Source organism: Salminus brasiliensis, chromosome 9 (assembly GCF_030463535.1).
Source record: "Salminus brasiliensis chromosome 9, fSalBra1.hap2, whole genome shotgun sequence".
NCBI lineage: Eukaryota > Metazoa > Chordata > Actinopteri > Characiformes > Bryconidae > Salminus > Salminus brasiliensis.
Genome location: NC_132886.1, coordinates 752,798 through 895,895, shown reverse-complemented (window position 1 = coordinate 895,895; position 143,098 = coordinate 752,798). Strand labels below are relative to the sequence as shown.

Sequence of the window (143,098 nt, the reverse complement as noted above, 5' to 3'; positions counted from 1 at the left end):
TTTCTCTTGCCCTATCTTGACTTGTTCTAGCTGACATCTTATCATGAATGGCAACCAATCACCTGGAGCCCAACCCCAGCAAGACTGAGCTGCTGTACATCCCTGAAACAACAGCTTATCACCAAGACCATGTCCTTCAAAAACTCGCTGGTCACTCCATCTGCAGAAGCACAAAGTCTTGGCATCATTGTGGATGACCAGTTCTGGGTCTTGACTCATGTTTCAAACCTGACTCAGCCATTCAGATCTCTTCTCTGCAACATGCGGAGAACATTACTCACTCAGGTGCTTGTTAAGTCAGTCATCATCTCAAGACTTGGCTACTGCAGCTTTCTCCTGACTGGTCCTCCTCTAGCTACCATCAGGCCCTTCAGCAGATTTTAAACACCGGTCTACAACGTCCACAACTGGACCCGCCCTTCCCTACCTGATGGCATTGGTCAAAACCTGATCATACCAAGCCACAGAGCTTCAAGCTTGACCCACTATTCTTTAGGGCGTATGGAAAACAAGGATCTAGACTTTTCTCAGTCCTGGAACCGTAGTGTTGGAACAGCCAGGTCTGACGTTCAGCCACAGTGTAGTGTATGTACTGTATGTGCTGTGAGCAGTGTGTATCTCTGTGTATGGATATCAGTCAGCTTAAAGGTATCTCTGGATTCTAGCGTGTTTACACTCATAAATCCCAAATGCAATAAATGTAAATATAAGACTGATATCATTTCATAGTTTTAACATTTGTTCTGTTCTCTGTACAGTGTTTATTAACTGCTTCCAATAATTAGTTTATTTCATAATTCACTGAAATCTCCAAACCTCTTTTAAACTTGGAACCTTTTTAGAATCAGATGTGAACTGTCAGTGCGTTACATAACACCACCAGCCCAGACTGCGCTGACAGGCTAAACAGTGGGCTCTAAAGAACAGCACAAACAAATCCACAGCAATTCTACAAGATTTCCTACAAGATCTCTATAAGAATCACACTGGTATAATTATTATTACTATAGTTTAATTATTTACTACAGGACACTACACCAGTATTATACACCACTATAGTTTACTACAGGACACTACACCAGTATTATACACCACTATAGTTTACTACAGAACACTACACCAGTATTATACACCACTATAGTTTACTACAGGACACTACACCAGTATTATACACCACTATAGTTTACTACAGGACACTACACCAGTATTATACACCACTATAGTTTACTACAGGACACTACACCAGTATTAAACATCACTATAGTTCACTACAGGACACTACACCAGTATTATACACCACTATAGTTCACTACAGGACACTACACCAGTATTATACACCACTATAGTTTACTACAGGACACTACACCAGTATTATACACCACTATAGTTTACTACAGGACACTACACCAGTATTATACACCACTATAGTTCACTACAGGACACTACACCAGTATTATACATCACTATAGTTCACTACAGGACACTACACCAGTATTATACATCACTATAGTTCACTACAGGACACTACACCAGTATTATACATCACTATAGTTCACTACAGGACACTACACCAGTATTAAACATCACTATAGTTTACTACAGGACACTACACCAGTATTATACACCACTATAGTTCACTACAGGACACTACACCAGTATTATACATCACTATAGTTCACTACAGGACACTACACCAGTATTATACACCACTATAGTTTACTACAGGACACTACAGGACACTACACCAGTATTATACACCACTATAGTTTACTACAGGACACTACACCAGTATTATACATCACTATAGTTTACTACAGGACACTACACCAGTATTATACACCACTATAGTTCACTACAGGACACTACACCAGTATTATACATCACTATAGTTCACTACAGGACACTACACCAGTATTATACACCACTATAGTTTACTACAGGACACTACACCAGTATTATACACCACTATAGTTTACTACAGAACACTACACCAGTATTATACATCACTATAGTTTACTACAGGACACTACACCAGTATTATACACCACTATAGTTTACTACAGGACACTACACCAGTATTATACACCACTATAGTTCACTACAGGACACTACACCAGTATTATACATCACTATAGTTCACTACAGGACACTACACCAGTATTATACACCACTATAGTTCACTACAGGACACTACACCAGTATTATAGATAAGAACACTATAGTAATACAGTAATATATTATTTAAACGATTAATTTATAAATCACTCTTATTTAATAAATAAATCTCACTCTCAAACTTATTCAGAATTATTTTAAACCATATTTTCTCCAGTTTCTCAGTCACAGAAAAGAATGACCTTACCTTTAAGCTTGCAAATTGGTCTCCATAGTTTCACATATATATCTTCAAAATAGTAAACATTCTCAATGATCAATGGTAATCAATATAAAAAGGTTTTATTCCAAGTCATTTTGGAATATTGAGGCTGGTCCATTTAGTATTTAGAAAATGATCACAACTTTCCTGCAAGAACAATATATAACAGTAATCTAATATATAACAGAATCATCTGAGGAACCTTCTTTACTGAGTGTAATTTAAATGTAATTTGAGCTCTAGAACCTCTGTGGTGTAAAAACACAATAAATCAAATGTAATAAAAACGCCTCTCTCTAAGCAACAGGTTCCAAACTGATGTCCTGCTGATGATCATTCATCAGCTCCTGGCAGAAGGTTTCCTGAACCCACCTTGAGAAGTTGTGAGGCGGCTCCATTGGGCTGCAGGTTTACTCCAGCCGTTAGAGCGATGCTGTTAAATTCCTGTTCTCCTGCTTTCTCTCTGCCATGGCTGTTCCTCCATCCAGCCTGCACTGGAGCTCCAACACTGAGCTGCTTCCACAAGCAGGATTCTTTTCCCACCTCTATTCGGACAAGCTCCACCCCTCTACACAGTGTATGGATGGTGGTGTCCGATCTCCTGGACTATGGATGGACTGCCTGTGAGTATGAACTACTGGCCAATCCCAGAGCAGGAGGCAGGGCATGTCGGAATGAGGTTGAAAAAATAAATGACCCCGAATGGCACAAAAGACCTCCAACAGCCTTGAGAAAGAGTGAGGATAAGGATGAAAGAAGACGAGGGAGGAAGAAAATGAGCCTCCAGACAATGACCCCTAACATCTGCAAGGTCACTCTCCGAGGTTTGAGTCTATCAAGCCACACTCAACCATCTACCATAAGCTCAAAAGGGTTCTAACAGCAGGTTCTAGAGCTTCAAGGTGAAACCACAAGGTACGTGTTTCTAATAAAGTGGCCAGTGAGAGGAAGCACAAGGTAGGTGTTTCTAATAAAGTGGCCAGTGAGAGGAAGCTCAAGGTAGGTGTTTCTAATAAAGTGGACACTGAGGAAACACAAGGTAGGTGTTTCTAATAAAGTGACCAAGGAGTGAAACCACAAGGTAGGTGTTTCTAATAAAGTGGCCAATGAGTGGAAGCACAAGGTAGGTGTTTCTAATAAAGTGGCCAGGGAGTGGAAGCACATGGTAGGTGTTTCTAATAAAGTGGCCAATGAGTGGAAGCATAAGGTAGGTGTTTCTAATAAAGTGGCCACTGAGAAAACACAAGGTGGGTGTTTCTAATAAAGTGGCCAGTGAGAGAAAGCACACAGTAGATGTTTCTAATAAAGTGGCCAGGGAGGAAACACAAGCTAGGGGTTTCGAGGTCACTGCATAGTAATTGAGGAGCTGCAGCGCCCCCTAATGCCTCGCATTGCTGCCAGTGGAGAGGGATCACTGCTATGGTGCAGATCTGCTGCTGTGTATCTGCCAGGTATGTCCTGTCATGTCCAGTGTCATAATATTTAGATGTGAAGGTGAGGCAGAGCCAGGGCAGTCCTCAGTGATGCAGTGCTGCAGTGTTTACACTGCGAAATCTCTTCACAGGCCACGCAGGAACCGGCGGTGTTCTCTGGGGTGACACTCTTTCAAGTGTCGCTTTTCCTTTTAGGAATGTTTTCTCTGCCAGGCTGGACGGCTGTCTGGTCTTGCGTCTGTCACCCAGCAACAGGTCGGGAAATAAAACTCTGGCCTTCTTGATTTAATCCCACCAATATAACCATGTTTTATGTCTTGGCTCGTCTCCTCTGTAACTGAAATCTGGCAGGCTATCTGTACCACTGAAATAGCTCTCCATGTTCTCCTGTATTAGGAGTAATCGGGCCTGTGCAGTGTAAGGATTAAGCCTCTGGGTTTTCTCAGCACAGCTATATTCTCCTGCAGGCCTCACAGCTCCTCCTCTGACCTTTTTATCTGCAAACATCAGCACTGTTTAAATATCAGAAACGGTCCCAGTCAAAAGTTCAAAAGTGAAGCGACAGAGTAGGTGTTTCTAATAAATTGACCATTGGCTGGAGATGTGGTGGAGCTTCAAGTTTCTCAGGGGAAGACTGTGCTAGTTTTAAACCCTTCCAGTGCTCGTGGCATCATGATGGGGTGTCCTGGAACTGGAACTGACCCAGTGTTCATTGCTAGCCCAGCATGGCAGCTATGAAGTTTTAGGAAAACAGAGCTGGAAGCTAGTTTTTAGTCCCAAAGCCTGATATTCTATCACCTCTGTCTGCTCTACCAGCTCTATCAGCTCTATCTGCTCTATCAGCTCTAAAAAATAGATGTCTTTGTCTAATGCCCTTGATTTCAGAAGAAACTGGTACCAATACTTTTGTCCATATTGTGTGTTTATAAATAAAACATAAAATAAAATATACATGTCTAAAACAAGCAAACCCAAGTTCTTTACTGCACAGACTATTGAAGTGAAGTATTTTTAGCAATTACAGTTAAATAATCTGAACTTTACATCACTTTTAATGAGCACATTTCTGAAATTCTAGTCACTACAAAAGTCTACACATGTGGACAAAATTGTTGGTACCCCTCAGTTAATGAAAGAAAAACCCACAATGGTCACAGAAATAACTTGAATCTGACAAAAGTAATAATAAATAAAAATTCTATGAAAATTAACCAGTGAAAGTCAGACATTGATTTTCAACCATGCCTCAACAGAATTATATATAAAAAAATAAACTCATAAAACAGGCCTGGACAGAAATGATGGTACCCTTAACTTAATATTTTGTTGCACAACCTTTTGAGGTAGTCACTGCAATCAATTGATTCCTGTAACTGTCAATAAACTTCTGCACCCCTCAGCAGATATTTTGTCCCACTCCTCAACATGAGCAAACTGCTCCAGTTGTCTCGGGTTTGAAGGGAGCCTTTTCCAGACGGCATGTTTCAGCTCCTTCCAAAGATGCTCAATAGGATTTAGGTCAGGGCTCATAGAAGGCCACTTCAGAATAGTCCAGTGTTTTCCTCTTAGCCATTCTTGGGCTTTTTAGCTGTGTGTTTGGGTCATTATCCTGTTGCAAGACCCATGACCTGCGACTGAGACCAAGCTTTCTGACACTGGGCAGCACATTTCTCTATAGAATCCCTTGATAGTCTTGAGATTTCATTGTACCCTGCACAGATTCAAGACACCCTGTGCCAGATGCAGCAAAGCAGCCCCAGAACATCACAGAGTCTCCTCCATGTTTCACAGTAGGGACAGTGTTCTTTTCTTGATATGCTTCATTTTTCCGTCTGTGAACATAGAGCTGATGTGCCTTGGCAAAAAGTTTTGTTTATTTGTCTCATCTGTCCATAGGGCATTCTCCCAGAAGCTTTGGGGCTTGTCAACAAATTGGCAAATTCCAGTCTGGCTCCTTTATGCTTTGTTTTCAACAATGGTTCCTCCTTGGTCGTCTCCCATGAAGTCCCCTTTGGCTCAAACAATGACGGATGGTGTGATCTGACACTGATGTTCCTTGAGCGTGAAGTTCACCTTTAATCTCTTTAGAAGTTTTTCTGGGTTCTTTTGTTACCATTTGTATTATCCATCTCTTTGATTTGTCATCACCACATCCAGGGAGGTTGGCTACAGTCCCATGGATCTTAAATTTCTGAATAATATGTGTTACTGTAGTCACAGGAACAACAAGCTGCTTGGAGATGGTCTTATAACCTTTAGCTTTAACATGATTGTCTATAATTTTCTTTCTAATCTCATGTGACTCTTTCCTTCGCTTCCTCTGGTCCATGTTGAGTGTGGTACACACCATGTCACCAAACAGCACAGTGACTACCTGTAGCCCTATATATAGGCCCACTGACTGATTACAAGATTGTAGACACTGTGATGCTAATTAGTGAACACACCTTGATTGAACATGTCCCTTTGGTCACATTATTTTCAGGGGTTCCATCATTTCTGTCCAGGCCTGTTTAATGGGTTTACTTTTTTAAATAATTCTGTTGAAGCAATGGTTCAAGTCAATGTTGGATTTTCATTTGATCATTTTCATAGAATATTTATTTATTATTACTTTTGTCAGATTCAGGTTATTTCTGTGACCATTGTGGGTTTTTCTTTCATTAACTGAGGGGTACCAACAATTTCGTCCACATGTGTACATTTAGTTTTTATATTTAAAAGTCTCAAAATTATCTAATTAAAAAACAAGGGTCAATAATTAAGTCAATAAATAATAAGCTTACAATACATATTAAATATAAAAAATACGTAAGTAAATGTAGGTGTGAGTGTTCAAATGTATTTTTTTAAATAAAATATACAATTGCCTACAAATCTTAACATTTAAATCAACTGTAAGTTGAGTTGAAATGTAAATATTTAAGTAATGTTTGTTGTAGGTAGATATCAGATAATAAACCTTTTTTTAAAAGGTAAGAGACTAACGCTGGGGTGGAGGGGAGACCTAGAAGATACCTCTCCAGTTCCTTCAGTTAAAAAACAGAACTTGTATCTGTATCATCACCAGCTGTTTCCCCGTTCATCCACATTTAGAGACCAGTTACAGAACCACTGATTTACTGTGTTACGCTTGTGGGTGGAGCCTGGAGGAGTCAGTCAGTTGTCGTCAGTGTTCTTGTGATGATGAGTGCAGACACAGGGGGTGAAGCTGACTCTGGATCAGTGTAGGTGGTGGCGGCCTGCTTTCAGCTCCTCGTCTGCTCTGTGTCACAGCGAGGTCTGGAGGCTTCAGGAACAGCGAAGCGTCTGAAACGTCTGGACCTTCTGCTGAAACCTGTCACTATCAGCACTGCGGCTCGTCATCTCGACTGCACGCAGCGTCAAGGAGGGCTGTTTACATCACTTCCTGAGAAGCTGCTCAGGTCAGAGCCTGGGCTTCCGCTCCCTCTGACAATAACAGTAACTCCTCATGCTGACCTGCAGGGTGAAGACCACTCAGCAGGCCAGGATTTATAACAGTCTGAGTGGCTGAGAGCTGATCCACTCCACCGCTGGGACAGTATGGTAGAAAAGCCTTTCTGCCTCCTCACAGCTCCGAGTTCATCACTCTATTATTACTTTACTTCACTTCAGTTCAGCCACAAGACCCTCATTAAGACTGACCTCCTGATGCTAATGAACTGCTGTCTGCATATAATGTCATGTTACATTTCTATACAGCCCACACTCACTACTCACTACCTCTACTCAGCAATGAGGCGTATTCATTGTATTCATTGTATTTATTGTATTTATTGTACTGTCTTGTACATGGTACTTTCTGCAGTCTGTCCTGTACTGTATTATTTTTGCTCTCGTTTTGTTCCATGTTTACATTTACGTTTAAGGCGTTTAGCAGACACGCTTATCCAGAGCGATTTACAAAAGTGCTGTTTACTTAAGAATAACCTCAGCTAGTTTGAATAGACTCAAATTCAAAGATACCTCAAAGATATGTTGCTCTCTTGTTCTAGAGAAAACTGAATGAACAGAGCTGTACAGAGCTGAAATCACAATAAAAGCCTCTTGACTTGACCTGGATCTGTATACATAATATTTCTAAATAAAATAGATATTAACAAGATGAATATTTATCTTTTTAATGGATATAAAAAGACAGTATTTCAATGTTCCAATGTGTGTGACAGTTCTTCTGTTATTAGAATTGTTGAATTGTTAATTCAGTTCTTGACATGAAGATCAGTTAAGCACTTTTGGGATGAGCTGGAGTGATGAGGTTCTACTACTGCTCTGCTAAGATAAAGAGATTTGCTGGTGTTTGAAGTCTCCTTCAAAATTTGTCGCCGCAGCATGGAATTATCAGATGACATTTGAACCTCTTTTCAATGTGGATCTAGATCACATACGTGACCTTGTGACCACAATAATAATAATTTCAAGTCAGAATTTGTGTCTTTCAAAAATGAGAAACTCAGTAGGTCAGTTTTATTCCAGAGTGAAACTCAAGTTATTGATTAATAACATAAGAAATTAGTGGCTGGTTAATTGATTATCAGCTTAATAAGCCTTATGAAGGACTTTACAGGGCTTGAGTACAATATCCACCTTCAGTGCTAAACTTTAGACACCAAACATGTCAATCAAATCAGGTCACATCACATTAGCACACGTTAACTATAGAACACTATATATATGTAAGGAAAGGGGAAAGTTGTGGCTTTTTTTACATTTTTTTTAACCAAACTGTTCATTGTACTCCATCGTATTCAGACCAGCTCCACGTGTTAGAAGACATCAGGAATCTCAGTAAAGAGGAAAAGAAGAAACTTCAGTGTCACCATGTTGTTTCTGCTGCAGAATATCTTACATAACTTTTCTTTTAATTCATTCCACTCCTGGCATCTCTAGTAGATGGGGGCTTTCCGTCCAGAGGGACGCCTCCCAACCATGGAAGGCACAGAGCCATGGTTCAGTGAGCCAAAACCTGCCCATGGACCAAAGGGAGGATCCGAGGCCTGTGTGGGGCTGCTGTCCAGTCCACCCACCCAGCTGGGCCTCCAGACCCTCCAGAGGCTCTGCATGCTTCTGTTTCTCATGGCTTTCACCCTTGGGTTGGGTCATGCTAGAGTTTAAGGCTCTCCAGCGACAGACTGAAGAACATACATTATATAATCAAACCCTTACGTGGACCTATACTTCAGACTCTCCCTCCTGTCAGCTGTATATTTCCTTCATATTACTTCCCAAATAATTTACAGTAGTTAATGAATTACAAGCCATATGATTATTAGCTGAATAAATGGGGATTCAAAGGTTAAACACTTTCTGTAGTGTATTACAGTCTGTCAGAATGAGTGTGTGGATCATATGAACATTATAGAGCATTATAGAGCGCCCCCTACGCTTCCTGTAGTGTATTACAGTCTGTCAGAATGAGCGTGTGGATCATATGAACATTATAGAGCATTATAGAGCGCCCCCTACGCTTCCTGTAGTGTATTACAGTCTGTCAGAATGAGCGTGTGGATCATATGATCATTATAGAGCATTATAGAGCGCCCCCTACGCTTCCTGTAGTGTATTACAGTCTGTCAGAATGAGCGTGTGGATCATATGAACATTATAGAGTATTATAGAGCGCCCCCTACGCTTCCTGTAGTGTATTACAGTCTGTCAGAATGAGCGTGTGGATCATATGATCATTATAGAGCATTATAGAGCGCCCACTACGCTTCCTGTAGTGTATTACAGTCTGTCAGAATGAGCGTGTGGATCATATGATCATTATAGAGTGCCCCCTACGCTTCCTGTAGTGTATTACAGTCTGTCAGAATGAGCGTGAGGATCATATGAACATTATAGAGCATTACAGAGCGCCCCCTACGCTTCATGTAGTGTATTACAGTCTGTCAGAATGAGCGTGTGGATCATATGAACATTATAGAGCATTACAGAGCGCCCCCTACGCTTCATGTAGTGTATTACAGTCTGTCAGAATGAGCGTGTGGATCATATGAACATTATAGAGCATTATAGAGCTCCCCTTACACTTCCTGTAGTGTATTACAGTCTGTCAGAATGAGCGTGTGGATCATATGAACATTATAGAGCATTATAGAGCACCCCCTACGCTTCCTGTAGTGTATTACAGTCTGTCAGAATGAGCGTGTGGATCATATGAACATTATAGAGCATTATAGAGCATTATAGAGTTATATTTCTGTTTGCTGTAAAAATTGTTCTGGATGATAAAAAAGTGCATCCCACCAGCTGACCTTCACCCTTGCCAGTGTCATTTCAGAAGATCTTCTGTAGAACATAAGCTGAAGGGGCAAGGGCCATGCACGGTTCGCTTTATGTAAGAGACTGGGCGGCAACATGTGACTGCAGTTTTCCCTGCAGAGCAAGAGTGACACAAAACACCAAGCAAGAAAGCCCATAACCAAATAAATAGGCAAGTAAATAAGCAAATAAATAAATAAATAAACAAACAAACAACTCCAAAGCCCTTTTCCATCAAGCACAGAGTGTTTGGATACACTCATATAACCCCCCCCCCCCCTCCCCTCCACACGCCCAGAGTACTGGGGCTGTCCCACAGGCAGCCTGGCAGTCGTGGCCGTCTTGTCTCGTTTGGTCATTTCTGTGTCTGATATCTCCTCTCTCCGCTCGAGTCGGCCCGAGGCCGCTGCCCCGCCGAGTTCTGATGAGAACTGTAGTCCACTGAAGCGACTGCGGCCAGGAGCCCTGAGCGCCACGTCCAACCACGTCCAACATGGCCCCGGAAAGTTCCCTCAGCCTGGCTTAAGTCTTCCAGTCAGCGAACGCTCGCGAAGCGTACAAGGACACGGGCGGGAACAGAAACAGCCAAACCCCAAACTTCAGCCCAAACAGACTTAACCCTTCACGCCCTCACAGTCTCTCCACTGCTGCGGCACATCCCTGAAACAGACTCGTACTTTAACTCAACAAAATATGAAGCTTGTGATTCATATATCCACCAATGAGCTCAACCAGTGTCATTAGAACAATACGACCCACTGAGGCAGCTGCCCACTGTCCAGTGCAGTCAGATTAGTCCTGTAGCAGCATCCCATCAGATCCACACAGGAAGTTTGGGACTGTGTTGAAATGTGCCAGTCTGTTCAACATAGTCAACCACAGTCTTCCCAGAGGACCTACTTTTGGAAGGCAGTGGAACTGAGTCCGTTTGGTTGGGTATGGTGGGTAAATGTGTTCCAGCCTCATCATGTTATTCATTATCTGACCGTATCCTTTATCTCAGGTTATTGTGTACTTTTAATAAATCCTAAACCAGCATCTGATCTTCACCCTACTGACCTGTACTTTAGAGCATAGTGCATGTATTAAAGATGTCCTGTTCAAGTTATTCCGGCCCCCGATCTGATCCCTGTCTCTTAGTATCTGAGTATCAGCCGATACCATCAGGTCAGATCAGATCAGCTCTTTGTGTGTGTGTAAATAATCCAGCTCCACAGTTTAGATCAGACGAGCTGCTGATTAACCTGTTCAGTAAAATCCTTTATTTTCAGTATCAGATTTGTGGCTTCCAGCCAAGAACTGCTTCTAGAAGTCAGTGCAGGTTCTTCACCACCAACCTCTGACAGAACCCTCCACAGGAAACTGCAGACCATCAACATCTGGAGCAGATCATCTGACATGCAAGAGGCTTTTATCACATTTCTATGAGGAGAACTGGAGGATAATGCTGGTAGACCCGTATGACCGTCTGCTTCCATACACCTGCAGATTCAGTCTCTGCTTTGAGATCCATTTTCCACACTTCCAACAAGACCCTCACTGCACTGCACCACCTCTCCTCAATCTACGAATCCTGTCACACACTACACAGGTATTTAAAGCCCTAGCATCCTCGTGCAGCGCCCTCTGCAGGAGCATGAGGCTACTACCACCTAAAACACCTTCAATTTTTACATTCTTACATTCTCTAGTCTAAATGATTTACACTCCGACATCATCCGTGACCTGAACCCCTCTGGCCGTACTGTTGTATTAAAATGTCCAGGATGTAAACGCTGAGGGCTGGCTGTGGGACAGGTTTACATCTGTGGATTACAGGAAATAGTCAGTTCTGCAGTTTGAGAAAAGGAAGAGCTAAAAGCTCGGCCTGGAGTCTCAGTCACACTAAACTCAAACTGCATCATCTGCAGCAGTGCTTCACATGAGTTTTCCCAGTGAGACCAGTAGTAAAATCCCAACTCCTGATTTATTTCCAACACAAGTTATACAGGTACAGTTTCCCCTGGTGGATGAGTGAGTGGGATACTTATACAGAACCATAAGTGTGGAATCACTGATCTAGAGGATCTAGACGATAATACTGAACCCTAAAATTTTTAAATCAAAATAAAAGGATAAAAATGAGGGACTTTCTAATGAGGGACTGAGCTGAAACAGTGAACACAGAATGTGAGGAACGTTAAATCCAACCTTTCCTCGCTACGGTCAGCATACTGAGATTGATGACTTCATGAAGGTGTTTTGATTTAGGATGTGATCCAGAATCCAAACACTCAGACCAAACAAAGGGGAAATAAAGACAGTCTGAAGGAAACCTTACAGGAACCATCCAGAGAAACCACAAAAACCTTCTACTGCAGTCGGTAAGACTTCTAGAAGCTGAGGAGCAGAAGATTACCCATCAGAAATCATCTGCTCTCAGATTCTCCTTTCAGCAGAACGCTCCACTGCCAGCAGTGCTGAGACCAAACACAGCAGCGCACTGAGAAGCCTCTGTCACACTGCGTTACACAGCTCCTCCACCGAGGGCCTTTCACCACCCTTTACACAGATCAGTCCTGGTGGCATATGCCACTTAATAACGGTAATTATCTTCAGCGGCCTCATCAGATCCTAATAGGATCATAAAATGAAACTGATCCTTCATACTGTTCTTCTAAAACTGCAGATTATTATTAGAAAACAGCTCAGTCAATCGACCGTGACCTTCCCAGTTTCATATCAATTAATCATACAGCCTTCACTGTAACACTGTCACTATCCACTGTGAATTTTTCAGTCTCTTCTATCTACCAGTATCTACCATTAATTATTCATATACACTATGATTTGTTTGGTCTCTATAATATATTATTTGGTCTCATATGAATTATTCAGTATCTATGAACTCTTCAGTCTCCATTATAAACAATTCAGTTCCTCTATAAATTCATTAGTAACTGTTGAACGTAGGAATGGAAGTTTGGAGTAGGGTTTAAGGGATTATGGCATGCAGTACACTCTGACACACACACACACACACACACACACATATAAGCACACACTTCAGAAGAGAGCTGGAAGTCCTTATTCTTCAACATGATACTGTCAAAACGACCAATGTCATGAGTGGTCTGAGGCAAGCCCCTCAGTGTCCTCCTCACGTCGTAGGTCATGTGGGTTGTCAGAGAGAGAGAGAGAGAGAGAGAGAGAGTGGGCGAGAGAGCCAGACCAGAGAGAGCTCAGCGCTCGGCGCCAGCACCAGAAGAATTCATGGAGCAGGGTTAGCTCAGTTTACTCCAGCCCCTGGCTTCAGCGCTGCAGGCCCCATAGCAGTGATAGTCATCATCACCAATATCTCACATACTACTGAGGGGCTGTGAGAGGGGGATCTTCACATTTACTTTTTCAGCCATTTGAGTTATAATCCTGAATAAAGGCTTAAAACATCACAGCGTGACACAAGTTCCAGTTTCACCAACACGGCCAGCATGACCAAACTGGTTGACCAGCATGACCTTAACCAGCCACACTGGTTGTGCTCAAGTCTGGAGCAAGAATGACTTTAACATTCAGTATTTTCAGGATAGTGTAGACGGGTTTGTGTGTGTGTGTGTGAGTGTGTGTGTGAGCTTTGAATTTGTGTTTTTATTTACTTTACAAACATCTTTCATTTTTATTATCATTTGATTCTTAATTGACACAGTCAATCAGTTGTTATGTCAATGTGGGGTCAGGAGTGTACTGTAGATGTGATGGTGGGTCAGGAGTGTACTGTAGATGTGATGGTCAGTCAGGAGTGTACTGTAGATGTGATGGTCAGTCAGGAATGTACTGTAGATGTGATGGTGGGTCAGTCAGGAGTGTACTGTAGATGTGATGGTGGGTCAGGAGTGTACTGTAGATGTGATGATCAGTCAGGAGTGTACTGTAGATGTGATGATCAGTCAGGAGTGTACTGTAGATGTGATGGTGGGTCAGGAGTGTACTGTAGATGTGATGGTGGGTCAGGGGCGTACTGTAGATGTGATGGTGGGTCAGTCAGGAGTGTACTGTAGATGTGATGGTGGATCAGGAGTGTACTGTAGATGTGATGGTGGGTCAGGAGTGTACTGTAGATGTGATGGTGGGTCAGTCAGGAGTGTACTGTAGATGTGATGGTGGGTCAGGAGAAGGTGTAGTGTTTACACCCACTCTGCTTTTGGCTGAATTATTCAGTAGTAGAGACTGACTGAGTACAAATATGTCCTATCTTGCTCAAATTCAACAGAAAAACTAAGTGTGTTAAAAAGTGATGCACCTTCTTCTGTAGCGACACCAAGTCTGTTAGACACAGTGAAGAACTGAAGAAGCACCATGTCTGCACACATTCTTAATAAAGCTGTATAAAAGGATGTACAGTGCTGATCGTTACCTGATCTGTTCTGCCAGGTTGTAAATTTTGATAAATATTAATGAAATTTCAAATTTCAAGTTTCAAATTTGAAAAAGCACCTTTTCAGCGTAGAACTTCCTAAAACATATTTATTGACCACTAGGTGGCACTCATACACAATATTCTTCAATCCTGATCCCATTTCAGAGAGACATACTGATCATAGATAGACCATGTTGTGTCTAAGTTTACAGATTTACACTGTTCTTACTGCGTCCCTGCAGGTCTTCCTTATCGCTGATATTTGATCCTTCTGGCAGATTCCTGGTGAAACACTCCATGTTGTTTAACCAAATATTTGAAGACAGGGAGTTTGAGCCATGCTGTGAGATGAATGGAACAAACTGCCCAGGACACAAAGACTTTCCCCTTTGCTGATTTACCTGCTGAGTAACTTGAAGAGACAGTTCTAGCTAAAACAACCAAACCCAGGAAAACAGTCCAGAAAGCTATTAGAGTTCCATAACCCACTTCCAATATACCTGTTAAAACCTAACCATTCAACTCTAAGGGTCTGTATTTGAGTCCGCACATCACATCACTGTCATAACTACTGATTATACACATTAGTTTTATAGTGAATACTGAATAACAATTTAGACTAGATGTTTCATAATTCAAAATGGATACGAAATACTTCAAAGTAGATACTGAATAATTCATAGAAGATACTGAATAATTAATAGTGTATACTGAATATTTCACAGTGGATATCAAATATTTCATAGTGGAGATTTAATAATTTATAGAGGACACTGAGTAAATCATAGCAAATACTAAACATTTCACAGTGGATAGTGAACAATTCATACTAGATATTTAATTATTCAAAGTGGATGCTAAATTATTCATATTAGACACTTAACAGTCACAGTCTGCACAGTCGGTTCCCACAGTCTGTTTTGTTTGCAGACTTGTTCCACAAGTTCTAAAATATTGACACCAAACCACCAAACCAACTCAATTAGGAATCAGTTCTAAACATTTTGATTGCTTTCCACATGATTTCCTGTAGTAATGTAAATCAGAACCACGTGGGCAAAAGTGGGATACCCCAACAACCACATACATAGCAACAGCCTTGAATACCACAGCCACCACCCATCAACACCCAATCAAACAGTACACATGGCATAGCAACTAGTCAGCAGCACCCTTGTTATGCCCTAGTAACTAGCTGGGATACCATAGCAACCAATTGTCAAAAACCCTAGCAACCACCACCAGTGTGTGTGGTGCTGGTGCGAGGGTATGAGGCACAGTGGTGCTCTGCTAGATTGAGAGTCGGTCCACCACTCAGAGATACCCGTACAAGAGCAGTTCTGTAGTCAGAAATTGACCACTGATGAGGGGCTAGAAGAGGATAACACTGGGCATCACCTCTAGTGTAAATGAGGAGGGACGATGACCCTGCCCGCTCTAGTTCAGCCCTGCTGGGCCAAAAGCAAATGCACAGCTAAAAGGATGAAGAGTCGCGGCCTGTAGCTCACTTCATCACTGATCTCAGCAGGGTTTCCTGTGCGGCTCTGACCACAGCTCAGCCTTTTCTAGCAGGTTTCTCAGCTAGCTCAGAAGCTTTTGGGATACGCTGGGTATCTAACCAGACTGGTGAGGATGTCATTTAGGGTATTAGCAAGACCACAGGAAATCCCTGCACACTCTCTACATGTCCAAAAGTATCCAGACCTCTCTTCTATGGACTGAATACATAGAAAACATCCCAAAAAAAAGTACTGACCAGTGAAACAGGACACTGTAGAGCTGCATGAGCACATTAGCCTAAGGCTGAGTTCAGGCTAGAGGCCCTTAGCATTCTCTAGAGTGATGGAGCTCCATGCAGGTCCTCTGGGATGCAGACAAATCCTCCTCACCGCATTGCTCTGTCTGTAAAGTCTTCCCAGAAGAATGGATTCCTGATTTTTGGGGACATATTTTGGCACTTTGTTCCTCCACCAATGACTTTAACGCACATTAAACATTAAATAAGAACAACTTGTGAATCAGTGCAGTTTTCACCCCCAAAATATCACAATGTTTATATTATATTATATGTTGTTATTTTAATTACCTCACTGGTAAAGCCGAGTTCATGTGGGTGAACGTCTCCTTGTATCGACCTTTGTCCTATTGACCAAGCAAGTGATTTCATCATTGTTCAAAGCCACAAGTCACATGTCTGATAGAGACATGTTTGAGGGATCAATGACCCTAACAATGATGCAAAAACCCAGCAGATTCATACTGGATTAAACTCCCTCCACCATTATTAATGTTAGACTGTAGAAACTACACACACTGCAGATTCTTACTGGATTACATTATATTATTTTATATGTTGTTATTTTAATTACCTCGCTGGTAAAGCCAAGTTCATGTGGGTGAACTTCTCCTTGTATCGACCTTTGTCCTATTGACCAAGCAAGTGATGTCATCATTGTTCAAAGCCACAAGTCACATGTCTGATAGAGACATGTTTGAGGGATCAATGACCCTAACAATGACCATACCCAGCTTATAGTAGAGGAGGTGGAAGCTTTCTGATTACTGCTGTCCCTTTGATGACCTGGAAGAACATCATGTTCAGACTGACCTAACAGATTCATACTGGATTAAACTCCCTCCACCATTATTACCGTCAGACTGTAGAAACTACACACACTGCAGATTCATACTGGATTAAACTCCCTCCACCATTATTACTGTCAGACTGTGGAAACTACACACACTGCAGATTCATACTGGATTAAACTCCCTCCACCATTATTACTGTCAGACTGTAGAAACTACACACACTGCAGATTCATACTGGATTACACTCCCTCCACCATCATTACTGTCAGACTGTGGAAACTACACACACTGCAGATTCATACTGGATTAAACTCCCTCCACCATTATTACTGTCAGACTGTAGAAACTGCACACACTGCAGATTCATACTGGATTAAACTCCCTCCACCATTATTACTGTCAGACTGTAGAAACTGCACACACTGCAGATTCATACTGGATTAAACTCCCTCCACCATTATTACTGTCAGACTGTAGAAACTACACACACTGCAGATTCATACTGGATTAAACTCCCTCCACCATCATTACTGTCAGACTGTAGAAACTACACACACTGCAGATTCATACTGGATTACACTCCCTCCACCATCATTACTGTCAGACTGTAGAAACTACACACACTGCAGATTCATACTGGATGACACTCCCTCCACCATCATTACTGTCAGACTGTAGAAACTACACACACTGCAGATTCATACTGGATTAAAGAGAACCCCACAGTCTTTACCAAACCACTCTTAAACTCATTAGCCAGTTTCATTTTTAGGTCAGATAACTTTCTAACCTTCACAACCAGAGAACCCCAAACACACACAGAACTGAAGTCATCTCCAGATCCAAACACACCTGCTTCCAGACCAAAGGCCGCAAAGCATCTAACACTGATGATGACCAGCAGCAGCAGCAGCAGCAGCACCTACCTCCCCATTAGGACGGCTCATCCGTGTCTCAGTGCTGGATTCCTTCTCCTGGGAAGAGTCAGCAACCTGTAACCTACAGCCGTGTGTGAAACAGGATGGAGAAAAAGGACAATGGCTCATTTAGCTTCAAAACCCCTCACCACCAAGTACAGGCGGTGACACTCAGGATCCAACCGTCCAGCTAAAGGCCCTATTGTTCCTGCTGGGGCGCTGTGATTTCCCTCAGTCCAGCAGCTCCGTTTGTTTGCTGCATCAATCGTGACTTTTGTTTGGCAGCCAGTTTCAGTCACCCTGCTTACTGTCTCCCTTACATCCTCCCAACCCGCGGCGACGCAACAGAGCTGGCAACCTCAGCACTGACAGCAGAGTGTAACTGAGCATTCAGAGAGGTCTTTTCAGATGTGCGGCAGTGTGTGTGCGGCAGTGTGTGTGTGTGTGTGTGTGTGAAAAGTTTTAGATATTGCTGTTCTTGGAGAGACAAGGCTTTTATGTGACAGTGATGAAAAGTAAAGAAGAGAAATTCATAGAAAAAGGTTGAGCAGTTGTACATTCTGACTGCAACTCATAATCAGAAATAGTGTGTGTGTATATACACACACCAGAGACTAGGGTTCAATTCAATGTAGGTTCAATGTACACCACTCTACACTCTACGTTCTCCTAACAGTGAAACTCACAGTTACAGTTACAGTAAATCCTGTAGATTAAATCAGTAAATACTAGAAATTCTAATCTTGTACTATTATCAGGGTTTACTTAGTACTTAGGGTTTATCACAGACAGGACATTTCAAAATAAAAGCCCTACACGGCATAATTTCTCTGTAGCTCTTTTATGTTGTCTGAGTGTAACAGAGTGGAGCTGATATGATAAAATGATGTGATTGTTGTGAAATTAGCCAGGGAAGTGTCAGCCCAGTGGCGCCGCGCCCCCACCCCCCACCCCCCGGGGGCGGTTTCGGTCCGTGGTCCGCAGGCTCATTGGGACTTTTAAGTTGATGTTTGGTTAATTTCAATGTTCATGGACTTTCTGTTCCTCTAGTTTGTCACAAAGGACTTATGTTGACAGCCGTTGGTGTAAGACGCCATGTTTTCTGTTCAGTTCATGTGTTGTATATTCCCGTTATCAGTTCTGATTTGGTTCACCTGAGAGCTGGGGTACAAAGGGAGCAAACACTATGGTCTCGTCGCCAAGAATTACTCTTACGACATTTACATTTACATTTACATTTACGGCATTTAGCAGACGCTCTTATCCAGAGCGACTTACAAAGTGCTTTGCTATTTACCCAAGAAAAACTTTAGCTAGTTGGAATATACCAATAACTCAAAGGATACCTCTAAGCTTAGACATTACTAAACACACGACAATAAGGTGACCATAGTACTATTCGTCCAAGTACTCTCAGAAGAGGTGAGTCTTCAGTCTGCGTTTGAAGACAGCGAGCGACTCGGCCATTCGGACACCCAGGGGAAGCTCGTTCCACCACTTTGGTGCCAGGACAGAAAAATGCCTGGACGCTTGTCTTCTGCGGATTTTGAGGGATGGCGGGTCGAGCCGAGCCGTACTTGAAGCTCGAAGGGCTCTTGGTGCGGATCGGCTTTTGACCATTGCCATCAAGTACTGAGGGGCTGGTCCGTTCTTGGCTTTGTAGGCCAGCGTCAGGGGTCTGAATCTGAGAGACATGGCTGAATTTAGGGACATTGAAGACGACCCGTGCCGCTGCATTCTGGATGAGTTGCAGGGGCCTGATGGTGCGCAGAGGGAGACCAGCCAGAAGAGAGTTGCAGTAGTCAAGTCTGGAAGTGAGGAGAGACTGAACGAGCACCTGGGTGGCCTCTCTAGAGAGGAAGGGTGGAATTCTCCGGATGTTGTACAGAAGAAACCTGCAGGACCGAGTTACGTTTGCAACATGACTTGAGAACGATAACTGATCATCCATCGCTACACCAAGGCTTCCAGCTTCTGTAGAAGGAGTGACCAGCGAGTTCTCAAAGGTGATGGCAAGATCGTTTTTTGGTCCAGCAGTTCCCGGGATGTACAGCAGCTCTGTCTTGCTGGGGTTGAGTTTGAGGTGGTGAGCCGCCATCCAAGAAGAGACGTCGGCGAGGCATGCAAAACAAGGCATGCAAAACGACGCCAAGCTGGATGGTTGGCTTCACGTCTCAAAATTTCTAGGAGAATCCATGGTGCTCGATAGTATACGCTCTAAAGGAGCCACTTCACGTTTCTGGTTTGGACCCTGTACTTTGCTGCCACATTTTGTTTTGTTTGTTTGTTTTGTTCTCTCATTAAAACATTATCTTGCATTGCACTGTCCCTGCGAGTGTTCCCTTGTCTCGCCTAGCCAGCATGACAGGACGTTTATAATGCATCAATCAGACAAACTCTGAGACAGATGGCGAGTAGCTACTCTGCCGTTGTTTTATTTAATTATTATTTATTACAAAGAAAAATTAAATATTAAGCTAAAAGTAGAATGTATTGCTGTAATAAGTCAAATAAACATGTAACAAGTTGGTCAGTGAGTTTTGGTGGTAAACACATACTTTACTGAAGACTATTATTGAGACTCTTTATCTAAATATTCTATAAAATGTTATTTTTATAACAGTTGAAATAACATTTATTTTACATATTAATCAAATGTATGTCCTCATATCTTCAGATTGTGAAGTCTGTATCTTTACACTGCAAAGTTATAGAAAGTAGAGCAGAAAACAACAGAGTAAAATAGAGCAGCTTAGAATAGAATAGAATTACATAGAATATAGTAGAGTAGAACACAACAGCACACAAAAGAGTAGAGTAGAATAGAACTGACCAGAATAGAACAGAATATACCAGAATAAAGTAACACATAAAGTAAACACAAAAAAATAAATAAAGAATAAAGTAACACATTAGATAAGAATAGAATAGAATGTAGCACAATAAAACAGAATAGAATTATTCAGAGTAGAGTAGAACAGAATGGAATAGTGTATAATAGAACACAGGAGAGTAGAATAAAGTATAACAGAACACAGGAGAGTAGAACAGAATAGTATATAATAGAACAGAGTAGAATTAACTGACCAGAATAGAAGTATACAATAGAATATGATAGAATACAGTAGAATAGAATATACCATATTATAAGAAAATAGAATACAGTAGAATAGAAAGGAACAGAAAGGAATAGAATAGAGTGAACATCACAACTTCCACTAATGATCACCAAGACATTCACTCTTTAACACCAGAGAGGTTTGGAATTATTCCAAACAAGAACTTCTGAAGAACCTTCCCATGGATTCAAGTAAGATGAAGAGTTAGATATCTGAGTAAGATAAAGAGTGAGCTGAAGACTGAGACGTCTGAGTGAGATGTCTGAGTGAGATAAAGAGTGAGATGTCTGAGTAAGATGAAGAGTGAGATGTCTGAGTGAGATAAAGAGTGAGATGTCTGAGTAAGATGAAGAGTGAGATGTCTGAGTGAGATAAAGAGTGAGGTTTCTGAGTGAGATGAAGAGTGAGATGTCTGAGTGAGATAAAGAGTGAGATGTCTGAGTAAGATGAAGAGTGAGATGTCTGAGTGAGATAAAGAGTGAGGTTTCTGAGTGAGGTTTCTGGGTGAGGTTTCTGAGTGAGATGAAGAGTGAGATGTCCGAGTGAGATAAAGAGTGAGATGTCTGAGTGAGATGAAGAGTGAGATGTCTGAGTGAGATAAAGAGTGAGGTTTCTGAGTGTGATGAAGAGTGAGATGAAGAGTGAGGTTTCTGGGTGAGGTTTCTGGGTGAGATGAAGAGGGAGATGTCTGAATGAGATGAAGAATGAGATGTCTGAGTAAGATGAAGAGTGAGATGAAGAGTGAGATGTCTGAGTGAGATGAAGAGTGAGATGACGAGTGAGATGTCTGAGTGAGATGAAGAGTGAGATGAAGAGTGAGATGAAGAGTGAGATGTCTGAGTGAGAGGAACAGTTTTATTGGTTTATTGTTTTTTCTGTAACTGTTCATCCAGACCACGCCCCTCTAAGAAGCTTCATTGTTACAGTGTTTATTAACTCTGTGTTCTTTCAGCTTGTTTGTTTGTGGTTTTCTGGTGGTGTGACTGATGTGACTGAGCACAGTCTGAAACTGAATCATCTTCAGTTTGGCAGAGAAAACCTGAAATTCCCTGTTTCACCAACCGTGAAAAGTCCCATAGTGCACTTGTTCTGTAACTAATTCATTAAAGAGTGTTGCTCACCACCCACAATCACCACAGCATCCTCCTGCATATCAACCGTTTCCTCTATAACTAATATTTTATATGACACTGTTTCACTGTTTCTTCTTCTATCAAAGCTATTAAAAAGAGTTTCTCCTGCTTTTGTACTGGATGTACTGGATGGAGCTCAATGCTGGGGGGCTTTATACCCCTCTAGCCCACGCCTGGCATTAGGCAGCATGGAGCCAATAGAGTCATGATGTTGATCTTTGGACTCTTATAAATACCTGGGTGTTCATCTGAACAACAAACTGGACTGGTCAGTCAACACTGCAGCTCTCTACAAGAAAGGCCAGAGCAGACTCTACCTGCTGAGGAGATTGAGGTCCTTTGGGGTGCAGGGAGCTCTCCTGAGGACGTTCTTCCACACAGTGGTGGCATCTGCCATCTTTTATGGAGTGGTCTGCTGGGGCAGTAGCATCTCAACGGCAGATAAGAAGAGACTGGACAAACTCATAAAGAGGGCCGGCTCTGTCCTGGGGTGCTTCTTAGACCCAGTGCAGGTGGTGGGAGACAGGAGGATGACAGCCAAGCTGGCATCTATGCTGGAGAACAGCTCCCACCCCATGCATGAGACTCTGGCAGCACTGGGCAGCTCCTTTAGCGATAGGCTGCTTCACCCCAAATGTGTGAAGGAGGGGTATCACAGGTCCTTCCTTCCTGCTGCCGTCAGACTACACAACCAACACTGCTCCCAGCGGACCACATACACACACACACTTAACTACACACACATGTTCATGTTCAGGGAATACTATGTGCAATATCCTACTCCCCCCCCACCCCCCCCCCATGTGCAATTAAGAGTCTTTTGCTGTAGATAATATTGTTATTGCTCTTTTAATTTTTAATTCTTATTTATATTGTGTAAATAGTGTAAATTATTTATCCAGATTTTTGTAACTGAGTGTCTTGCTATCCCTTTCTGCTGTTACACTGGGAATTTCCCCACTGCAGGACTAATAAAGGACTATCTTATCTTATCTCTTATCTTATCTGCTCCAGAGAGTCCTATTGTATTGGCAGTACTTCTTCTCTACAGGGACTAGACAAGCTGTGTGTGCATTTGCACATCTGTGTCAGCAATGGGTGCAGCTTAAAGTAGCTGAATTCATTAGAAGCCTGTCCACAAACATTTGGACATATAGTGTAGGTTTATGTGGATACTAACCCACAGTAACAGTCATTACCAGTTACCAGTCATTTGTGATTATGATGCTGTTTTGTACTAAAATAATAATGTAACATTAATGGTTTATTTATTTATAGTCAAAGTCATTTAGAGGAAGTGCAGAGCTAAACGAGATTCCGTTTCTCCAATGTGCAAATACAACACAAAGAATAGGTAAGCATATATGTATATGCTAATTTATATTTTCTATGTTATATAAAATTATATTCTATTTTAGATAAGCATTTATGAAAAATAGAAGAAAATATAATCTACTTGAATGCAAATATATTTTTTACCTCATTTTCAACTTTCTTTGTTCTTCAGAACAAAAACAACCAGACATGTGTTGTTGATTTTGAGAGCATACCCTACAGCTGGATTTCCACCACAGAGACTCTGAGTCTGCTTTCGCCACAATTGGAGACACAGTATCAAAACTAAAAATGTAAAAAATGTATTCAACTGATACATAATCACTGATATCCCACTGACAGATGATGTTTAATACTTGTGAGATAAAAGGTTTTAGGATAAAATAATTACAGCATTTATTTAATTATAGAATAGAATTTGTTCTGAATTTGAATGAAGAACCTTCTTAACTTTTTGACCTGCTGTCGCCCATAGAGAAACAAATGTTACCAGAATGTTAAAGACTGCTCTGGGCAGATACACAAATACATATTACAGATACAGTTAGATTAGATACAGTTCTGCTAAGCAAAAGTGTTGCTTGTGTTCTTTAAGTGATAACGAATAACGATATCATAACGAATCATGTTTATAATTCTGTATTAGCTGCTCTGTAAGGCTGTTTGACACCTGCACCTGGCATTAGGCAGCATGGAGCCAATAGGGTCATGATGTTGATCTGCTCCAGAGAGTCCTATTCTATTCCTCAACATCTCATTTAAACACATTCTTAGGAAGAAATTGGAGAATGAGGACCAATGACGTTAAGCCACTTCTCTGTATCAAACCTGGAGCTATTTCACAAAGGAGGTGATTTTTTAAGTAAGTTCTACTATGTGTCACGCCCCAGGGGTGGTCTCGGGCCGCGGCTCACAGGCAATCTAGAACTCCCCCTTCAAAGTCTTGTCATGTTCATGTCATGTTTAGTTATGCTCTGGACTTTTATGTTGAAAAGGACTCTTGTGTTGACACCCATCGTCCCCATCTTGGTTTTAGGTTGTTTGTCATGTGTCTGTTCATTGTTTGGTTTATGTGTTACACCTGTGGGCTGGTGTATTTAAGGATGGCTAGTGCCAGCTGCCGGGGGCCGAGAATTACTCTTAGTGCACCGCATGCACCCAGGTTATTGAGTTCACGGTAGAGACTCAGGATTCATCGGTCTAGTCTGTAGAGTCCATCCTCGTACAGAGGACTCTTTCAACCTAGCTAGCTTAGCAGGGGAAGCTAACTAGCTAGGCAGCTCTCGTCTCAGGGTCCATTAGGGAGCTACTGCAGGTCTGTGGTGATCTCTCGCCAAGCTTCATATGTTCAGCGAGCTTTGGTCCAGGAGCTCCGGGAGTGAGCGACTCTCCAGCTCGTTTCAGCAGTTAGCTCTCCTCACCGTCGGACCGGATCAGTCGTCTAGGTTTGGCGGCTGACTCCTCACGCTCTCAAGTCTAGTAAGTTCAATGCTTCTTAGTTTTCCCAAGCTCGGCTTGGAGGTTTATGTTTCTGAGTAGCGGTATTGGCTCAGCCCCGGCAGCTAGCAGAGCCCTAGTGCCTCACCAGCCCCAGGTGTGTTCTTTTGGTTTGCCCAGTATTGGTTGTCACGGTTGTTGTTTCTGTTCCTCCTCATCCCTGGTAATCGTTGCTGCATTTCTGTTTTGTTTACGGTTTATTGTGATCAATAAACTCTCTCGCCTTGGTCCATCCCCTGCGAGTGTTCACCCATTCTTGTCAGACCGTGTGGATCATGACAGAATTCTTGGCTGAATACCCCCGAACAGCGGGGATGGATGCCAGAGATCTGGCTGCTCGCGCCCAAGGACAAGTCTTGGGGCAGCAGCAGCACTCTCTACAGAGTGTTTCTAAGGCCGTTGGTCGCCTGAGGCAGCAACAGGCGAACCAACGACAGCTAGTCGCCCAACTAGTGGATGACATCCAGAGGCTCACGAATCGTTTACAGACTTCGTTGGAGCCTGCTAGTCTTCCCCGCCAAGTCACCAGTCCGTATCCGATGGACATTCCGGATACGTATTCAGGCGATCCAGAGCTTTGCGAGGGGTTCTTGTTTCAGTGCTCGGTTTATTTATGTAGTCAAGGAACCAGCACTGACCAGGCGAAGGTCGCCTTTCTTGTATCCTGTCTCGCTGGAGAAGCTCTGGATTGGGCCATAGCCACCTGGGAGGAGCTTAGCGTGGAGCCCTTCTCAGAGTACCTGAAGCACTTCAAGGCGGTGTTTCAGTGTCCTCGAGGGGGGCTCACGCCGGGCGACCTGTTGCTGTGGCTGGAGCAGGGCAGCAGGTCGGTGGCCCACTATGAGCTGGAGTTCCGCTCCTTGGCTGCGTTTAGTGGGTGGAGTCACGCCGTGCTGGCTGCCCAGTCCGGGCTTACCCCCCGCTTGCAGCAGGAGTTGGCGTGCCGAGGTGAGTCGCTTGAGCTGGATGAGCTCATAACGCTTGCTATCAGGCTCGACCAGCCCCCAGGTCGCCCTACCCCCACCATGTCACAGCCCAAGTCACAGAGAGCTGGGGGTTTAGCTGCTGGGCCTGGAAGGCAGACCGGTCCGGTTACGCAGCGTCGGGGTGGGTTTACGGGTCCAGAGTCGTTGGCCTCGTGGTCTGCGGTACCTGTCAGCGAGCCCATGGAGGTGGGTATGTGCCACCTCAACCCGACGTCTGCTTCCGAGGTGCATGGCCCTAGGCCTACACCTAGGGTCTCTGCTATGACAAAAGTGCTTTAACTGTAGATAGATATTTGGTGTATGCTCATTTAAATATCTTCTCACTTTTACCATTAAATACTTTCTGGTTCATGAACATAAACAGGGTTTGGTCTTGCAGCCGGTCTGTTGTGACCTGACCCTAGGCTGGTTCCCAACAGTCAGCACTGAATCCAATAATTCAGTAACAATCATAAATGGGTCACTGATCTTTAATGAAACGTGGTTCCTCTTCTGGCACATTGCACAATGCTCTAGAGGTGTGTGCCTGACGTGGCGTCAGAGCAAAGTCTGAAACCCTCTCCGTTATCTTCAGTCCGATAGAGAGGAAAACATCAAACTCACAGATTCAGCATGGTTTCAACAAATGCTGCCTGCTGTAGCTAAACTGGTTTAACTAAAGTGGTGAAACAAGGCTATTGGGGCTAAACTGGCATTACTGGTGTAACTAAGCTGGTGTTATTAAACTTGGATAACCAAACTGGTGTAAGTAAGCTGATGTAGCTAAACCAGTGTAATTACACTGGTATAACTAAACTAGTTAAATCAAACTAGTGTAACTAAATGGAGTATCTAATCTAGTGTAAGTAAGCCATTGTAGCTAAACTCGTGTAACTAATCCAGTGTAAGTAAGCCACTTTAGTTAGTGTAATTAAACTGATGTAACTCAGCTAGTGTAAATAAACCAATGTAACGGGTTTAACTACCTTGCAGATTCTGAAGGTTGAGCTGAAGTAAACATTTGAAGGCTGAAGGTGTTGGAGTTTAAAGTATTGCCCTAAGGCAATACGTATCCATTGCATTGTGCAAACAAAAGCCAAAGATCAACGATTTTGTCCAAATATTCTCTTTAAAAAAAAAAAACACATTAAATAAATACTTCATTAATATTACTGTCATAAAAAATGTCATTACTGTAGGCTGTTCATAAACTCTGAAGCAGCATTTTAAACATGAGATTTAATGTTATGACCCTTTTGTAAGTAGGTATTTTAAGCTTTTTGTACATTCTGTTATTTTTAAATGTATTTTCTTTGCTTATAGTTTAGCTCATAAGATCGTTAATTCTTATCGTCAAATCTTAGTTACTTGGAAGATAGTATCTGATTTGTCTCATTTTCATTATTTGACTAAATTGATGGATTTGCTCTAAATGGATGTATTGATGTGTATAAACTCAGTGTTATAAATGAATACTATTCTAAGCAGCACCGCAGTATTACCATCATTTATCCTGGCTTGACTGCTCTGAGACTGCTCATATCCCAGATAAACTTGTCAACATGTTTTGGGGTGGTGTGGGTGTTCCCACACTGCAGCTTCCTGGCCCACTTCCTTCTAGATAACATCTTACTGCAGTGTTCAGTAGAACAACATGCTGTATAAACAAATGTCTGCTGCAGGACCTCTTTTCCTGAGCCAGATAATCAGCTAATGAACAAGGCCTTCCTGAGGTGAGGGTGGTGTGTTAGAGCAGGGCTGGGAATCACTGCCACTGAGCTTAATGTTGAGCAGATTTCCCTGATAGAATCAATGGTCACCCCAGCTTCCACTAGCTCTTTTTCTTTAATCAACTTCTGAACATGACTAGGTACACATTTACATTTGGTACTAAAACAAACACACTATATGGACAGAAGTATTGGGACACCTGCTCATTCATTGAATCTTCTGAAGTCAAGGGTATTATAAAGAGTTGATCCTGCTTCCGTTGGAGTAACTGTCTCTACTGTCCAGAGAAGAAGACTCTCTACTAGATTCTGGAGGAGGAGCATTGCTGTTAGGGCTTGATCAAATTCAGCATTCACCTTAGAGGTACTGGATGAAGTGCCATCATCATTGCAGAGAACACAGTTCTTCCACTGCTCCACAGCTCCTCAATGCTGGGGGGCTTTATACCCCTCTAGCCCACGCCTGGCATTATTAGGCAGCATGGAGCCAATAGGGTCATGATGTTGATCTGCTCCAGAGAGTCCTATTCTATTGGCAGTACTTCTTCTCTACAGGGACTAGACAAGCTGTGTGTAGGTTTTTCTATATTTCTATGTTTCCAACCCTGGTCCTGGATGACCTCCTTTCCTGTATATTTCAGCATTAACCCTCAACACTCCTAACACAGCTAATCAGCTAATGAACAACCCCTTCTGATATGGAGGTGGTGTGTAAGAGCAGGGCAGGGGTGTATTTCCAAAACTGGGGTTAGGAACCACTGCCACTGAGCTTAACTTAGAGCATTAGCTTATTTAGCTTTCTAGTCCAAGCCTGGCATTTGATTCATGTTTATCTGCTCCAGATAGTCCTATTCTATTGGCAGTTCACAGGGACTAGACACTAGACTGTGTGTGTGATTTTGCACATATGTCTCAGCAATGTGTGCAACTTAATGTAGCAGAATGCATTCATTAGAAGGGGTGTCCACAAACATTTGGACATGTAGTGTATTTAGTTTATCGAGCAAATATAAAAATGTTTGATGCACTAAGAAGAACAACTACTCAAAACTATGATTGGTGCTCAGAGTAATCTCTCCAGGAACCCTTTGTTCTTTGTACAGCTTGACTTTGAATAGTTGGAATATGGTGTTCTTGCTCTGACAGGGTATTGAGCTCTAGTCTCCAGCCATTGTTTGCAGAGCTTCATCAACCTCTGTGTTACAGCGAAGCCAAAAATGCAGAATGTAAACGTGTGGGGGAAGAGCTGATGGTATAATCAACAATCAATCAAACTTGTGTCATTGTATTTTGCAGTGTGTTTATAATCAGACTGTGTGAAAACACTTTGGATCATAACCATATCTTAGTTACAGCAAAGCAAACATCACATATTGTCAGTATAATCACCTGATATCCATTTGGGTCGGATTCTGATACTCATGAGTTTGTATGAATGTAAAACATACTTGCTCATTTGTAACAAGTTTACAAGCCTGAGAGCAATGAGTCTGCAAGGCGAAGATGACTGCAAAGAGATACATGTAGCTGGCTGTGCTAACTAACAAAAAGATCTGAGGCTAAAATCTGAGCTTGTATCTGAACTGAATGTCTCTGGTTGGCTGCATGGTTCCAAACCCCCATCGCTTGGTATCGATGTCTGGAATCTCGTCATCAGGGGTTTTCAGCTCAAAGTCAAAATATGTGATCATGAGGAACACAAACTGTTTCAGCTCATTAGTGGCGAAGAATCTTCCGGGGCACATGGAGACCCCAGCGCCCCAGGGCATGTTGTAGTACTTAAGCTTCTTTCCGTCTTTGTAGAAGTCAGTCTTTTTGCCACCTTCTGGGTTGAGGAAGCGGTCGTACTTGAAGGTGTGTGGATCAGGGTGAACCTCCGGGTCCATCTGAACTGCGGTGTAGGGAAACAGGGACACTCTGTCGCCCATTCGGATGTTGTACTGCCGCCCATCGATCATCATCAGGGACATGTCCTGCAGGACGGCCCTGGTGAGCACAGGGGCAGCTGTCATGCGCAGGCTCTCCTCCACCGCACTGTCCAGAATGGGGGTTTTGAGAAGCATGTCTCTGGTCAGATTAATCAGTGGTCCACCAGGCTTCACCTCCTGGCCTGTTTCACGGAGAACCTCCTCCACTTCATTTCTGATGGCTTTCATGGCATCGGGGTTCTTCATGAGGAAAAGGAGCAACCAGAAAGAGGCAGGGCCGGTGTTGCCCTGGGATGCCCACAGGAGAAGGAACATGTATCTGTTCAGCATGTGCTCGTCCATGCCCTGCTCAGCCCGGATCTGTTGGGCCTCTCTCACCCAGCTGCTGATGTTCTCCTTAGACGTCACCTTCTGCACTGACAGAATGTTCCAGAAGGTCTTCTTCAGCCGCTCAGCCTCCATCTTCTCCAAGGGCCCCAGGACCCCATATGCCAGGTTGGGGAAGAGCTGATCATACTTGCGAAACTCGTGGAAGAGTTCATCTGACTGAATTCGGTCCATCTCCTTGGCTTTCTCCAAAGTGCCTGAGGTTTTTTCTGTCTCATTGCCAAACAGCGCCAAGTAACCTGCACGAAAGACGATGTTGTAGCAGTAAAAGAAGAGCCCATCTTCGTGCCACGGTTTGGCTTCATCACCGGAGCCCAAGCTGTGCAACATGAGGTTCTGGAGGTTGTTCATCATGCCCTGGGTCATTACAACCAACCCGTCGCCCATCAGGTGCTTATTGCTGGAGGCCTGCATAAACTTGTGGTCATCTTCAAGGGAATGGTATCCAAACACTCGCTGAACCAGATGCCGTGCAAACACAGTGAAGTCTAGTTTACCTCGAGCCTCTTTGACCACCGATCCGAAGGAATGTGGATCTGTCAGGAAGGTGAAGTAGAACCCTCCCAGCTGCACTGTGAAAATATCCCCATGCTTTTTCTTCATTCTCTCCAGAAACTTTGCTGTGTCTCTCCTGAACTCGATTACATGGCCCAGCCATGGAAGAGGACCTTTATCCAGTGGGGGTTCGCCTGGTCTTCGTCGGCGAAAAGCTCCCAGTAGATAAAGTCCCCCGAGCAACGAGACAAACACAGCAAGCAGGATTTGCAGCAGAAAGCCCATGGTTCTTCCTCTCTTTCTCTCTCACAATGCTGCTGGCTTGCAGCTCGTCTCTGTTTACACCTAAGCTCGGGCTCCTCCCCATCTGGATCATGTTAAAGGTGGAGCTGTTTTGAATTCATGCCAGCGGCGCCATAGAAGTCCTTGAGCATTTGACCCACAAATAAACATAAGCTCTAAAACGGTTGTTCCAGTTTAAAGTGGTGAAAACATTTAAGAGAAAGGGAATCTGAATCATGACCAGTTTACCTAATGCAGCCATGACAAACAACATGCCACTCAATGTTTGTGGACACGTCTTCTAATGAAAGCATTCGGCTACTTTACATTAATTGTAAATAATACACTCTTGAATCTGTTGACACAGATGTGCAAATGCACAAACTGCCTAATGCCAGGCGTGGGCTAGAGGGGTATAAAGCCCCCCAGCATTGAGGAGCTGTGGAGCAGTGGAGGAGCTGTGGAGCAGTGGAGGAGCTGTGGAGCAGTGGAGGAACTGTGTTCTCTGGAGTGATGGGGGAGGAGCTCCATCCTGTACTTTTAATGGGATGGGAGGGTAGGGATGATGAGGTGGGGTGGTGATCATCCAACATCCTGACCTTGTTAATGCTTTTGTCACTGAATGCAACCAAATCCTCACAACAATGCTCCTCCAAAATCTAGCAGAAAGTCTTCTAAAGTAATACCCTTGATTTCAAAAGAAACAGTAAATGGATAGGTGTCTCAATACTTTTGTCTTAAGTGTAATTCTAAGAGGACCTCTGATGTCATGGAAAGGAAGCATACAATTAGACACAGTGTATAACAGTAATAAACAGATATCTGTCATTTTATTCACAGATCAAACAGAACTGGATAGAGTTGATCTTCAGTTTAATTCTACACTACACCTGCAGTAAACTTTACTGACCTCATTCAGTTTAATTCTACACCTGCAGTAAACTCTACTGACCTCATTCAGTTTAATTCTACACTACACCTGCAGTAAACTCTACTGACCTCATTCAGTTTAATTCTACACTACACCTGCAGTAAACTTTACTGACCTCATTCAGTTTAATTCTACACTACACCTGCAGTAAACTCTACTCACCTCATTCAGTTTAATTCTACACTACACCTGCAGTAAACTTTACTGACCTCATTCAGTTTAATTCTACACCTGCAGTAAACTCTACTGACCTCATTCAGTTTAATTCTACACTACACCTGCAGTAAACTCTACTGACCTCATTCAGTTTAATTCTACACTACACCTGCAGTAAACTCTACTCACCTCATTCAGTTTAATTCTACACTACACCTGCAGTAAACTTTACTGACCTCATTCAGTTTAATTCTACACTACACCTGCAGTAAACTCTACTCACCTCATTCAGTTTAATTCTACACTACACCTGCAGTAAACTCTACTCACCTCATTCAGTTTAATTCTACACTACACCTGCAGTAAACTCTACTCACCTCATTCAGTTTAGTTCTACACTACACCTGCAGTAAACTCTACTCACCTCATTCAGTTTAGTTCTACACTACACCTGCAGTAAACTCTACTGACCTCATTCAGTTTAATTCTACACTACACCTGCAGTAAACTCTACTCACCTCATTCAGTTTAATTCTACACTACACCTGCAGTAAACTCTACTCACCTCATTCAGTTTAGTTCTACACTACACCTGCAGTAAACTCTACTCACCTCATTCAGTTTAATTCTACACTACACCTACAGAAATGGTGGCTGGGTGGTTCTACATTCTTCCTAATTATGCTCAATTCACATTTCCATAGTGGTTCATGTTGAGCTTTCTTTGCTGATCCTAATAAAATATACAAAATATATAAATCTGGGCTGCACCTTGATGTGATCCTCCTTTCTTGTATTGCACAGTAACATGAGATTGCCTTGTTTTAACAGCGAATGATTGGATTGTTTTATTTAAATCTCAAGGACGGTTTTAAGTCCAAGTGCCACGTTTGGGTCAATTAAACTGCAGCCGGATTATTTAGCATCAGACTCTTGATGAGAGTGAGAGAAGGATGAAAGAGTTTTAGTGCTTTGTTCTGAATGAAACCGAATATGGGAGCTCTGCACAGGTTGACCTCATGTAGGCCTACAATCCAACAGATAAGACCCATTTATTATATTACCATTGTTTAATTTCTCCATGTATCATGTTCTAACAGTGTGATCCGTGCCGTCCATCAGCAACTTGCTTACAGAGACTCAAACCAAGACATGTTTGAATGCATCGCCCCCTTCTGACCAATTCATGCAAATTCACCTACCATTTAACACAGATCAGAGTCTAGTTTCCCAAAAGCATTGCATCTGCTTTCAGCTGATTTAAAGCCGAAAAAATAAATAACTGCAGTTTCTCTAAAATACAAAACTGAAAAAGCTGGAAACCACATTTCGTAATACACAAACAGATCTGAAATAGCACTGTAGATACAATACTGTATACAATGATGTTTGTTAGTAAATACTGTTGTAAAACTGTTTATTTTGCTAAATATTTCTAGATATTCAGAACTGCACAGAAGTGTTAGTCCTCTGTGTACATCAGAGAGCTGCTGATCTGCTCTAATATTAACTCTGATATCAGAATAAACACTAATAATAAAACTCCTACAGAAAGTGGTGGAGGTTCTCCATCACTGTGTTCATCATTAGAACATCTCCAAAGTTCTCCTCTCTCATGGAGTCTAGTGTTATTTAGAGTTCTCCTCAGATCAACACCTGGTTTGGTGGTAAATCAGGGCTTAATGATGGTAAATCAGGTGAGCTGCTGCTGCTGCTGCTGATGGAGTTGAACACAACAACAACAACAACAACAATAATAATAATGATAATGATAATAATGATGATGATACAGATTGTGATAATAATAATTCATGAATTCATTAAATAGAGTGGTTAGGTGTGTAAAACCATGTACAAACAATGCTGTATATCATAGTGTTAACATTCTTGGAGTGTAGAGTATTTTAGCCCACAGCCCTGTAGCCATGGGGATGGACTTTTTCTGACATTTGGCACAAACAGAGGAAACTCTAAGTAAGTGAGTCAGGTGGGTGGTGCTGAGTTTTCTATTATGAAAAAGGAAAATGATTTCAGCAGTGGGTGTGTGCAGGCATCATCATCATCATCATCCTCATCATTATTATTATTTAATACTTCTGAAACACCCATTGAATCATATAACCAAATAAGTAAGCTAAACACTCTTCAATCCAAAACTCACACCTGAATCATCATGTCTGTGTGTATTCTGTCTCCTAAACCCTGATACCAATCAGCCATAACATTAGTACCAGGTGAAGTAAAGAACACTGATAATCTGGGTCCAGTATCTCCTGTTCAGGGTTCTACTGTCGGAGCTCCAGATCTCAGAACAGATGCAGGTGAACAAAGAGGAGCTTCTCAAGAGCTTCTCAATGTGAAGAAAGTAGTGAGATCTTGTCTGTGAGCTAGTCTGAAGAACATAGCTCGGTTCCTCCAGGTTTCTCCTGGACGCCCCCAGTCCAGCCAGCACAGCGTGGAGGATGTGTTCAACTCCATCATCATCATCATCATCAGCAGCAGCAGCAGCAGCTCACCTGCTTTACCATCATTAAGCCCTGATTTACCACCAAACCAGGTGTTGATCTGAGGAGAACTCTAAATAATACTCCATGAGGAGAACTTTGGAGATAGTAGTATTCCTGTGGATTCTATTTAGTGTTTTGTCCAGTAAATTAAATAAACACAAAGACTAGTTGTGGCCTTCCTTCCGCTCTATCCAGGACTATGTTACGTATGGTAAGAAGTGACTCTGTCGCTCAGCATTGGAGTCATCAGATTCAGGACTGGGGTACATATGGAGTGCCTTCAGCTCCACAGCACTGTCTTGACTGGACACACTGATGGTGCTTTCAGAAGCACCAAGCAGGTTCTCCCCCTGAGCCATGCATCGTCCTCGCATTTTCTTCCAAATCCTCCTGTTGAGAAAAACGTACGCCAACGGATTCAGGTAAACGTGCATGAACGCAATACACTCTGTACCCACGATGGCCAGGTCCAGGTGCAGGCTGGTGACACACTCAGATATAAGATGAAGCTCCTGCAAAGAGTGCAAGAAGATCACAACACTGTAGGGGAACCAGAGGACAAAAAACAGAACGGTGAATCCCATCACCAACGTCAAGGTTCTGGACCTCTGCAGAAAAAGAGTCCTCCTGGCCACGGTTCGGAGGACCACAACGGAGGAGAAGACGAGAACAAAGAGAGGAACGCAGAATCCAAGGACAATCATCTGAAACCTCATGTAGATTTTCCAGCCATGTTTGTGCAAGAAGTGATAGGTGCAGATCATCTGGCCCTGGAACTCGTGAGCTTCTATGAAGTAGAGATGCGGAGCTGCAGCCAAAGCAGAAAGAAGCCAGAGAAATGTGCACAGAGCTACTCTTCTCCTGGCTCTGGTCACACTCCCACATGCTATGTCCACATATTTCTGCAGGATCATAAATCCCACAAACAGATTACTGCTGTACAATCCAACAATGTAGAGTAACGTCACAATCTTGCACGCATGGTGCCCAAAGATCCACTCATCTCCTGCATACACCGCCCAGAAGGGAAGGGTGCCTGTAAACAGAAGGTCGGCACTGACCATGTTGAGGGGAAGTGCTCTCCTCAGAGTTTTACACTTGATGAAAACACAGAGAAGGAGGACGTTCATAATGATGCCAAGAACACAAGTAATGGAGTAGAAAACCGGCAGGAAGGCTTGGCTGAAATGCTTTGCCTGATGCTTCTGACAGGGTCCGTAATCCACTGATGCCTCTAAGCTGTAATAGTCATCATAGCTGTAATCTTGGCTCTCGTTGATGTGTGAAGGATGCAAAACATCCATGGCTTCTTGTCCAGATCCACACGTGCAAACAGAACAGCTGGAAATGGGTCTCAGCTCCACTTAGTGGTTTCTCCTCACGCTGGGAGGTTCTGTCTTTAGGTCTCAGTTCCTCTCAGATATTCTTCTTCACTTTTTCAGACAATTGTCCTTTTGGGTTTTGGAATTTATACTGAACACACCTCCGGACTTTCCCGCAGCACACAAGCATTAGAAGTGAGGGGAGGTACAGCGAATGCAGAAAAGGAGGTCTCCCTCCCTGTTTTCAGGCACAAACCTTTAACCCTTTCAGAGCTCCAGAGAGTTGAAAAGCCAAGTAAAAGAAACGGTTTAATTCAGGCTTCTTTCACAGTGAAACACTGCAGACACCATCCGGAAATACTGCAAATTAGCTCATGGCAATTTGGTCATTAGTGAGATGATTAGCAGTGCATTCAACCTTTTGAAGGAAACATAAAGCTGTTGTTATTGTTCTTATTGTTGTTATTGTATCCCTTTCCTTACTGAACATCGAGCCAGGCCTTGTGAAGACCCTGTGGTGGTTTTCCTGATCAGTCACTATTAAACACATCCTGACTTCTAAACTCTTAACTATTCAGAGTCAATTATGCAGTATGTTCCAAACAGTGAAACCGCTGCAGTGATTAACATTAAAAAGATACTCTGAATTCAGCAGAACTCTGTTATTGCTGAACTCTGAATTCAGCAATAAAACAGGAAACAGGAAGACGAAAAAAAGATGCCAAGGGCTATCTTTTAAAATGTAGGAAAGACAGGAAGTAGATAAATCTCGGTCAGCAAATTGCTGTAGAAAGAGCAGACCGGAAGTTCAGCAGTGAGAGGTCATCTGCCAAGCCCTTCAAAAGACCCATCCATCAGCCTAAACACACCACATGGGTTCCTCTTCATGGTTCTTCCTCCAGCTTTAGAGGGTTCTCTCTTTGAGTCTCAGCTCCTCTCAGTGTGTTTCCATACACTCTTAGCAAGAGATTGTAGTAGTGGTTCTTTCTTGTGTAATTACAGAGGTTCTATTTGAGTTTCTATCCACCTCAGTGGTTCTTTATCACACTTTGGGGAGGTTCTCTTTTTGCTTCTAGGCTCCCCTCAGTGGTTATTCCTCATTCTCTTACTGAGGGTCTTCTTTTGAGTCTAGCATGAGGAAAACCCCCTGAGAGAAAGTGAAACTAAAGAGGAGAACCTCCCTAAGAGCATGAGAGGAGTTTCCTCTGTGGTTCTTAGGGGGCACAATAATCTATACAAAACCCTGCATACAGTCACTTTCACTTTTACATAAAGGCTCTAGGCAAAGGCTTACCAACAGAGATCCCCCCAAGCCCTGGACTACATTCCACTGACAGAGCTGAATCTGCAGTGAAAACAAAGCGCCGGTTCTGACCAGACAGAAGCAGAACGCTGGAACGTCTGTGAAAGCTTCTTTCCTGGTTTCCTAGTCCAAAGATTAGATATGAGTTCCAAAGCCAGCATAAGCACTATTCAACACCTACACCTCAATCCCTTAGTGCTTTACTTTAGTGTATATATATAATTATACTTCTTCTGTTTCCCTCTTTTTATAGTGATATTTATAAGATTATTGGTAAATGGAGGAACTGCAGAGTAAGAACATTGTGATTGGACAGTGTAGCTGCTCGTTTCTGCTGAGCACATGAACATAAACTCTTGAATGTTGAATCAAATCCCGCAGGATTAGTTAGATCATTTTCAGAACGTCTCTGGAGTTCATTGGCTAATCTGAGAGTTTGCTTTATATGACCAGACTCACCTTGTTCTTTATTCAGAATTCTCAAAACTCTCGCTGTGGTGTTGACCAGTGGGAATGGGTTCCTTTTGAGCCTCACTTCATCTTGGCGTTCCTCCTCATACTCTTACAGAGGTTCTCATTTTAATTCTCGGGTTCTCACTGTAGTTCTTCCTAATGTTGTTTTCCCCTCTGTTGATCCTGGCCTGCTAGTGAGGTGCGTGGACTTGGATTTATGTAAAACAAAAATGAACATTATTATTAATTATTAAAAAACTGCTCCCCAAGCTTTAACAGTTTCAGCAGCAGCAGGTCATCTCTCGGGTTCCAGGAGAGCCATCAGATCTGTAATAACTGTTCATCGAGTATCAAGAGAAAATAAAGAATTCAAGAACATCTGCACTGCAGGTTTGATTCCACTTTAAAAAAACAACATCTCGTCCAACACGATAAAATATCAGAAACAAACAGAGGGAAACTCGCTCAGAGCACAAGACCGCCATCTACAGACACCAAGTAATCCAAATGATGAAATTATTCACAAGCAGACCTAAAAAGAACCAGCTGGTCTCTGCTGTTGAGGGCGATGCTTTATTTATTGAAACCATCAGAAATCCTAAATTCATACAAATCAGCCCATGTTTAAATAGCACCAGAGATCTCATTTCAGTAAACATGAAATAAATATAAACACACACAAACACACACACACACACAAACACACATATAAACACACACACACACACACACACACACACACATATAAACACATTATTTCAGGTAGTATGAGGACCCGTAGGTTGATGGCAGAGGATCTTCGAACATAGTGGCGTAGGAGTTCTTGAGGAAATCCACATAGTTCTGAATGCTCTGTTTATGGCTTTCTGATTGGTCCAGACTGAGCTGAAGGTCCTTCAGACGCATCTCAAACTGCTTTTCACTCTGTGAAGTCAAACAGAAGCAAACATTTTAACCAGACGCAAACCCCAACCCTTCATTAACCCACAGACCTACCTCTAATCTAGAACCTGCAGTCAGAATCCCTAAATTAACAGTCCAACAGAGCCTCCTCAGTGTATATCACAATACCTACATTTAGTGTTATTAATATTCACCCTAATGAGACTGTAGCTCCGCCTCCTCAGTGTATATCACAATACCTACATTTAGAGTGTTATTAATATTCACCCTAATAAGAGACTGTAGCTCCGCCTCCTCAGTGTACATCACAATACCTACATTTAGAGTTATTAATATTCACCCTAATGAGAGACTGTAGCTCCGCCTTCTCAGTGTATATCACAATACCTACATTTAGAGCGTTATTAATATTCACCCTAATGAGAGACTGTAGCTCCGCCTCCTCAGTGTATATCACAATACCTACATTTAGAGCGTTATTAATATTCACCCTAATGAGAGACTGTAGCTCCACCTCCTCAGTGTATATCACAATACCTACATTTAGAGCGTTATTAATATTCACCCTAATGAGAGACTGTAGCTCCGCCTCCTCAGTGTATATCACAATACCTACATTTAGAGTTATTAATATTCACCCTAATGAGAGACTGTAGCTCCGCCTCCTCAGTGTATATCACTATACCTACATTTAGAGCGTTATTAATATTCACCCTAATGAGAGACTGTAGCTCCTCCTCCTCAGTGTATATCACAATACCTACATTTAGAGTTATTAATATTCACCCTAATGAGAGACTGTTGCTCCGCCTTCTCAGTGTATATCACAATACCTATATTTTGTGATGTCAGGATGTTGGATGATGATCTCCACCCCACCTCATCATCCCCAACTTATCCAAAAGTACTGGATGGAGCTCCTCCACCATCACTCCAGAGAACACAGCTCTTCCACTGCTCCACAGCTCCTCAATGCTGGATTGCAGCAATGGGTGCAGCTTAAAGTAGCTGAATGCGTTCATTAGAAGGGGTGTCCACAAACTTTTGGACATATAGTGTAGGTGTGTGTGCATACTAACCGACAGTTTGCTGAGTTTGAGCTGCCTGAGTTCGTTTTCTCGTCGGCTTTTTTCACCCTCCAGCTCCTGAATCCGGGACTGTAGAGTGTTTTCCCTGGAGGACGCCTTCTCCTTCACCTTACACACCTACACACACACACACACACACACACACACACACACACACAGCCTTCTAAATCAGAGAGTAGATCTGTTGATCTGCTCAGTAAGTCACTGCTATCAGAATAAACACTAATAATAACACTCCTACAGAAAGTGGTGGTGGTTCTCCATCACTGTGTTCATCATTAGAACATCTCCAAAGTTCTCCTCTCTCATGGAGTCTAGTATTATTTAGAGTTCTCCTCAGATCAACACCTGGTTTGATGGTAAATCAGGGCTTAATGATGGTAAATCAGGGGAGCTGCTGCTGCTGCTGATGATGATGATGGAGTTGAACACATCCACATGTTTCACTCCATTTCAGCAGCTTCACCCACCTGCTGCGTGACGTCCGCGAGAGCGCCCTCTAGCTGCCGGCGGAGAGCCTGACACTCAGCCGAGCGCTGCTCCAGCTGTCCACTGCTGTACTGCAGCGCTCCCTCCTGACTGCTCAGTCTGCAGATCAGCTCCTGGTTCTCACACTGAACCTCCTCTAGTCTTCTACAACACACACACACACACACACACACATACACACAGACATGCACACACAAACACACACACACACACACAAACATGAGAGACAGCACTGAACACTGAGTAAAGATTTCCTTCAGTAACACAAAGCTAATCTGAAGATTTGATGATTAGTAATCGATTAGGTGATGAATCTATTTATTGATTATTGATTTAGCGATTTCCTTTTTGTTGTGGATCACTGCAGCACATCCTAATATTTAACTGTTCACATCTATAGCTTCACCACACACACACACACACACATACATACACACACACCCACACACAGTTAGTTGCAGGTTCCCCAACACTCACTTCTGCAGGGAATCCATCTTCTGCTGCAGCTGAGTGTTTGTCTCCTTCATCGTCTCCTTCATGTCCAGAGATGACCTCAGTTTCTCGCCATGTCCCTCAACCTGCAGACACACACAAGACCTCCAATCACCTCGGAGCTCAGCTTCTTTCAGTCTCTCACACTCCCATCTGCCTCAAACCCCATTCTTCAGACGGTACTCTGAGCTGCGTCAGGTTAAGAACAGTGGAGGAAACACTACTACAGACAAGAACAGTCACTATCAGTGATGACCAGTGCCGGACAGCAGAAGAAACAGAGACCACTAGTCTATCTCCTCTAATTTCTAATCATTATCACTGGACTGCTGGGTTGGTGTGGCGCAACAGATAACACCACTACCGGCCGGTGAGCTACCACACTGGGAGACTGGGGTTCGATTCCTGGTCTGGGTGGCTATGCTACACTAGTCCTAACACTACACTGACTCCTCCTCTGTAATACCAGTCACCTTGTCGGTCACTCTGGATAAGAGGGTCAGCTAAATGCTGTACCTGTAATGTAAATGGTCACCTCTGACCGTATGCAGAGGTGGCAATTCTCTGGCAGTCCAGAAAATAAAAATCGGCCTGAGTATTTAGTTCCGGCTGCCTGGACGGCTCTGCTGCAGCTGGATGCGAACAGTTAAATTTACAAAATCTACAAATAATTATTCAAATTCATCAAATCAGATCAATAACCCTCTGAATCAGCCGCTGAACCACCCGGGCTGCAGCAGGGCCTCTCAGGCAGTCAGAACCATTCAGGCGGATCTTTACTTTCCGGACCGGGATTTCCCACCTGGGACCAGAACACGCCGACAGACCTTGAGCTGCAGCTGGGAGATGGTCTCGGTGGTGTGTGTGATGGTGCTGTGGTGGCGCTGTAGCTGCTCCTGGCTGTGCTGCAGGTTCTGCTCGGCCGCCTGCAGTAACTCAGGGTACAACTCCAGCTCCCTCACTCGCCCCTCCAAACACTCCCGCACCTGCAGACGCACACCTGTTACACTCCCCTCTACACCGACACCTCACACACACTCCCCTCTACACCTACACCTCACACACACTCCTCACATACTACCCTCTACACCGACACCTCACACACACTCCTCACATACTACCCTCTACACCGACACCTCACACACACTCCTTACACACTTCCCTCTAGAGTCTACAATGTGTGTAGCAGTAGTCATTCTTCTGAGGTCATGAGGTATTCGCTAAATGACCTTTAAGGTCAGTTCACATTAATCAGAACCTGAGCTGAGGCAAATGGCAGCGTTACCTGGGCAACCTCTGCGTCTCTCCCCTCCCGGAGCTCCTCTGTCTCTTGAAGCTGACTCTCCAGCTTAATCTTCAGCTCCATCACCTCCACCTGCAGCTCCGCCACCTGTCAGAAACAGCAGTTAGGGGGGGCTGCAGTATTTTCCCACAAAGCAAAAAATACAGTCATGGGCAGTTCTGAATCCGACCACAGCAGCTGCAGAAACACTGAACAGACGTGCACCGGCACAGCGGGCTTCACCTGGACCAGAGTCCAAATGCCATGACCAAGCTTAAATGTACATAGCTGCTACAGCTGGACCAGTTTCGGCTCTCAGTACACTTGCTTTGCCATAACTGACCTGTAAGTGCTGTGAGTGGGAAATATTTGTCCTAGAATGTTATCTGGGTTCTTTGCTCAGTTTAGACGTTTTAGTCAGGAGTCTTAATGATCTACAGCTTGTTTGAAGCTGAAATTGACACCAGAAACACAAATAAGGTGGATTTCCCAGACAGAGATTAAACCTAATCTTCAACAAGAAAGCAGTCTAAATAGAGATTCTCCAGGGACAAGAGTATAAAGCCAAAGGCCCCACCCTTCCAGACCCTTTCCCATCTTATCAGACCCTACCCTACTCAACCCCACCCTTCCTGACCCTACCCACCTGACCCTTTCCAACCTCAGCTGACCCTACCATAATCAACTAGATACTATCACCCGATCCCAACCATTCCCAACCTCAACTGACCCTACCATATCCCCCCTAACCGCCCAGACCCTCAATGCTCCCTGACCAGACCCTATTCTACACGATCCTTCTCCTATCTGACCCTTCCAATCCAAACCTCAGAATTTCCAACTTCATCTTACCTTATCATATCCATGCCTAGGCTAACTGACCTGACCCTATCCTACCTGACCAGACCCAGCCCTTCCCAACCTTGCCTGACCCTTCCCAACCCCACCTCACCATTCCAGACCCAACCCGACCCCACCCCTACCCTATTCCACCCTTGATTCAACCCAAAGGAATCTAATTTACATTAAGGAAAGTTAGACTGTGTGTAAGTGTGTGTGTGTGTGAGTATGTGTGTGTGTGTGAGTGTGTGTGTGTGTGAGTGTGTGTGTGTGTGTGTGTGTACACACTGTTACCTGACTTTGGTATGTCTCCACCTGCTGTTTACTTTCCTCAGCGAGAGCCGTCTGAGTCTGAAATGCAGCCTGAGAGTCTCGCAGTTTCTCCTCCAGTTCAGCTACAGTGGCCTGAGGAGACAGCCAATAGAAAACAGGCCTCTAATATCAGTAAAACTGGGTAAAACCAGCAGTCGCTCCACCAGTTTGTCGCTCCAGTTTGATCAGCAGTCCACCAGCAATGCTGATCAGCCCAGGCAAGCCCATCTGTCACTCCACCTGCATGTCCCACCTGCAGTAACACACCTCTGAAGTCTGACTTTCTGCAGCTTTACAGAACTTCTAGACAACGACTCCTCATATTTTCCTCCATGAAGCTCATGTTGATGCTCAGTAGAGCACAGAGACGCTCCTTTAATAGAGCTGATATTACTGAAATGCTTCATTTTCAATGGGCAGATCTGCAGCTGAAACAGGAGCCTAGTGCAGCCCAACATTTTTAACATCAACATTTTAATAGATCATTCTCCTCATTATGACTTTTAGAGAAATGGGGTTTTGGGGAGGGGGGGGTTAGTGCACTATAGACCCCTGTGGTTCGGCCTAAGCTTTCAGTCTTCCAGTACTTTTACTTTTCTACTTGAAGTGGTTCTGAAACCAGTACTTTTACACTTTTACTGGAGTAAAAAGCTTCAGTTGATACTTCAGCTTCTACAGAAGTCTTTTAAAACCTAGTATCTCCACTCTCTTCTACCTGAGCATCACACCTTTGGCTTTATCCGGAGTGTTCAGAGTCTTTCTCTAGTCATTATGGGAGCAGTCTGAACGAGGGCAGCAACACAGTCTACAGATACAGGAAGCTGTAGATTTTACGTGAATTTAAATGAAAGCTTATCTGACTCCCATCTCTGCAGAGCAGCTTTAGGTTTGGTAATCAAAGAGCCTTTCCCTTCTCCCATTATTATTCAGTTTAGTTTTTTCTCAAAAGCTCAGACAGTTTACTGCTCACCTGAGTGTCATTTCAGGTTGTTTCAGGCAGCTGGATTTAAAGGTCAAATGAACTGGAAAATCATGTTCTAAAACTTTTGACTGGTACTGAATATAATGCACAATATACATCTTCAGAGTGTGTTTTTGAGGCGAGTGAGAAGTGTGAGAAGTGTGTGGGAGGTCAGATACCCTCAGTGTGGAGTTGCTGAGGGTCAATTCAGCGTTCTCACTGTTGAGCTTCTCCACCTTCTGCAGCAGAAGCTCACCAGCCCCCTTCACCACCTGCCTCTCTCTCTGCAGCTCCGCACTCAGCACTGACACCTCACTGCCACGCACACACACACACACACACACACACACACAATCAATCAATCAATTAGCTCCATTCATTTAAACACAAACACCAACAGTCGATGATGAGATGATGATAAAGTGTGTGTGTATGTGTGTGTGTATGTGTGTGTATGTGTGTGTGCGTGTGTGTGTGTGTGTGTATGTCTTTACTCTTTGAGCACAGCTATCTCTGCGTTCAGTCTCACTCTCTCCTCTGTAGCTGTCTCCTGCTCACAGCACCACCTATCTCTCTCAGCACGAACCTCCACCAGCTTCACATCCTGCAACACACACACACACACACACACACACACACACACTCATTAGGCTTGAACTCAAAGCATCTCATCTAGAAATGTTTGGTTAGCAGAACGTTGTGTGAATGTTCTGAACAGTGATGTTGAAGCTAAAGATTAAACTGGAGGAGGAGGAGACTAAACACCCACTACCACAACACACAACACACAACACACAAAACAAAGACCTTCAGGACTGTTGATCAAAACACACCCACTAACAAACAAGTGCAATAATCACTGTAAACAAGTGTAATCATTTCCCTTTATTCTATCTTTCTTGTTTCTTGTTCTTTATTGTTCTTTATTTATGTGTCTATTCTATGTATATTTTATGTCTGTCAGTGCTGTTGGATATGTCTGCTTGTGTAGTGTAATCCTTTAGAGTTATATTTGCACATTGGAGGCCGGAGATACGCAATCTCATTTAGCTGTGCACTCCTGCTGTGTAGTCTGAATGACAATAAAGTTCACCTTGAGTTTGAAGTTTTGTGACGTTCTTAAAATGTTTTTATTAAACTGTTTTTTTACATTAGCATATTTAAAAAAAATGGCACTTCATTATTCTATTCAATGTTTAAGGAAATGCTCCAATTCTTACGTCTGGAAAACAAACAACTGTGATTATTAATTAAATACAACTGATCAGTGTGATTCTGTATTCTGTATCAGTTTTATCACTGATATCATCACAGTCATCACCGTCATCACCATCATCACAGTCATCACCATCATCACACACTGAACCAGCTCCTTCAGAACAATGCTGGAGTAGAACCACGTGTGGCTCCCTGAAGAATCTTTCAATGGAAAAGGCAGTTGTTTGTAAATAAGCATGAATAACATTTTTAAACACACTCTTACACACACACACACACACAAACACACACACAAACACAAACACAAACACACACACAAACACACACACACACACACACACACAAACACACACACAAACACACAAACACACACACAAACACACACACACAAACACACCTTCTCCCTGAGCTTTTCGTAGCATTTCTCCACTGCAGACTCGAACCTCTCAGCTCTGTGTCTCTGAGCTCTGATGGCTTTCTTCAGAGCCTCTTTCTCCTCTGAAGCTGCTGCAGAAACAGAGTCCATCTGAGCCCTGAGCTCCTCCAGCTCCAGCTTCTGCTGTGCCAGAGTCCGCTCCAGTCCCTGCACCATCACACACACACACACACACACATTTATTACATTCTTAAAGGCCCATATCAGAGAGTTTTCCTCACTGTTCCATACTTCATCATTTTTTAGAATATATATACACACCGATCAGCTATCACATTAAACCTCCTGCCTAATACTGTGTAGGAACCCAAGCAGCTCTGATCCGTCTAGACTTCTGCCTGATGTTTTGGAGATGTTCTGACCCAGTTATCTAGAACATCACAGTTTGGTTCTTGTCAAAGTGTCTCATATGTACATATAAACATGGTCTGGATTCCTGGATTGGGCCTGGTATTAGAGTAAGCTGCACCAAATAAATAAATGAATCACTACTGTCCCACATCAGATCCCACGTACCCTCAGCTGCACCATCAGCCGGTTGTTTTCTGCCTCTTTGTTGCGGAGTTGTCCTTGCAGGTGAGCTCGCGTGGCGTCGACTGAGCGGGACAGCTGGACCACCGACTCTGTGTTCTCCTGCACCACAGCGAGAGAGCCAACAGACAAACATCCACTCTGATTATACTGCTGACCAAACACCTCCACACACAGTGACAGCAGTCACAGATACAGCCCATAATTTATCTCCTATTCAAACCCACCAGTGAAGCTACACAAGTTTTATATGGAATGATGAGGATGATGATGATGATGATGATGGTAAAATAGTGAATAGAGAATCTGAACTAATGCAGTTTTCTTTAGGGACTACTTTCTGTAGCTGCACTACACCCTGCAGCATGTATCCCTCCACCATTTTAATGCTCTGGTTCTAAAAGCAGGTTCTAGAGCCGAACTCTTCTCAGAACTCTGGTAGAACCGTGTCTCAGGCATCAGGCAGCGTCTTCATCACCATTAGGTGAAGAACTTTCTGTGAGGAGCTTTTAGTAGAGCTTCAGATGGGATATTGCTGTTCTCACTTCTATCACTTAAATCTCCAAAACAACAGCCTCTTAACTTTCAATAGAAGTGAATGTGAAATTAAAATATTAATTTTGGAGCCTTCCTATGGGTTCATTTATCAAAAAAGTGAAAATGTTTTTTGAAGAAGTGTTGAGAAATATCTATGACAATATTTGAATATTAAAACTCACCATTTCCCTCCTCCGCAGAGCCATCAGCTCCTCAACTTTCCTCTCTTTTTCACTCAGGGACAGTCTTAAATCCTAAACCATCAAAACACAAGGACTTATACTTCACTGATTCAGAGTGACTCTCTGAGTCTCAATTCTCCTTCACTCTTTTTTATTCTATTTTTTAGAATGTTAAAGTGGTTTGAGCAGAAATTAGAAGTATTTAAGTATTAATTGTATCCAATGATTATTATTATAATATATTGATCCAAACATACTGAGGTTTAGAAGTTACCTGATTATCATGTTCGGTCTGATCCAGCTTCTTCAGCAGAGCGTCGATATGTTTATCAGTCTCAGTTCGACAGACCTGACAAACACCAATCACACTCCATCAAACAACCTCAGACTGAACAGTAAAATTAGATATACTGAACACTTCTTATACTTCATTCACATCTATATACTGAGTTTAGTAAAAACCTAAAGTAGCACTGTGCTGTACAGAGTTAATAACATCGTTTTTTTATTTTACATTTATTTTACATATACATTTTTTTTTTTTAAGCCAACTCAAATCTCTTTGAGAAGATTAGGAGAAGCATAGTTTTTTTTCAAAGCATTGATTTGACCCTGCAAATCTCAAACCATTAAGAAGCATTCTGTATTAGTTGTGTCTTAAATCAGCAGCTTCAGGATCATTGTGATAATTCCCACTCCAGGCCGGAGCGCTGCTGCTGCTGCTGCACTATGGAGGTTTGGTGGTGGAGCTGCAGGAGGAGAACCTCTCTCCAGAACTGCTGTGTAACGCTGCAGAACCCATAGAGTCATATTAGTGTAAAATCCTGTGGTATTACTCTACCACCTCAGCCCACATGCTGCTCCACCTTCAGATCAAGCTTCTGCAGCTCTCACACTGTCCAGAAATGCAGGTGTACAGCTGTCCATGGGGGGGGCGCTCAAAACCAAAGCCAAATAATGATTTACACACAATTCCACCAGCAGGAGGAGACCATGAGCCAAAAATACCCAACACCAATATGACTCTATGGGTTCTGCAGCGTTACACAGCAGTTCTGGAGAGAGGTTCTCCTCCTGCAGCTCCACCACCAAAGCTCCATAGTGCAGTAGCAGCAGCAGCGCTCCGGCCCGGAGTGGGAATGATGGAGACGCCGTTCTCCCCCTGTTCCAGTCAGTGGAGCATCAGCATGATCCTGAAGCTGCTGATTTCAGGTGGAACTGATACAGGGTGCTTCTTTAAAATGTTCAATAAAATCTCATTCTGGAATAATGCTGCTTTAGCCGTCCACGCTGGTAAAGCAGCACCTCCTAAAACTTCCTAAAACTCCTCAGAATGGTCAGTATCAGGTATCAGACTGACCTCCTCCTCCATAAACTCCTTCAGCTGCTGACGGACTGAGGAGTTTATGCGCTTAAACACCTCCAGCTTCTCCAGCAACAGTCCCTTCTGCCTGGACACCCTCCGCTCACTCGAACATCTGGACTCCTAATAAATCAATCAATGAAAGCATCAGTAAAAAAGCCTGTTTTTTTACGGATTTAACACTATTATGCCGCCGGCCACCAGCAGGGGGACTGGACACAATACAAGGAGAGCTCCCAAAAACTCCATTTCCCAGAAGCCTCTGCGCTAATCAGCGCTGACTGCTCACACCTGCTGAGCTCTGTATAAAAGCTAGCTGCAAACAGCCGCCCAGCGTTGCACCTTTGTAGAGGGGCGGCGGGTACGGTGATTTAGTGAAGCTTGTTGTAAAAGAGGCGTGGAAAGAGAGTCTGTGACGGACAAACATACATTAAAAAGAGAAGGTCTGGAAACTGACTTAGTAGAAACGTTAAGCTTGTAGCTGAAACTGAACATCGAGATCAGTGGAAGTGTGAGCAGAGCTGAAAGCAAAGCTGATCTCCTTCAGTCTTTATTTTAGTGAACTCTGTTGTGAGTGTTTTTCCCTCAGGAGTGAGGATGGATTAGGGATCTTTTGTCTGTACTAATATCCTCCTCTGTTTATGCTCGCCATTGTTTGCCATCCCCAACTTTTTCCCACCACCTCTTTTTCAGTAGTACAGTGGTAAAAAAACAGTCCTCTCTTTCAGTGGGTTGCCGGTCTGATCCAAGCTCCTGCACCTTAAAGAGTTAAACACATGCATTTTCATGTACCTGCTTTTACTTTTCTGAATCTATGTTTATTATACATATTTATTATTCAATAAATAAAAAATAAACAAACAAAATAAACCAAGAGCTCTGCACTTGGGTCAGCCCCCAGCCCCCCTGTAACATAGAGCTTTAATTAACATTATTACAATGCACTTATTATTGTATTCTAATCGCTGTTATATTTGTTGTTTTTTTTATTGTATTTATCTAAATGTTATTGTCTGTTTGTTTTAGCCTATTTTCTATCTGTATTCAGTTGGCAATTCGTATTTTATTATTTGGAGCTCCAAAAATCCAGGAATCAATTTAGTTTTAATCATTTTAATCCAATCTTAATTTATTAAATTAATTTAATCCATTTAGTTTTAATCTGTGCTTTTTAAAAAAGCTCTTAAAACCTCACATACATCAAAGTCCTCCTCCAGAATGTCCCTGAAGGACACCAGCTGGACGGCAGCAGAGGTTGCAGCTGATTCTGCAGCAATCAGCGTCTTCAGGAGGAGCTTCTTATCACCTGCCATGAAGTCGTCATAACTGTGGCTAAAGAACAGATGAGAAAACAACACAAACAAAACAGTGATATCATTATTAGGAAATATGATCGTACAGCGACTGGGGCGCTACAGCGGCCGGCTGCGTTCCAAAAGCAAGCCCAATCCATTACACTACCTCCACCATGCTTGACAGATAAACTAGTTTTGTGTTTTATGTTTTGGATCATGAGCAGATCCTTTTTTTCTCACCCCTCTGTCCTTCACACTGAACTGAATCACTGTGATTTTCAGTGCTCCTGTCTCACCTGGTCCTGTCCTCAGAGAACCTGTGGTTCTGGCTAACGCGGGACCTCCTCCCACTGCCGACATCTGACATCCCATCCAGATCACCTGCACACAGCAGGAGTTCATCCCTGGTTGACCTGGAGCCAAGTGGAGACTCTCTCAGATCTGCGGAGGACAGCAGCCTCATCCGTCGCCCGGCCTGATACAGCACAGACACAGGACAGTTACCACCCATTCAGCCTACAGCAGTCTAGCCCCACCCATTCAGCCTACAGCAGTCTAGCCCCACCCATTCAGCCTACAGCAGTCTAGCCCCACCCATTCATCCTACAGTAGTCTAGCCCCAGCCATTCAGCCTACAGCAGTCTAGCCCCAGCCATTCAGCCTACAGCAGTCTAGCCCCACCCATTCAGCCTACAGCAGTTTAGCCCCACCCATTCAGCCTACAGCAGTCTAGCCCCACCCATTCATCCTACAGCAGTCTAGCCCCAGCCATTCATCCTACAGTAGTCTAGCCCCACCCATTCATCCTACAGTAGTCTAGCCCCAGCCATTCAGCCTACAGCAGTCTAGCCCCACCCATTCAGCCTACAGCAGTTTAGCCCCACCCATTCAGCCTACAGCAGTTTAGCCCCACCCATTCAGCCTACAGCAGTCTAGCCCCACCCATTCAGCCTACAGCAGTCTAACCCCGCCCATTCATCCTACAGCAGTCTAGCCCACCTATTTAGCCTACAGCAGTTTTTTTGGTTCATGAACCCACAAAGACGCTGTAATTGGAGCTCTGGGGAAATAAAAAACAGGATGAATGTAGGAGATTAGCTCCTTACAGATAATTACCTCATAGCTGCCCTCGTCCTGCTGCTGGTCACTCATGGCTGCTCGGGGTTCTCGGTGTGGCGAGATCAGCACCTGTTCCACACACCTACAGTCCAAATTCTCATTTTACAGAGTTTACAGGACAGACTGATAGGTTCATCTGCTAATCCAGAGAGAACAAGGTTCTAAAAGCAGGTGGCTGGTTAATCCGGTCATGCCTTAATGCTGGAAAAGCTTCATCTGACTTAGTACTGATTAAACACATTAACCCCTTCATGACCCACAGCTACATTTAGTCTGATGAGAAAAGGCCAGTGTTCTGATTAGTCCATAGTTTGATTTCTATGACATTTCACTTTCGTTTGTTTGAATCAACCTAACAGTATGGTGTTCCTATCAAATGTGGAATATTTACTGCAAAATTAAAAATCGACTACATTTCAAGGATGTATCAATACACTGGAAAACTGTGATGTTCCATCAAACCAGTCCAGCATGATCTTAATTAAGCTGGTCATCAGGTTGGTTTGGTCAAGGTGGTCACACTGGTGGGCCAAACCATGACATTGCAAACCATACACCATGCTGGTCAACCATCTGGAGCTGGTCTTCTCCAGCAGTGTGGTGCTGTTAGATGTAAAGTACTGCTAAATTCAGGCCAACACTTCTGCTTCTACTGGTTTCTCACAAACACCAGCTGAGCTAAATAAATCTCAGCAGGGTTAATAAAGCTCATCAGCTCTTAATAAAAATAATATACATCTAAATACTCTAAATCCTCCCTGTCTAGCACGATACATCAGTACGACATAAATACAAAATAAACAGGATCAATAAATAAAAACAGAATCATCAGTAAATAAGTAAATGTGTCTGAAGCCTCTGACTTTTACCCACCAGTTTTTAGCCAAACTCCATGTAATCCCGAAGCGCCGATACAGAACAGGGGGTTAAAACTCTCCATAACAAAACTTAAAAGACCATTTTTAATATTTCAGCCCTTTTTGATTGACCTGAAGCTCTGCAGTGGACAGTAGCGCCGCTGATCTCTATGGTGCGGAAGGTAAACAGCGAGCGTGTTGCTGGGCGGGGCGTGGGCGGGGAGTGGGCGGGACCATTCGACGTGGGCATATGGACGCGTTCACGACGCCCTCCCACCCAAACGCGTTCAGGCACCCTCGCCTCTTTAATGCAGAGGTCTTCAAATCTGGACCTTGTAGTTCTTGGCAGGTGTGGCCTACATTTCCAATCAGTTACATTAACTGTTCCCTTCCAGCGAGAACAAAATCCAGGACTGGAAACAAGGTCCAGATTCGAGGACGTGGGCTTTAATGGAAACATATCCTACAGTAGACAAAGACACCCATATTTAATATTTGTGGTGGACACAGTGGGATTTGGCCTTTGCCCAGTGAACACACAGTGGCATTGCTGAGGCGCCTGGGGAGCAACCGTGGCAGCTTGTCGAGCCCGGGTATCAAACCCACAACCCTGGTGCTGTAACCGCTGAGCCACCACTGCCTGTAAGCACCTGGAGCTCCGCTTAGTGATTTCTCAAATACTGAAACTGTCTTCAATGGAAAAGGTGGCTGAAAAGCTGGTCGTCCAGGTGAAATCTCCTATACTGGTTAACCAGTTTGGACCTTGAACAGCATCAGGTATGTTTTAGTTTGAGTTTGATGGACTAACCAGCTTGACTAACATGACAAAGCTGACGTCAAGCTTGTCATGCTGATTTTCATTAACTGGTTGACCTGTTTGGTAAAGCTGGTCATGCTGGTAAACCAGTGTAGCCATGCTGTTGGACCAGCTTGGACATACATGTAGACCATCACCAAGATTAGTAAATTTAGATTAAAGCAGATCAATCAGTGTGGATTTCTTGAGCTTAGCTAACATGTCCATATGGGTAGTCAGCCTAACTGGGAACCAAATATTTTGTCCTTGGGGTTCCATGTTGGTCCCACATATGCATGCCCACCTGGGTCAGTGATGGGACCAAGAGGGGTTAAACCTGGACCCCATCTGAGTTGTACACTGCATATGGGGCCTAGATGGGACTCTTGTGAGATAACAATGGGGGTCCATTTGGGGAGCTAAACTGGGTCCCAGTAAGAACGTGTATAAGCCCACCTGGAACCCACCCAGCCCATGTTCCACCCATGGGAGCCCTAAAAGAACATGTTGGCTGGTGTTTTATTATAATGTGAAATGACTTTATAAGGCCTACTCTGTCATTTTTCTTGATGTGAAACTCAAACTTTTACAAGCTGAAGAACCAAGATGATGAAGATTTCACCACCCAGGAGGACTCTTACCAGTGTTGACTTCATGAACACTGCATAACTGCAGGAGATGGTGTGAGCGACTTCTCAGTAGACCAATCAGAGCAACCTTATAGACCAACCTGCTGCATGGGGCGGGGTTTAGAAGGGACGCCCCAGTTCCGCTGCTCCATCGTCCTGCGGTTTCAGCGTGAAACCCTCCTAGACGCCAGGTGGTGGAGCCTGCTCTGTAGCTCTGGAGCTGGTTCTCCACCCCCATACAGTGGAGAAGAAGATCTGATCAGCATTCTGGAGGTAAAGAGCCCATAAACACCCTTTAACCTTGTTTACATTGTGTTTTAATGGACTTTCTAGAGAAACGCTGGACTGGGCAGACAGAGCAGACAGAGCAGCTGCAGGGTTGAAACACTGCAGTGTTTCCCTGGTTGGGTTTGGAAAATGTGTCGCAATATGTCTGTGTTTTATTTAGGATTTAAATAATAAAACTCAAAACCCGTTCATGCACATTTCGACTGGAGGTTTTTCCACAGTATTTGGTGGTGTTACCCTTTTTGCTGGGTTGCTTCCTCTGCTCTATCTGCTCCACTATCAATACATTTGTGAGGATGAAGCAACTTTTATGAACTAGAAAATAATACAATTACAATAATGGTACATTGGAATCTAAACAACGATGATGGAAGACAGTTATACTAATGCCCATTTTGCATTTTAGTGGTTTTCTGCTCTAATACTCCTGCTGAAAAATCCAGCTGAGAACATGGTTTTGCTGTTACCTGGTTTTGGTTAGTCTTTGATGGTCAGGCTCTGGACCAACATAGTGTATGTTTCTTTTGATTTTAGTCATGCTGGTCAACCAGCTTGGTGATTCTGATCATGCTAGTTGACCACAATGGTCTTGCTGATCATGCACGTCATGGCTATTACTAGGACCACAGTAGTTTCGTGTCTGTCAGTAAGAAGTTTCTGGACAATATCAGTTTCTCATCCAATTTATTTTTCCAATCAGCAAGTCCTTAATTTTGGCAGAAGTATTGATAGTGCCTATGGGGCAGCCAACCTTGCTCTCTGCCAATCACATTTGCCTCCTCCATTTACAGGACACCCCCAGTAGAGTCTTAGTCGCATGAGGTCCATTGCCATGACTTTTGAGGACCTCTAAATGTTCCAGTAAGCCAGTAAACATTGGTGCCTATCAGCAGTTACAAGTCAGCTTCATCACTGGATATATTAATGTCTGTCAGAGAAGTTTTCTCTGGTCAGAATGCTATTTTAATCAACAGGTATACTTTTGAGTAAAGACCTTCACCAACTCTCAATTCTATTGTTTAGATCATGCATCTCAGCCTTTTTAGAACAAAGGCGCTCACTGATTTCTCTTGTCCCATGATACGGAGAAGAATGCTTACCTTTAAAATGTTGTCCCCAGCCTCTGTATTAGTGCTGATCACAGATTCATACACTAAATTGCCAAAGATATTTGCTCGCCTGCCTTCGCACGCATATGATCTTAAGTGATATCCCATTCTTAATCCATATTGTTTTAATATGATGTTGAGCCACCCATTGCAGCTCTTCTGGGAAGGTTTTCCACAAGGTTTAGGAGTGTGTTTATGGGAATAAACACTGACATTGTTGTCGGACGAAAAAAGCCTGGCTCACAGTCTCCACTTTAATTCATCCCAACGGTGTTATATCGGGTTGATGTCACCACTACACCAAACTTGCTCATCTATGTTTTTATGGACCTTGCTTTGTGCACTGGTGCACAGTCATGTTAGAACAAGAAGGGGCCGTCCCTGAACTGTTCCCGCAAAGTTGGGAGCATGAAACTGAGTTCCTTTCACTGGAACTAAGAACCCAACTCCTGAAAAACAACGTCACACCATAATCCCACCTCCACCAAACTATACACTTGGCAAACTTTACACAATGGAATCAGACAAGTACCGTTCTCCTGGCAACCGCCAAACCCAGACTCGTCCATTGGATTGCCAGAAGTAGAAGCATGATTCGGCACATCATATTCCAAGTCAAGTGGGTTTTATTGTCATTTCAACTACATACAGAGTACACAGTGAAACGAAACAATGTTCCTCCAGGACCATGGTGCAACATAGACACAGTGCATACAAAACACAAGCGCAACACAATACAAGTGTGGACAGACAACACAACACAGTACAGACAGAACACAACACAGTACAGACAGAATAATAAATAATTGGGGGTAGTGTGCAAATTATGCAGTGTGTAATAAATATTGTGTCCAGTGAGGCAGTAATTCCTTATGGGTCAGTGGCATTTCTAAAAGAGAGTTATGAGTTTCAGTGATGATGTACAGTTTTATTAAATGTCTCTCAGTTTGTCTTTCTTTTTTTTTTGCATCATAAGTAATGTAAATATATTTTGTTTCTTTTTGTTCTCCAGAAATGAATGATGTCCCTGAGGCAAGTCTTCTTCTGCTTATAAGCATTACCTACTAGAAAGGGGCATCCAAAATGAGCTCTAGTATTCGGCAGAAGTCCTCTGTCCATACTGATGCATCTGACAGGCAAATGCTGAATAAAAATAGCAAAAGGAAACATCACCAATGCTCAGAGTGTGGGAATAGTTTTAACCAAAAAAGTAACCTTCAACGACACCAGTGGCAACAGCACAAAGTCGGAAAGCTGCATCCGTGCTCAGACTGTGGGAAGAGTTTTAATATTGAGAGTAATCTCAAAACACACCAGCGTATTCACAAGGCAGAGAAACCGTATCACTGCTCAGACTGTGGAAAGAGTTTTCGAGAAAGAGGTACTCTCCGAGTACACCAGCGCATCCACACAGCAGAGAAACCGTATCACTGCCCTGAGTGTGGAAAGAGTTTTACTCAGCATTGTAGTCTACAACGCCACCAACGCATTCACACAGGAGAGAAACCTTATTGGTGCTCAGATTGTGGGAAGAGTTTTAGTCAACAGAATAATCTTAAATTGCACAAACGTATTCACACTGGAGAGAAGCCCTGTTACTGTTCATACTGTGGAAACAGTTTTAGAGACCGAGGTACTCTCATAAAACACCAGCGCATTCACACCGGAGAGAAACCTTATCACTGTTCCGAGTGTGGGAACCGTTTTACTAGTCGGAGTACTCTCCAGGCTCATCAGCGCATTCACACTGGAGTGAAACCGTTTCACTGCTCAGACTGTGGAAAGAGTTTTAATCGTCATGGTAATCTTCTACTCCACCAGCGCATTCACACTGGAGAGAAACCATATTACTGCTCAGACTGTGAGAAGAGTTTCAGATATTCAAGTACTTTAAAGACACATAAATGCATTACAAAGAAGGCAGAAACGTACAACATATGTTTGTCAGAAAGCAGCTGTTAAGAGATGGGCCTGAGTGCACCTTTTTGATGAGGTGTTTTGAAATCATACAAAACATCTTACTAAGGTACACGTGCATACATAAGTTCGGAGAACGTCAGCATCTCCTTACTTAAAACAGCATGATGGGTGTTGAGGACCCTGCACCATTCCTAACTAATTAAAAGATACACTGTATGGACAAAAGTATGAAAAAAGCATCCTGCTTTTGTTGGCATAACTGTCTCTACTGTCCAGGGAAGACGGCTTTCTACTAGATTTTGGAGAATTGCTGTGAGGATTTGAGTGCATTCATTAGTGTTACTGAGGCCAGGATGTTGGATGATCACCACCCCATCTTATCCACAACTCCCTAACTCATCCCAAAAGCACTCCTTATTCTAGAGAACATAGTTCCACTTTATACCCCTTTATCCCACACCTGACTTTAGGCAGCATTAATTTTAATGAACTCTGCTAATAATTGATGTACTCCTTGCTGCCCACACCAAGCAGAAATGAATAAACTGGGTTCCCATTAATGTTTTTTTTTTTTTTTGGAAATGCCTGTAACAGAAAGATGCTGGATTATATTATGTATTCTAATATTATATCATTATTATATATTTATAATTACTAAATATATAAGACAAAAAGACAGTTGTGTTATGGTTCTGCGAGAGAGGGGACTACAAACAAGTTGCATTGGTCTGAATATTGTAATATATATATATATGCAGTGAGTAAAGTTGCAGTGTCTGTAGACTGTAAAACACAGTGTCCATAGACCTGGAGAGATGGATTTTGACTTCATGAAGGCTGCATAACTGCTGGAGGGGATATGAGCGATGTCTCCGCTGACTAATCAAGAGGCTGCTCTTGGGACCTCCTAGCACAGGGGGCGGGGTTAAAAGGGGACGGTCCCAACTCCGCCACTCTTTCGTCACGTGATTCCAGTGTGAAACCCCCTGCAGGCCAGGTGGTGGCGCCTGTCTGGTAAACTGGTTCTCCAACTCCCACACAGTGGAGAAGAAGATCTGATCAGCAGTCTGAAGGTAACGAGCTCGTAAACACTCTTAATACAGTTTACGGTGTTTTAATGAACCTCGAGAGAAACGATGAGATTCTTTATGGTCAGCAGGCTGTAAATGACCAGCCTTACTCCAGACTGGCTGGACCAGCTGTAGGTTTGGTTGGTGGACTGTTTCCTGGTTGGGTTTGGTAAACGTGTGGCGTTTTGTTCGGTGGTTTATTTAGGATTTACAACCATAAAACCCTCAGAAAATCTGTCAGTTGGTTCATATGTAATGGATGTAATGATCTCCTGGACGATCAAAGAGCTTGTATAGCTTTAAGGCTACTTTCCCACGGTGGTTCCTGTGCGCTGCCTTTGTCTGCTGGGCTGCTGGTCTTCCTCGGCTCTGTCCCCGCCTGTGGCCATGAAGCAACTTTTAATGAACCAGTAAGAAAGTAATGTGGTAGATGGGAACAGACAGCTGGAAGCACTTGAGGTTTGGTGTGGTGGAGCTGAAATGTGTAGGACAGGAGATATTCCAGGACTGGGCTCTAATAACTGTTCAGTCAGTCAGGTTCCTGAACCACAGAGATGGACCCATTGGGATGGATAAAGGACAGGCCTGTGAATGAGAAGGCACTCTCTCTCTCCAGGGGTCTCATTTGTAAACAGGACCCTGCTGAGAAAACCTGCCTGACCAGCTAAAGATGGTCAAGCTGGTCAAACTGGTTGACCAGCTTAGCTCTTGGGAAGAATAGGGTATGTAAATTTTAGTTTGATGGTTTAGCTGGTCTACCAAACTGGTCAATTAGCTTTACCAAACTACCCAACCAGTATGACCATCTCAGTCACGTTGGTATTGCTGGTAGACCAGTCCGTCTATCAGGCTCAACTGAACTAAACTTTTCAACCAGCTAGACCATCAGTCTTATCAGCTTAGACAAACATCAGCTAGAGCTAAATTTTACAGTGCATATCATATAATGCTAATTCAAGTTTAATGTCTCACTTCTATGATAATCTATCAAATATAACATGTATTTATTTGCACATTTATCTTAACAAAGCAAACCAGTAATCAAACTAGTGTATTATTATTTCTTCCAGCTTGTACGTATAATTATTTTACAACAGTGATGGCAAGGGATTATGGATTGTCAATAACACCCATTTGCTGGAAATGACACTTTCTGGCTGCTTTAAGACACACCTGATTTTGATTACTAATGAATGGAAAGGTATTAGTCTCAAAATTAAGGTGTTGATTTTAATGTCCATTTGTCCCTGTTTTATTCTCTCAGTGATACCCAGCCCTACCGGGAACTCCTTCATATTCATCAAACCATATTTAATGGTGTTTCTCTCTACAGGTTCGAAGTGTCCTGCTCCCAGGATTCCTGTTGTTCACATGTTTGTGCTCTTTTACTAAAAACACAGAGGTGAGTGTGTCATGTATTCACATTTGTAATAAACAAAAAAAATAAACTGTAGATGAAAACGCTCAGTTACTTTATATCTGATTAGCATATTTATATAATATAAATAGTAGTGCATGTGCAAAAGCCTCAGAACTTGTTAGGTCTTGTTTGGCTCATTAGAACTGGATAGGCAAGTCAATAATTGCCACTAGTAATTTTCATAGGATGACAGTTCTAGAGTGTAATACATTCAGTTCCAGAGCTTAATAAAACCTTAACGCTTAATAATCTTTGGCTTCTCTAAGAAGAGGGTTTAAAAAGGTTTTTAGAGACAAAAATGCTGAAAAGAAAATGTACTTTAGGACTAGACTCAATCCATATCTGGAAATTAAGGGGTATCATGTAGTCCTGGAATACACAACAGTTTGAATGGAAATTTTCGTGTGTGGGTGTGGGTGTGGGTGAGGTAAGGTAAAGTTACTGGACCTCCAAGTGAATACTGCCATACGTCCATGATTCCACCAGCACCCACATACTCTACCCGGGTATGGACACCTGTGGGTTTGGATTAGTTACCGCACTGCCCAGTGGAAAAACATTGCATCCCAGTTTGATGTACACCACAAGGTGTAGCTCTTTTCACTGATAACTAACTGTCTAGACGTGGATTGTGGTTGATTATAGTGTAGTCGGTAACATTACTACCTTTCATAGGATGGACAACCACACCCCTCTACACCAGTAAGAGTTATTGGGTTAGACTTGGATTAGAGGTCTTGGCTTAACTGTGCACATTCCCACTTGTGTAACATGATTCACATGTAAAACCTTACATTGTTTTCTTCCCACCAATGTAAGGTGAAACACCTGCTCCTTTTCTGAACTTGTGACAAATGGGTGTTTTAAGGCCTGCAGCTTTTCCTGGGTCGAATCCTGGGTCATGCACAATTGGTCTTGCTCTCTCAGGGTGGGAGGAGTAACAGGGTTAGGTAGTTTCATATTTTTTAATCTAATACCTCCACAGGTCTGGTGTTTAAGCAGTGCATTCTATTGGCTAAAAATAACAGTAAATTCATAGCAAACTGAATATAGATGAGTGTATTTATGTTTAAACACATTTCTGTTTCTTTTTCTCCTCCAGAAAAGTTCAAGTCCTTCTGCTTGACGTTTCCAACACGATTTGTGTTTATTTCCATGAATGCATGAGCAGATGCCAACAAGGGCTTTACTTCCCACTGCTGGAAACATTACTTATTAGATAATGGCATTCACGATGAGTGGTCCTCAACACATGTCCTCCATCCAAACTGGTACATCTGACGGACAAACCCAGAACGAGACCACCGTGAGGAAAACTCATCACTGCTCAGAGTGTAACAAGAGTTTTTCCCAGCATGGTAGTCTACTGCGCCACCTCCGCATTCACACTGGAGAGAAACCGTATCACTGCTCAGAGTGTGGGAGGAGCTTTAGCCAACAGAATAACCTACAGCTCCACCAGCGTATTCACACTGGAGAGAAACCCTTTTTCTGTTCATACTGTGGAAACCGATTTAGAGACCGAAGTACTCTCAGAAAACATGAACGCATTCATACTGGAGAGAAACCGTATCACTGTTCCGAGTGTGGGAAGAGTTTTAGTATTCGGAGTACTCTCCAGGCTCACCAACGCATTCACACTGGAGTGAAACCATTTCACTGCTCAGACTGTGGGAGGAGTTTTAATCACCATGGTAATTTCCTTTTACACCAGCGCATTCACACTGGAGAGAAACCGTATTACTGCTCGGAGTGTGGGAAGAGCTTCAGACATCTAAACACTTTAAAGACACACAAATGCATTAAGAAGGAGGCAGAAACCTATGAGATATGTTTGTCAGAAAGCAGCTGTTAAAATATTGGAATTCTTAGATATTAGATGTAAATTGAGTAAGGCCTTGAAGGGCCTAGAAATGAGCTTAGTCTGAAGTCGCTTACTGAAAATGATATCAAATGATATAAAAAAAAAAGCAAGAATACAGACCGTATTTTGTTCCTGCAAAGCAAAAACCTTGTATATCCATTTTTGATGTTTTTCACTTTTTTCCCATATTGTGTATGTCTTGGACTTTCCTTCAGCTTAGCCCACTTGTTTTCAACGGGTTAGGTTATGGAACTGTCAAGGGCATGCTTTGGTCATTGAACCATTTTTCTGTTTTCTGATTTTAGTGTTTTGAATGATGTTCCTGCTGGAAGATCTAACCACAGGTTTTTGGCAGATATGGATTTGTACTTAATGTTTACTGGTACTTTATGATTCTGTGTATCTCAAAGTTTTGTATTTGTTCTTTTCTTTTTATGCCAAACTCATTTTGCATGTTTTATGCCGAATAATGACCGACTGTTACTTTTAGGCCACGTTAACATTTCCAGGCTGAAGTGACTCAAAAAAAAAAAAAAAAAAAAAATTTTTTTTTTTTTGCCTTAATGCAATACAGATATTGTTTTCAGGTGGGCTCTGTGGACATGTTCAATCTGATTTTAATCAGAATCTGACTTTTTCTAATTAGATTTGAGACGCTTTCATATGTGGTCCTAAAACAGCTGTGTATCTGATCCATGGGCATGCAACATGAATGTGAATAGACTGAATTTCATGAATTTATTTTTCTGTACGTGCTTAGCGCTGTTGTCATCCACCAGCATCCTGTATCAGTCCAATGTGTTTTTTTGTTTGTTTGGTTTTTTTTTTTGGTTTTTTTTTTTGGAGTAGTCAACAGCTTCTATGCTTTACTTCTGAATTTTAAGAAATATGGACTGTTTTGGTTCAGAGCCAAATTCTTTTCACCACCTGTGTAGAGTGAGGAATGATTTATACACTTGCTGAGTACTTTAATTAGGAGCCAATACTAACACTAGGGCTTTGCTTTGCTTGGCATGGTTTCCAGACGATGTTGATAAAAGAGATGCTGATCCATGATGACATGATTTCATCGCAGAGTTCCTGCAGATCATTCAAGATAACCTTTATGTTGTCAATCTCCCATCCTCCCACATTCCCAAAAGGATTACTGGATTTAGACCGAGAGACTGGAAAGAACCACCAAAGATAGACACTGAACTCACTATCATATTCATGAAACCAGTGTAAGAGACTTCTGCTTTGTGACCTGGTGCATTATCATGCTTGAAGAAGCCATTAGAAAATGGTAAACCGTGGTCATGAAGGGATGAAGATGATCTGCAACAATAATCAAACAGTCTTTGGTGTTCAAGAAATGATTGGTATGAACTGGCCCAAAGTGTGCCAATAAAACATTCCCCACACAACATTCCCCACCAGCCTGGACTGACTAAGGCAGGTTCGGTACATGAATGTTGGCCCCAATTTCTGACCCTATCATCTGTGATCCTCAGCAAAACTTCAGACTCCTCAAAACAGGCTATGTTTCTTCAGTCTTTAACTGTCCGGTGTTGGTGAGCCTGTGCTGAGGCACTGCAGGCTTAGCTTTCTGACAGATGTGGAACTTTGCATGGTCTTCGGTTGTTGTTGCTCATCCTCCTCAAGGTTGGAGGTGTTAAATATCTGTTGCATTTGTTATATTTAAGATTATGTAATGTTGGCCTTCATGCAAATTTACACTTTCTTTCTAATGGAAACTGAATTTTCTATGGATAAAAAAAAAGATTATAATTATTGTTAGTTCTAATAAATGCACCTCATTATTTATTTGTTAGCAACTTTGTTAGTAATTGATATATCCCTTACTGACCACACCTAGAAGAAATTAATAAACTAAGTTCCACATTTCAAAATCTAATTGTCATTTCTTGTTTGTATTCTTAGCTTTAATAGTGATTTAAACATTATTACAATATGATGTAATAAAAGGCATGTAATAATGTAACCATGAAAAATGCTGACACAATAATTAACTGTGCTGATTTAAATATGACTCAGATTTGAAACCATCCATTTTCTTTTTTAATCAAGTAATATACCAACCTATTAAAATAAAAGCTTATATTTAGAATTGGGAAATGTTTGATTGTAATAAAGAACACACACTGTTGAATTATGGTGTTATTATATATAGTGCATATTTATACTCTAAAAATATACCAGTTTGTTCACACAGGTGAGAAACCATATTACTGCTTAGACTGTGGGAAGAGTTTAAGTGTGCAAAGTAGTTTAACATAACATCAACTCATTCTCACTAGAGAGAAACCGTATTGGTTCTCAGACTGGTAAAAATGTTAATCAGCAGTGTAATATCTCATACTGGAGAGAAGAGATTTGACTGTTTAGCATGTAAAGCAGAGACATATAACAATATTTGTCAGGACATAGTTGTTAATACAATAAATAAGTTTGAAAAGTTTGAAAGTTTACAAAGTACTACTATTTACCTACACACTGTTGTGGAACCCATTCTAAATAACTACAGGATGTGCTAAGAGCTACAGTTTATATCAGAGAAGTTCCCACTAAGTTACTAAGTTATCCACTTAGGAACCATGTTGAAGAATCCCAAAAGTTCTTAAATACACTTCTGAGAGCATTGAGAAATGTTTAAATTCTTGGAGAAGCCCCTATGTTCTTGGAGTAATCTAGACGTTCTAATCTAGGAAGGTTTAACCAACACAGGAGTGGTGTTGCACCATGCCACTGTGCAGCATTGCTTACACAAACATAATCTGCATGGGGAAGGCCATTAGAAAGAGAAAGTTACTTGCAATCTCATAACAAAAATCTTTAAACTCTGCAGACATATCTAAATAAGCCACAGGCATTTGGGTAACAGGTGCTGTGGACTGATAAATTCAGAATAGAAGTCTTTAGGCTTTTGTTTGGAGAAAAAAGGAGCAGTATGGCGTGATTGAATTAGAGAAACATGAGCATATGAAATTGCCCTCACAGCCTCCAACATCTTTGAAAATACATGGGTAGATGTACATTCTGCAACACCTTCTCTCCTGTCCAGTAGGAGACACTTTACAGAAGTGTCAACAGTCTTGATATAAAGAAGAATATGAGAAATACAGGAGCTGCATTGATTCATGTAAGGAGCTGTTCAGTGTGTATTTACTACTCTGTCATTTTATTACAGAAATCATTTGGACAAGAATTTTCTACTAAAAGTAGGGTGCAGGATGTGTAAGCTAACATGGTAGCAGTCATCATACAGCTGGATAAGCTAATGTTAGCCATTAGCTTTTGGTTAATACTATTTTTCTTTGAAAGTGCTGTTCAAGTAAACAGGGCCAGGTAGGTCCCAAAGTTTCATGCAAGTGAAATCAATTTGAAAACATGGACTGGTGTAGTTCTGCTATATTCTTGTACCATCTTGCCCATCCACCAACAAATTTTACATTATTTTTAAGTCAGACTGTGGTGGTCAAAGCTTCTGGTTTGATGTTTGGTGAATGGTTAGATATAAGCAAAAAGATAATATAATGATAAATCAAGAATGTATGATATATTAGCTCAAAAATCTGTTAGTCCTAGGGCCATACAAACCAACTGATTAAACAAGTGTAGTCCAGCTTGTTTGGAATTAAAACCTGCAGCCACAATGGATTTCCATATTCTATCATAAACTGCCTTTCTGATAAAAAAGCTCCATGCTACGAAATCATCCAAACTAACATCGGCCCTGTCTGCCTTTATCAAGCTAGAATCACCTTTTCTATGAAACACTCTTATGTAATATTAAGCAGATTATTTTGCTGCACATCCCTGGAACAACAGATCCTCACCATGCTCTTGTAGCCTTTGTCGAAACTATCCTAGTTAGCCCAGATACAGAAGCACACACATGGATACCCAGATATCTTATTTGGTTTATATTGCAAACCAGGCTTTCCATGCAGATTTTTCCTTTTCAACATATAAAAATGTTAGACCCCCCAAATACAGCAATGGCACTGGGCAAATTATCATTCATCTGTCTAAAAAACTGATGTAACTCTGTTGTTTTGTTATTTCATATTTAGTTATAAACACATAAATACATTTTCTTTTCCATTGCAGAAATAATGTTCATCTTCCTGCACACTCCACAGAGATACTAACAAGAGAAGTCATCTCCAACAACACCAGCACATACACACCGGAGAAAAAACATATCACTGCTCAGACTGTGGGAAGACCTGCAAATTCTTTAAAAATACACAAATGCATGAAGAACGAAGCAGTAACCTATGACATATGTTTGTCAGAAGGCAGGTGTTCATATTGAGAGAACACTGGGTCCCATGGTCTTTCTCTATAATGTCAGTTGAATGTCTATATGACTAAGCTCATATGGAGCCAGTGTAAATTGCAAACTAGGCTAGATTGTATTTAATATTGCATGTAATTTCATTTTGTTGGTTTTGGTCTATGCTATGCACCTGTACTGGTTTCTGAGTGTATATTTATGGGTTCAAGATGGGCTTTCTGGTGGAGAAAGACTGGTGGAGAATGGGTCCCAGTAAAATGCAAGGACAAACCCATTCAGAGCCCATGCCCACCTGGAACCCATCTAGTCCACGTTCCACCCATGTGACCAGCTCCCCAGCGGGAGAGATAGGAGTGCTCTGACAGGGCAATTATTTCAATCTATGGTGGAGAGGCTGCAGCTGACCTGGGACGTGTATGCTTTTGGAGAAAGACAAGGATTTCTCCTTAGCACTCTGGGACAGCACCCTGAGCAACCTCATTGATATTGCTACCTGGTGCTTGAGAGAGAACCATTAAGTTGGTATCACCTTGCTCTACCCTGCTTCCCTGTGGTCGGGAGAGCACCACTAAGCCATTTGGTGGTAGACACAAGACCTCACCTCATCTTCGTTCCCAGTGATTGTGCTCTACAGAGCACTGGAAAAAGCAATATATGCAGGGTTTCCCCTCTGATCAAGAACAACTGAGCAGAATCAAAGGAGAAGCCAGGAGGACAGAGACTTGTGGTCTTTTAAGAAGCCTATCAAGGGGAACTGAATAATTACATTTTTAGTAATTCTAGGCAGCCTACAGTATACTGTACCTCACTTTCATTTTGTTGCAAATGATGCTTTAATAAATGTTTACACTTTAAATTTTGAATGGTCTTTTCCTTTTCATCTTTGAGCCTGAAAGATCTGATCTAATCTATGGCTCAAGAGTCAGCGTGCAATTGCATGTAGTGTCACACATACTCAAACTAGAAGGAGATGCCCTCAAACACGTATTAGTATATGTTAGTATGCCTCCTAATTTATAAAATTGTGATGTGTGTTTTGTCCTCCACAAAGCATGGTGACATTGAGGTCTCACCAAACATATTGAGACACTGCTGTAAGAGATATTAGCATCAAGTAATTCAGGAAAACACATTCTGTCATTCTAATTGTTTCAATATCTATAGAATAAAATTGATCTGGAAGGAGGAGAGAAATAACCATCTATGCTTCTCCAACTCTAAACATTTTCAAATTAAATTTGTAGTAACTATATTTACCCTGCTAAAAGAAAATATAGCCTGACCATCTCAAGGTGTTTTTTTCATCTCAAGGAGTTTGATCATTTAGCTGGTCTATAAATATCTGACCATACTAGCTCAGCAGTTTGACCAGCTAAATAATGAGCTTGTTTAAGCTAGTAATTTTGACAGACATGCGGGCCCATCAAAAACAAATTACACCTACAGTATGCTGGTCATACTGTAAGAGATGGCTAACCACTTGGATGAACAGCTTTTCAGTCCCCATTTCTAAGACCATCCAAAAATCAGCAAAAACCGGTTGTCAGCTGGATTGTATTTAAAATATAACCCATTAAAATAGCATTTTTTGCATATTTTGAATTCTTGGAAACTTGCATGTGGACAGCTGGACTCACGAATTTGGTCACTTTTTGGCTCTGCTGCATACTAAAGTGTTTAACACAAGCAGGTCATTTCTGATGTTGTACCCCTGCACAAACAGCTGTTGTGAATAGACAGTAAAAGAGGACTGTAAAAATACCTTTCTTTAATTCTTTATTTCTTTAATTATCAGGGTTTTTTCTTTAATTTCCATCTTTTACTGTTTCAAAATAACAAAAAGGAAATAAAAAGAATTGGCACAAAGCAAGCGTTTAGGCACCTGCATGGTCGGTACTTAGTTACCCACCCCCTAACTCTGCTGATGTTTAGAGTGCTCTGCAGCTGCTTAGAGGAGCCCATGCCTGCTGATTGTTAAGCTGTGAAGATATTTTCACAGTACATCACTATCAATATATAAAGACACTGAGACAAAATGCACCAATAGTGGTAAATGGTTAAAAAGCTATGCAATAAATCTCAGTATACTATTTATCTGTAAAACTGACTGCAATACATACCGTTAAATACAACTAAATATGCTGTTCTAATGAAACATGCAGTCAATAAGTCTTTTGAAAGCACTGATATCCATGTATATACACACATAAAATAAAAAACAATAAAAATCATAAAATACCATCATTATGCTGTCTACCTCTACATTTATTTCAATATAGGGAACGTTAAGACTGGCAAACACATTACAAAGGTTTCTGCTGCACTCTTCTTGCATTTGTGTTTCCTGAGGGTACTCGAATCACTGAAGCTTTTCCCACACTCTGAGCAGTGATACGTTTTTTCTCCAGTGTGAATGCTCTGGTGTGTTTGGAAATTACTCTGCTGAGTAAAACTTTTCCCACAGTCTGAGCAATGATATGGTTGCTCTCCAATGTGAATGCACTGGTGTACTCTGAGACCACTCTGTATAGTAAAACTCTTCCCACAGTCTGAGCAGTGATACGGTTTCTCTCCAGTGTGAATGTATAGTGAATCTATAGCAGAATACTGCCCAAACTTGCCTCACAATCATATGTCAACTAGAAGATGTGAAGAATCTGCAGTTCATTTTCAAGAGAAAATGCTTTGGATGGACAAAATATAACACAAACTTAGCTCTATCTACATGTGACACTTACTACATTTTTAAAGATGCTTCTTGACTGTTTACACACTGAGATATTTAATATGACACAGTTCCAACACATGATCTTAGATTCTTCAAACTGTGGACCTCACTACCTTTTACAATTAGGCAGTTAAGTTCAATACACCTTTAATAACTTTGACATAGAGACAATTTATTGATAATGAAACCAGGATTAGTTTTCAACTAAAAGGTTTTATACCAGGTTAGGGAATTGCAGGGAAAATGTGCATGTACTAGAGTTGTGCTTAGGCATGGACAAACCCAAAGCCCAAGATATACATGTCTTCCTAACAGTAAATTAAACCCTGGCCAAATATAATTTTTTTAAAGTCTGCTTCCATGTTCGCATACACATTCAGTATCCTACTTCTCAAAAAACAGTGTATTGAACATCTCCTTACTTTCAGTAGATCAGCTCCTGCTTCCCTTTATCCAAAACAGAAGCTCCCTGTCAGTCCTCTGGAGTAAGGAAAACAGTGGTCTTTTGTTTCTTATGAACTTTCTGCTGGTTGGAAACACAGTTGTTTAGTGCATTGCTGCCAACTACTGGACTTCAATTTGTTCTATTTGGAGTATAACATACTATCCATTTCGGTTAACTGACATTTTTTAGTTCCATTAGGACCTGAGGGAACAGCTCCTGAAAACACGCTGAAATTTTCTTATACTGGACATCAATTTTATATTCAAGCTGCTTAGAGAAGGGCATGGCTGCTAATTGTTAGAATAAAGTTTGTATGTAAAAACATGTTCACAATACATACACTGCTGCACTCTTTATTTGTGTTTTGTTAAAGTACTTAAATGAATGAAGCTCCTCCCATATTCTGAGCAGTAATAAAGTTTTCAAGATCAATGTCAATGTTATTGTCAAAACTGCAATATGTACAGGAGACACACAGGATTGAAATTGCATTACTCCCAGACCCATGGTGCAACAATAAACATCAATATTTAAATACACATTAAACATTAAATAACACCAATAATATAATGGTATTCTACTAATTTATAAGAATGTAAGTGTATAAATACATAGATAGAGGTCTTTGACATTGACATCACATGAAAAGTGTCATATGCAGCAGATTAGAAATTGAGTTGTGTGTTATTGATGTGCAGGATCTAAGTTTAAATGCGCTGGAGGGTCTTGTGGAAAGGAGGCAGTGCAAGGGCTGGACCACACAGTGATGCAGCTGGTCAGGATGGCACTTCTGTAGAAAGTGTACATGATGGTGGTAAGGGCTCTGGCTCTTCTCAGCTTGTGAAGGAAGCAGAGGAGTTGGTAAGCTTTCCTGGCCAGTGATGTGTAGTTGTTGCTCCAGGACACGTTCTCTGAGATGTGCTCTCCCAAGAACTGGGTCCTGCTCACTCTTTCCACCGCAGTACTGTTGATGGTCAGAGGACCATGCTGGGTGTGCATTTTCCTGAAGTCCACAAAAACCTTGTGATTGTTTTGTCCACACCACAGCCAGTTGGTTCACCTTGTTTCTGTAGTTTGTCTCATCATTGTTGCTGAGGAGACATTTTCACTCCTGTGTGAATTTGCTGGTGTATTTGGAGATTATTTTGTTGAGTATAACTCTTCCCACAATTTGAGTGGTGATATGTTTTTTCTCCAGTGTGAATGCGCTGGTGTCTTATTAGACTACTACTCTTCTTAAAACTCTTCTCACAGTCTGAGCATCAATATGGTGTTTCTCCTGTGTGAATGAGATGGTGTAATTGTAGAGCTGTCAGTACATTAAAACCTTTTCCACAATCTGAACAGTAATATGATTGTGACAGTGATGTGCTATAATGATGTAATTTGAGATGACCTGTACGGTAAACCTCTAGCATCTGAGCACTTATACTCTACAGTCTCTCATCTGTGTAACAAGATTCACAAGTAGGTCACTCTTGATAAGCTGTAATAATGATAATCTTGATAATGCTGTAAATATAAGTTTATTTTCACTTTTCTCACCAGGTGTTAGTGATCTGAGATGGTTTCCCCAAATGCATCCTAGCACAAAATGATTATTAGGAGAACCTTACATTTAAAACACCTTTGGGAAACCAAAAACTGACCTGTTTCTGTCAAGGTAATGAGTGATGTACTTACCAGCCAATCTAGTTGCAATATGTAACCTCCCAAGAACAGCTATTAAAGCCGGTAGTGGATTGACCGACTTGTAGCGTTGCTTTGTTCCCTGTAAATAAATAGTGATAATTTCTCTGCTAATTAATTGGCATGGTGTCAGAAGTGTTTTTTTTTTTTCATAAAGACAAAATACGTCTTCCAAAGAGCTTCAACTTCAGCCGACCCAGAGAATGTCTGACATTTACTTAAACACTAAAGTCAGGGAATATTTTGTACCAAAACAATGGGATCCACAAACGGGCCTGCTTGCAGTCTGCAAAGCAGACAAAAAACACTGAGATCTATGTTAAATGGCATATTCAAAATAAACTTATGAGAATTCAAGACAAAGAATTATCCTGGAAAAATCACATTACAAATGGCAGTGCGGATGGAGCAGCAGAAAGGGGGTGTCGCACAATAAATCATCCACCTAAAGGGGGCAGATAACAAGGCCTGCATGGATGAAGCAAAGAGAATTTGCTGCAAGAAACACAAGGAGAAATAAGATGGAGGGAGCAGAAGGTACACACCACAACCAGGAAAAAAGAAACAGCCCAGCCACAAACACTGTTTGTAGATGACACAATAAAAGGGGGCATTTGGAAGGAGCATGCTTTTTAAGAATGGTCCTAGAAGTAGCCAAACACAAGGTGGGGTCAAGATGTAAACAGGTTCAGATGCTACAATAATTATTGCAAATATGTTTGCAGCTATCAAACAACGTTCTACAAAGATCAGACATTGTGCTGAACAGCCCGGGGAAAGCTAGACTGCTTAGGCCAGCTGAGCACTAATGCAGTGTACTAGAGATGTGCCTAGTCTGGAGTGAACAGATTAGTACAGCTTTCAAAAAACATAAAACAAATAAACAGAGCCTGTTAAAATAAGGTTGTAGCAAGGCCATATTCTGTACACACTGCAAGAAGTGTACCTTTACCACAGTTAAAGGTTGAAGCACATCTTCAAATGATGAAAAAAAGTAGACTCCTTAAGAAAGTAACAACTATCAGAATGGTTTGCACCACAGTCCCAGTGATGATGCCATTCGGACAAGTAAGAATCTGTATAGAATTCAATAAGCTGAATCAAAGTGCAAAACAAAATGGTTCATTCTACCAACAACAGATCCTGCCAAAGTTGGAATATAACATACTATACATGTACAGTGGAATAAAAAAAAGTTTGGGCACCTTATATTATATATATATATTTAATATTGTTTCATATTTTAGGCAAGATGACATGTTTTATATAAAATGTTACAGTTTTATAATAACAAGAAATGAAAAGGGTCCAAAGTAAAATTTAGATCTGCACTGATTTTTTTGGTCTAACCACAGATTTTCAATGCTATTAGAGTCAAAGGGCGGTGAGGATCATGGTAAACCTTCAGCTTGTGCCTGTTGTGGTAAAACCTCAATAAGTATAGATAACACTAGATATACTAGGTGTAGGATACTCTGTATGATTATAATGCATATACAATCATATAAGTATACATGTAACAGAGAAGGTTAGAATTTCTTTTCATAAAATATTAACAGTTGCCTTTTGGCAAACATATTTCATAGTTTTCTGCCTCCTTCTTAATACATTTGTGTTTCCTTAAGGTACTTGAATGACTAAAGCTCCTCCCACACTCTGAGCAGTAATATGGTTTTTCTCCCGTGTGAATTCGCTGGTGTATTTGGAGAGTACTCTGCTGAGCAAAACTGTTCCCACAGTCTGAGCAATAGTACGGCTTTTCTCCGGTATGAATGCGTTGGTGTGCTTCAAGTGAATCTTGTTGCCTAAAACTCTTCCCACAGTCTGAGCAATGATATGGTTTTTCTCCAGTGTGAATGCGCCGGTGGCGTATTAGACTACTCTTCTTATTAAAACTCTTCTCACAGTCTGAGCACTGATACGGTTTCTCTCCTGTGTGAATAAGCTGGTGTAATCGTAGAGCTGTCAGTACTCTAAAACCTTTTCCACAATCTGAACAGTGAAATGGTTTCTCTCCAGTGTGAATGCGCTGGTGTCGCTGGAGATGACTCTTTAGAGTAAAACTCTTCCCACAGTCTGAGCAGCAATACGGTTTCTCTCCTGTGTGAATGCGCTGGTGTGATTTAAGAGTACTCTGTACATTAAAACTCTTTCCACAGTCTGAGCACTGATAGGGTTTCTCTCCTGTGTGAATGCGCTGGTGTCGTTGAAAATCATTCTTCTTATTAAAACCCTTCCCACAGTCTGAGCAGTTGTGGGTTTTTATTTTGCCTGGATGATTTGCCTGCATTTGTTTGCCAGATGAATCTGAAAAGACAGCACAGACAGTGAAAGAAGAAAGAAAATATATTTAACACTGAATGTGAAAGCAACAAACAGAGCTGGTTGGGAGAGTTAAGATTGCTATTCTACTCATTTTGAATTAAGTGGGTAAAAACCCTGCAGGCTAGGGATCAGTTGCCCAGCTGGGCAAACCCTCTACACCAATAACAGTCCTTGGGTAAGATTCACTTTGGATAAGAGCATTAGATAAAATAAAATAAAATAAATCCTGATCTGAGATGGAGTTCCCAAAACCATCTTAGCACACAGATTTTTGGCAAGATAACCTTAAATCTAAAATGCCTTTGGAAAAATGACCAGTTGTAGTGGTTGTGGGTTTCAAAAAATAAGAAACGTACCAATGAGTTGTAGCATGTTCATTGTATTAGCAGAGGCCAAGAAGCCTTTAAAAACAGTACACACAGGTTGAACATCTCCTTACTTCCAGTAGCGCTGCTTCTCTTTCTTCACAGCAGAAGCCTTCTCTCCATCTTATGGTGCAAAGAAACCAGTCTACTCCCGTTTCTTGTGGATTTTCTGCCAGTTGGAAACACAGCTATACAGTGTATTACCGCCACCTGCTGGATTAGATAGTGGAATGTGTTTTTCTCCTTCTGGCTGGAATGTGCACCAAGGTTGGAGTATGGCATGCTATCAATGTCCATGTTTGGGCACCTTTGGTTAAAATATTCATTACTGTCAATAGAAAAGTGAGTATATTTCCAAAAGTCAAAATAAAGATGACATTGTTTATTATTTTACATTTTTATTATTTACATTTACAGCTTTAAAACAACAAGGAAGAAAAAAAAACAAAGAAACAGTTTAGTTACCCTACATGGTTATTATTTATTAACACTACTTTGGCAGCTAGTAACTGAAAGAACAGTCTTTCAGTTCTTTTTATGGGGATTTTTGCCCATTGTTCCTGCAAAAGGCTTCTAGTTCTGTGAGGTTCTTGAGGTTGTCTTGCTGTACTGCTCTTTTGCAGTCTACCCACAGGTTTTCAATTTTTAGGTTGGGGGACTGTGAGGGTCATGGGGAAATAATCAGCTCATTAAAACCTTATTAAATGTAGGCAAACAGTAGATGTACTTTATAAACTGTAAACTCCTTTTTTGTGTAATCATACAATCATATAGATGTAAATATAACAAGATTAGGATTTCTTTTTTAACAGTATTAACAGTAGCCTTCAGGAAAACATATTTTACAGGTTATCTGTCTCCTTCTTAATACATTTGTGTATCTTTAAACTATTAGAATGTCTGAAGTTCTTCCCACACTCCAAGCAGTGATACGGTTTCTCTCCTGTGCGGATGCGCTGGTGTAGTTGAAGGGCACTGAGACGTTTAAAACTCTTCCCACACTCAGAACAGTAATACGGTTTCTCTCCTGTGTGAACCAGCTGGTGTTGCTAGAGATGACTTGGTTGAGTAAAACTCTTCCCACAGTCTGAGCAGTGATACGGTTTTTCTCCTGTGTGAATGCGTTGGTGCCGTGTTAGACTGCAGAGCTGAGAAAAACTCTTCTCACAGTCTGAGCAGTAATATGGTTTTTCAGCAGTGTGAATGCGCTGGTGTCTTGTTATACTGCTCTCATGATTAAAACTCTTTCCACACTCTGTGCAGTGATATAATTTGTGTTCTGTGTGAATGCGCTGGTGTCGCATTAGTCTAGCCTTTAAGGTAAAACTCTTCCCACATTCTGGGCAATGACAAAATGTCTCTCCTGTGTGAATGCACTGGTGTATTTTAAGATGACATTTTAGTCTAAAATTCTTCCCACAGTCTGAGCAGTGATATGGTTTATCTGCAGTGTGAGTGCGTTGATGAATTTTGAGATTCCCTTGTTGCCTAAAACTCTTCCCACACTCTGAGCAGCGATACGGTTTCTCTCCTGTATGAATGTACTGGTGCCGTTGGAGAGTAATCTTTTTGTTAAAGGTCCTTCCACACTCTGAGCATTGGTGAGTTTTCCTTTTGCTTGTATAACTCTGTGCTTTTCCATGAAATGTATCAGTATGAATGGTACCAGAGAATGGTTGCTGAGTACTGGAGCTTGTTTTTGAATATTTAATTTCTCTGCATTTCAGCAGTGTAATGCATTGTTCCTGTCTGCACTCTTGATGCGATTGTTGAAATACAAACTATGCCCAAAAGTAGCAGGAAAAGTCTTGCACCAGGACAGCCTTTGTTTCTGGATAATAAAAAAAAAGAAAAAAAGATCATCAGGATTGTTGTTTTAACACACAAATAAAAGAATAAATGTTAACAAAATGTATACCAATATAGGTCCAGGCACAAGACACACAACAAAAACATCCAACCAAGGTCTATATTAAGCCAAGGAGAGAGATCTGTGGTTAGTCTTTATTCTTTGCGACCCCTCAGTTTTCAGGACTAATCACATCAGTAAAGCCGAGAATGGCCTTCCTCTTTTGTTATCCATCCACAGATTTTAGTATTGTTTATGTCAGGGGAGTGTGCAGGCCTACTAAGATGATAAAATATGGATAGGTGGTGAGGAAATGGTAGCTTGCAAAGCTACATCCCAACGGAACCAGATCCCATCAGTCTAGCTTTAAACTGACATACTCTAAAGAGACTGCTCTCACTGCAGTTACAGAGAAGCTCCAGGTTGCAAAATCAGCCAACTTTCATCAGTCCAGATTCTCCTTGCTCTATGAAGACTCTCCATTAGCGTCCCACAAGTTCTGTCCTAGGTCCTCTTTTGTTTTCACTCTACACTTGTTCTCTTGCAATAATACTGTATCTTCTCATGGGTTCTCCCATGAGTGCTATGCTAGTTACACAGAAGGTGGGTCCTTTATTTCCCACCTTATGACCTTCTGAAGGTTTCAACTTGCATATTAGCACGTCTTTTTAACATCTCATCATGGATTGCAACCCATTCCCTGAAACACTACCCTATGATTTTTTTGTCTATTTAAACTAGCTGAGGTTTTTCTTGGGTAAATAGCAAAGCACTTTTGTAAGATGCCATCAATGTAAATGTAAATATCAAGACTGAGCAGCATTACATCCGTGGAACCCCAAGGTTCTCAAGTCGCTGGTCACTCCATCTGCTAAATCACAAAACTTTGGTGCACTTGTGAATGACCAGTTATCATTCTCAAGTCGCATATTTCCCATCAGCAACTGATCCAGAATGCAGCAGCACTACCTCAATCTTCTCAAGTTCAGCATGTAACACCTCGGCTGCCTACATCCGATTCAAAACTGTGACTTTTACCTACAAAGCCAAAAAAGACCAGTCCCTCTGACAGCCTTAAAGTAATGGTATTTTTAAAATACCATCATCCACCATCCTTCCATCCACCACACTTTTCTCCGTCCTGTAGCCATTGTGGTGAAATGACCTTCTCCTGGGGGTTTAAACTGCAGAATCACTCGCTGCCTTCAAGCACAAGACTAAAGCCCATTTCTTTCAAAAACTCTTAAATCAGCTACCCATCTGCACTTATAGAGAATTCTATATTTATTAAATGTTTGTGATTGCAGTCATGTTTTAATGCATGTTTATTTATTTATTTTTTTACATTCAGACAAACATTTTATCTAGCTGTTCAGTAGTACGGATTTTTACTTCTATTATATATTGGGCCGTATTTAAGCTCAGAGACATCTCTGGACTTTAGTCTATTTACACTAGCTGTGGATTTCATTTCAGTGGACAATGATTTACTGTTTTAGCGTGTAAACAGTGTCTCTACCAGTCAGTGAACAGCAGCGTGTAAACAGTGGTTCTACCAGTCAGTGAACAGCAGCGTGTAAACAGTGTGTCTACCAGTCAGTGAACAGCAGCGTGTAAACAGTGGTTCTACCAGTCAGTGAACAGCAGCGTGTAAACAGTGTGTCTACCAGTCAGTGAACAGCAGCGTGTAAACAGTGTGTCTACCAGTCAGTGAACAGCAGCGTGTAAACAGTGTGTCTACCAGTCAGTAAACAGCAGGGTGTAAACAGTGCGTCTACCAGTCAGTGAACAGCAGCGTGTAAACAGTGTTTCTACCAGTCAGTGAACAGCAGCGTGTAAACAGTGTTTCTACCAGTCAGTGAACAGCAGCGTGTAAACAGTGTTTCTACCAGTCAGTGAACAGCAGGGTGTAAACAGTGTGTCTACCAGTCAGTGAACAGCAGCGTGTAAACAGTGTTTCTACCAGTCAGTGAACAGCAGCGTGTAAACAGTGCGTCTACCAGTCAGTGAACAGCAGCGTGTAAACAGTGTTTCTACCAGTCAGTGAACAGCAGCGTGTAAACAGTGTTTCTACCAGTCAGTGAACAGCAGAGTGTAAACAGTGTGTCTACCAGTCAGTGAACAGCAGCGTGTAAACAGTGTTTCTACCAGTCAGTGAACAGCAGCGTGTAAACAGTGTGTCTACCAGTCAGTGAACAGCAGCGTGTAAACAGTGTTTCTACCAGTCAGTGAACAGCAGCGTGTAAACAGTGTCTCTACCAGTCAGTGAACAGCAGCGTGTAAACAGTGTTTCTACCAGTCAGTGAACAGCAGCGTGTAAACAGTGTTTCTACCAGTCAGTGAACAGCAGCGTGTAAACAGTGCGTCTACCAGTCAGTGAACAGCAGCGTGTAAACAGTGTTTCTACCAGTCAGTGAACAGCAGCGTGTAAACAGTGTTTCTACCAGTCAGTGAACAGCAGCGTGTAAACAGTGTTTCTACCAGTCAGTGAACAGCAGCGTGTAAACAGTGTGTCTACCAGTCAGTGAACAGCAGTGTGTAAACAGTGTCTCTACCAGTCAGTGAACAGCAGCGTGTAAACAGTGTTTCTACCAGTCAGTGACCAGCAGCGTGTAAACAGTGTTTCTACCAGTCAGTGAACAGCAGCGTGTAAACAGTGTTTCTACCAGTCAGTGAACAGCAGCGTGTAAACAATGTTTCTACCAGTCAGTGAACAGCAGCGTGTAAACAATGTTTCTACCAGTCAGTGAACAGCAGCGTGTAAACAGTGTGTCTACCAGTCAGTGAACAGCAGCGTGTAAACAGTGTGTCTACCAGTCAGTGAACAGCAGCTATCATTCTGCATCATAACAGCTGTTTAGCATATCATTCGGAAAAGACATCAAGAAGACAGCAAAGGGCATTTGTGTAGAAATGTCCTGTCAATGCTGTAATTAGAACATAACAGTTAACAGGAACTGTGGAGGTCAATTTGAGGACATGAAGGTCTAGAGCATCAAGACGACCTTCAGAGAGAACTACTGATAGAATTGCTAGAAAGACAATTCAAAGCTTCTGCTTGTCTGTAACAGAACTTCAGGGAGATCTAGCAGACTCTGGAGTAGTGGTGCACTGCTCTAATGTGCACAGATACCTTCATGTAATCAAAACTCCTGTTTTCAGAGTATCATCTAAACACACTAATGTACTTTGGAAACAAACCTTTTGGCTGTTGATCACTTTGGTGAGATGATCACACCTTAAAAACCTGAAGATGAGAAGATGATGGCTTCTACAGCAGACAATAATCCTAAACACATTTTACACAGTTTTTACAAGATGTTGTTTTCTGCCAAAGGGTGTCTTACTACTTACTGACCATACAAGGTGCACACAATTTTGCATTAGACCCATTTCTTATCATAAAAAGCTTAACATATCAAAGGAAGTTTTAATCTTTAAATATATACCTTATGGAATTCACTTCATCTTTTACTGTCTAACTAACTATCCACAGCCACAGACATTTTGATCAAAGGTGCTCAAACTTTTGCATGTCACTGTAAATAAATAATATGTAACACTCCAACCTCCGGTGGGATGCAGAGAAAAAAACATGCTCCACATTCTAGTCCAGTAGGTGGCAGTAAGGCACTAAATAACTGTGTTTCCAACCGGTAGAAAATTCACAAGAAACAGGAGACGACTGTTTTCTCACTTCAGAGGACTGACAGGAAGCTTCTGATTTGGAGAAAAGAAGCAGGAGCTGCTCTCTTGAAAGTAAGGAGATCAAGGAGTTCAACCATTGTTCACATTGTTTACACTGCTTTTCCTGTTTGTAGATAACTGTCCTTTTGAGGAATAGCATGCAGAATGTGTATGCTAACATGGAGGCATCCCTGGGTCAGATTTAGAAAACCTGGATCATCTGCCACATTGGCCAGAGTTGAAAGGGTATGTCTGTCCTGGGCTTTGGCATAACTACCATGCCCAAGCACCATTCTGTGAATTGCTCTACAAGTGTAACTGCTGCCAAGTCCTCCAACCATTTCCATTTGCACCAGTTTGATCAAGGCCAGCAACATATTATGGCAGGAACAAACAGAATGGTAGATATACTTTCATAGCAGACCATCCAAACAATGGAGACTAGACCTGGTTTTATTTAAAATAAGCAGTCTACCACCTTACATTTAAGTACCATTAAACTCTTTGCTTCCCCTTTTGAACACCATTCAGGCAATTTTCTGCTACATTGTAAAGTCATTATTCTAATAATAAACGCTTCAGTGGTCTGACTGGCGTCCTGACACTTTTGGTTAATATTGGCATAATGTTTTTGTATATAAAATACATTTATATATAAAAGGCTTTTTGGGCTCAGGGAATATGATGAATCTTTCGTATCTTATTGGCCATCATCTACATATATATGAGAGTTTACCTGGTACATTTCTTATTGTTGAAACCTGCAGAAACTCATAACTTGTAAATTCTATGAATGCAATTGGTTAGGATTTAGTTTCCCAAGGGCATCTTAGATTTAAGGTGGTGAGCTTATTGTTGGAGAAAGGAAAGTGAAGAGTATAAGATTTTTTTTCTGATGTTCTTATCCACAATGATCTACATGTGAATCATGCTGGACAGGTAGGAGAATGCAGAATTAGGAATCTTACCCAAGGACTGTTTTTGGTGTGTGGTGGGTTTGCCAATTGAGCTGGAGAATTTAACCCTATTCTGCCAAAGAAAAGGCAGTGTTGTTGCCCACTACTCAACACCAATTTAGTTGAAAAGTAAAGTGAATAAAACAGAAATGAGGGAACTCACCCAACTCTCCCAACCAGTTTGTTGCCTTTACCTTCAGTGTTCAATATATATTTTTTCTTCCAGAATCAAATGATGTCCTGGTGCAAGGCTTTTCCTGCTTCTGCTGTCCATCTGTAATGGTATAATGGAGCTTCTAATGGTACCCCAAACAAGCTCTAGTACTTTCCAGCAACCCTCAGATACACCTGAGGGACAAACGCAGAATCATACAGACAGGAGGAAAACCCACCTCTGCTCAGAGTGTGGAAAGAGTTTTTATCAGAAAAATGATCTCCAAAAACACCAGCGCATTCACACAGGAGAGAAACCCTATCACTGCTCAGACTGTGGGAAGAATTTTACTGTACAAAGTAATCTCCAGCGACACCAGCGTATTCACACAGGAGAGAAATCCTATCACTGCTCTGAGTGTGGGAAGAGTTTTAATGAACACAGTAATCTCCAGCGACACCAGCGTGTTCACACTGGAGAGAAACCGTATTTGTGTTCAGATTGTGGAAAGAGTTTTAGTGTGCTGACAGCTCTACGATTACACCAGCTCATTCACACAGGAGAAAAACCGTATCAGTGCTCAGAGTGTGGAACAAGTTTTAATAAAAAGAGAAGTCTAAGACGACACCAGCGCATTCACACAGGAGAGAAATCCTACTGCTGCTTGGAGTGTGGGAAGAGTTTTACTCAGCAGAGTAATCTCCAGAAACACCAGCGAATTCACACAGGAGAGAAACCGTATCACTGTTCAGTGTGTGGGAAGAGTTTCACTCAACAGAATAATCTCGAAAAACACCAGCTCATTCACACAGGAGATAAACCGTATCATTGCTCAGACTGTGGGAAGAGTTTTACTCAGCAAAGTACTCTCCAAATACACCAGCGCATTCATACAGGAGAGAAACCTTATTACTGCTCAGACTGTGGCAAGAACTTCAGCCATTCAAGTACCTTAAGGAAACACAAATGCACGAGAAGTGCAACAGAAAACTTTGAAATATGTTTGCCTGAAGGCAACTGTTAATATTGTATGACAACAAAATCTTAACATTGTCTGTTACATGTATGCTAATGTTATTATGTGATTATTATGCATGTAGAGTGTCCAGTGTATAAAGTTTATAACCTTAGTGTTTATCTACACTACACTTTTATATTTGTTCTCAAGAGGTACAAGCAGAAGGTTTTGCAATTATCGGCACTGTCCCACTGACCTAAACATCATTGAAAATGGGGCACCGGTGGCTCAGCAGTTAGCCCTGATGACAGGGTTGTGGGTTCGATACCCAGGCTCAGCAAGCTGCCACTGTTGGCACCTTGAGCAGGACCCTTTACCCTCTTTGCGCTGGAGTTGGCTGCCCAACGCTCTGGGTGTGTGTGTGCTCACTACCACAGATGGGTCAAATGTGGGGGACACATTTTGCTGTACAGTGACACCTTTACATTTTTACCTTTTAAATAAGCAGGCAGAAAGATGACCCAAGAACTAGAACCTTGAGCAGAAAAAAATGAAAGGAGTTAACAAGCTGTGATACTTGTCAAAAGGGGTTTTACTTATTACTGACTATGCAGGACGCCTAAACCTTTGCTCTGAACTCTTTTTTTCCTTTCTTGGTTTGTCAACACTGTAAAAGATTGAAATAAAAATGTAATCTTAATTTAAAAATAGACTTTTGTGTTTACCTATTTTTTCCACTACTCACCTGTTCACAGTAATAGAGATTAACGTTTGCATGCTACTGTAAAAGGATAGTATATTACATTCCAACCTTGGTGCTCCACATTCTACCCAGAAGTGCTGGAAGCTCCAGATTCTAGTCCAGTAGGTGGCGGTAATGCACTAAATAGCTGTGTTTACAACCAAAAGAAAATACACAAGAAACAGGAGCTGACTGTTTTCCTTACTCCAGAGGACTGACAGGAAGCTTCTGTTTTGGATAAAGGGAAGCAGGAGCTGATCTACTGAAAGTAAGAAGATGATCAGCCCTCTGTACACTGCCATTTCTGTAATGATTACATGTCCCAGTACTTGGCTTTTCCTGCTCTTACTGTCCACCTGTAGAGGTACAGTGGATATTGTACTGGAATCCAAGCTTTAGAACTTCCCCATTGTGCTCAAGAACTGTTTCTTTAGATACATCTGACAGACAAATGTAGAATCATTGTGGCAAGAGGAAAACTCACAACTACTCCGAGTGCGGGAAGAGTTTTTATAAGAATCTCCCACAACACCAACACATTTACACAGAAGAGAAACTGTCACTGCTCAAATTGTGGGAAGAGGAGGATATGTCCTTGATTTTGGCACTACTACCATGCCCGGTCACCACTCTGTTACTTGCTCAATGGGTGTAACTGCCAAGTCCTCCATCCATTTAATCTCCTTTTGTATCATTTTGATCAGGGGCAGGGGTATTATGGTAGGAACAAATGGAATGGTTATTGCTTTCATCCAAAGTTTGTATTGTCCCTGTAATTCCTGGGGGACTATGCTGCGCTACACCAATAAGAGTCCTTGGGCAAGACTCTTAACACTACACTGACCCACCTCTGTAATACGGGTAACCCTGTAAGTCGCTCTGGATAAGAGCGTCAGCTAAATGCCATAAATGTAAATGTAAATATAAATTCCCTAACTTTGAACAACTATTTAGTGAAACTGTTGAGCTAAAATTTACTTTTAATTCCCTAACTCTGTTTTTTGCTTTTATAATCAGTGTCACATTTTTTTTTTCTTCCAGAACCAAATGATGTCCTGGTGCAACGCTTTTCCTGCTCCTGCTGTCCACCTGTAATGGTATTATGGAACTTCTAGCTGAACCCAAGACAAACTCTAGTACTCTTCTACCATTTTCAGATACATTTGAGACACAAATGCAGAGGAAAACTCACCCCTGCTCAGAGTGTGAGAAGAGTTTTAATAAGAAAAATGATCTCCAAAGACACCAGCGCATTCACACAGGAGAGAAACCGTATCATTGCTCAGACTGTGGGAAGAGATTTAATGTACAGAGTCATCTCAAATCACACCAGCGCGTTCACACAGGAGAGAAACCGTATTGCTGCTCAGACTGTGGAAAGAGTTTTACTCTAAAGAGTCATCTCCAGCGACACCAGCGCATTCACACAGGAGAGAAACCATTTCACTGTTCAAATTGTGGAAAAGGTTTTAGTGTACTGACAGCTCTACGATTACACCAGCTTATTCACACAGGAGAGAAACCGAGCTAAATGCCATAAATGTAAATGTAAATATAAATTCCCTAACTTTGAACAACTATTTAGTGAAACTGTTGAGCTAAAATTTACTTTTAATTCCCTAACTCTGTTTTTTGCTTTTATAATCAGTGTCACATTTTTTTTTTCTTCCAGAACCAAATGATGTCCTGGTGCAACGCTTTTCCTGCTCCTGCTGTCCACCTGTAATGGTATTATGGAACTTCTAGCTGAACCCAAGACAAACTCTAGTACTCTTCTACCATTTTCAGATACATTTGAGACACAAATGCAGAGGAAAACTCACCCCTGCTCAGAGTGTGAGAAGAGTTTTAATAAGAAAAATGATCTCCAAAGACACCAGCGCATTCACACAGGAGAGAAACCGTATCATTGCTCAGACTGTGGGAAGAGATTTAATGTACAGAGTCATCTCAAATCACACCAGCGCGTTCACACAGGAGAGAAACCGTATTGCTGCTCAGACTGTGGAAAGAGTTTTACTCTAAAGAGTCATCTCCAGCGACACCAGCGCATTCACACAGGAGAGAAACCATTTCACTGTTCAAATTGTGGAAAAGGTTTTAGTGTACTGACAGCTCTACGATTACACCAGCTTATTCACACAGGAGAGAAACCGTATCAGTGCTCAGACTGTGGCAGGAGTTTTAATAAGAGTAGTAGTCTAATACGACACAAACGCATTCACACTGGAGAAAAACCATATTACTGCTCAGACTGTGGGAAGAGTTTTAGGCAACAGGATTCACTCGAAGCACACCAACGCATTCATACTGGAGAAAAGCCATACTATTGCTCAGACTGTGGAAAGAGTTTTACTCAGCAGAGTAATCTCCAACAACACCAGCGCATTCATACTGGAGAAAAACCATTTCAGTGCTCAGACTGTGGGAAGAGTTTTACACAACAAAATAGTCTCCAAATACACCAGCGAATTCACACAGGAGAGAAACCTTATTACTGCTCAGATTGTGGGAGGTGCTTCAGTCATTCGAGTACCTTAACGAAACACAAATGCAAGAAGAGTGCAGCAGAAAACTATTAAATATGTTTGTCAGAAAGCATATTGTATCTTTGTTTTTCTCTGAGCACATCACGGATATTGTTAGTTCGATTGCATATTTTGTTAATACAAGCACAACTATTGTATGTAATAGTATGTAGTGCAGTCAGTTTTGAATAAAATGTATTACTCTAAGAATTTCTGAATAGCCATTTAGAACATTTAGCACTATTGGTGCATTTTGTCATAATATTGTGAACGGTGAATATTAAAACTGTCTTCATGCACATGTCTAAACAATCAGCAGCAATGGACCTTTTTTAAGCTGTCTAGTCTAGCACTCAATACAATAATTGATGCCTACAAAGCAGGAAAAGGCTAAAAGAAGATGGCAAATATTTTGTAAGCAGACAATTCCTGTTCATGGTTGTTTATTTGCTTATAGTATTGTATCTGATGATGCCATTCCATCCCATCGTCCATTCCCCATTAACGCTGTGTGCTTTGATGACTATGAAGTTCAATATTCAAATTTGATTGGATCTTGGACATGTGAAGTCTGGGTTGATAGGGACAGAAACTGGCTGTGTTTTTTTTTTGTGAGCACCTTTGCCAACACACTATTGTCTTACCCTGTTGCATAGATTAAAGGGCGCAGATTTCTGTCCTCCTATGGTCACATTACCCCATTATGAAACTGTCATCATGATTTTCATGGGAAGATTTAATTAGGATGTCCCAGAATAACTCTTAACATAGCTTTTAACACTTGAATGGCCAAGAGCTTGAACTGTTTGAGCCTGGCTCATCTACTGTGTGTAGGTTTGTTTGTACTTCTTTGCGCACTGTTTAAACTACTGTCGGAGGATGACGGATGCGGGACAATTTACACAGCTGACTTAGCACAGTTCAGCTGCTGCTTAGTAGTCTTCCTGAGGAGCTGTAAGTGGTGGACTTTAATGTAAAGCTTGGTCACAATCAGGCAGCATTCTGTCCAGCATTCTGGACCTTGTGGCCTGGTTTAACAAAACATCACTGGTTTCAACATGTTCTGCACATATTGTTAGTAGGCTCAAACCATTCCCATTAGCCTGCCCAATGCCATGTTTACCCATTACTTCACTCCATATACTCTTGTTTTCTTTTCACCCTAATATTTAAGTCACCCAGAAGAAAAATCTTGTAACTCCTGGGAATACAGGGAAGGACATCATCTAAAAGACAGCAGAAACCATGCTTTACACTGTTGTCTAAAGACAGGGCTGGCATGGATGCAAGTAGCAGAGTAATATAGTGTGCCTTTGCTAGAGGCCAGATATCGTGCACCATGAGTAAACTTAGCTGCTACAAAGTGTTTATAAGCTGTGATACTGGTCTAATGAGGGTTACTAAGTAGTGTTCACTAAGTACTCGTTTCAGACTCTTTCTCTTTTTTGTAATTTCGAAAAGAAAAGATGAAAGTAAAGTCTAATGATAATAAAATCTTAAAATAAGCTTAAAATATTAAATGCAGTTGGTATGCAGTTAATATTGTATCCTTACCTTTTGAAGGTCATATTCACATAACTATTCATAATAATAGATGCATATTTGACCAGAGTAAAACATTACAAATTGCATGTCGGTGCACATACAATAATTTACCATTACAATATATAATTACAATAATTTAAGTTTGTGAGTCAAGCTGTCTACATGCTGCTGAAAATGAATTATTAATAAAATATGGTATGGTTTCCCATACAGGGATTAAGCCTAGTCCTGAAATGTACTTTCAATGGAAAATCTCCGCTCAGAATGCTGTGTAGTCCTGGACTAGTCTTAATCCTTGTCTGGGAAACCAACTGCATATTTTATAGTCCAAAGAGTAATCAATATGGATATTGGTAGAATGTCTCATTGATTGTGGTGATACACTGATAAACTGAATATTCTGTCAAAAATACTATTTTGCTTGGGTTGTTTTATATACCTTGCTAATAAAAATCGTAAACTGCATATGTGCTTTTTTAGGGCTCTGTAGAGTACAACCACTAGGAATGAAGCTAAGATGAGGTTTACCTCAGAATGTGGTATAAAGCAGGTCCAGCAGGTTGATTCCTGAGAATCAGCCTCCCTAAGTTTTCTTTGCCATTTATGTTTAATCTACCGTGTCTTTTTTTCAGCTTTCCTATCCTACTTATATTAAACAAACAATAGCAAACTCCAAGGAAAGAATGTAAGGCAGCAACAGCAGCACCTCCAAGTCTCGCACAGCTTTCAGCCAGACAGGAACCACCACCAAATCATTTGGAACATTACAAACTATGGGCCAATGCAGACATCCAGTATTTTTTAATGCATGTTTGAGGCAGTGCTAATATATGAACATTTAGAACTGGTCCAGATAAATTATACACATTTCTTTAGGATTACAAAAACAAAAAAATGCAGATAAACATTTTGCTAGGCATACTAGGCAACTCTGTATGCAAGGAAATTACACAATAATATAGGCATACAACTGAAAATCAAAGAGAGATAGAAAGACCCTGGGACCTTGTTTTCTTTCAATATTAGCACCTGCTTTCTGACAAACACGGGTCATGGGTTTTTGCTTCCTTCTTAATGCATTTGTGTATCTTTAAAGTATTTGCATGTCTAAACATCTTCTCACAGTCTGAGCAGTGATACGGTTTCTCTCCAGTGTGAATGCGCTGATGTGTTTTGAAATTACTCTCATGATTAAAACTCTTCCCACAGTCTGAACACTGATATGGTTTCTCTCCTGTGTGAATGCGCTGGTGTAGCTGGAGATGAACATGTTGAGTAAATCTCTTCCCACAGTCTGAGCAGTGATACGGTTTCTCTCCTGTGTGAAGGCGTTGGTGTCGTGTCAGACTACTCTGGTGAGGAAAATTCTTGTTACACTCCGAGCAGTAATACGGTTTCTCTCCAGTGTGAATGCGCTGGTGTAGTTGGAGAATACTCTGTTGACTGAAACGCTTACCACAATCCGAGCACCAATACGGCTTTTCTCCTGTGTGAACGCGCTGGTGTCGGGTTAGGTTACTCTGCAGGGTAAAACTCTTCCCACACTCTGAACAGTAATGTGGTTTCTGTGCAGTGTGAATGCACTGGTGTGTTTTAAGGTTGCCTTCATGACTAAAAGTATTCCCACAGTCTGAGCAGTGGTGCATTTTCTCTCCTGTGTGAATGTGCTGGTGTAGTTGGAGATTAATCTTGCAGTCAACTCTTCTCACATTCTGAGCATTGGTGATTGTGCTCTATCCTCTTGCCGGTATTATTCTTTTTTTCATCTTCCAGGTATATCAGTATGGAGAGGACCAGAGGGCGGAGCTTGTTCTGGATGCCACTGTTTAATTTAGTCTCTTCCCATTCCAGCAGTGTGACCATTGGTATGTATTTCTGTGGTGTGTGCAGGAAGGCGGGCGCTAGGAGCAGGCAAGGCTTCCCCTAGGATGTCTGAAGGGAAAAAGAAAAATGAAGATATAAATAAAAAAATTATATTTAAAACTAATTGTGAGAACATAACAGCACAATTTTGACAGTTTTTGGGACAGATCCATTTCTATTTCCACGGTGCAATTAGTGCCATGCTGGTTAGGATAGGTGTTTCTCCAGGTCATGTCAGAATGAAGGAAGCTCTGATTACACAAAAGGAAAAATGCCCACAAAGAAGTAGCTTAGTAGTGGTCAGTGAACAGCAGCGTGTAAACAGTGTTTCTAGCAGTCAGTGAACAGCAGCGTGTAAACAGTGTTTCTAGCAGTCAGTGAACAGCAGCGTGTAAACAGTGTTTCTAGCAGTCAGTGAACAGCAGCGTGTAAACAGTGTTTCTAGCAGTCAGTGAACAGCAGCGTGTAAACAGTGTTTCTAGCAGTCAGTGAACAGCAGCGTGTAAACAGTGTTTCTAGCAGTCAGTGAACAGCAGCGTGTAAACAGTGTTTCTAGCAGTCAGTGAACAGCAGCGTGTAAACAGTGTTTCTACCAGTCAGTGAACAGCAGCGTGTAAACAGTGTGTCTACCAGTCAGTGAACAGCAGGGTGTAAACAGTGTGTCTACCAGTCAGTGAACAGCAGCGTGTAAACAGTGTTTCTACCAGTCAGTGAACAGCAGCGTGTAAACAGTGTCTACCAGTCAGTGAACAGCAGCGTGTAAACAGTGTTTCTACCAGTCAGTGAACAGCAGCGTGTAAACAGTGTTTCTACCAGTCAGTGAACAGCAGCGTGTAAACAGTGTGTCTACCAGTCAGTGAACAGCAGCGTGTAAACAGTGTTTCTACCAGTCAGTGAACAGCAGCGTGTAAACAGTGTGTCTACCAGTCAGTGAACAGCAGCGTGTAAACAGTGTTTCTACCAGTCAGTGAACAGCAGCGTGTAAACAGTGTTTCTACCAGTCAGTGAACAGCAGCGTGTAAACAGTGTCTCTACCAGTCAGTGAACAGCAGCGTGTAAACAATGTTTCTACCAGTCAGTGAACAGCAGCGTGTAAACAGTGTTTCTACCAGTCAGTGAACAGCAGCGTGTAAACAGTGCGTCTACCAGTCAGTGAACAGCAGCGTGTAAACAGTGCGTCTACCAGTCAGTGAACAGCAGCGTGTAAACAGTGTTTCTACCAGTCAGTGAACAGCAGCGTGTAAACAGTGTGTCTACCAGTCAGTGAACAGCAGCGTGTAAACAGTGTTTCTACCAGTCAGTGAACAGCAGCGTGTAAACAGTGTTTCTACCAGTCAGTGAACAGCAGCGTGTAAACAGTGTTTCTACCAGTCAGTGAACAGCAGCGTGTAAACAGTGTGTCTACCAGTCAGTGAACAGCAGCGTGTAAACAGTGCTTCTACCAGTCAGTGAACAGCAGCGTGTAAACAGTGCGTCTACCAGTCAGTGAACAGCAGCGTGTAAACAGTGTTTCTACCAGTCAGTGAACAGCAGCGTGTAAACAGTGTTTCTACCAGTCAGTGAACAGCAGCGTGTAAACAGTGGTTCTACCAGTCAGTGAACAGCAGCGTGTAAACAGTGTGTCTACCAGTCAGTGAACAGCAGCGTGTAAACAGTGCTTCTACCAGTCAGTGAACAGCAGCGTGTAAACAGTGCGTCTACCAGTCAGTGAACAGCAGCGTGTAAACAGTGTTTCTACCAGTCAGTGAACAGCAGCGTGTAAACAGTGTTTCTACCAGTCAGTGAACAGCAGCGTGTAAACAGTGCGTCTACCAGTCAGTGAACAGCAGCGTGTAAACAGTGTTTCTACCAGTCAGTGAACAGCAGCGTGTAAACAGTGTGTCTACCAGTCAGTGAACAGCAGCGTGTAAACAGTGTTTCTACCAGTCAGTGAACAGCAGCGTGTAAACAGTGTTTCTACCAGTCAGTGAACAGCAGCGTGTAAACAGTGTGTCTACCAGTCAGTGAACAGCAGCGTGTAAACAGTGTTTCTACCAGTCAGTGAACAGCAGCGTGTAAACAGTGTGTCTACCAGTCAGTGAACAGCAGCGTGTAAACAGTGTTTCTACCAGTCAGTGAACAGCAGCGTGTAAACAGTGTGTCTACCAGTCAGTGAACAGCAGCGTGTAAACAGTGTTTCTACCAGTCAGTGAACAGCAGCGTGTAAACAGTGTGTCTACCAGTCAGTGAACAGCAGTGTGTAAACAGTGTGTCTAACAGTCAGTGAACAGCAGCGTGTAAACAGTGCTTCTACCAGTCAGTGAACAGCAGCGTGTAAACAGTGTGTCTACCAGTCAGTGAACAGCAGCGTGTAAACAGTGCTTCTACCAGTCAGTGAACAGCAGCGTGTAAACAGTGTGTCTACCAGTCAGTGAACAGCAGCGTGTAAACAGTGTGTCTACCAGTCAGTGAACAGCAGCGTGTAAACAGTGCTTCTACCAGTCAGTGAACAGCAGCGTGTAAACAGTGTCTCTACCAGTCAGTGAACAGCAGCGTGTAAACAGTGCGTCTACCAGTCAGTAAACAGCAGAGTGTAAACAGTGTTTCTACCAGTCAGTGAACAGCAGAGTGTAAACAGTGTCTCTACCAGTCAGTGAACAGCAGCGTGTAAACAGTGTTTCTACCAGTCAGTGAACAGCAGAGTGTAAACAGTGTTTCTACCAGTCAGTGAACAGCAGCGTGTAAACAGTGTTTCTACCAGTCAGTGAACAGCAGCGTGTAAACAGTGTTTCTACCAGTCAGTGAACAGCAGCGTGTAAACAGTGCGTCTACCAGTCAGTGAACAGCAGCGTGTAAACAGTGTTTCTACCAGTCAGTGAACAGCAGCGTGTAAACAGTGTTTCTACCAGTCAGTGAACAGCAGCGTGTAAACAGTGTTTCTACCAGTCAGTGAACAGCAGCGTGTAAACAGTGTTTCTACCAGTCAGTGAACAGCAGCGTGTAAACAGTGCTTCTACCAGTCAGTGAACAGCAGCGTGTAAACAGTGTTTCTACCAGTCAGTGAACAGCAGCGTGTAAACAGTGCGTCTACCAGTCAGTGAACAGCAGCGTGTAAACAGTGTTTCTACCAGTCAGTGAACAGCAGCGTGTAAACAGTGTCTCTACCAGTCAGTGAACAGCAGCGTGTAAACAGTGTTTCTACCAGTCAGTGAACAGCAGCGTGTAAACAGTGTTTCTACCAGTCAGTGAACAGCAGCGTGTAAACAGTGTTTCTACCAGTCAGTGAACAGCAGCGTGTAAACAGTGTTTCTACCAGTCAGTGAACAGCAGCGTGTAAACAGTGTTTCTACCAGTCAGTGAACAGCAGCGTGTAAACAGTGTTTCTACCAGTCAGTGAACAGCAGCGTGTAAACAGTGGTTCTACCAGTCAGTGAACAGCAGCGTGTAAACAGTGTTTCTACCAGTCAGTGAACAGCAGCGTGTAAACAGTGTTTCTACCAGTCAGTGAACAGCAGCGTGTAAACAGTGCTTCTACCAGTCAGTGAACAGCAGCGTGTAAACAGTGTTTCTACCAGTCAGTGAACAGCAGCGTGTAAACAGTGCGTCTACCAGTCAGTGAACAGCAGCGTGTAAACAGTGTTTCTACCAGTCAGTGAACAGCAGCGTGTAAACAGTGTCTCTACCAGTCAGTGAACAGCAGCGTGTAAACAGTGTTTCTACCAGTCAGTGAACAGCAGCGTGTAAACAGTGTTTCTACCAGTCAGTGAACAGCAGCGTGTAAACAGTGTTTCTACCAGTCAGTGAACAGCAGCGTGTAAACAGTGCGTCTACCAGTCAGTGAACAGCAGCGTGTAAACAGTGTTTCTACCAGTCAGTGAACAGCAGCGTGTAAACAGTGTTTCTACCAGTCAGTGAACAGCAGCGTGTAAACAGTGTTTCTACCAGTCAGTGAACAGCAGCGTGTAAACAGTGTTTCTACCAGTCAGTGAACAGCAGCGTGTAAACAGTGTTTCTACCAGTCAGTGAACAGCAGCGTGTAAACAGTGTCTCTACCAGTCAGTGAACAGCAGCGTGTAAACAGTGTTTCTACCAGTCAGTGAACAGCAGCGTGTAAACAGTGTGTCTACCAGTCAGTGAACAGCAGCGTGTAAACAGTGTTTCTACCAGTCAGTGAACAGCAGCGTGTAAACAGTGTGAAGAAGGGTTACTTTCAGTAGCGCAGCTCCTGTTTCTCTGCGTCCAGCAACACTGCGGGGAAGCTTCCTGTCAGTCTTCCAGCAAACCCCGCCCCCTGCGCTACGATTGGCTACCCGTTCACACGAACAGTCCGCCAACGTACTTTCATTGGGCTTTTTTCTTAAAGAAGAAACGTCCTCTTAAAACCCACTCACGCAGTTTTAACGATATGTAACGATCCATTATTATCAGAATCTGCAGTGCTAGATCTTCAGCTGGGACCCTGTGCTTTGGTCAGATGAGAATATGATAGAGCTGTATATATAAGCTTTTTGGCAACAAACACTATAAGTGGATCTCGTGTAACACAAAAGATGAGAGTGTGGAAATACCCACTGTGAAGTATGGGGGAGGATTGGTGATGCTGTGGGCCTGTTTCTCGTCCAAAGGCCCGGGAACCTGGTTATGGTGCATGGTGCAAATCAAAATCTGGTGGCTTCTGTCCGAAAGCTGATAATAGGTCATCACTGGGTTTTTCAGAAAGGATTCTGCACTTTTATAAACACATCATGAGCCTGACCTAGGTTTTTTTAGGACTTTTCTCGAGATCTAAATAAAGAGGATGATCAATGGCTTCTACACTGTCTGGTCGCTGTTCTGTTTAAAAGTACAAAATTTGATCTATTGTAATCTTGAATGTTTAAGTTGTCGATCTATAACCAAGGGAATAATAAACTGAATAAAACTAATGCATACAACACAAGTTTAAGGTATGTGGCATCAGCTATGTCATGATGAAACAGTAACTCAAACAGACAACAATTTGGGGTCTCAAAAAATGGTCTTTAGTTACCAAGTTGATCCAGCAGACAGGGAAAAGTAAGCTATCTGAGAAAACAGTTACTAAGTGTATATAAATAATTTATATACTTACTATACAGTACTATATAGTAATTTAAATCGATACATATGTAAAATTCATATTTTAACTTTCAAATATAATTATAAATAATTAACCCCCAGAATCTGTTGTTCTTTGTTTATGAAATACATGTCTCATCGACAAGGCATTTCCACCTGTAAACCAACCACTCACTGTTTTCTTTATTCCAACATTCTGAGTTAACTCTAGAGATTGCTGTGCTGAAAATCCCAGGATATCAGCAGTTCTAAAAATACTTAAACTAAAACTGTTGGCTTATATCTTTATGATTTTAAGCATGTCACTGCTGCAATAAGATTGGCTGATATGTGTCTGAATTAATATAGTCTCAGTGAGTGTATATCTGAAATTTAATGTCAGTTATTCATTATTAGTTTGCAACACTAATATTAATATCACATATTTGATTAACCACTGGCTGAACGTTCCCCCAAGGCTCTGGCTCATTTTGCCCATAGTTACCATTTTGGGAAAAAGTGTCACATTTCTCATAATCCATTCACATATTCTTATACAGTGCCATTTATCAACATTACATTGCTTTTGATGTGTGATGGATTAAACATGATATGCCAAAAAATTGGCGTTTAAAAAAATGCCTACTACCACAGCAATATAAAAAAGGAAAATGCTAAATGCAGGGCTACATGACAAAAATAATGTACAGTTGGTCATGTGCCCAATGTTACATAAAATCACCATTACTTAAATTTGTGTTTTGATGTTTGCTATTAAATACATATTTCTAATAATGTATTGCATCATGTTTAACAGTAATTGAAACTGCTCAAATACCAAGAAACACAATTAGCGTTGAAATGCACCAATAACCAATTTAGACCCAGTATAGTCATTTTCCATTAATTCATATATTCCATTAATATCATCTTTTTTTCTCAGTAGTGTTTAAAGAAAGATTCACGTGTCAGGTATGTCGCTACTTGAAATAGGTTGCTATGGTGATGTAAACTACTTCTCAACTATTGAATGGGTAGATTGTAGGAGCGAGTAGCCAATCCAAGCGCAGGAGGCGGGGCATGTCATTAGACGGACAGGAACCTTTCCCACAGTGTTGTTGCACATAGAGAAACGAGACCTGCTGCAAGGAAGGCTTGTTTACACAGGGCTTTTCATTGACACTTCCAGACGTGATTAGAGGAAACTCGCTTTTTGAAAGCTATGCAGCGGAATGAGTGACACGACACAGAACCAACCATCGTCCAGGCTTGGGTGAATATGCTAATGTTAGCCGTTAGCTTTTGTAGCTGTGCTTTTTGTAGATAACTATTAGTAGGTAATAATATAATTAAGGGTCGTTAACGTTTCTGATGCAGTATCAGAGAGTAGACAGTGTTCTCTTTAACAAATCTTTGAAATTTGTAAGCCAGTCTGTCCATTAATCAAAATATAATAAGCACATTAATCTATAATAAAAAATAGAATGATAGCTAGATATGCAATGGCTAAAGAAGACTCCACGTCATGTGTAGCTATTTATTTATTTATTTTATTTTCAAAAGGGAGACTATACATATATACATACTTTTATCAATATGCCTTACCTCTTTTGGGTCTGATCTTGATCATAACTATGGTTGCAGCTTTTTTCACCCTCAGTCATATTCTGGCAACTACTTTTTACAGACTTTGACAGACAGTCTGTTACTTCCTGTAGTGCAAAACTAAATGCTTCAGTCATCTGACTGGAGTCTTAACACATTAAGTTGAATTTGGCCTTTTTAAAGACAGGTAACTGGATGCACACACAACCAGGGGGCAGAAAGAGCAACAGGAGAGCAACAATAACTAGGACTTGTTGTGCAGTAAACTGCACCAACTGCAGAGAAGATCTTTAATATTGAGAGGTTCACATACCTTCGCCAAAAATCATAGAAGATTAAAAACCAAACAAACTGGAAAAAAATAAATACAAACAAATCCACCTTTGAAACTATATTTTATCATTGAGGAAACAAGAACTCAATAATAGTGCAAAATCCACCATTTTTGTAAACAGGAAACCCATCTATTATTCATATTTTGTTTGTGTATAAATCTTTCTGCTAATGTGCTGAATATATCATCTGCCTCATTTCCCATCACAGTATTTTAGGACTTTGGTATACATCTTCACTTCTACTGTAGAGACTTGCCAGTGACTCTGAACCTCATAGACCTATGAATGCAACTCTTAAGATCAAAGAGTTCAGGTGGGAGTAAAAAAAAAAAACCCAAAACTAAATTTAATGTGAATTAAAAACAACTTATGTAACTCCAATCAGTTTTGTCATACATGTATTATATTTCACATTCAGTTACTTTATACCTTTTCATTTATCCTACAGATATGAAGGATGAGCAGTTGCAAGCTTTCCCTGCTGCTTCTCTCCACCTTCCTACACAGTTGAAAATTCATTACCACAAATGCACTGGTGGATACTAACAAGAGCAATAAGTTACTGTTGAAATACAGATATTTTGAACTGATGGAATCAGAAACAAGTTCCAGCACTCAAGACCTACTCTCTGGTACTGTCCATACTGCTACATCTGAGAGAAGAGCACAGAATACAGGCATAAGGAAAAAACAACACTGCCCAAAAGTTGATAAAATGACTGCTCTCCAACACCATTGTGTTCACACTGAGGAGAAGACGAATAACTGCTCAGACTGTGGGAATAGTTTTAGTCATGAGAGTAATCTTAAATCACACCAGCGCATTCACACTGCAGAGAAAACTTATCACTGCTCAGAGTGTGGGATACGTTTTCATCGAAAGAACAATCTCCAGCGACACATGCAGATTCACAGAAGAGAGAAACCGTATGACTGCTCAGACTGTGGGAAGAGTTTTAGTAATAAGAGTAATCTCAAAACACATAAACGCATTCATACTGGAGAGAAACCGTATTACTGCTCAGAGTGTGGGAATAAATTTACCATGAGAAGTACTCTAATACAACACCAGCGGATTCACACTGGAGAGAAACCGTATCTCTGCTCACAATGTGGAAAGAGTTTTCGTGAACTGAGTACTCTCCAACTACACCAGCAGATTCACACAGGACAAAAACCGTATTACTGCTCAGAGTGTGGAAAGAGTTTTACCCTGAAGAGCACCCTAATACGACACCAGCGCATTCACACAGGAGAAAAACCGTATCACTGTTCCGACTGTGGGAGGGGTTTTAATCATCAGGATAATCTAACACGACACCAGCGCATTCACACTGCAGAAAAACCATATTACTGCTCAGAGTGTAGTAAGAGTTTTACTCAGCAGAGTACTCTAACACGACACCAGCATAGTCACACAGGAGAGAAACTGTACTGCTGCTCTGAGTGTGGAAAGAGTTTTAATGTTAAGGCTAACCTCAAAACACACAAGCGCATTCACACTGGAGAGAAGCCATATCCTTGCTCAGACTGTGGGAAGAGTTTTACCCAGAAGGGTAAGCTAATGCAACACCTGCTCATTCACACAGGAGAGAAACCATATTACTGCTCAGAGTGTGGTAAGCACTTCAGGCATCCAAACACTTTAAAGAGACACAAATGTATAAAGAAGACAGAACCATACAACATAGGGTTGCCAAAAACCAGCTGCTAAAATTTAAAATATGTGTGTAAAAATGTGTGATTATTATACATTCAGCTTCCCAGTTTTTTAAGTTAATTATTTAATAATGTAACTTGTATTTTAACCTGTAAATGGCTTCAGTTACCCAATAAATGAATTGTCTTTAAATAGCTTTAAAATTATATATGCCTATATTCATCTTATGTTTTAATGCCAGGCGTGGGCTAGAGGGGTATAAAGCCCCCCAGCATTGAGGAGCTGTGGAGCAGTGGAGGAACTGTGTTCTCTGGAATGATGGTGGAGGAGCTCCATCCAGTACTTCTGGGTTGAGTTGGAGGTGAATGGGATGGTGATCATCCAGCATTCTGACTTTACTAATGCTGTTAGTTCTGTTCTGTTGTCTCTGAATGCAGTCAAAACCTGGACTTCCCTGGATAGTAGAGACAGTTACTCCAACAAAAGGAAGAGGAAACACTCAATTTCTCTACAGCCCAGTGCTGTAGGGCTTTATATCCCTCTATCTTTTGTACAATGTAGTTGACAAAGACACCCCACAGTCTACTGTAATAAACTAATACCTGCTAGCTTGAATGAAATTTGACTGTTAAACAGGGTATGCCATTTGTTTATTAGTTCTAAGGGGTCCACAGCCATCAATGTTTTCTCACAGCCCTAGAGGTTAGACTGGTGAAGAAGCCACCCAAGCTTCCTTCATTTACATTCACATTCATGGCTTTTGTATGGCAGTTGTATTCAGAGTAATTTACACATGTTACAAAGGTAGGAGAATGTTGAGTTGGAGAATCTTGCTCAAGGACTATTATTGATATAGAAACTGGTTTGCCACTGGACGAGTAAAGGTGCCACTACTTCATGTATTCTCTGTTTTCTCTGTTCTCTGTCCATTCCAGCTGGGGAACAAAGTATTCTAAGGCTGTATGTACAGGCTTTAACCGGAGTGAGTGTCAGCTAGAGTTTTAGACGGACTGGAGAGACCAGACCAAAGGTGGGATCTGGAGTGGGATATTAACATCCTTCTCCATCCCAACCTCCTCACCCCAACAAATACATTTACAATACTACCTCAGTCAGACATGCCAAAGACCAAGACCTTTTCTGTAAATTCAAGGTTAGAAGACACATTTTTGGCACGTGGATACCCAAGATATAGCACAATAATGCCTGTTTTTTTTACCATGTCCGAGGAGCTCTGTGGAATAAAAAGATTCTATGTAGGAGTCCTGTGCAATGTAAGGGTACTGCTTAGGGACCCTGTGCAATGTAAGGGTACTGCTTAGGGACCCTGTGCAATGTAAGGGTACTGCTTAGGGACCCTGTGCAATGTAAGGGTACTGCTTAGGGACCCTGGGCAATGTATGGGTACTGCTTAGGGACCCTGTGCAATGTATGGGTACTGCTTAGGGACCCTGTGCAATGTATGGGTACTGCTTAGGGACCCTGTGCAATGTAAGGGTACTGCTTAGGGACCCTGTGCAATGTAAGGTAACAATTTAGGGACCCTGTGCAATGTAAGGGTACTGCTTAGGGACCCTGTGCAATGTAAGGTAACAATTTAGGGACCCTGTGCAATGTAAGGGTACTGCTTAGGGACCCTGTGCAATGTAAGGGTACTGCTTAGGGACTCTGTGCAATGTAAGGTAACAATTTAGGGACTCTGTGCAATGTAAGGGTACTGCTTAGGGACCCTGTGCAATGTAAGGGTACTGCTTAGGGACTCTGTGCAATGTAAGGTAACAATTTAGGGACCCTGTGCAATGTATGGGTACTGCTTAGGGACCCTGTGCAATGTAAGGGTACTGCTTAGGGACCCTGTGCAATGTATGGGTACTGCTTAGGGACCCTGTGCAATGTAAGGGTACTGCTTAGGGACCCTGTGCAATGTAAGGGTACTGCTTAGGGACCCTGTGCAATGTAAGGTAACAATTTAGGGACTCTGTGCAATGTAAGGTAACAATTTAGGGACTCTGTGCAATGTAAGGTAACAATTTAGGGACCCTGTGGAATACGAGAGTGCTGATTAGGGACCCTGTGCACTCATGTTGTGACCGCTAACACTGCAAACTACTTCGCAAATCAGCGGACTGTTCCTATGACCAAGTAGCCAATCGTAGCGCAGGGGGCGGGGTTTCCTGGGAGACGGACAGCAGACGGACAGGAAGCTTCCCCCTGTGTGTTTGGACGTGGAGAAGCAGGAGCTGCGATACTGAAAGTAAGTGAGGCTTCTTCACCCTGTTCACACGCTGCTCTTCCCCGTCCTCTCCTTCAGTGCCTCCCAGAAGAGTTTTGCGTTTGAAAACTATGGTGTAGAATCGGTGTAGAAGACGACATAAAAGCCACCTTAGCTGAATAGGCTAATGTTAGCCGTTAGCTCTTGTGCTTGTTCTTTCAATAAAGATGTTTCTAGTCTGGGATTCATAGTTAATTTAGTATCTCATGAAGATTTAAAGTGCTGCTACTGTCGAGCAAACCTGGTCCCAGAGACTCATGCAGGTGATGTGAAAATCTGAAAACCCTGCTGGAAAAAAACAGCCTGGCCAGCTCAACCTGGTCAAGCTGGTTGACCAGCATAGGACATGTTTGATGAACAAGCTGGTTGACCAGCCTGACCAGTATGACCAAGCATGACCGAAAGCTTACCAGCATGGGGTTTGTTTTTGTCTGGATAATCAGCTTGTCCACCACCTTGACCATCAAAGACCAGCTTAGACACCTGAAACCAGTTACCAGCAAAAGCTGAATTTTCAGCAGGGCAGGTACAGATATACTGTAAGATGTACATTGTGCAAGGGAGTGTTCAAGAAAGCCGGATTTGTCATTTGTCATGTCTGTCATTGCCACTCACATCTTTGCATTTTTGCAGATTTAACTCTTGGCTTAGGTTTTCTGGCTAAACTAATAAATCTTGCCTTGTGAAATATCCCCCAGATTCGCCTGTAAATATGTTATGAAGGTAGAGGTGTCACCGTACACTAGATCAGTGGTTCTTTGATGCCTATAAGAAAGGAAACTTACCAAAAAGAGACTGTTGTCCATTTTTGTGTGAACTTTATTTTTGCCATTTTCAAATATCTACACAGTGTCACTAAGTGTACATGCATGTACGTTTTATGAATATCCCTGTTTACGCTGCTTTCAAATTGATATTAAATGTAATCAGTGTATGTTGGGGATGATTGTTTCCAATGAATTGGTTCAAACATGTCCAGATATTGTTTGCTCAGTTTGGAAATTTTGAAATCAGTCTTTGCAAGCACCATTGTGCTGTGGTTTTGAGTCTCCCTGATGGCCTTGATACTGATTTCCAAAGTTTTCTTGTGGCAAACTGTTCATCATTAATTTCCTGCCCTTCATTAGCAGAAAGCAGAGCATGTCTGTGTTCAGCTCTCCAGTATAATCATATGAAGAAAAAAATAACTAGACTGCAAACATCACCCCTTCATCTTTTATTTATAGAGACTTTTTATTTCTATAGCAAGCAGCTGTTGGTCATTGAGATTTATTTGAATCCTTCTCAAGTGTCAGTGTCGTCTTTATCAGAGCAGAAGTGGTACTCTTGAAAAACCATGTCACCAGGTTTTACCAAAAACTATAAGCTACAGTGTGGTAGGAGGTGCACAGAGCTTGGCCTAACACTAACACTCTCAATAACACTCTGCTCTTTCTGTCTCTTACAGGTTGTGTTTGTTGCATCACTAGTGACACTACGCTCCCTGGTTAATTGGTATGTATATCACTCTTTAGGAGATGGCCAATACATTGATGTTTTTGGCTTTGTTAAATCTTCAGTACAAGTATTAAAAAAAGATTACCTACATGGTGTATTTTGGCATTGGCATTTTGCTAATGCCTTGTTTAGGTTATCTTGAATCTTACACCTTCTTACACCTACAACTTTGTGAACTCAAGTCCTTTGCACACGTTGCAAGTTGCTGGCAATCACGGTGTCAACCCCCCACTCGTCCAAAGCCCCCCAGTGACCAACAAACCCATTTTCTGCCAGTTTAAATTTCTGGGGTTTGTTAGTTGATTTATATCATGCAGGAAAGCATGTACGTGTAGAAATGCCCTCCAACTATTAAAATTTGGTTTGGTTTTTATAAATCATGTTCTGTTCACATATTTATTTGCTGACCTGCTGAATATATATTGTCTACCTCTTTGCCCATCATGTAAATGTAAGAGTTCATTGGTGGTGTTCATTCCCATAATTAAGACCCACATTACTTCTCAAACCAAACTGGTTTTCTCTAGTGACCTTATGATGGAAGTAAAGACAAATGAATTCTTTCTTTTAAAAAAAAAAAGTATTTGTTGCATTTCACATTCATTTAATATTTTTTTCCTTCTTCCTCCAGAAACAAATGACCTCCTGGCCTGTCCTGCTCCTAGGGTCCTCGTTTCAATACAGTGTAAATAAACATACTTCCACCAAATAACATCAAATAACATCAGGAGGTGCTAATGAGTGATATGTAAAACTGCTAAAATGGGGGATATTAAGTATGAGGTAATGACATCTGAAACAAGCTCCAGTACTCAGCCTCTGTACTCTGGTACTGTCAGTACTGATACATCTGGCAGACGTCGACAGAAAAATGCAAACAAGAGAAAAACCCATCAGTGCTCAGACTGTGGAAAGAGTTTTCTTAAAAAAAGTGCTTTGGAAAGACACCAGCGGATTCACACCGGTGAGAAACGGTATCACTGCTCAGAATGTGGGAAACGCTTTAATGTTGAAAGTAATCTCAAAACACACCAGCGCATTCACACCGGAGAGAGGCCGTATCACTGCTCAGTGTGTGGGAAGACTTTTGCCCTGCAGGGTAGTCTAATCCGACACCGGCGTATTCACACTGGAGAGAAACCATATCACTGTTCAGACTGTGGGAGGAATTTTAATAATGAGAGTAATTATAAAACCCACCAGCGCACTCACACAGGAGAGAAACCCTATCACTGTTTAGAGTGTGGAAACAGTTTTAAACGTCATCGTAATCTTCAGATACACCAGCGCATTCACACAGGAGAGAAACCGTATTACTGCTCAGACTGTGGCAAGAACTTCATGTATGTAAACACTTTAAAGTCACACAAATGCATTAAGAAGGAGACTGAAACATATGAGATATGTTAGCTAGAGGGCTGATAATATTGTAAGAAAAATAAGTTCTGATCTCTGAGTTGTCCAGTATGATTATGTGAGTATCATGCATATTCTCAGTTGCTGATGTATAAGGTACACCTACACTCACTCTGTTTTTTTTAAAGTTACCATTCATTTTATGGTTGGTATAGTGTTGCAGGTAATGCATCTGCTGCTCACTTGGCAGGCTGTAGTTTAATTCCTCATCTGGCCAAACAAAACAGTACCAATACCAGTATGTTTTGAATGCTGTAACCCAGGGGTGGGCAATTCCAGTCATGTAGGGCCGGATTCCTGCATTTTTTGCAGATCTACTTCAAGTCACCTGGTATTTGCCAGGTTTAGTAAGTGTGTTAGAGCAGGTAAATCAGTAAATTGTGCTGGGCTCTGGCCCCCATTGCTGACTCCTGATGTAACCTATATTCCTTTTTTTAAAGCTTCATGGATGAAGGCAGATGAATGGCTACTTAATTGTGTGCTATTTGTGTTTACCATGCATATATGATTGTAATTGCAGCAACTCTGTGACAATCACAATGATTTTGTGACATCAATTGTATAATGAAATAACTTTTTAACCATATTTATCTTCAATCATCAGAAATCTGTTCCTGCCCTTGAAAACATCTAACATAAGCAATGGTATAATTCTCCTAAAATGACCCCGGTGTTTATTTGTTGCTTGAGATGTGCAATGCCAAAATAGGGTTAATAATTGGTTATATACATTGTTGCTGCCACCCTGCAGAAATAAATAAACTGAGTTTCTTACATTAAGCATAAACAATTCTCATTTTTCCTTCTGATTATTACTGCTGTGAATATAATTCCTAATAGAAGACGACTTAACTAATAGCAGCACTGAAAGTGTTTTCTTTCTTCATACAAGGGCAGCAAGGTTTCATGGAACAGATTCTTGTTGTGATGAATTGTTTTGCAATGTTGACATTATCAGATCCCATTCCAGTCAGCAGAGCTACATGCATATGCAGTATATAAATATAGAGTGAATAAGGTCTTTGCAGAAGAACCTCACTGAGAGCATGAGCACCACTTATTTTCCAAATGCAGCCAGAATTTATAATCTATCACATGTTTTTAATTCTAAAATGTTTGATACCTCTGATGCCAATAGCAATTGGTTCTGAAGCACAGCAACATCATTTTAATACACTTTAGAAAAACCTGGACTGAATTTTCAAAAAGTTAGCATGGAGCCTAAGTCAAATATATATTATTTACCAATATAGTTATACAAAAGCTGATTTGGTCGTATTTGGCCTGCTTGTTTGTATTGTGTAAAGTATTATTTAATGCCTGACTTGTTATAGGCCACCTTATTGTCAGCCTGGAGGTGCCGACACCCTGCCCTGCACGTTTTAGTGGACTCCCTGCTTTAACACCCCTACAACTCTGTTTAGGAGCTGATTAGTTGAATCAGTTGCATTCAGAGCAAGGAAAGCACTAAAATGTGTTGAGAAACAGTGGTCTCCAGCCCTCCACGGGAGAGCTACCTCTTGCAGGTTTCCACACAATCCAATCTAACATACTCTACTCAGCCAATTAGGGACTTTTGAAGTCAGTAATTAGTTTGATCAGGAATGTGAATATTTTGTGTTATTTAAAAATTATTTTAAAAGTAAGTGTGCTGGATTGTGATCAGAACACTTATGACAAAATCCTAAGGCATTGTTTTATTTTTTATAATATTTATGATTGCCCTGCTAAAAATATTGGTAGGTGGTTTCAGATAATCTAAGATGATCTTTGATGGTTAAGGTAGTTCCATCCAGGCAAAAACATATCATACACTGGTAAGATGTCTGGTTAAACTGGTTAGTAGGCTGAGTTTAATTAACCAACTGGTTAATCATCATTACCAACTTCACCAAGCTGGTTGCCAAGCTGATCATACTGGTGGACCAGCATCATGCTGGTCATCAAGCTTGTTTATGTTGGTCATGGTGGTAGACCAGCTAGTCCATCAAACTCAACAAGACAAAACAAAAACATATCCTATGCTGGTCAAGAGCTAAGCTGGTCGCCCAGGCTGTTCTTTCAGCAGGGTGGCAAACTGGAGGAGGCCGGTCAGTAGTAGAGAAGGCGGGGTCTGACATAAACAGGGAGGAAGGCTTCCGTCTGGGAAGGACAGAATCAGGCGCTGCGCTACAATTAAGGAGTAACATCCAGAAGAAGAAGAAGGTAAGAGGCTGTTTAATATGTGTCTGTACTGTTTTACTGACCTTCACAGAAATGCCTGCAGAGTAGGTTTTGTAAAGTAGGATGCAGGGAATGGAAGCAGCCTTTATCCCAACTCTGCTGAATGGGCTACTGTTAGCCATTAGCTCTGATGTCTGTTTGGATTGGTTGGGCTGGTTTGTTTTGGATGATGATGTTTGATGCTTGAAGGAATACCTCTATCTGTCGTGAAGATTTAAAGTAATGTGCTTAGAAACCCAGTTGGTCCCAAAGCTTCATGCATTTTGTCCATAACAAACATGGAAATGTACAGTGAGAATTAGAAAGTGTGGGAGTAGCTTCAGCCCAGGGGTCAGAACACAGGGCTTCACTAACACTCCTGGACCAACCAAACCAACCCCTGTGTTGCAGGAGCAGGCGTCCAGGTCTGGCTATTTGTAAGTAACAGTAAAGCTGAAACATCCACCTCAAGACCAGGTTCAGTTGCTAGCTGTTCTTTAATAGTCTTTAATAGTCAAGGTGGGAAAGCACCCCTATGTTGGTAAGCAAGCTGGTTACACTGGTTAGCTCTTGACCAGCCTAGCTAGCATGCCCATGTGGGACCTGTATGGGTAGCCCAACTGGGAGCCAGAAAGTTTTGTCCTCGGGTTTGATGTTTGATGGATCTCCACCAGGGTCAGTTGAGGAACCAGGAGGGGTTAAGAAAGAGGACCCCGTGGGTGGTACCATTTGGGAAGCCCGACTGTGTCCCAGTAACAAAGTATCTACAAACACATTCAGAGCCTGTGCCCATCTGGATCCCATTTAGCCCAGGTTACACTCGTAAGCCCCACACGAGCATGTTGGCTGGCAGCATAGGGTTTGTTTTCATTTCAGTTCGATGGACTAGCTGGATTTTCATCCTGACCAAGATGGTCAAGCTGCTTGACTAGTTTGGAAAAGCCACTTATGCTGGTCAGGCTGTGCTTGGTCTGTGCTCGTTTAGCACAGTAGTTACTACATATTGATTTCATCATTTAGTCCTATTTTGGTAATTGCTTTTCTTTCTGGGATTATTCTCTTTGACCGTTTGATTTCATCAAGCACACGTTTAGTCTGTCACTTCATCTGATGTACATCATAAGCAGTAATAAAGTATTCAGTGGTCTCCAGAGGATTCTCTTTAGTTGGTCAAGAATCAATCAGTGTCTGTCAACTAATGTTATTTACAAATTCTTGAAGAGAACATCACATTTAAACCACTATTGATCCTCAGTACAGCAGTACTGACAGCCCTCTGTCAAATGTACATCTAACTAAACTAAACTGAGACAGACCACATTTTATGAGTAATCAACTCTCCATCCCTCCCTCCTTCCTTCCATCCCATTTCTCAGATTTGTGCATGCAGCTGCTAAAAATCACACAAACTAAAGATGTCTGTTTGAGTCATGGTGGGGGGAAATGCAAGAAAACATTTAATTAAGTAAATATAAACCATTAAAGTTAACAGCAAACGTTGGTTACATTTTTTTTTTTTCTCTTCCAGAAACAAAGGGCATGCAGGCGTCATGCATGTGTCAGGAGGTGCCAGCAAGAGCAAATTAAATGTGAAATGATGGCATCTAAAACCAGCTCCAGTCCTCTGCAGCTGTCTTCTGGTCCTGTTCATACTGATGCAGACAGACAAACACTGAATAACACAGACGAAAGTAAAACTCACCAATGCTCAGAGTGTGGGAAGAGTTTCAGTCTAAAGAGGAATCTCCGACAGCACCGCCGCATTCATGCAAAAGAAAAACCATATCACTGCTCGGACTGTGGAAAGACTTTTATCCAGCCAAGTGTTTTAATGCGACACCAGCGTGTTCACACTGGAGAGAAACCATATTACTGTTCAGACTGTGGGAAGCGATTTAGTCAACCAAATCATCTCCAAATACACAAGCGCATTCACACAGGAGAAAAACCATATCATTGTTCATACTGTGGAAACCGTTTTAGAGACAGAAGTACTCTCAGAAAACACCAGTACATTCACACTGGTGAGAAGCCGTATCACTGCTCAGACTGTGGAAAGTGTTTCAATCAGCAGAGTACTCTACAACAACACCAGCGCATTCACACAGGAGAGAAACCGTACCACTGCTCAGACTGCGAGAGGAGTTTTAGTCAACAGGCCCACCTCCTACTACACCAGCGCATTCACACCATGGAAAAACCGTATTACTGCTCAGAGTGTGGGAGAAACTTCAGGCATACAAAATGTTTAAAAATACATAAATGCATTAAGATATGATGATTGCCAACAGCCTGCTGTTATCGTCATGAAATCAAAGGTCCTAAACTCTGTGTGAGAGTACACGATTGTGTGAACGATGTAAATGCATGCAGTTTTTGGCATGTGTTTCCAACCAGTCATATTGTTGTTATACATTACATTACATTAAGTTTCCATTTAATTCCCTGTTCTCAGTGCAGGTGAACAGCAAGTTTAACTGAATGAATTATTCTTTTTTTATTTCATAAAAATACAGTTAATGCCTAAACAGTACTTCTCTCCAAATGTAAAATTTTAGAGTTAAGTAAAGGACCACCATGCAAGAGATCTGAGGTTATTCGCTTGTTAGGGCTATGGCTTGTTCAGTGACCATTAAGAAAAGCCAGATGATTCACATTTCAAAGCTTTCTGAAAAAATTGATTCTTCCAACCTTGTCCCAAAAATCATAATTTATAAAATATAAGCTAATATCATATGTAGAAATACAAATGGGCTTACATTATACCAGGGCCCCAAGCCTTTTATCTTTTTTCACCATTTAAAAAATAATAATTTAGTTTGTTTCTAGGAAACATATATACCCCTGCTCTAAGATGCACATGTGAGGTTTAGAAGGATTGAAAAGTTAACATCTAAAGAAGATTCCATTTGTCATAGCTGTAAAGTATTTAGCAGTGGTAGGTTCTTTTGGATCTTCCAGAGCAACGCTTCTCATGGGTCAGATGATGTCATATTCTCTGGACAATCAATGTCTCGACTGATACACACTGATTCCATTCAGCATGTTAACAACCAGTGTCCTATAATGATATTGGGACCTGTAGTTGACATGGGTCAATATCATTTGTTAACAAATCATAACTGGTTCAAATACTCAAGCATTTTCAAGCATTTACATGCTTATGTTGTGCTTTTCATTGACCATACAGAAAGTGTTGGAAAGATGTTTGTATAAGTAAATAAACCAGCTTCTGTCCAGACTTAGCCGAGTAAGATAATGTTCACTATTGTTGGACATGTGAAACCCTTCGTCCAAAACTGTAAAAATATGTTTCAGAGAATGCTCTGATATGATACAATGTCTTTTGGCAAGCACTGAAACAATGTGCAAATTCTCATTAAAACTGTTCCAATCGGGGATAAACATTAGCACCCCTCAACAATCAACAGTGGCCTTGGGGTGGTAATAGTGGATGTTGTGTTGGTGCCATCTATTGGAGCAAAGTAGGTACTGTGGTCAAGTTTTCTCAATAAACCCTTTGACTGAACAAGCAAACCATGGGGAGATGCAAAAGTCTTTTTTTTCTTACCATGTCGCTGCAAAAATTGATGATGGGATATTTTTAAACCTCATGCAGATTCCAAGATTTTACATTTCTGTTGGTTGAAAGTCTGGACTTTAACCTGATCTTCTGAAATGTTAAAATTTATAAAATATAAACCAAAAAAATCATAGGTCAAAGCCATCCAGGACCTGGGGCATTTTTCTAAAAGTGGAAAAAACAAAAAAGAAAAAAATGTTTGGATTTTAATCTGTCAAGACGGGCTGATTGTAGGACATCTCCCCCAACAGTGGAAACTCAGAATTAGAAGAAAAAAACAAAAAACATTTACAAGCTGTAATCTTAAAGGAGATGTTACAAAGCACTGATCCAAACTTTGGATTTCCTTTTTGGTTATTTTTAATATAAAAAATGTTTAATCTGTTACTTTATGCATTTTTCAAATCAGTCAATCTACTCACTTGGCTATTCACAGTAACAGAATGTTTGATTGGGGCACACAGGTCTCGCTTTTCTGTCCTGAAGACAGACTTGACTCCAGCTCAGTAGGTGGCAGTAATCTACCTAAAGTTGACCTACGAACTGTCAGAAGAAGAGTACAGTGCTGCTGGAGAGAAGCAGGATCAGCACTGATGAAGGTAAGAAGCTCATAAACAAACCCCACAGTAAGAGAGTAAACAACTGAGTTTTCACTGAGCTTAAAAAAAGAGAAACATTTAAACCTACACAGAAGCAGGATCTGTTTAGACCTGAATAAAATTAGTACCTGTGTTTCCTGTAGGCTGCCAGTGCAGTTCTCTTCCTATTGTAAACAAATTTGAACTGTTGATCGGGTTTATCTGTTTCTGCCAGACCAATACTGAGGTAATCTGAAACTGAATCTGGCCTCTGTTCATTGATCACCTATTTGCTTTTTGTTTTGCAAAATACACTGGTAGAGGGTGGGGTTTAAACTAACCTAGACTAGAATGTAACATTAATTGTCAATTAAATGTAGCTAAATTGAAGGTTTTAGTAAAAACTGACTTCGTCATTTTTCCCCACATTCTTAAGATGTCCCTTGATTCCATAAGTGTTAGATTGGAAAGCTCATTTATTTTGGAATTATTAATAGTTTTATCTATGAATTAATCAAATCTTCAAAACTACAAAAACACTTTAACTACAATCCTTGTATATAGGATTTGTCACAACGTTCGCAAACATTGGTGCTGGAAACAGAAGAAATGTTTTGGTTATATGTATACAGATATTATTGCTCTTATTCCGATGCATTATATTTTATTTAGCATTAGATTTGATTTTGTCCTTTTAGACAAAATTATTTGTCTTAAAGTATGAAAATATTCTCATTTAGGAAACTACATAATAACCAAAACCTTTGTTTTCTCCTCTAGGAAATAAAGAAGGGATGAGAGTGATGTCCTGATCAAAGCACCTCCTGTTCCTAGTGTCAAAACTCCCAAACAGCTTCAGTTCTATCTACACAAACATGCCTAAAGGCCTTCACAGTCAAGATCAGAAACCTGCTAACAAGAGGAGAGATTACCACTGTTCAGAGTGCGGGAAGAGTTTTCTTATACAGAGTCAACTCGAAGTACATCAGCGCTATCACACTGGAGAGAAACCCTATAAATGCTCAGAGTGTGGGAAGAGTTTCACTATACAGGGGCATCTCAAACGACATAGACGCATCCACACAGGCGAGAAGCCATATCAGTGCTCAGACTGTGGGAATAGTTTTACTGCCCAGAGTAGTCTCCAGTCACACCAGCGCATTCACACGGAAGAAAAACCATATTGCTGCTCAGAGTGTGGGAGAACATTTAGGGCAGGTGGTGCCCTCAAAAGGCACCAACGCATTCACACTGGAGAGAAACCGTATCACTGCTCAGATTGTGGGATTAGCTTTGCTCAACGACATCATCTCCAGCTACACCAGCGCATTCACACAGGAGAGATGCCATATTACTGCTCAGACTGTGGGAAGAACTTCAGGCATTCAAACTCTTTAAGAATACACAAATGTATTAAGATGGAAGAAAATCATGATGACTTATGTCATTTGTCCGTTATTGCTGCAAGTTGTAGCTAAATTCATAAGGTAAGAACAAAATGGACTGAAATGACATCCTAAGGATTGAGCCCCCTCTGGCATCTGCACATTCGATAGGGTTGTGGCTAAAACTGAAGACTTTAATGGACGGATACGTTTTTAACAATGGGGAGTGTGATGTAAGTTTTTTCACAATGGGAATTATTTTGGGGAGTATTTTAAACGTTATCATTGACAGCATTTACTTTGTCTTTTACTATTACATACAGTTAGCCTAAGATAATCTTATCTAATCTAAAGTGTGAATTAAAAAATAAAAATCAGGGACAGTTCAAATTAAATAACATAAACATACTAGATAGATAATAACTTACTGGCTCACAAAAATGCAGAAATTATTTGTTTTTGCCGTTTTGAGTTCTGAAGGCAGGGTTTGAGAGGTAATTTTATTATCCACTGCAAAGGCACTTAACTGTGTTTTCTCACTTGGCAGGTGATCTAATAGTTATTTCACAAGAAAAGCACCTGTAGGGAATGTCAGGTTTTCAATTTCCAGAGATGGAAAATAAAGTATTACATTCTATTCTATTGTGAGACCACCTACAGAGAACCACATCACATTTCCGTTACTTGAAGAGGCTTCTATTAGAAAATGTTCACGCATTCTCACACATATAGGGGAACCCTTTACAGCACTGCATTACATTATACCGGGTGGGCCATTTATATGGATACACCTAAATAAAATGGGAATGGTTGGTGATATTAACTTCCTGTTTGTGGCACATTGATATATGGGAAAAAAGGACATGTGACACATCAAACCTATTGAGAATTTCACAAGAAAAACAATGTTTTTTGGTTTTAACGTAACTTTCATGAGTTATTAACAAGTTTCTGACCACTTATAAAATGTGTTCAAAGTGCTGCCTATTGTGTTGGATTGTCAATGCAACCCTCTTCTCCCACTCTTCACACACTGATAGCAACACCACAGAAGAAATGCTAGCACAGGCTTCCAATATCCATAGTTTCAGGTGCTGCACATCTCGTATCTTCACAGCATAGACAGTTGCCTTCAGATGACCCCAAAGATAAAAGTCTTAAGGGGGTCAGATCGGGAGACCTTGGGGGCCATTCAACTGGCCCACGGCGACCAATCCACTTTCCAGGAAACTGTTCATCTAGGAATTCTTGGACCTGACACCCATAATGTGGTGGTGCACCATCTTGCTGGAAAAACTTGTGGGGGGAACGTGCCAGCTTCAGTGCATAAAGAGCATCATGTAGCAATTTCAAATATCCAGTGGCCTTGATGTTTCCATTGATGAAGAATGGCCCCACTATATTTGTACTCCATATACCACACCATACCATAATTTTTTGTGTTTCAACAGTCTTGGAGGGATCTATCCAATGTTTGTTAGTGTCAGACCAATAGCGGTGCTTTTGTTTGTTAACTTCACCATTCATATAAAAGTTCTCATCACTGAACAAAATGTTCTCTGTAAACTGAGGGTCCAGTTCCAATTTCAGGCTCTTGCTGAATGAAGCTACTGATGTTTCTTCATTAGTGACAGTTTTCATGCGTCCTCATTTGGGCAAATCCAACACTGAACCAGTTTCACGAAAGTTGGCAAGCAGTTTGCTAACTGTAGCATGGGAGATGGGTGGTCTCGTAGGGTGTCTTGCACTGAAATCTGCTGCAATGACCCGGGTACTGCGTTCACCAGACATCAACACAATTTCTATCCGCTCCTCTCATGTTAACATCTGCGATATGTCAATGGCTGTAAACAAAGAGAAACTTGTAAATAACTCATGAATGAATAAAGTTACACACCATTGTTTTTCTTGTGAAATTCTCAATAAGTTTGATGTGTCACATGACCCCTCTTCCCAGTTAAAAAAAAACTAAAGTTGGATCCAAAATGGCCGACTTCAAAATGGCCACCATGGTCACCACCCATCTTGAAAAGTTTTCCCCCTCCCATATACTAATGTGCCACAAACAGGAAGTTAATATCACCAGCCATTCCCATTTTATTTAGGTGTATCCATATAAATGGCCCACCCTGTATCCATTATAGGAGCACCTAACTGGTCACTTAATCATGTAGGAGAACCCTGTACAGCATGGCATCCCATTTTCTCTACTGGAAATGGCACTTTTTGGTTGAGTAAGGGCAACATAGAGGGCACTTCATAACAGCACCCTTTTCTACTTGAAAGGTACCCAATGGTTCTGATTAGGACACACTATTATAATTTCATGCAACCATTGTACCATATTGCAAGAAGGGGCTCCCTACCTGGCACTCAATCGCTTTTTTAAAATGTGAAAGGCAACCAATAGGGCACTTTGGCTCATTTTTCTCTCAGGGTGATTTCTACAGCCAATCCAGTCTGCTTGTGTAAGTGCGACACCAGGTAATACAATTAAAATCATCAATAAACAAAACTGACCCTGTTCCTTTGGCAGCCATACATGCCCATCCTATAACAGAGCCTCCACCATGTTTGTCACAATAATTGTGTATGCTTTGGATCATACACCTGTCCTTCCTGTTACATACTCAAGTTCATCTTTGTGTCATCTGTTCAGAATGTTGTTCCAGAGCTGATCCAGAGGCTTTTCTTAACTGTTTTATATTCAGGTCTGTTCTGACCTTTCTGTTTTTGAGAGTTAACATTGGTTTGCATCTTGAAGTAAATGCCATGTATGTATTTACATTAATGAAGGCCTCTTTTAAATGCAGACTTTGGCGATATGTTTATTAGGGCTGCATGATTTTGGAAAAACATATTAATTGTTTCTGCAAACTGTATCATCAGTGATATTTAGAAAAACTGGATTTTTACCATAAATCTTATGATCTTAATAATGCACTCTGTGCAAATGTTGCTGAATGATATGTCATAAAAAAACATGTTTGATTTAATTTGCCTTACATTACATTGCACATTCTGCAATTTGCAATAATGACATTTTGACAACTCCCATCTCCTCAAGATAGTTCTTAACTTCACCAGATGTTGTTGAAGGGGTTCTTCTTCACCAGTGCCAGAATTTCTGTTTATTAAATTTCAATTATTACAAGAAATGTCCTGTCTGCTATCCTTGGTTCTGCCTGATGCTCTTTAGCCCATTTTTCTAGATACTGGCACAGCTGACTTTCATTTAGATCAACAATGCTGCCAGTTCCAGCAAAATCCATTCACGAAAGGCGAAAGAGATGCAAGCTGAAGATCTGCCATGTTGCCTTCAGCGATGGAAATGGGAAATGACCATAATCTTGCTTATTTATTAACGTGCCATAATTAACTTTTGGAGATCAGCTCGTTTTCTACTCGTATAGCTATTTATAATATAATTTTGGTCAGGCACCCAAACGTGTGTACAGTCCTCCAGCTCAGTAGGTGGCGGTAATGCACCTTCAGTCGGGCCTGAGAGAGACGGGATCAGCACAGGTGAAGGTAAGCAGCTCGTGAACGAGCCTGCAGGGAGAGTGCGTCTTTGTGTAGGGTGTGAATGCAGCTCTGAGGGCTCGCGCTCCGCCCTTTGCTGTAATGCTAGCAAACCTCCCGCGCTCCTCCCTTTCATTCAGCTGCTCTGTCTGTCTGATTCGCTGTGACTCGCTGTGGAAGTTATCTAGAGCCGTTCCACTCTGGTTCCCTAACAGTCTGAATGTTTAGTGTCTAAGCAAGGTGTGGTATTCAAAGTGAAGGCGGTCTGCAGGGGGTTACTCCAGCAGGCTCTTCCTCTAGCTTCCCAACAAGAGTGCTGTGGGGAAAGCTCCTTGTTCTGGAAGGGAAACGACCTGCGTCTGTGGATTAATCCCTACATTTAAAACGTCCAAACCTGGTTAGGAAGCTCAGGTGATGCGGATGGTCGGGCACCTGACGCGAGGCTGACCGGTTTTAGCTAAGAGCCATGAAGCACCTGAGCTCCAGAACCGAGCGTTTCTCTGGGTGAGGATGCTCAGGTGTTGGTTTCCCCTCCACAGACTGGGGAGAGACAGGCGTACGGACGTTTGGTGGATGTGTAAAGTTTAGCTTCTTAACCCTACAGATGCAGGTCCTCCTGTTTTGGAAGCTGATGGATATAAGCAAAGCTCACAGGATAGATATAATCGTCACTGAAGCAGTATATACACAGTTGTGCTCAAAAGTTTACATACCCCAGCATTTCAGAATATGAATGATAACACAAACTTTCTTTCCACATAATGACAACCAAAAACATCCAAATGACCCTGATCAAACATTTGCATACCCTGCTGCTTTTGGCCTGATAACATGCACAGAAGTTGGGTTTGAATGGCTACTAAAGGTGACATCCTCACCTGAAAAAAGGAAACCCCACAAATAACAGCTGAAATCCAGGACTCTGAAAACTAGCAGTGTGGCTGTTTCAAGATGCACAAAGAAAAATGGGCTGCATGGTCAAGACGGCAGAATAAATTACTGCACAAATGCCACAAAGTATCTCGCCTACAATACGCCAAATAGCACAGAGACAAGTGAGATTTTCCCCTCCTCTTAAGTTGCTATTTCAATCTTTGTCCAACAGCAACTATATATTACAGAAGAGTACAAATTAAGTTTGTTTAAATAATTTGGATTAAAACTTTATTAAAATAAATACCATTAAACGTACCTGTGGAATTAGCAAATATTGGTGCTAGTGAGGTTATTTTTATACAAATGTTACTGATCTTGCTTCAATACTTTTTGTTTTAGCAGCATCAACTACTACAACAACAACCAAAAAAAAGAGATGCCCTCTTTCTTTGGACATGTTTTAGTCTAAAAGTATGAAAAGATTATTATTCTGGAAACACAACACATGATGCAGCCTACTAACCAAAACCACTGTTTTCTCCTGTAGGAAATAAAGAAGGGATGAGAGTGATGTCCTGATGCAAGCCACCTCCTGTTCCTAGTGTCAAAAATCTCTACAAACATGCCTAAAGACCTTCAAAGTAAAAAGCAGAAAACTGCCAGCAAGAGAAGAGATTACCACTGTACAGAGTGTGGGAAGAGTTTTGGGGAGGGTGGTAACCTCAGAAGGCACCAGCGCATTCACACTGGAGAGAAACCGTATCACTGCTCAGACTGTGGGAAGAGTTTTACTCAACTGGGTACTCTTCAGGCACACCGGCGCATTCACACTGGGGAGAAACCGTATCACTGCTTAGAGTGTGGTAAACGTTTTACTCTGCAGAATTATCTCCAAAAACACCAGCGTGTTCACACCGGAGAGAGGCCATATCACTGCTCGGTGTGTGGGAAGAGTTTTACTCTACAGAATCATCTTCAGAAACACCAGTACATTCACACAGGAGAGAAACTGTATGCCTGCTCAGAGTGTGGGAAAGCATTCACGGATAATACTGCCCTCCGAAGGCACCAGCTCACTCACACAGGAGAGAAACCGTATCACTGCTCAGACTGTGGTAAATGTTTTAATCAGCTGGGTACTCTCCAAATACACCAGCGCATTCACACTGGAGAGAGGCCATATTACTGCTCAGACTGTGGGAAGAGTTTCAGACATTCAAACACTTTAAGAACACACAAATGTATTAAAATGGAGGCAGAACCATGATAACTGTTACATTACTTATCATCTATGATTTTCAAAATGGCGGCTACAGTTTGTTTTTTACAATTCAAAAGGTATCTGAGCAGAAAGTAGAGCTAAATGTAGTTCAGAACTCATCCTGTTACCTTATCAGAGGACATATCATCAGTAAAGATCTAGTTCCATTAGCAGCCATACATGACCATACAATAACAGTCTCACCTCCATGTCTGGCAGACAGTGTGGTATGTTTTGAATCAGGACCCCTTAGGTTTTTTTTTTTTCTTTTGTAATAATGTGTGACAGGTCAGATTTTCAGGGCTATGTGGACTAGTTGAATGTGATGTTTTCAAATCAGATTTGAGTCACTTGGGTTATGTTTAGACTGCCAGCCTGGATTTGTAGCATATCTTGATTGTATACAGATTGGTGTTTGGTAGTCTGGACAGCAGAAGGACGGAGTTCAGTGTCTTTTGTGTTACTTGAAATGTTACAGACCAGAGCAACCTCCATCAACCTCCGCATATAAATGCAGCTCATTGGCACCTATGTTGCCTGATTAACCAATGCAGATAAGTTTGTCTTGTACAGGCACACAAATCCGATCTAATCACCTGCAAATAATAGTGTGGATAGTCATCTGACCAGATCTGATTTGAAAACCAAATTTGCTTTGCCCTGCAGTCTGAACATTGACTTTCAAATGTGGTCCCAGATTGGATACGTATCTGATCTGTGGGCGTGTGACATGAATGTGATTGGTCAGATCAGATTGCATGTGCATTTTGCCTGTACACATGCGCTTAGTGCTGTTTGTGATGGAGGCCAACATCCTTGCAGCGCAGCCAGGCAGTTCTGCTGTTTGCTCATTCTGCTGTCTCTCGGAATTGTTGAAAGTTCTGAAATTTTACATTAACACCCAGGGGAATTTTGAGGTAATGTTGATACCAGAGTTCCAGAGTTAAGGTGACCTTCAGCATGGTAAAGAGAAACCAGTATTAGATGGCACATAATCCTTATTTTTAACAGTGCAGCTGCTGGTAATGGTTGTTTGTGCACATTATTTAATCTGCAATCTGTTTGTATTTAACTTAATATAGAACAGTTCTATTTATTTTTCTCTCCAGTGCAAATTGACTGCTTGTCGTAGGTTATTACCATTACATTAGCCACCTTCTTCATGTCACTCCGTCCCATAGCCGCTCTTATTTATAATATCTGTTCTATGTTAATTGCATTTATGTACTGTATGTTTTTTGCTTTGCTTTTTTTGCTCAGATAATTGATAGATTTTCTTTTTTGTAAATTTGGTTTTATCTGATCCATTTATTGTATATTTTTCCTTCATGTTGATCCCTAATAAAGATTCTTGAGTAATTATTTTTAGGTCTTTCTATAAATGTATTGAAATACCAATAAAAGTAAGCTGTTACAAATTTTCACACTGAGCTGTGAATGTGATTTTTTCACCTAGTTTAGTCCAACACTTTCAGACCTCCAGATTATCAGAATATGCATCTAAATTAAATGTGGGGTAATCTGAGATAATAACCAGTCATTATTTTGTAAATAGTCAATCACAGTAACACTTATCAGGCATGTCTCTGTTTTGAACAGAAACGGTGATGCAGTGCTGCTCTTGGCTATATCCAATTATCAAAAGAAGCTTTATACTATCTGTCTGCTATTATTGGTTTTGTCTGATTTGGCCCATGGTCCTAGGTACTGGCTCAGCTGCCCATCATGTAAATCAGTGAAGCTGCCAGATCAAGCTAAATCAAGCTGAATGTTCTGCCTTATTGCCTTCAGTTCATCTTTCCTTTTTTTTAACTACAAATGATGGGAATAAAAACATATTCTTGCTTAAAATGTTTTAATGTATTTTAATTTGTAGAGATCAGTTCATCAGCTATACATAGTAACAGAACTTGTGACCAAGGGTCCCCAAATGTTTGCATGTCACTGTATACATAGTACAGACTTGCTATTCTGAAGTTTTAATCCAGCTCAGTAAGTGACAGAAAGGCACCTTCAGTTGGCCTGCACACTGCCAGCAGAAGAGCACAGTGCTGCTGGATGGAGAGAAGCAGGTAAGGAGCTCATAAACAAACCCACAGTAAGAGTGAACTACCTGGCTGAGTCAGTGAGGTGAGCAGGACTCAGAGGTAAAGAAGCTTTTAAGTGGAGTAAAAGTGATGTCCTGATGCAAGCCACTTCCTGTTTCTAGTGACAAACGCCCCAAACAGCCTTATCCTCCCATACTCTCAATCAGTTTACATCCACAAACATGCCCAAAGGTCATCGCAGACAAAAGCAGAAAACATCCAACAAGAGGAGAGATTTTCACTGTTCAGAGTGCAGGAAGAGTTTTCTTACACAGAGCCAACTCAAAGTACAGCTACGCATTCACACTGGATAGAAACCGTATAAATGCGAGTGTGGGAAGACTTTCACTGTACAGGGTCATCTCAGTCGACACCAGCGCAATCACACCGGAGAGAAACCACATCTCTGCTAAGAGTGTGGGAGAGGTTTCACTTCACAGAGTACTCTGTAATCACACCAGCTCATTCACACACAAGAAAAGCCATATTGCTGCTCAGAGTGTGGGAAAGCATTTAGGGAGGGTGGTGCCCTCAGAAGGCACCAACGCATTCACACTGGAGAGAAACCATATCACTGTTCAGACTGTGGTAAAAGGTTTAATCAGTTAGGTACTCTACAGGCACACCAGCACATTCACACTGGAGAAAAGCCGTGTCATATATGGCCTCATATCAGAAGCCATATCATCCATATCATACTGTGGAAAGAGTTTTACTCAACATAGGAATCTCCAGGTATATATGCACATTCACACAGGAGATAAACCCTTTGAATGCTTACACTGTGGTAAACACTTTGCTCTACAGAGTAATCTCCAACTCCACCAGCGCATTCACACAGGAGAGAGGCCATATTACTGCTCAGACTGTGGGAAGAGTTTCAGACATTCAGACTATCTTTAAGAACACACAAATGTATTAAGATAGAGGAAGAATCTTGATGACTGTTGTGTCACTTTTTTACATATATTGTTCAGTTCATAAAAAAGGGATTAATGTACTAAAATGAACTTTCTGAAACCCACTTCCCTCCATGAAGAAATCATCTGTCGACACATGTTCGCCTATTATTGTGCTGTCTAACATTTAGAAATTTGATTGAACATGGGTGCTCCTAGGATGATCTCTGCAGCCAGGTCTGATGTGTAAGGTATTATATTCATGTCCATACATTTGATAATTAACATCATAACAGTATTGCTTATCATCCTCAATAAGCAATGCTTATCCAGTTTCACTGACATCCATCCATGTCCATGGTATAACAGTACCTCCACAGTGTTTTGCAGATGAAATCTATGCTATACTATGCTTTAGACCATGAAACTTTTTTGTCTCTCTCATATTCTCCATATCATTCTGGTACAAGTTAATCTTGGTTTCTTCTGTCCAGAGAATCTTGTTCTGGAGTTGATCAGACTAAAAGATGTTTTCTAATTTGATCTTTCTGTTGCTTAGACAAATACATAGAAGTGTACAGGTGTAGAAAAAAAGGAAAAAGGTATAAATATGTATGGACCTGACTGTATACTTGCTCACTTCCAAAAGTAAAAACTTTGAATGTAATAATTGGGGTACTATTGTTTGGCAAAATAATATGTTTTAGATCATATTATATGTTTTGTCTGTGTACTGTACGTTTTTATTTTGGTAGTTAATATTTTACTTTCAGGTTATGAGTACATGGGTATATTGTTTTCTCTTTAGGTAAATTATTTAAAAATGTTTTATTATTTTTATTTGATGAATTTATTGTATATTTTTCCTTTTATGCCAGTCATTAATAAGAACTTATAAATAAATAGTTGTTGTTAAGTCTTTAAGGAAAGTTAATTAGGTTCCTATAAACCTGGGCTGCTATTCATATTTTAAACTGTTAATATGGAGTTTGTGAGCTGTGAATGTGGCACAGTTTAATTCAACACTTTCAGCAATCTTGATGATTAAGATACACATCTGAATAAAATTTGTGTGATATTATAAGGTTTGTCCATTTTACACAAATTGTCAGATGGATAACACTTGTTAGGCATGTTTCTGTTCCAGTGATGCAGCTTTTGGTCATCTGCATTCATTAAAAGAAACTTCCTTTCCTGTCAGATAACTGGATTAGTAAACCCACCAGATTAATCAGAATTAACTAACGCAAGGTGTTAAATTAAGATAATCCTTTATTAGTCCCGCAGTGGGGAAATTCACAATTGATGACTTTAACTCAAAATGAGGATTTTCTTATATTGGACGATGCTGTTTTTGGGTTTAAGTTTGGATTTTTATTTATAATTAACGTATGCCTGCTTATATCTCATGCATTATTTTTACTGGACTGGGAAAATCTGCTTTAGCTGCAGTGCACCAGTGAGCTGGAACTTACTACAGAACTTTCTAAAACTCAATTAACTGATTTCACTTAAACAGTCTGACACTGTTTCTTTTACCTATTTTAGGATCATGTTTTTAGTTACATGCTTTTAGTTGTTATTATTATTGATATTATTATTATTATTATTATTATCCTTTTTATTTTACTTTTTAATACGTTTTAAATTGTAGTTTTTCCAATAATCCTTTTATGTTGAAATCTTATTTACTCTCTTTTACGCTCTTTTTATTTTGAATAAAATCAAATTTGACTGTTTATGTAGTTTCTCCTCTTGTAGTTTAACCTTGCTGTAAATGCTCGGCTGCATTGAAAAGGAGGGTAAGCCTCGATGTATTTCCGAGGGAAAATAAAGGATAACTGAAGTTAAGAGTGAATGAGAGTAGTTTTTAAGTGGCTAATCGACAGACTGCTTAAACAGATTAATAGCCAATCGTAGTGTAGGAGGCGGGGTTTATCGGAAAACGGGTATGATTGGAAATTCACGCCCCAGCTTCGCCAGCACTATCACGTTGTTCCAATGTGAAGCCCAGGCGATGGCGCTGGTTTAAGACTGTGGTTGTCCAACTTCAGTAAGGTGAAGAAGAGGATCTGACGAGCAGTCAGCTCTTACGGTGTTGCTGAGGAATGAGAAACATACACAGAACCTCCACTGTTGAAAGTAAGGAGCTGCTCAGGAGCTGGAGGGATTTCTTGCTTGATGTAGAAGCCTACATGGAAGAAGCTTTGATGGATAAGCAAATATTTAATCTGTGTGGTAGATAATATTTTGATAGATGCATTTACTAGTAGTAGACCATTTGTTGTTCTCTTTGGATTTACAAAATATCAGAGAGAAGTAAAAACAGTTAATGTATTCACATTTATTCATGTTCTCTTTTGTTGGAGAGTGATATTTAAAGTGATAGTGTGTTATCAAGCATTCTGATCCTCATTTCAAAAGAACTTTAATAATCACTTAATAATATAAGTATGTTTCACAAGTTGAGCAGCTGATGTCCGGGTGCAGAAGTAAGCACTTGCTGCTTAACATACCACAAAACCTCTGATGGTGTCAGGTAGTGTGACCCCAATTAAATTTGACATCTGATATGTTTAATGACATATCAGTCCCATGTATTTTTTTAAACTAAGACTTTCATTGATATTAGTTAAGGCTGCAAAAAGGTCTTGAAACTGTTTTCAAGAAGGATAGTTTATTCTTTTCCTCATAGTCTGCGCACTCATTTTACACTTTATAATATTCTCATTTCACAAGTAAAGACAGCAATACCATTATTAAGTGTTGCCATTATTTATAAGATTTTGCATTAATTGACTACTGTTTTGTGTTTTTCCTCCAGAAATAAATGATGCCATGTTGCAAGTCTTCTCCTGCTCCTAGAATCCATGTATGTGAATGTGACATCCACAGAAATCTCCTGTACTTAACCAGTGTCCTCTAGCACTCTGCAAATGTCATCTGATACAGGCAAAGAAAGGCCAGACTCAGACTGTGTGCAGAATATTACTCTACCAAGTCTCAAAATAGACCAGAGATGTACCAAAAATAGACCAATTCACACCAGAGAGAAGCTGTATCACTGCTCAGACTGTGAGAAGAGTTTTTCTCAGCGGGGTACTCTTCAACGACACCAGCGCACTCACACAGAAGACAAACAACATTGCTGTTCAGAATGTGGAAAAAGCTTTAGAAACAGGAATGACCTCAGAATACACCAACGCATTCACACTGGAGAGAAACCTTATCAGTGCTCAGACTGTGGGAAGAGTTTTACAAGACCGAGTACTCTCCAACTACACCAGCGCATTCACACAGCAGAGAAATGGTACTACTGCTCAGAGTGTATGAAGAGTTTTAGTCAACAGAGTAGTTTCCAACGACACCAGCGTATCCACACAGGAGAGAAACCACATTGTTGTTCAGAATGTGGAAAGAGTTTTAGGTACAGTGGTGATCTCAAAATACATCAGCGCAGTCACACCGGAGAGAAGCCGTATCACTGCCCTGAGTGTGGAAAGAGTTTTACTCTACGGAGTATTTTTCAAAAACACCATCGCACCCACACCGGAGAAAAACCGTATTACTGCTCAGTGTGTGGGGACAGTTTTACTCTGCAGAGCCATCTCCAACGACACCAACGCATTCACACTGGAGAGAAACCGTATGACTGCTCAAACTGTGGGAAGAGGTTTAGAGATAGTGGTAATCTCCAAAGACACCAGCGAATTCACACTGGTGAGAAACCCTATCACTGCGCAGAGTGTGGAAGATGTTTTAGGGATGGAGGAACCCTCAAAAAACATCAGCTAATTCACACAGAGGAGAAACCCTTTAACTGTATAGACTGTGAAAAGAGGTTCAGGCATTCAAATAGTTTGAAGTTACACAAATGTTCTAAGAGCAACTTGGAAACTCATAACAAATGACTATCAAAAGATTTTTTAGAAGGGCTAAGGTCCTTGGAGAGTTTCTAGTTAATTTTTTACCAATATGCAGCGACAATAAACTATCATCCATCTGCAGTAAATCCACATTAAATGGAAATCTCTTTTGGCACTCTGTCTTTCTTATATACATTTGTTTTGCATTGCAGTAGTCAGAGTTGGGATCAGTTTGTACTGGACCTAAGGTGTTTAATGATTGCTTATATCCAACCACATCCCTAACACTCAGGTTGTAACATAAGTGATTTTATTATTTAAACTAACCTGTTACTGTGTAAATAATAAGGTAATGTATGTCCTGTGTTTCTGTAATATGCAGTGGCATGCAAAAGCAGCCTTGGTCAAATTTGACAAATTCTAAGACAAAGTCATAAGACCTTTTCAGACAGGATTAATTTTGCATAGGAAAGTAGGGTAATGTAAGTTAGGGAAGTCACTGTGTAGCATAGCCTATAGCCTGCATAGATGCTATGAACATCTAACCTGCTAATTTTCAATTAAAAAATTCTGTGTTACTATAAATACTTTATAAGACTCAGTCATTCATTCATGCCAAGATTTCTTATCCTGGTCATACATTCTAGTACATGTCCTTTAGTAGAATTACATTACTCTACCTCCCCATGTAAAATAGGGTTAAAATAGGGTTAAAGGCTCACAAGGCTCACAAGGTTTACACCCGGCCATTTCATGTGGCTAGTATCTCGCTAAGATTTTAGCCACATGCTTTTACACTAAAGTAGTCAGATGCATCTCCGGTTAGTCAGACTAAAATCTGATCTCTGTGTGGAACAGAATGTACAAATCTGCTCATTGCCTGGTGATTATTTCTGGTGTTTTGGTTGTACTGAGAGTGGTTTTGGTTGTACTGGGGTTGTGGGGGGGGGATATATCTTGGAGAGACAGATGTGTTTACACTGTTATAACATGTCAAATCATTTGCCTCCAGAAATGGTTTGAGAGATCAGATTTAAATCTGGTATAAATACATCTTGAATGTGTTTACACTTGCTTTTTTTTTTCTGTGATTTTTCCAGATATAGTTCTTATACTCAATACACATGAAGTGACCAGGTGTAAATGCATCCTGTTGGCAAGTTATACAGCTTGCAAATGCTTTTTGTAGCAGCTAAGAGTCTTTCAATTCTTGTTTGCTGGATTTTTACCCATTCATTCTCCAAAAGTCAGGTTCAGTGAGATTCTTGGCTCATCTTGCTCGTCTCTTTTGATGTCTATCCACACAGTTTTGTTGATGTCTTGGTCAGGGGACTGTGAGGTCAGCTAGCTTCTCTTGAGGTAGTCCATTGTAGATGCTGAGGTGTGTTTAGGATCATTTTCCTGCTGGATCAGCTTCCCTTTTCATCTTTGATGATCTTGATTAAATGTTGAAAAATGTCTTTAAATAAATGTCTTTCAGAGATCAGTGCATCTTCTACTATTTCTAGTAACACAAACTCTGAAAAGGGGTGCCCCAAAATGTGCATTCCACTGTATATGTATAACATATATTTCATTACAATCAGAGCAATACAATATACTCTTTATCAAAGAACATCTCTGCAACATTTTAAACAATGACTAAGGACTTTGTATGTTTGTAATTAAATATGACAGTCATAATTGTATTCAGTTTTTTAACAAAAATAATGTAAACTGGTTATTAATGCAGTAATGCAATATTAATAATTATGGCAACTGTTTATATGTTTTGTTAACTGTGTGATTACAATGACTTAATGGCTTTACATCTGTTGTAACTGTATCTTTTGACTTTGGATGAATGTTCATTGACTACTATTTCATCTTCAGAGAAATGATGACCCTGACGCTTTCCAAAGATCTTAAGACACCACTGTAAGAAACTTTAGCATTAACAAAAGTAGATGGACCAGTCAAGTGGATATTCACTTGTAAAGTACCCAAAAACCAAACCCATTTGTTTCAAGGGCACTATAACCAGTAGAATGTGAACATTATGCTGAAAATATTATGTTGTGAATCATAATTTATTCATTGTTTTAAGCAAAATGAAAATGGCCTAGTGAGTTCCTTGAATACACTTGACAATGTGGTAATGTGGTATCATTCAGTAGGAATCACGTGATATAATGGCAGCAGAGTTGTTTGTGTGTTCCAGACAGTTATACTTAATTAGAATTCACAATAAAAAAGACAAAGGTTTTCATGGGGTCTCCTAATTTTTTCACATGACTATATGATTTAGTCACAGGAATAATAATAAAGCTCTATGTTTTATTTTTTAAAACCACTTTAAATACCACTTTAAATATCTCAACACAACTAATATAATAAGTGTGTTCTCCAAACATATTACAAAATTCCAATTATATCGAGTTTCAGAATATTTACCTTTTTATCTGCTGTTCTGACCCGATGCATAACAAGGCAGCATTCCTGAGGAACTTCTTCAGATCTTACCAAAGCTTTTCTACAGGGTTCAAGTCAGGTAACTAACCAAGTTTTGGTGGACTTTGAAGAATGCTTGGGAAAACAGTCCTGTTGGAAGCTTCATCTTCTCCTAGGATTTCCTGATACTTGATTAAATCTATCTTGCCCTCCACATGCTGCAGATTCTCTGAGTGCTTGATTCCCTGAGCTTCTGCTTCATTCTTTCTCCTCCAGACGTATATACCGCTGGACATGTAAAATGTCCAGTCTTGTCTCATTGCTCCACAGAACAGAAGTGTTGAAACGAAGCTGGAACTTTTTGTGTATGTTTGGATCATACAAACACCATGGAAAATCCACATTTATTAAAAATATACTACATTGGTTTTCCAAACACATTTTGCATGAGATGTTTTTTTCAAAGACAACATCTAAACAGGCCTGATGCATTCTGATGCACAGCCATGATGCATATATGTTTGATGGGGCTTCATCCAATATTTTTGGAATGAGGTGGGGTTGTGATAACGCAATCAAATCCTCACAGCAAAGCTCCTCCAGAATCTAGTAGAAAGCCCTTCCTGGACAGTAGAGACAGTTACCCTAACAAAAGCAGGATACCTTTTCTTTTAATACTCTTGAATTCAGAGGAAACAATAAATGAGCAGGGGTCCAATACCTTTGTACATGTAGTGTATGTTTATATGATCAGAGTTAACAAATAACTACCAGCTTTTTGACGGTCCAAATCTAACAGTGCTACCTGACTAAGTAACTATTAAGAAAACATCTTATTTATCACTGCCTAAATCAACAACATGCAAAATTCTCCCAATCAGGCTCTCCTATCAGCATTCAGTTTTCTCGGAATACTGATCAACAGTTCACTCCCTCCTTACACACCAGTCATTTATTTATTCCTCATAATCTCAGCCAACTTAGGCAGTGGCATCTCTGTCAACTACAGTGGGTGCCTGTCCCTGATTCTAAGCTAGGACATAGAAAAAGAGGCATTTTATTGTATAATATCAATAATATAATGACATTAATAATAATAATGGCACCTCCGTCTTCTTCTACTTAAACCTGGACTGGTTTCATCTCTCTTTGTGAGGGATGTTTTGTTCTTTTTGTGTGTTTAAATCCCCAATCGATTTTATTACCCTGATTTTGGTTGAGTATTCGTTTGGCTTGGGTACTAGTTTTGACCCTGTTTCTAGATAAACGATTATCCATGTTAAGTAAGCTGTAATGTGTTGCCACACCTTGTCCTTGTGCCTGGCCTTCCTGCTTGTTATGTTGTGTTTGCTTTGGTCTGCCATGTGCACTGTAGCACACTGTTTAATTTTGGTCTTTATCAACATCTTGGCCCCACCTGGTCTCTAGTGTTCCCACTTTTGTAGCCCTGCCCTCTTGTTATCCTCCCCAGGTGTCTCAGGATTGTCTGCTTAATATTTGTACCACTGTGCTTGTGCTCTGTCCTGGTCTTGTATTGATATCTGTTTACTGTTGGATGAACTGCTGTTCTGTTTGTTTGTTTGTTTTTTCTGGTCTCTTTTGTTTCTTCAGTGTTAAGCTGTTAAACTCTCTCAAAAGTGACAATAAAGATAACTTGCTTTTACATCCTGTCTCTTCACGTTACAAATGACTTGAACTCTTAAATAGACTCTGCATTTGTGTCCTAATTCTGTTCATTACAACAGTGACCTATTTGTGTAGACAAGTAGGACGAAATGGCATTTGAGCGCAGAGCAAAGGTTGGTCCAGAAAGACATTGTCTGATTCAGTGTGAACATGATTCATTCGTTTTCATTCGTTAACCAAACATGTATTTTGTCTGATGAAGATAGTGAATCAGGCAATCATACTGGGGAATATATTGCACATTTCATACACAAAGGTCAGTGCTTTACATACAATAAAGCAAACATAAAAACACTATAAAACAATAATGAAATAAAAAAATAAATACCTTGGAGTAGTTTAAGTCCTGACAGAAAGTGCATAAAAGTCTTAAATAAAGTGTCTTTAGTCTGGACAAAACCTTGGGCTAATCATTCAGAACTTCTGGCAACAAGTTACAGTTTTGGACATCATAAAACCTAAATACTGTCTCATCAAGCTAAGTGTTAATAGGCACATTTGTAAGGTATTAACAATTAGCAACACTAAAATATTCTGTTATCTACTGGCAGGCAGTGTAGGAATCTTATTACTACTAAATACTTTCTAGTAGTCCAACCACATGCAGATAAGGACATGGGCTAACATCTTTGAGTCCTGTTTAGTAATTAAGTTGGTTCCATCAAGAACCATGTTTGTAATAGAGATGACTGCGAAGAACCATTACATCAAGTGAATATTTTTAGACATTTAAAATGTTCTCATACTCATAATAGTAAAAGCAAAATTGGAAGACATGGAAAACACAAATAAGAAGTTTACACAGATTTCTAAATATTCACACTGTGTGACATAAAATACTATACATGTGTTTTTGAAAGGAATAGTTTTGTATGAATTAGAGTAAATAATGAGACATCAGAAAAACATTGAGATAAATAGATATCAGAGCTGTGTGTTGTGTTAATGGAAGCTACTTGCTGAAGGATGCTGGTAAGAATGTTAGTACGGGTCTAGATTTACAAAAGTGTCATAAGACACAACTTATTAATGTTTTTTAATAGAAATTCTCATTTTTCTTTTTATTCTTAAGATAAACTGTTCTTCAGTATGTTCTTAATGTTACAATGACCTCATACTGGTGTCAGACTGTAAGAGGTCAGAAGGTCAGCTTCTAAAATGATTGGTTTAAATATTTGAATTATAGAATTAATGTATAATTAATGTATAAATAATGCAAAATGGAGATTGTTATTAAAGTACTGATAGTTTCTCCGTATTTTCAGAGGAAGAATGTTTTCCAGTTGGTTGTTACTTATAGATTGTCTTCTGCTGAATCTTTTTTAGCATTTAGTTTAATTCTGTATGTCCTCCAGTTTGCAATTTTAAAATGTCTTGCTATGAGAATATAATAGAATTGTTTTTATTAAGAAGTGCATTTAAGATTGTTTTCTGAACTTCATTGTAATACTCTTTGTTTTTGTTTAGGAAAGCTTTTGTGAATTTAGCCCTGGATTCCTTTTGTGAATTATGGGTGTCCGGTTGTCAGTATCTACTGCAGGGAGCCCTGTTTGCTATGTGGGTGTATTTGTGAATGTTTAAGAGACCCTAGTCATCTTTCATGACTCAAAAGGCTTTTCTATCTCTCACATTCAAAAACACAGACTGAAGACAGATCAGCAACCCAGAATCCAGCGTACAACGGCTCAGTGAATGTAGGGTGGTATGTGTGTAAATGTCTTAGGGCTTTTGTGTCTGGTGAGATGCTATAGTAGGTCAGAGTGCTGGCCTCCCAGTCTAGATACACTCCCACTCTTTTAGAGGTGTAGGGGGGGTCAGGTATGACAGATTCTTTATTATCATGGAAGGCAGAGTAACTGCCACCAGAGCAGAAAAGACTCCAGGACTTATTATTGTATCCAAACCAAACATCATTACTGCGTCCTTTCCTGCTGATCCCAGTGTATGAGACTGAAATAGCAGCTCCATACCCAATCCACTCAGCCTCCCAGTAACTGCGTCCAGTAAAACTCTCCACACTCAGAACCTGCCGACAGAAATCAAATCTGCCTGGATGGTCTGGATATGGCTGGTCATCCACCCACCTCGCCATTCTGTTTCCCTCAGATAGAAAGAGTTCACAGTTTGCAGAGTTTTGGTCCAGAGTGATCTCACAGGCGTCTGCACACAAAACACAGAGGGAGGAGATAACGCAGACTGACTGTATTTGTGTACATTTATATTTGCAGAGCTTAGGTAGCCTTGAGCCAAGATGTTTTAACAAACAAGAATGTGCACTGAAATAAGGTTAGTCATCATTTCAATGCTTTTCAAAGAGATCTGAGGATGGTGAGGGAGTCTGCTTTTCGGACATTAAGCGGAAGTTTGTTCCCCACTGTAAAATTGCTTGTCTTCCATGCATCTTAGAAGATGATGGGTTAAGCCACAATCAGTGTAAAGCTTAAAGAGCTGTAGGCCAATATCAAGGTTTCAAATCTGACACAGTTACAGGACGTCAGTGAAGGGTACGGAGCGACAGAGTAAAATATATGAACTTACACTTCTTTAGTCCCATTTTCATCCTGATCATCCCTCCGTGTTCCACACTAAAGAAGATCAAAAGACAATCAGTCAAATGTATTATGAGTTCAGAGAGGAGTAATTCTGGGTAAGAACATCAGCTAAATTAAATATAAATGTACATTTCTCTTCCTAATCACACCATCTCATTAGTCAAAGTCAAAGCCAGCTTTATTGTCAAAACTGTAATATGTACAGGACATTCACAGGATTGAAACTGAGTTACTCTCAGACCCATAGTGCAATAAAATAGACATCAAACATTAAAAAAAAACATCAAACATTAAAAAAAAACATTAAACATGAAATAACAGGAAGCAAGAAATGGTAATTTACTATTTAAAATTTGAGCTTGTAGACTCCAGACTTAAAGTGACATGTGCATAACTAGTTTGTGATATGCTGAGTTCAGCACATTTACATTTACAGCATTTAGCAGATGCTCTTATCCAGAGCGACTTACAAAGTGCTTTGCTATTTACCCAAGAAAAGCCTCAGCTAGTTAGAATAGACCAATAATTCAAAGGATACCTCTAAGCTTAGACATTACTAAACACAAGTCAATAAGGTGACCATAGTACTCTAATCGTCCAAGTACTCTCTGAAGAGGAGGGTCTTCAGTTTGCGTTTGAAGACAGTGAGCGACTCGGCCGTTCGGACACCCAGGGGAAGCTCGTTCCACCACTTCAGTGCAGGACAGTAAAAAGCCTGGACGCTTGTCTTCCGTGGATTTTGAGGGATGGCGGGTCGAGCCGAGCCGTACTTGAAGCTCAAAGGGCTCTAGGTGCGGATCGGCTTTTGACCAATGCCATCAGGTATGGAGGGGCTGGTCCGTTCTTGGCTTTGTAGGCCAGCATCAGGGTTCTGAATCTGATGAGGGCAGCAGCTACAGGAAGCCAGTGAAGAGAACGCAGCAGTGGATTGACATGGCTGAATTTAGGGACATTGAAGACGACCCGTGCCGCTGCATTCTGGATGAGTTGAGTGTCATCAGCGTAACAGTGGTAAGAGAGTCCATGAGAGGAGATCACTTTACCAAGAGAGCGAGTGTAGAGTGAGAAAAGAAGAGGACCAAGAACCGAGCCTTGTGGAACGCCAGTGGAGAGACTACAAGGAGCGGACGTGTCCCCCTGCCATGTTACCTGGCAAACCATTGCCATGCAGAGCCGGTAATTCCAAGGCAGACAAGGACAGACAGGAGGATCTTGTGGTCCACTGTGTCAAAAGCTGCGGAGAGGTCAAGAAGGATCAGAGCCGAGGACAGTCTGGCAGCTTTAGCTGCATGGAGCTTCTCTGTAACTGCAATGAGAGCAGTTTCAGTAGAGTGTGCAGCTTTGAAGCCAGACTGGTGAGAGTCCTGTAGATTGTTCTGAGTGAGAAAGAGAGACAGGTGGTTGTAGACAGAACGTTCAAGAATCTTTGAGAGGAAAGAGAGAAGAGAGATAGGTCTGTAATTGCCGATGTTCAGGCTGTCCAGAGTTGGTTTCTTTAGGATAGGCACAACCCTGGCAGACTTGAAAGCGGATGGTACCTGACCTGACAACAGAGAGCTGTTTATGACAAAGGAGATGAAAGGAAGGAGGTTTGGAGTGATTGTTTGAGTGATCTCACAGGCGTCTGCACACAAAACACAGAGGGAGGAGATAACGCAGACTGACTGTATTTGTGTACATTTATATTTGCAGAGCTTAGGTAGCCTTGAGCCAAGATGTTTTAACAAACAAGAATGTGCACTGAAATTGTTTGGAACAGAGGGGATGGAACAGGGTCTAGTGGACAGGTGGTAGGATTATTGGAGGTGAGAAGATGTAGGAGGTCATCTGTGGAAAGAGGAGAGAAGCAGGACGGAGAAGATGGAGAAGGAGGGCCAAGTGTAGAGAGAGGGGTAGAGGTAGGGGGGAAAGATCGGCGGATCTTGTCAACCTTTTCTTCAAAGAAGGAGACAAAATCATCTGCAGACAGGGTAGTGGGAGGTGGGGGAGTAGGAGGGTTGAGGAGAGAGGAGAAGATGGTGAATAGTTTGCGTGAGTCAGATGCAGAGGATTCCAATTTCCCCCTGTAGTAAGATGCTTTAGCGGCAGCAACTTCCGTTCTAAACCTGGAGAGAAGAGACTGATAAGAGTGGAGGTCGGAGTCGTGTTGTGACTTCCGCCACTTCCTTTTAGCCAGTCTTAGCTCTCTACGGTTGTTGTGGAGAACATCTGACAGCCACGGGGAAGGTGGAGAAGAATGTGTTGACCTAGGGGCGAAAGGGCAGAGAAGGTCGACAGAGGTGGAGATAGATGAGAGGAGAGTGTCTGTAGCAGTTTCAAGTGGGAGAGAGGAGAAGGATTCAAGATGAGGAAGAGTAGTCAGGACAGTTGAGGAGAGAGCTGAGGGGGAAACAGAGCGAAGATTGCGGTGAAGAGTGGAAGAGCTTGCAAAAGTGGTGGTTGAAGGAGCAGAGAGGGGGAGTGAGAAGGAGAGAAAGTGGTGATCAGAGAAGTCCAGAGGAGTCACAGCCACATCCAGAGCAGGGACAGGTCTGCTGAAGATCAGGTCCAGAGTGTTCCCTGCTCTGTGTGTTGGTGCAGACTGGTTGTACGCGAGATCAAAAGAGGATAGGATTGGGAGAAGACATGATGAATTTCTCTGATGGAAGGTTGAAGTCACCGAGTAGAATAAGTGGGGCGTCAACAGGGAGTCCACTCAAGAGAACGTCCAGTTCATCAACGAAACTGCCCAAAGGACCAGGAGGAGGATAGAGAACAGTGATGTGAGTCTAGTGGGAGAAGAGACAGGAACAGCATGGTTTTCAAAAGAGGAAATGTATAGATTAGAAAAAGAGAGCGGGGTGAAGCGCCACAGAGGAGAGAGCAGCAAGCCCGTGCCGCCGCCCCTGCCAGTCCTTCGTGGAGAGTGGGAAAAGGCAAAGGCAGACGACAAGGCAGCTGGAGTTACAGAGTTGTCCGGGGTGATCCACGTCTCAGTCAGTGCCAGGACGTTTAGAGACCGAGCAGAAGCAAAAGCTGAAATGAAATCAATTCACACTTCTAGCTGGCCTGAAACTACACTTGAATCAGCACCTCAATCAACTAGTGAGCACCAAGCTTCTATGTTAACCTTAAGACAAGAGTGTTAGCAGAATCTAGTTAGAAGTATATTTAAAAAACAGCCTACCTTACAAGCTAAAGATGACCCCAAGTAAAAAGCAAGCACACTGGAGCATGGAGTTGTATGTTTGTGTGCAGGATTTAAAGTTTGGATATTAACTCGCAAAATACCCAAATACATAATATCTAACACAATAAATGTGCCTGTTTAGTCCTTCTCTCAAAATACTTTTAGAAAGAAACTTTAGAAAGCTTTCTGTACGACACTTCACCAACCAGATATAGTGTACACTCAAAATAAAGGGTTCTTTAAGTGATGCTATAGAAGAATCCTTTGGCTCCATAAAGCATCATTTTTGTAAGATAGATGTGAGAGTGAAGAACCTTTTACTGGTTAATAACCTTTTCATTTACTTCTTCAAATTCAATTCACACTTTGTGCATTAAACAAAATGGCTCATCTATGGCATTGTGTTAAGAATCCTTTGTGGAACCTTAATTTTTTGGAGTTTTTATAGAAATTATTCAGTAACTCACTGTAGGCTGTCCAGTTTACTGTGTGGATCCTTCTGCAGATCAGCAAGCAGCTTCATCCCAGACTCTCCTGGATGATTATAGGTCAGATCTAGTTCTCTTATGTAGAAGGGGTTTGATGTCAGAGCTGAAGCCAGAAAGGAACAACCTTCATCTGTTATCATGCAACCAGACAATCTGCAGAAAGGAGGAAAAGAGCATCTGACCTATTAAACCCAGAGAGCTGCTGCCATATGATTGGCTGATTGGATAATTGCATGAATGCATGGTTGTACAAGTATTGCTAATAAAGTGCTAGATGCGTGTTTATCTTAAAATGAAAAAAACATATTATTCATATAAAAAAACTTTCTGTAAACTATCCAATTTTATTTATACATCCTTCTTTGTTAAAGGGGACATAAAGAATTTAAAAAGCTAAATGAAAAAGGTGAATGAAGCAGGAATTTGAACAAAACAATTTTGTCAAATTTGTTATCAATATATATTTGTTAAAAAAAATTAAGAACAAATCTAGGAATACTGTAGTGCATCAGCAATAACTATTTAAAGTGACTATTTTTAAAATCTGAATATATACTAAATGTATTAGTTTGTGGCTAGTTCTCTATTATACCAAGTTCCTTGGTGTCCACCTAGCGGAGAACCTCACCTGGTCCCTGAACACCAGCTCAACAGCCAAGAAAGCCCAGCAGCGTCTCTACTTCCACCGGAAGCTAACAAAGGTCCGTCTCCCTCCACCCATCCTCACCCTCTTCTATAGAGGGACCATAGAGAGCATCCTAAGCAGCTGCATCACAGCCTGGTTTGGGACCTGCACAGCCTCTGACCGCAAGACCCTCCAAAGCATTGTGAGGACAGCTGAGAGGATCATCGGATCATCGGAGTCTCTCTCCCCTCCGTCATGGACATTTACACCACCCGCTGCATCCGCAAAGCAACCAGCATTGTGGATGACTCCACCCACCCTTCATACAGACTGTTCTCCCTCCTGCCATCAGGAAGAAGGTACCACAGCATCCGGTCCAACACGACCAGACTCTGCAATAGCTTCTTCCCCCAAGCCATCAGACTCCTCAACACAACTCAACTTCTGAACTGATGTTATTTCTGCTACATGCACACTGTTTCGTTTCACTGTGTACTCTGTATGTAGTTGAAATGACAATAAAACCCACTTGACTTGAATTGATATCAAGACCAAATTCTTGTTTTCTTTGTTTTTCTGTTAAAATAAAAAAAAACATTTAAAAACATCTTCTGGAACGGATTCTCAGCATCTCCCACCTTATAAAACAACAGCTCAACAGTGCTTGCATGTTCTTGGGAGTCTTAACGTCTCAACCGGTGAATGATCCACAGTATTAATCTCTGAACATCTCTGACAATCAGAGTAAAAGTTCTTAAACTCACCTGAGTGTCTCCAGTTTACAGTGTGAACTCTTCAGTCCAGCAGAGAGCAGCTCCACTCCTGAATCCTGCAGATCATTATTACTGAGGTCCAGATCTTTCAGGGATGAGTTTACTGACTGTAGAGCCGATCCCAGATGTTCACAAGCTTTCCTCATAAGGTTACAGATAGTCAGTCTGCAAAGAAAGAAAAATGACAATAGGCCTTTAATATACTCACACACTGTTTTCTGAAAGGCAAGTTTATAATGTATACTGCATTGCTTGGGCAACTTATTATATATTTTCATCTTGCCTTATCTTATCTTTATTTTGTTGATATGGCTACAGCAGTGGAATTTTGTGAAAAAATCACAAAATACTAAATGATGCATGTGGTATTTCAACATATTGTACTTTCTTGAAATAATTCACAGAACTCTCACCTGAGTGTCTCCAGTTTACAGTGTGAACTCTTCAGTCCAGCAAAGAGCAGTTTCACTCCTGAATCCTGCAGATCATTGTTACTGAGGTCCAGCTCTTTCAGGAAGGAGTTGGTTGAATATAGAGCTGATGCTAGTTTTCTACATGAGTTTGTTGTGATATAACAGCCAACTAGTCTGTAAATCCAGAGTAAAAACAATAAATGGTACAGTTTAATCAGTAATGTGGAAGGGTGTAAGACTTGTAAGGGAGTACCCATCTCCCTCTGGTCAAAACCACTTTAGTTCGTATTGAATGATATCAAGTCACCATAACATCAAATATGTCCATCGTTATGCACAGATTTACTGACATCATCATTGATATGCTGAGCAGTAGTTAGAAGAGCAGAGAAGATTACTCTGCAAATGCTTCAGGACATATACAACAGCTGGCAAGATTATAGCTGACCCTTCTTACCCTGGACTTCATCTCTGCCAATCTCCCCTCAAGATTTCAATGATATTTTGTTTGTTGTTGTGTCCTCTTGCCATTTTAATGAATACACATAAAAGTTCACCTGAGTGTCTCCAGTTTACAGTGTGAACCTTTCAGTCCATCACAGAGCAGCTCCACCCCGGAATCCTGCAGGTCATTATAACTGAGGTCCAGACATTTCAGGGAAGAGTTTGTTGATTGTAGAGAAGAACAGAGAGTTTTACAGGAGTCTTTAGTGAGATTACAGCCAGCTAGTCTGAAGAAAATATCAAACACAGATTCAAGATTCAAGATTCAAGAGTTTTATTGTCATATGCACAGCAGAAACAGACAGTTACGCTGTACAATGAAATTCTTACTTTGCTGTCCCTCCATTCACCAATAGATAAAGATAACAAAAATGAAATTAATAATAAAAAATATATACAAAATAAATAAAGTATAATAATATAAGTTGAAGTAAATAAAATTAAAGTAAAGTAAACATAACACAATTAAAAAGGGAGATGTTGCAGAGAAATGTTCCCAAAGTGGTTTAATGTCCAGGGATAATGAATATTCACTTTTTCCCTCAATGCAAAACAATGACTTAGAGACCTGGCGAATGGGTGTCCCTAGGAAATTGTTTATTCTGCCACTGACTGACACTGGCTGATCAATATTCACATATTATTTTAATCTGTTTTATATTACATGATTGTAAAGATAACACTCACCGAGCCTTTCTGCAGACAGTTATCGCAGGGATCAGTCTCCTATAACCCCCCTCTGATGTGTTGTATTTCTTCAGGTCTAACTCATCCAGAACCTCCTCTGAGGTCAGAAGCATGCAGGCTAGTGCTGAACACTGTCCAGGAGAGAGCTTCTCTACTGAGCGTTTCTCTGATTTTAGATACTCCTGAATCTCTCTGGAGAGAGACTGGTCCTTCATTTCAGACAGACAGAGGAACAGATTGATGGATCTCGCAGTTGAGATGTGATCTTGTTTGTATTCATCTTTGATTAGTCTCTTAATGTACTCTGTAATTTTCTCAGAGATGATCTGTTGTGTATGTGTCAACAGGCCCTGTAGGAGTCTCTGATTGGACCTTACTGAGATGCCCAGCAGGAAACGAAGAAAAAGATCAAGGTGCCCATTATCACTCATTAAAACTTTATCCACAGTTCCACACAGCAGATCCTCTAGAGGAATCTTCTCAGACCACACTCTGTACCATGGGTTAAAACACTGCAGTTCCTCCATGTTCTTGATCTCATAACAGTGAAACACATAAACAGCAGCCAGGAACTCCTGAAAGCTCAGATGAACAAAGCAGTAGACCTTTCTTTGGTAAGGCCCACATTCTTCCCTAAAGATCTCAGTGAAGATCCCAGAATACACTGAGGCCTCAGTGACGTCAATACCGCTCTCTCTCAGGTCCTCTTCATAGAACATCACATTGCCCTTCATCAGCTGTTTGAAAGCCAGTTCAGCCAGTTTCAGGAGCTGGGTTCTGTTGGATTCCAGCAGTTTCTGTGGGTCTCTCTCCTCTTTCTCCTCATATTTCTCCTTCTTCATGCTGGTCTGAGTGATCAGGAAGTGGGAGTACATCTCAGTCAGAGTTTTAGGGATCTCTGAGTGATGATGTTTGATGATTTGCTGAAGCACAGTGGCTGAGATCCAGCAGAAGACGGGGATGTGGCACATGATGTGGAGGCTCCTCGCTGTCTTAATGTGGGAGATGATCTTCTGGGCTTGGTCTTGGTCACTGATCCTCTTCCTGAAGTACTCCTCCTTCTGTGGGTCGGTGAATCCCTGGATTTCTGTCACACGGTTGATGAACTGAGGAGGGATCTGATTGGCTGCTGCTGGTCGGGAGGTTATCCAGATTAGAGCCGAGGGAAGCAGATCTCCTTTGATGAGGTTGGTCATTAACACACTCACTGATGATGTCATGGTTACATCAGACACTTTCTCACAGTTTAAGAAGTTCAGTGGAATTCTGCTTTCATCCAGACCATCAAATATGAACACAGCTTTACACACATCATAGATCTTTGGCTCCAGATCTTTGAGCTCAGGATGGAAGACACACAGAAGTTGATGAAGACTGTACTGATCATCTTTAATCAAGTTCAGCTCCCGGAACGGAAGAACAAACATCAGCTCTACATCCTGATTGGCTTTTCCTTCAGCCCAGTCCAGAATGAACTTCTGCACAGAGACAGTTTTTCCAATCCCAGCAATGCCTTTAGTCAGCACTGTTCTGAGCTTCTGCATTTTTAATCCATCATTTTGTTTTTCTTTGAATCTGGGATCTTCAGCCATAGGTCCTATGTCTTCTTCTAGTCCTTCTTTAGGACACTGTAGAGGCTGAAATATATCAGTGAGGTTGATTGGAATATTTTCTACATGTTTCCGGGATGATTTCTCCATCTGTAAAACCTCATGTTCTTTATTCACCCATCCACTCTCTCCCTCTATGATGTAGAGCTGAGTGTAAATCCTGTTCAGGAGGGTTTTATTCTCCTCTGTTTTGATTCCATCACATAAGCTCTCGTACTTGTTCTTCATGCTGGTTTTGTGTCTCTCTAAGACTCTTTGCAGGACGTCATCCACTGGTTGGTTGGAATCTTTTTGAAGGTCACCAGTTTCCTCTTCTAGAGTCTGCAGTGCTGTTTCTGTGGAGTGCTGCCTGATGTAGGCAAACACAAAGACACAAACTTCATGATCATTGTTAACAATTTTAAATAATTTTAAATTACATAGAATGAAAATCTGACTCTATTTACATTTCACTTTATCGCTGCTTACTTTTTGATATATTTTACTAAATATGTCCATTCTACACTTTACACATAATCTCTATCATTATATATATAATAACAGTCATGGGGGGGAAAAGATATTTTTAATTCATCAAACACTAACTGTATCTTCCACCCACATGAACACTGGATGTGCTCGCCTGATAACAAGATAAAGTAAAACTGTGTGGTGAATATTATCTGTGGTTAATACAGATAATATGTTTATTAACTAACATTTTAGGAATGTAAGGTTGGCTACTGTCACTAAAATTTCCACCTATGTAATTATAGAATTATATACTAAGAATGAGGTTTACCTGACAGTTATGATAGTTAAGAGGCAGTCACTGCTGGTAAAAAGACAAGTGAGCTTGCGTAGGCTGATGTAGCTGCCTGTGGTAATTAGCATTGCAATTTCAAGGCAGATCACTCTAGCCATCAACCCTCCCATTTGTGTACACAGTAATGGCCTTGAGTCCCACTGTATTTTAAACTATATATTTGTTTTAATCATGTCATTATTTCAACATGCAAACAAGATGATGCCACACAGTCAGTGACTCAGCATTGAACAAAAACATTGAATAACTTACTCTAGATCAGTGGGAACAAGTGCACTTCTGAATTCAGGATGATTATCCATGGACCGGTCACTCTTCATGGATACCTTGCTGGGCTCTCCTCTCTCGAATTCAGGATGATTATCCATGGACCGGTCACTCTTCATGGATACCTTGCTGGGCTCTCCTCTTTCGAATTCAGGATGATTATCCATGGACCGGTCACTCTTCATGGATACCTTACTGAGCTCTCCTCTCTCGAATTCAGGATGATTATCCATGGACCGGTCACTCTTCATGGATAATCTGCTGCTATTCTGCTCCATTTATGATTTCAGAATGATTATCCATGCGACTATCAGTCTACAATCTATAAACACCACACAAAAAATTACTCAAGACCTTTCTTTTTCGAATCATTGCATTTTCTCCAAGTTCTTAATATGTTTTCTTTGAGCACTCTTTAAAAGTATTCTACAGAAACACACCGGTTCTATGAATATAATTTGAAATATACATTTTGTACATATTTTACTAGAGCCCCTCTATTTATCCATCATGGAGAACAATTCAGTTACAATGAAATGTAGGTGGAATCAGTGGTGGATCTGGATATGAGTGACATGGGTGGCTGTACAGGGTGGTATGTTGCCATCAGAATAGGAAAAAAACCTATATTTTTGTTATTTTGTAACAATCAACAGGGTACAGAGGCTTTATGGGGCTTTATATCTGTTTAGTTGACATCAGGGGGGTTTTGCTCAAAATCCCCAAGAACACTCAACCAATCACCCCAGCACACTGTAAAACACAATAACAATGTTGAACAAAACTACCACTAAAGTCTTTTAAAATGAACTAAATACAATCCCAAACAAACCCCAACGCATCATGGGAGCACCCCTGTGCCACAATATAATTATGTCACTGTGTTTTAGTTTGGTTGTATTTAGTGTTGTATTGTTTCTAGTTTGTGTAAAACCTTTAAGGTGATTATAAAGCCAGTCTACAAAAGAGGAACTGGTTCAGTCTGGAGTCTGGGTGGACACTATTGGGTGCAGCTGTACTGTTGTGTTGATGCACAAGTTTTTAAATAAACAACACAAATGGACAAGAGAAGCTCTTAGCTATCAGGAGCCCAGCTTGGCAGCTGCTGTGTCTGTTTATGAGTGTAATATTATTATGAACATTGAAGCAGGGCACCATACAAGTCAGAACCACCACTGAGTGGCACAGCATTTCGTGTGGGTACATGTGCCACACCCATTTTCTTATGTGTCACTAACTAGGTTTCCATTCATGTATTTTAAATTGTATTCTTTTTACAGTTGCATAACTGTCTGTACACATGACACATGCTCTGGACAGGAGTAACTCTGTGGTCAGAAACTGACCCTTCATGAAATCTAGAGGAGGGCTAACACTGAAATCTGCATCAACAGATGCAGTCTATAATAATAATACTAATCTTTAATATGTATTGATAAATACATATTGATAAAAATTTATCGTATTCCCGGGCACTGGAGTTGGCTGCCCACCGCTCTGGGTGTGTGTGTGTGTACTCACTGCCCCTAACACATGTGTGTGTGTAAGTGTGTGTTCACTACACACTGTACAGTGACAAATACAAATACGTGCACCTTTATAGTGACAAACAATATCATTTTCTAAGCATGTTAAGGATATTGTCAGTGCTTAAAGAACACTGATAAACTGCGTTTCATTACAAACAGTGTAATTAGTCTGGTTTCCTGGGATGAAATGCAGCAAATGTTTTGTGTAAATCTCTGCACTTAGTTTGGGGGATTAAAATTTTATTGGTAGTTTTTAAGAATCTAACACTACTAATGCATTTTGTCTGCGATCACATGTATAGCAATAAATATTTTGTATTATAACCTAAAAATAAAATTATGCATTTAAGAAACCGGCAATATAAAACCATTTCGAGAAGTAGTAGTAAGGTAAAAAAAATAATAATACAAAAGATTAATAGATAAAATAATTAAATAATAAATGTCATGTGAAAAAGTAATAATATTAGTCAATTAGTCAACAAAAATATATTCTATAATTCCATAGTTGTAAGGATTTAAAGTATTTACCCTCATTGAGAATAGAACTGATTACACTGTTATTTAAGAGTAATGGTTATTAATTTTATTGTAAACTTTGGAGAGTTAAAATTTAAGACCAATTAAAACTAGTTTGTCTTGCTGACTTGATAGAAACATTTAAGCAGCAAGAGAACTAACCTGTACAAGAAAGAGAGAGCATATTACACCTGTTTTAGCATCACTACACTCACTGCCTGTGGTTTTTAGAATTGATTGTGAGATTCTTTCATTGGTTTTTAAAACTCTTCATGTGTTAGGACCTTTGTCCCTGTCTGACTGTCTGACAGAAGTTACGCTCTAAATTGTGCTCTAAGATCATTAGATGCTGGCTTCCTAAATGTTCCAAAAATGAATAACTAAAAAATTAGTGAAACAGCTTTTTGCCACTACACACTACAGCTCTGGAACACTTTACCAATAGATATCCATTTAAATTAGCATTCTCATTGAAATGTTTAGTTTATTTTAGATATATTTTGTTTTGTGTATAACATCTTATTCTTAAATATATCATGTTTGTTTTTTTATTTATCTTGTTTATTCATGTTTTCCTATTTCATATTTTAGTAATATTATTTTTATTGCAACTGTTATCAAGTTTCTTTTCTTCGTTTTACCTTGTTTTAATCTTTATTATTGATTTATTTTGTATAACCTTATATTGGGAAACACTACATCCTGTGTCTGGAAGAAATCATGAATTAAGTTATTATTATTATTATTATTATTATTATTTTCAAGCTAAACAAAATGAGGACAGCAGCCCTGGACATTATGAAAGTGTGTATAAAAAAACATCTTCATTTCCTTTTCTTTGAAATATTCCTGGCATCTTAGTTACTCTCCCTGAGGTCATGCGCATGAGATTCAAAGAGAAGATACAATGACAAACAACATCGAACATTCTAACAAACTTTTTTTTAAAGTGAAATATATATTTTTTACTTATAATTATTTAGTAAACGCAGAACAGAGAGGTAAAAATAAGAAACCCAGCCCATCGCAATCTTCAATAAAAGAGGACTTTTACCTAAAATGCACCTCAGCATCCTCACTCTTTTCTCTCCACAAAGTGAGTTACAATCAGACTAAATCCATCGGGTTCTCCAAATGGAAATCAACACCGGTTTTATCACCTCACCTCACGGCACTCTTTCCATTTAAAACCTACTTTATACTGAAGATAATAATTACCATCACAGACAGAAGATCAAAACACTGCAGCTGAATCTGGAAGGAGCACTGTTACCTTTCCTCAGGCTTCAGTGAGAACATCCAGGTCCTTTTTTATCAAGATGATCAAGCAGTGTTGGAGGAGCTACAGCAGAAACCAGAACTGTAGACCATCACAGAGAGAACACCCACCTAAAGACCATTTCAGTACTGTAGACCGCTCATTTACACTACACACACTGAACACACACTGAACACACACTCATCTGGACTCTAGACTGAACTGTAATGCATCTGCCTCTTTCTTTCGGTTTCTTTAAAACGAGTTGAATCACATTTCATTGATTATATCAAGAGTAGTGAAGGGCAGAGTGGCAGTAAACATGCAGCAGCAGAATGCAGAAAAACTAGTCCATGTGATGTTTACCATAAAGCTGATTACTGTAGTGCTTATTTAAGTGGACTTCCTAATAAAACAATCCATCCTGGAAATCCTTCACTGGGGAACACAAGCAGAATTTGCAGACAGATGGACTGCAGCCACATTGTGATTAAGTGTTAACAACACAGAGTGCATCAGTCCTGCTGAAAAGCTTTTAATATTCACACGGAAGTTAGAATGGTAAGTAGCTCTGAAAAAAAGATCAGTACATAACTGGATAGATAATAGCAGGGAAAAGGATAAAACATTAAGAAGACCACAGCAGAACGTTAGAGGAGGGCTACACAAGCAAATCCCTTTAGCTTCAGAGTCTAGGCACTAAAATGTGATAAGACATTGAGGAAGAAAACATTTGCTCAGAAACTGTTGTGTAATTATAATTCTTCCAAACTTTGATGATAACTGCTCTCGCTGTCTCTGTCATTGATCACATTTTTCACCAAGACCAAAATGTTCCAATTGATTCCAGTTGATTCATTTTAATGAATTCATTTTCCATTCTTTTTATAATTTTATGAAGCCCTTAATATATTGTGTACATATATGTTTCGGTGGTTACTAACAAAGGTGTAATGTCTCCCTCTGCTGGCCTCAATGAGGTGCTCATGCACATGGGCTGAACTCCGCCCCTTACCTGAGGCCCGGCTCCAGGCACACAGGTGCAGTTCATTTCGGACTGATTAGGACTGCTCTTCAGTTCCTCTGTTTGGAGTGCTCTGTGTAGAGTCTTAACGCTACCTATACTTGCTATGTTTCTATTACTTTATTGTTTCTATTTCTCTGGACACACTGCTTGGTTTTGTTGCAAGGAGTATGGATTTGCCTGTAATGTACCTGCCTATCCTGATGATGAGTTTTGCCTAAGCCCAAATAAAGTCCCTGTGCTCATGCAGCCTGCCTCAAGCAGTCCATCACACAAGGGACTTTTTTGCTACAAAAGAACCATCAACAAAAGATCTGAAGAACCCTTTTCCCCATGCAAAGAAACATTTATGCGTCCAAATGTTTATTTGATTCTCCATGGTTATATAACCCTTGCCTTTAGTAGAGAGAAAGCATTGACTTTGAGAGTGTTGGAACTGAAGTGTGATCTCAGCAAAGGCAAATAGTCCTGATTCTCTATAGTTGTGCTTTTTTAAAACTCTTAATAATAGTGGAAGCTAATTTAAGAATATGAATTGGATTTTTTGGTTATTTGGAGCTTTTATTTTGAAGAACATTCCTCCACCCAAACAGGGCTCAATAGCGATACTAAACAGAATGGAGCTGTGGGAGAAGAGCGAGATTACACAACACCCACTGTGTTGAATTTACACTATGCGTTTATAACTATCAGAACTGCGGAGTGCAGAGTAATGCTAGAACTCAGGCAAAAAGTCTTACATGTTTTTGTTGATAAGTCTTTTGTTGTTGCTGGTTTAGATGGTCAAGGTGGTTGAAAAGCTGGCCATTCAACTGGTAGACCAGCTTAACTCCTGACCACCACAGTGTACGTTTCATTAAAGATGATGAACCAGCTGGTGCATCATTAAGCCGATCGTCATGCTGATTGATAAGTTTGTTCAAGCTGGTTGTTTTGGTGGCCCAGTGTGAACTGGTCGGTCACTCTAGTTACTCCATTGGTAACTTGACCCTGAACTAGGGCCCATTTAACTTTTTGGTTGTTTTTTTTCCTCCTGAGATCTGAACTTCTGCTTGGTGTGCATTTAAAATTTCTCATATTTTGGATTAGTAGGACCTAACAAGTATAAAAACTAAACTTAGTCATTTTTGCAAAAAACAATCTTTAAGGGTCAAAGTTAAAAAAGAAAATCATGGTGCAGAGAAGAAGAAATGTAATGTCCCCATATGAGGGTCTCAAGAGGTTATTTAACATTAACAGGTTAATTAACATTTACTAATACAAATAATTTTCCATTTTAATCAAATCTTTATTAATATTTAAGATTTTTCTCAGCTGGCTGTAGAAATCATGTATGTTTAAAAATATAAAGAGATGATGATTAAAGTCAGACAATAACCTCTCAGAGACAAACCACAGAACACTTTACAGACATTTACACTGACACACCTTATGCACATTAATGTCACAAATGTTTAGTTTAACAAAGACTATGTTTGTGTTGTTACTAGGTTAGCTAGCCAGGTTAGCTCACTAACTTAGCAAGGATGCTAAATTGTTGTAATTCAACTATGATATAATTATTATACAGATACTATTAATGCCTAACTAAAAATAACAATGATAAAAAAATGCTAAAACAAACATTATAACTGCATAAACTTAACAGTTCAGTTCCAATCTTCTTTATCAGATGCAGATTGTTTATCACTACACTGACCCTGAATATATTAAAGTAAACAGGACAGTAATTCAATATTGGTTGTTTATATAGTGTTATATAGTAAATGTGCTGTAACTACAGTTAAAATAAAATTTTACACTATCGAAACACAATTGGGAAACTAAAATAATGTGAAGATTAGTTTCCTGATTGCGTTTCTAACGGTAAAATTTTATATGGAAAGACTTTTTACCAAAGTGATCTTTTATGGAACTAAAATGTTTCTTCTATGGAAGGCAATGGACAAATTCTGTCACACCTTATGGCTGATATCAGCCTC

At 41.0% G+C, this 143,098-nt stretch overlaps 11 protein-coding genes and 2 pseudogenes across 17 annotated transcripts in view; 7 read left to right on the top strand and 6 right to left on the bottom strand.

The window, feature by feature from the left end:
* The window catches only part of gjc2 (gap junction protein gamma 2), a 27,103-nt gene extending 9,013 nt beyond the window's left edge, over positions 1–18,090 (bottom strand). The window contains exon 1 of the mRNA XM_072687075.1: positions 18,007–18,090. The gene's annotated coding sequence lies outside the window, so the exon portion shown is untranslated. The remainder of the gene's footprint in view (positions 1–18,006) is intronic.
* A 10,969-nt stretch (positions 18,091–29,059) lies between these two features.
* Positions 29,060–30,909, bottom strand: LOC140561830 (5-beta-cholestane-3-alpha,7-alpha-diol 12-alpha-hydroxylase-like). The gene has a single exon (XM_072687071.1). It carries the CDS (start codon positions 30,869–30,871, stop codon positions 29,336–29,338), a length of 1,536 nt encoding a protein of 511 aa, XP_072543172.1. The 5' UTR covers positions 30,872–30,909; the 3' UTR covers positions 29,060–29,335.
* A 693-nt stretch (positions 30,910–31,602) lies between these two features.
* On the bottom strand, positions 31,603–35,951 carry LOC140561840 (C-C chemokine receptor type 1). Of its 2 annotated transcripts, XM_072687083.1 has the most exons (3): positions 32,031–35,951; positions 31,942–31,988; positions 31,603–31,894 (listed from the first exon to the last, which is right to left on the bottom strand). In XM_072687083.1, exon 1 carries the CDS (start codon positions 35,764–35,766, stop codon positions 34,660–34,662), a length of 1,107 nt encoding a protein of 368 aa, XP_072543184.1. In that variant the 5' UTR covers positions 35,767–35,951; the 3' UTR covers positions 31,603–31,894; positions 31,942–31,988; positions 32,031–34,659. The 2 variants fall into 2 exon arrangements, with proteins under 2 accessions (XP_072543184.1, XP_072543183.1); XM_072687082.1 differs by having other exon boundaries at positions 31,603–31,988.
* Positions 35,952–38,134: 2,183 nt separating this feature from the next.
* Positions 38,135–51,612, bottom strand: LOC140561824 (outer dense fiber protein 2-like). Of its 3 annotated transcripts, XM_072687063.1 has the most exons (18): positions 51,462–51,612; positions 50,586–50,670; positions 49,766–49,944; positions 49,374–49,506; positions 48,172–48,297; positions 47,086–47,160; positions 46,812–46,883; positions 46,078–46,194; positions 45,523–45,708; positions 44,402–44,511; positions 44,087–44,222; positions 42,929–43,039; positions 41,798–41,902; positions 41,340–41,498; positions 40,498–40,598; positions 40,002–40,164; positions 39,523–39,648; positions 38,135–38,464 (listed from the first exon to the last, which is right to left on the bottom strand). In XM_072687063.1, the coding sequence occupies exons 2-18, from the start codon at positions 50,619–50,621 to the stop codon at positions 38,294–38,296; spliced, it is 2,106 nt and encodes a 701-aa protein (XP_072543164.1). In that variant the 5' UTR covers positions 50,622–50,670; positions 51,462–51,612; the 3' UTR covers positions 38,135–38,293. The 3 variants fall into 3 exon arrangements, with proteins under 3 accessions (XP_072543164.1, XP_072543162.1, XP_072543163.1); XM_072687061.1 differs by lacking the exon at positions 38,135–38,464 and having other exon boundaries at positions 38,514–39,648; XM_072687062.1 differs by lacking the exons at positions 38,135–38,464; positions 51,462–51,612 and having other exon boundaries at positions 38,514–39,648; positions 50,576–50,665.
* A 1,442-nt stretch (positions 51,613–53,054) lies between these two features.
* On the top strand, positions 53,055–60,003 carry LOC140561850 (uncharacterized). The gene is made up of 4 exons (XM_072687095.1): positions 53,055–53,143; positions 55,280–57,260; positions 58,591–58,659; positions 59,780–60,003. Exon 2 carries the CDS (start codon positions 55,351–55,353, stop codon positions 56,227–56,229), a length of 879 nt encoding a protein of 292 aa, XP_072543196.1. The 5' UTR covers positions 53,055–53,143; positions 55,280–55,350; the 3' UTR covers positions 56,230–57,260; positions 58,591–58,659; positions 59,780–60,003.
* Positions 60,004–67,109: 7,106 nt separating this feature from the next.
* LOC140562045 (uncharacterized) lies at positions 67,110–78,677 on the bottom strand (annotated as a pseudogene).
* On the top strand, positions 77,914–95,925 carry LOC140561867 (uncharacterized). Of its 4 annotated transcripts, XM_072687115.1 has the most exons (4): positions 77,914–78,004; positions 79,115–80,002; positions 82,616–83,265; positions 94,615–95,920. In XM_072687115.1, exons 2-4 carry the CDS (start codon positions 79,176–79,178, stop codon positions 95,385–95,387), a joined length of 2,250 nt encoding a protein of 749 aa, XP_072543216.1. In that variant the 5' UTR covers positions 77,914–78,004; positions 79,115–79,175; the 3' UTR covers positions 95,388–95,920. The 4 variants fall into 4 exon arrangements, with proteins under 4 accessions (XP_072543216.1, XP_072543219.1, XP_072543217.1 ...); XM_072687118.1 differs by lacking the exons at positions 77,914–78,004; positions 79,115–80,002 and adding an exon at positions 86,589–86,596 and having other exon boundaries at positions 82,303–83,265; positions 94,473–95,925; XM_072687116.1 differs by lacking the exons at positions 77,914–78,004; positions 79,115–80,002 and having other exon boundaries at positions 82,303–83,250; positions 94,447–95,925.
* A 1,590-nt stretch (positions 95,926–97,515) lies between these two features.
* Positions 97,516–106,212, top strand: LOC140562044 (uncharacterized). The gene is made up of 6 exons (XM_072687405.1): positions 97,516–97,587; positions 99,053–99,099; positions 99,734–100,511; positions 100,959–100,972; positions 102,587–102,723; positions 104,249–106,212. The coding sequence occupies exons 3-6, from the start codon at positions 99,865–99,867 to the stop codon at positions 104,996–104,998; spliced, it is 1,548 nt and encodes a 515-aa protein (XP_072543506.1). The 5' UTR covers positions 97,516–97,587; positions 99,053–99,099; positions 99,734–99,864; the 3' UTR covers positions 104,999–106,212.
* Positions 106,213–106,872: 660 nt separating this feature from the next.
* Positions 106,873–111,406, top strand: LOC140561861 (uncharacterized). The gene is made up of 2 exons (XM_072687110.1): positions 106,873–106,902; positions 107,662–111,406. Exon 2 carries the CDS (start codon positions 107,757–107,759, stop codon positions 108,357–108,359), a length of 603 nt encoding a protein of 200 aa, XP_072543211.1. The 5' UTR covers positions 106,873–106,902; positions 107,662–107,756; the 3' UTR covers positions 108,360–111,406.
* A 362-nt stretch (positions 111,407–111,768) lies between these two features.
* On the top strand, positions 111,769–115,274 carry LOC140561858 (uncharacterized). The gene is made up of 2 exons (XM_072687106.1): positions 111,769–111,797; positions 113,212–115,274. Exon 2 carries the CDS (start codon positions 113,287–113,289, stop codon positions 113,929–113,931), a length of 645 nt encoding a protein of 214 aa, XP_072543207.1. The 5' UTR covers positions 111,769–111,797; positions 113,212–113,286; the 3' UTR covers positions 113,932–115,274.
* Positions 115,275–116,194: 920 nt separating this feature from the next.
* On the top strand, positions 116,195–116,915 carry LOC140562043 (uncharacterized; annotated as a pseudogene).
* A 2,055-nt stretch (positions 116,916–118,970) lies between these two features.
* LOC140561847 (uncharacterized) lies at positions 118,971–121,362 on the top strand. Its single transcript, XM_072687092.1, has 2 exons — positions 118,971–119,053; positions 119,736–121,362. The coding sequence occupies exon 2, from the start codon at positions 119,848–119,850 to the stop codon at positions 120,820–120,822; it is 975 nt and encodes a 324-aa protein (XP_072543193.1). The 5' UTR covers positions 118,971–119,053; positions 119,736–119,847; the 3' UTR covers positions 120,823–121,362.
* Positions 121,363–126,511: 5,149 nt separating this feature from the next.
* LOC140562042 (NACHT, LRR and PYD domains-containing protein 3-like) lies at positions 126,512–137,037 on the bottom strand. Its single transcript, XM_072687404.1, has 8 exons — positions 136,772–137,037; positions 134,105–136,063; positions 133,471–133,644; positions 132,914–133,087; positions 132,492–132,665; positions 131,082–131,255; positions 127,432–127,478; positions 126,512–127,053 (listed from the first exon to the last, which is right to left on the bottom strand). The coding sequence occupies exons 1-8, from the start codon at positions 137,035–137,037 to the stop codon at positions 126,512–126,514; spliced, it is 3,510 nt and encodes a 1,169-aa protein (XP_072543505.1).
* Between the last annotated feature and the right edge of the window lie 6,061 nt (positions 137,038–143,098).

Coding starts and splice junctions, on each gene's coding strand:
- LOC140561830 (XM_072687071.1), bottom strand. CDS start 30,871: ATGGGCTTTCTGCTGCAAATCCTGCTTGCTGTGTTTGTCTCGTTGCTC.
- LOC140561840 (XM_072687082.1), bottom strand. CDS start 35,766: ATGGATGTTTTGCATCCTTCACACATCAACGAGAGCCAAGATTACAGC.
- LOC140561824 (XM_072687061.1), bottom strand. CDS start 50,621: ATGAGTGACCAGCAGCAGGACGAGGGCAGCTATGAG. Junction 47,161..48,171: donor AGGAGTTTATGGAGGAGGAG/GTCAGTCTGATA, acceptor GGTGTTTGTCAG/GTCTGTCGAACTGAGACTGA. Junction 39,649..40,001: donor TCGCGGACGTCACGCAGCAG/GTGGGTGAAGCT, acceptor GTGTGTGTGTAG/GTGTGTAAGGTGAAGGAGAA.
- LOC140561850 (XM_072687095.1), top strand. CDS start 55,351: ATGAGCTCTAGTATTCGGCAGAAGTCCTCTGTCCATACTGATGCATCT.
- LOC140561867 (XM_072687115.1), top strand. CDS start 79,176: ATGGAGCTTCTAATGGTACCCCAAACAAGCTCTAGTACTTTCCAGCAA. Junction 80,003..82,615: donor CATTCAAGTACCTTAAGGAA/ACACAAATGCAC, acceptor TGATCTCCAAAG/ACACCAGCGCATTCACACAG. Junction 83,266..94,614: donor AGATTGTGGGAGGTGCTTCA/GTCATTCGAGTA, acceptor ATGACTGCTCAG/ACTGTGGGAAGAGTTTTAGT.
- LOC140562044 (XM_072687405.1), top strand. CDS start 99,865: ATGGGGGATATTAAGTATGAGGTAATGACATCTGAAACAAGCTCCAGT. Junction 102,724..104,248: donor ACATCCAGAAGAAGAAGAAG/GTAAGAGGCTGT, acceptor TTTCTCTTCCAG/AAACAAAGGGCATGCAGGCG.
- LOC140561861 (XM_072687110.1), top strand. CDS start 107,757: ATGCCTAAAGGCCTTCACAGTCAAGATCAGAAACCTGCTAACAAGAGG.
- LOC140561858 (XM_072687106.1), top strand. CDS start 113,287: ATGCCTAAAGACCTTCAAAGTAAAAAGCAGAAAACTGCCAGCAAGAGA.
- LOC140561847 (XM_072687092.1), top strand. CDS start 119,848: ATGTCATCTGATACAGGCAAAGAAAGGCCAGACTCAGACTGTGTGCAG.
- LOC140562042 (XM_072687404.1), bottom strand. CDS start 137,037: ATGAAGAGTGACCGGTCCATGGATAATCATCCTGAATTCGAGAGAGGA. Junction 132,666..132,913: donor TGTAAACTGGAGACACTCAG/GTGAGAGTTCTG, acceptor CTTTCTTTGCAG/ACTGACTATCTGTAACCTTA. Junction 131,256..132,491: donor TGTAAACTGGAGACACTCAG/GTGAGTTTAAGA, acceptor TCCTTTCTGCAG/ATTGTCTGGTTGCATGATAA.